Source organism: Hordeum vulgare, chromosome 1H (genome assembly GCF_904849725.1).
Source record: "Hordeum vulgare subsp. vulgare chromosome 1H, MorexV3_pseudomolecules_assembly, whole genome shotgun sequence".
NCBI lineage: Eukaryota > Viridiplantae > Streptophyta > Magnoliopsida > Poales > Poaceae > Hordeum > Hordeum vulgare.
The window spans coordinates 47,123,988-47,268,166 of record NC_058518.1 but is presented as its reverse complement, the minus strand read 5'-3'; the positions used below and the strand labels follow the sequence as shown (position 1 = coordinate 47,268,166).

Genomic DNA, 144,179 nt, shown 5'->3' with positions numbered 1-144,179 from the left:
AACCCCCGGGATTCGAACATCCCAAGCTCCCCAATCATGTGTACAAACTTAATAAGGCACTCTATGGCCTTAAACAAGCCCCACGTGCGTGGTATGAGTATCTTAATGAGTTGTTACAAGATCGTGGGTTTGAAATTGGGAAGATAGATCCCACTCTTTTTACTAAGAGGGTTAAAGGGGATTTGTTCATATGCCAACTATATGTTGATGATATCATTTTTGGTTCTCCTAACATTTCTTTCAGTGAAGAATTTGCTGCACTAATGACCGAGAAATTTGAGATGTCCATGATGGGAGAGTTGAAGTTCTTCCTCGGATTTGAGATTAAACAAGGTTTAGAAGGGAACTTCATCAAACAAGCCAAGTACACTCAAGACATGCTCAAAAGGTTCGAGCTCGAAGATGTCAAGCCGGTCAAGTTCCCCATGCCAACAAGATGCAAGCTTGACAGTGATCCCAATGGTAAAGCAGTGGATCAAAACGTATATCGCTCCATGATTGGATCCCTCCTTTACCTTTGTGCATCTAGACCAGATATTATGCTGAGTGTAGGGATATGTACACGGTTTCAATCCGCACCAAAATAAATTCATTATATGGTTGTTAAGCGAATCTTTCGATATTTGGCTCATACCCCAAACTTTGGTCTATGGTATCCCAAAGGAGAAAATTTCAACCTAGTGGGCTATTCTGACTCAGATTGGGCAGGAGATTGTGTGGAGAGGAAGTCAACTTCTGGAGGATGCCAATTCCTTGGTCGCTCACTCGTAAGTTGGTCTTCAAAGAAGCAGAATTGTGTCTCACTATCATCCACCGAAGATGAGTATGTGGCAGCTGCAAGTTGTTGTGCATAGTTGCTATGGATGAGGCAAACTTTAAAGGATTACGGTGTCACTTGTGACAAAGTGCCTCTTCTATGTGACAATCAAAGTGCTAACAAGATTTCCCTCAACCCGGTGCAACATAGCAAGACCAAGCATATTGATATTCGTCATCACTTCATTCATGAACATATCAAGCTTGGTGATATTGAGGTTCACTGCATCCACACTGAAGAGCAACTTGCAGATATTTTCACTAAGCCCCTAGATGAAGGAAGGTTCCGGGAGTTAAGGCATGAGCTAATTATCATTGATTCAAGTAATGTGGATTGAAGCTAGGCACTTTGCACCTCACTATGCATTAGATCTTGTTCTAGATGTAGGCATGGACATAGGGGGAGTGTTGTTATCTCAATGAACTTTTCCTCCCCCCCCCCATTATGCATAAATTGATCAAGTTTTTCAATTTAACCATTACCAAATGGCACTTGTGCTTCAAAGACGAGCGTTGGTCATGAACCCAAGGATAATTCTTCGCGGTGTCATACCTTTGCCTCAAACATAGGTGGCCTCGGCCACCGCCCCCACCTTTCTCTCATATGGAAGAAAGGATACAAAATGACGAGTCAGTATATCTTGTTGGTGCTATCTTCTTATTACAATGACTAGTCGTTGCCCACGTCTTTTTCATGAAATCCTATGTCTCGTTGTGCCATTTTGAGCGGTACTACCGCCAGGGGTAGCGGTACTACCGCCAGGACCCCAGCGGTACTACCGCTAGGGATTGCGGTACTACCTCCAGGACCCCAGTCTACCACGACCTGACTAGGGCTTTTAGGGTTGTCTCAAGGGGGAGCGATACTACCGCCAGGGGGAGCGGTACTACCGCTAGGACCCCAGCGGTACTACCGCTACAGGCAGCGGTACTACCGCCAGGGGGAGCGGTACTACCGCTAGGACCCCAGCGGTACTACCGCTAGGACCTCGGCGGTACTACCGCTGGCCCGTACCCCTTGGGCTATATAAAGGAGGGGGAGCCTGTTTTTTCTTCCTTCTTTCTTCTTCCTCGTGGCTCTTCCTTCCTCTACCCCAAACTCCCCCCATTTGGATCTCTATCTGCGGAGCCCCTTCTCTCCCTTGAGTTGGATGCTTTGCTCCACTCCTCCTTCCTCCATCAAGTGCCATGGACACCGGTAAAGCTCCTCCCTTTATTCTCTTGATTCGTGTTTTCTTGTTCTAGGGTTAGGAGCATTGGTGATTTGGATCCATGGCTATGGTTTGTGCTTTGTTCTTGGATGGAACGAAGGAGATATTCTAGGGGAGTGTAGGTCCTATGATTCATTGTGTTTATCTTGACATGCCATAGGTTCTTCATGTTTTAGATCCAGTTTTCTTTCTCTTATTTTGGATTAGATCTAAAACTTGAATCCTCTTGACTAGGCATGTCTTTATCTAGATGTTCTTGAGATCCTCATGTGATTAGGGCTATGGTGGTTCTTGTAGTGATTTTATGCAGTAGCCATGGCCCTCGTAAATCAAATCTAGCCGTTCTTATGGGTCTTTCTCTATTCAGATCTGAAAGTCAACCCCCTGGCGGTACTACCACCAGCCTGGCGGTACTACCGCAAGGACCCCAGCGGTACTACCGCTAAGACCCCAGCGGTACTACCACCAGGGGTAGCGGTACTACCGCTAGGAGGATATTTTTTTCTTTTCGCTTTGTTTGGCAATATGAGTTTATTCTTATGTTTCTTTTTGCTCATTGCCTTGAGTCCTCCTGTCGCTATTTTTTGGTGTGTGTCTTGTGTGTCACAGGTGGTGCTCGCCGCTCGAATCACCCATGGGACACCCAACCGAAGCAGTATCGCACTCCAGATGCTCCAGAGGGCTCTGCCACTTCCGGTCTGAATCCCAAAAAGAAGTTCTTCAAGAAGACAGCTCACAAGACCAAGGGGATCAACGTTCGCAATATGCCCTCTAAGGACTTTTTGCGGTTCTGCACCCGCAATCACTATCTAGAAGAGAAGGCTCAGATCAAGAATGTCGAGCATGTTCGGTCATGGGATCATTGCATGATCTATCGCGACATCATCAAGCACTTCAAGAAGATGTTTGTTCCAGTATAGTGGATTGACTTTGCTCACCTTCAGCGGAACCTGGATTACTTTGGTGACGCTCTCTCTTTGATTGACAAGCTTGGCATTAAGGAGATCATCACCTTCAAGCGCGAATTTGATCCAGATGTTGTGGCCCAATTCTATGTCACTGTTCACTTTGCACCTGATGACGAACGCACCATGACTTGGATGACTGGTACTCAGAAGATGACAGGTTCTTGGTTAGAATTCATGAAGCTTCTCAAGGTCGACTTTCAGGGAGATGAAACTCCTCTTGGGTTACGTACTCATGCTCCATCTCTATCCACTGCCACCCCCAAGGACAGGCTGCAACAACTCTATGTGAAGAAAGGTGTGCTCCCCAAGCATCTGGATATCATGCATCGGATCTTCCGCAACACTCTTTTTCCTCGCATTGGCAACTTTGACGAGGTGCATGGTCATCTAGCTGAGATGCTTCTGCTCTGTGAGGAGGCTAAGGCTAAGGAATCTGCCCCTCTCGATATTGCCCACGTGATGTCCAATGAGCTCTAGAACTACATCATGAACCGCAAGGTTCCCATCTACGGGCCCTACTTGTTTGCCTATATTCGCCAGTGGTGGCACGACGTCTATCTGGTCGATGAGTTCCCTATTCAGGCTGATTACTTTGTGCATGATCCTATCAAGCTCCGTATCAAAGACAAATGGGCCAACCCATCCACTTCGTCTCAGCACATGGACACTGACACGGAGACTGCTGCTGACGGAGGCCCCGCTTCTCAATCCCGCTCTTCTGCTATGCCATCTTGGGCAGTGAAACTGAAGGATAAAATGAAGACTCTCTTCTGTATGCAGGCCAAGGGACAGTATCAGTCTCATGTGGCCTAGAAGGAGAACCGTCAGAGGCACAAGCGTGTCTTAAGGACACTTGATGTTGATATCTCCAGCGGCTCCGAGGATGACATCACTCCAGAGTCTGATTGGATGCGGGCTCAAGGTTAACAGTGTTCTGATGTAGAGGAGGAGGCGTCTGAGGAGGACAATGAGGAGGAGAAGGACGATCCGGATGCCACGGACGAGTCTGGGGCTGATGAGGATGCGGAGTGACCACCTGTGTCGTTAGGTGTGCCCCTTTTTGGTGTCTTGTGCCAAAGGGGGAGAGGGTCTAGGAGCTGGATTTGCGCTTTGCTTTACCTTTGCTTATCTTTATCGTGTTTGCTTTGAACTTGGTTTGCTCTTATTTGCTATATTTGCTTTGTGTGATGTGAGACTTGGACTATTGTGAGACTTATTTCTATCATATGATGTGAGTCATATGCTCCTTAATTGTCTCTACCACTATCTTTATGTTCACATGATATTCACTGTGCAAATCCGGTATTGTCATCAATCCACCAAAAAGGGGGAGATTGTTAGGGCATATTTTATGCCTAAGTAATTTTGGTGATTGATGACAGTAGCGCAAAGGACTAATCATGTGTGTTGAGATTTCAGAGAACACATGTCAACGGCACAAGACGACTCCCCCCTTCGATGGAACAGAAGCATGCTGTACTCTACGATTCTCTTTCTTTGAGTCATAGGAACACCGTACTATTAAGAGGGGACCCGTAGTGGAAAGGTTTGGGTGGAATCAATTTTGCACGCACACACTTTATCTCCTTTCCCTTTCCCTGCAACTTTGGAGTGGCTCCCGCCTATGGTTTATCTCCTCTAAGCAAAAAGGTCTCCTAGTGGTAGTACTGATGTCCCTAGCGGTAGTACCGCTAGTGCTGGCGGTAGTAACGTTGTGCTGGCGGTAATACCGCCCCTGGTCAGCGGTAGTACCGCTCTAGGAACTTAGTACCGCCTTCCTAGCGGTTGTACTTCGTCGGACTTTTTGCGAAGACTTTCTTGGCGGTGGTTGGCCCGGTAGTGCATCTGCACTATCAGGGGCCCAGCGGTAGTACCACCGTAGCCAGCGGTAGTACCGCTAGGCTCGGGCTGTGAGTGGGAAAACGGTTGGATTCGCCCCCCCCCCACTATATAAGGGGTTCTTCTTGCTCTAGAACCCTACCTTTGACCCTCCCAAGCTCCATTGTTGCTCCCTAAGCTCAAAAGTGCCCGATCTCTCTCCCTAGCCAATCAAACTTGTTGATTCTTTATGGATTGGTTGAGAAGGCCTAGATCTACACTTCCACCAAGAGAAAAGTTGATTCCCCCACCAATCCCTTGCGGATCTTGTTACTCTTGGGTGTTTGAGCACCCTAGACCGTTGAGGTCACCTCGGAGCCACATTCCATTGTGGTGAAGCTTTGTGGTCTTGCTGGGAGCCTCCAAGATTTGTGTGGAGTTTGCCCCAAACTTGTTTGTAAAGGTTCTATCACCGCCTTCAAGGGCACCTATAGTGGAATCACGGAACCTTGCATCGTGTGAGGGCGTGAGGAGAATACGGTCGCCCTAGTGGCTTATTGGGGGAGCATTGTGCCTCCACACCGCTCCAACGGAGACGTACTTCCTGTCAAAGGGAAGGAACTTCGGTAACACATCCTCATCTTCATTGGTTCCACTTGTGGTTATCTCTAACCTTTACATCGTGTATGCTTATGTTGTTGTGTATCTCTTACTTGTCTTAGTTATCTTCGTTGTTAGCATCATATTGGTTCACCTCTTCATTGTCATTTTAGTGAACCCTTATGTTGCTTACCCTAACTTGCTAAGATTAATTAAAAAGTGGTTGTTGCCTATTCACCCCCCCCCCTCTAGTCAACCATATCGATCCTTTCAACTCGCTAATGCAACATCACAATAAGCCTTGGAAGTAATGTGACTAAGGAGTTAGTCACGGGATCTTGTATAACGGAATGAGTAAAGAGACTTGCTGGTAACGAGATTGAACTAGGTACGGAGATACCGACGATCGAATCTCGGGCAAGTAACATACCGAAGGACAAAGGGAACAACATACGGGATGAATTGAATCCTTGACATAGAGGTTCAACCGATAAAGATCTTCGTAGAATATGTAGGACCCAATATGTGCATCTAGGTCCCGCTATTGGTTATTGACCGTAGAGGTGTCTTGGTCATGTCTACATAGTTCTCGAACTCGCACGGTCTGCACACTTAAGGTTTAGTGATGTTTTCGGTATAGTTGAGTTATAGGTGTTGGTAACTGATACGTCTCAAACGTATCTATAATTTTTGATGGTTTCACGCTGTTATCTTGTCAACTTTGGATGTTTTATATACCTTTTATATCTTTTTTCGGACTAACTTATTAATTCAGTGCCAAGTGACAGTTCCTGTTTTTTCTGTGTTTTTGACTCTTTTCAGATCTGATTTTGGAACGGAGTCCAAACGGAATAAAATCCCCAAAATAAATTTTTCCAGAACAGAAGAAGATCGGGAGTCTTGAGGGCCAAGGCAAGGGGCCCACACGGAGCCCACAAGCCCTGTTGCCGCGGCCAAGGGGCCGCGGCAACCAGGCTTGTGGCCTCCCTGGCGCTCCCCTACCCTAGCTCTTTGGCCTATAAATTCCCTAAAATCGCAGAAAAAATCAGGGCATCCACGAAAACACTTTTCCGCCGCTGCAAGCTTCTGTTTCCGCGAGATCTCATCTCGAGACCCTTCTCGGTGCCCTGCCGGACGGGACTTTGGAGTTGGAGGGCTTCTACATCAACATCACCGCCTCTCCAATGACTCGTGATTAGTCCACTTCAGACCTACGGGTCCGTAGTTAGTAGCTAGATGGCTTCTTCTCTCTCTTGGATGTTCAATACAAAGTTCTCCATGATCTTCATGGAGATCTATCCGATGTAATCCTCTTTGGCGGTGTGTTTGTCGAGATCCGATGAATTGTGGATTTGTGATCTAATTATCTATGAATTATATTTGAATATTTGCTAATTTCTTATATGCATAATTTGATATCCTTGTAAGTGTCTCCGAGTCTTGGGTTTTGTTTGGCCAACTAGATCTATGATTCTTGCAATGGGAGAAGTGCTTGGTTTTGGGTTCATACCGTGTGGTGACATTTCCCAGTGACAGAAGGGGCAGCAAGGCACGCATCATGTTGTTGCCATCAAGGGTAACAAGATGGGCTTTCATCATAGATTTGAGATTGTCCATCTACATCATGTCATCTTGCTTAAGGCGTTACTCTGTTCTTTTGGACTTAATACACTAGATGCATGCTGGATAGCGGTCGACGTGTGGAGTAATAGTAGTAGATGCAGAAAGTATCGGTCTGCTTGTTTTGGACGTGATGCCTATAGATACAATCATTGCCTTAGATAACGTCACGACTTTGCGCGGTTCTATCAATTGCTCGACAGTAATTCGTTCACTCACCGTCTACTTGCTTTCATGAGAGAAGCCACTAGTGAACACTACGGCCCCCGGGTCTATTCACAACTATCATCTCCACTTTTGCTTTTACTTTGTTTTGTTTAGTTTTTGCTTTCGGTTCTCAGTTTGCAAACAATCTATAAGGGATTGACAACCCCTTCATAGTGTTGGGTGCAAGCTCTTTGTGTTTGTGCAGGTACTTGTGACTTGAACACTCCTCCTACTGGATTGATACCTTGGTTCTCAAACTAAGGGAAATACTTACCGCCGCTGTGCTACATCACCCTTTCCTCTTCAAGGGATCACCAATGCAAGGCTCCAAGGCCGCGGGGAAATCCTTTGCATATTTGCCAAGGAAGTCCCTATAGGCGTAGCCATAGCAGCAGGATTCCTGGCGCCGTTGGCATGGAAGCTCTGTTGTCGCAGTAACAGAAGGATTTATGGCGCCGTTGCCGGGGAGGAGAGATCAAGTCAAGATCTATCCAAGTAGGTGTCACAAACTCATATCTTGCATTTACCTTTTTTGCCAGTTGCCTCTCGTTTTCCTCTCCCCCACTTCACATTTGCCGTTTTCACTTGCCTTTCTCCTTTGCCGTTTCCTTTTGCCTTTTTGCCGTTTTCCTTTGCCGTTTTCTTTTGGCCTTTGCCGATTTTCTTGCTTGCTTGTGCTCTTGTTGGTTTGTTGAAGTCATCATGGCTGAAAACACCAAACTTTGCGACTTATCTAGTACTAATAATAATGATTTTATTAGTACTCCGATTGCTCCCGCCACTAGTGCGGAATCATATGAACTCAACGCTGCCTTGCTGAATCTTGTTATGAAAGAGCAATTCTCTGGCCGTCCTAGTGAAGATGTCACATCCCATCTCAATACCTTCATTGAGATTTGCGATATGCAAAAGAAAAGAGATGTGGATAATGATGTTGTTAAGTTGAAGCTTTTTCCTTTCTCGTTGCGAGATCATGCAAAAACTTGGTTTTCTTCTTTGCCTAAAAATAGTATCGATTCTTGGGATAAGTGCAAAGATGCTTACATATCCAAGTATTTTCCGTCGGCTAAGATTATCTCTCTACGTAACGATATCATGAATTTCAAGCAACTTGATCATGAACACGTTGCACAATCTTGGGAGTGGATGAAGTTAATGATTAGAAATTGTCCTGCTCATGGCTTGAGTTTGTGGATGATTATACAAATCTTTTACGCTGGTTTGAATTTTTCTTCTCGCAATATCTTGGACTCCGCCTCAGGTGGAACATTCATGGAAATCACGTTAGGAGACGCTACAAAACTCCTAGACAATATCATGACCAACTACTCTCAGTGGCACACTGAAAGGTCACCTGCTAGCAAAAAGGTACACGCTATAGAAGAAATTAACTCGCTTAGTGCTAAGATGGACGAGTTGATGAATTTGGTTGCTAGTAGAAATGCTCCTTTAGATCCTAATGACATGCCACTATCTTCCTTGATTGAGAGTAGCAACGCTAGTTTGGACGTTAACTTTGTTGGTAGGAACAATTTTGGCAACAACAATGCTTTTAGAGGAAACTATGTTCCTAGGCCTTTTCCTAGTAACTCCTCTAAAAATTATGGCAATTCCTACAACAACATTTATGAAAATCACAACAAATTACCCTGTGATTTAGAAAGTAATATCAAAGAGTTCATCAACTCTCAAAAGATTTTCAATGCGTCCATAGAGGAAAAACTACTCAAAATAGACGATTTGGCTAAGAGCGTTGATAGGATGCCTTGTGATATTGATGCTTCGAAAGTTGGATGTGCTCCTCCCAAGGTCAACTTGGATGAAACTTTAAAAGCTATGCGTTTCTCCATGAATGAGAGCAAAGAAAGAACCGCCCAAATTCGCGCTAGGCATGAATGGTTTAAAAGGGTGCGTTCTAGTGATGCAAATCACGAAGATCTTAAAGTGCTTGGTATGACTCCTCTTGAATCTTTGTTTTTGCGTGTCAAACCTATTGATGAAGGGGCTGGATATGAATCCACTTTGGTTGAAAAACGCCCCAATGATTCGGAGTCCACCTATCTTGATGATAAAGGTGTGGAGAGTGGAGTAGAAGAAATCAAAATTGTGGGTAGTAATGAAACTCCCACTTTGGATTTCAAGGAATTCAATTATGATAGTTGCTCCTTGTTTGAATGCATTTCCTTGATGCAATCCATTGCAAACTCTCCACATGCTTATAGCCAAAGCAAAGCCTTTACCGCACATATCGTAGATGCTATGATGAAATCTCTTGAAGAGAAGCTCGAATTAGAAGTCTCTATACCTAGAAAACTTCATGATGAGTGGGAACCTACTATCAAAATCAATATAAAAAACTATGAATGCAATGGTTTATGTGATTTGGGTGCTAGTGTTTCCGCGATTCCAAAGTCTTTATGTGATATTCTTGGTTTTCATGAGATTGAAGAGTGTTCTCTTAATTTGTATCTTGCGGATTCTACTGTCAAGAAACCCATGGGAAGGATCGATGATGTTCTTATTGTTGCAAATAAGAACTATGTACCCGTGGATTTCATTGTAGTTGACATAGATTGCAATCCTTCATGTCCCATTATTCTTGGTAGACCTTTCCTAAGGACTATTGGTGCTATCATCGATATGAAGGAAGGGCATATTAGATTTCAACTTCCCCTAAAGAAGGGCATGGAGAATTTTCCCAGAAAGAAAATAAGATTTCCTTATGAATCTATGATGAGGGCTACTTATGGTTTGAGCACCAAAGATGACTATACGTGATTCCATCACCTTTTGCCCAGCTAAGGGCGTTAAACAATAGCGCTTGTTGGGAGGCAACCCAACGAATCTATCCTTTTTCTTTCTGTTTTGTGTTTTCCACACTTCCATAATTCTTTTATGATTGTGTTTTTTGTGTTTCTTTTTGCGTTTCTGCCAAGCAAAACCGTTATGATTAGTCTTGGGGATGATCGTTTGGTCATGCTGGAAAAGACAGAAACTTTCTGCTCACGAAAAGAATTTTCATTTTTTTCTGTAAGAGCTTTTAAATTGATTCTTTTTTCTGCTGATTTCTATGCAAATTCTTCAGACTGTCGTAAGTTTTCAGAATTGTTGAAGTAACAGAAGTATACGAAGTATACAGATTGCTACAGACTGGTCTGCTGTTAACAGATTCTGTTTTTGTTGAGTCGGTTGCTTATTTTGATGAAACTATGGATAGTATCGGGGGGTATTAGCCATGGAAGATTGAAAATACAGTAACCCAACATCAACATAAGTAGAATTTAAGTTTGCTACAATACCTAAGGAAGTGGTGGTTTGCTTTCTTATACTAATGTTATCACGAGTTTCTGTTTAAGTTTCGTGTTGTGAAGTTTTCAAGTTTTGGGTGAAGTTCTTATGGACAAAAAGATAAAGAGTGGCAATAACTCAAGCTTGGGGATTCCCAAGGCACCCCAAGTTGATTCAAGGATGCCGTAAAAGCGTAAGCTTGGGGATGCCCCGGGAAGGCATCCCCTCTTTCGTCTTCAATCCATCGGTAACGTTACTTGGGGCTATATTTTTATTCACCACATGTTATGTGTTTTTCTTGGAGCGTCTTGTATCGTAGGAGTCTTTTATTTTTGTTGTGTCACAATCATCCTTGCTGCACACCTAGAAAGAGAGACATGCACTCACCGTGATTTTGTCGAGCTTCACTTATATCCTTTGGTTAGACAATTCAGCTCACATGTGTTTCACTTATATCTTTTGACCTAGTTGATTTTGCTCTATGTGCTTCACTTATATCTTTTAGAGCAAGGAAGCGCGTGGCGTGGTAGTTGATCTATGCTATGATAGTAGTCTCTAAAGGGGTAGTTATCCAAAGGTATATGAAAACTTCCACCTTCATGTGCATTGAATAGTTAGAGAAGTTTGATTCATCTCAATTAGTTTTGAGTTGTGGTTGTGGTAATATTGAAGTTATATTAGTATGGTGTTGTGGATCTAGAAATACTTGTGTTGAAGTTAGTGATTCCCGTAGCATGCACGTATGGTGAACCGCTATGTGATGAAGTCTGAGCATGATTAGTCTATTGATTGTCATCCTTTGTGTGGCGGTCGGGATCGCGCGATGGTTTCTACCTACCAACCCTTCTCCTAGGAGTATGCGTTGAATGCTTTGTTTCGATTACTACTAAAACTTTTGCAACAAGTATATGAGTTCTTCATGACTAATGTTGAGTCCATGGTTTAGATGCACTTTCATCTTCCACCATCACTATCTTCTTTAGTGCCGTGCAACTTTCACCGGTGCACAAAACCACCCATATAGCCTCCCTCAAAACAGCCACCATACCTACCTACTATGGCTTTTTCAAAGCCATTCCGAGATATATTGCCATACGACTACCACCATGACATGTGCCACCACTTCTACATTGCCATTGCTTGATCATAAGATAGCTAGCATGATGTTTCCATTGATGTCTATGCCATGCTAGATCATTGTCATGGTACACTACCGAAGGCATTCCATATAGAGTCAACATTGCTCTAAGTTTTGAGTTGTAAGTGTGATGATCATCATTGATGGAGCATTGTCCCATGTGAGGAAATAAAATAGGCCAAAGATGGCCACCAAAATATATATATATATATATATATATATATATATATATATATATATATATATATATATATATATATATAAAAGAGGCCAAACAACCCACCAAAAAAATGAGAGAAAAAGAGAGAAGGGACAATGCTACTATCTCCTTTCCACACTTGTGCTTCATATTAAGCACCATGATCTTTATGATTGAGAGTCTCTCGTTTTGTCACCACCATATAGCTAGTGGGAAATTTTCATTATATAACTTGGCTTGTATATTCCAATGATAGGCTTCCCCAAAATTGCCTTAGGTCTTCGTGAGCAAGCAAGTTGGATGCACACCCATTAGTTTTCTTTAAGAGCTTTCACATACTCTTAGCTCTAGTGCATCAATTGTATGGCAATCCATACTCATTCACGTTGATATCTATTGATGAGCATCTCCATAGCTCATTGATATGCCTAGTCAATGTAACCATCTTCTCCTTGTTTGTCTTGCAACCTCCACCACACTCCACACCACTTATATTGCTAAAACCATGGCTCACGCTCATGTATTGCGTGAGAGTTGAAATTTTTTGAGAAAGTGAAGGTGTGAAAGCAATTACTTGGCCAATACCGAGGTTGTGCATGATTTAAATTCGTTGTGCAAGGATGATAGAGCATAGCCAGACTATATGATTTTGCAGGGATAACTTTCTTTTGGCCTTGTTATTTTGAAAGTTCATGATTACCTTGCTAGTTTGCTTGAAGTATTATTGTCTCCACGTCAATAGCAAACTATTGTTTTGAATCTAATGGATCTGAACATTCACGTCACATAAGAGGAGATTCATTCTTTATCACTTCCCTACTCGAGGACGAGCAGGAGTAAAGCTTGGGGATGCTTGATACGTCTCAAACGTATCTATAATTTTTGATGGTTTCACGTTGTTATCTTGTCAGCTTTGGATGGTTTATATACCTTTCATATCTTTTTTGGGACTAACTTATTAATTCAGTGCCAAGTGCCAGTTCCTGTTTTTTCTGTGTTTTTGACTCTTTTCAGATCTGATTTTGGAACGGAGTCCAAACGGAATAAAATCCCCGAAATAAATTTTTCCAGAACAGAAGAAGATCGGGAGGCTTGAGGGCCAAGGCAGGGGGCCCACAGGGAGTCCACAAGCCATGTTGCCGCGGCCAGGGGGGCCCGCAGCAACCAGGCTTGTGGCCTCCCTGGCGCTCCCCTGCCCTAGCTCTTTGGCCTATAAATTCCATAAAATCGCAGAAAAAATCAGGGCATCCACGAAAACACTTTTCCGCCGCCGCAAGCTTCCGTTTCCGCGAGATCTCATCTGGAGACCCTTCCCGGTGCCCTGTCGGAGGGGGCTTTGGAGTTGGAGGGCTTCTACATCAACATCATCGCCTCTCCAATGACTCGTGAGTAGTCCACTTCAGACCTACGGGTCCGTAGTTAGTAGCTAGATGGCTTCTTCTCTCTCTTGGATCTTCAATACAAAGTTCTCCATGATCTTCATGGAGATCTATTAGATGTAATCCTCTTTGGCGGTGTGTTTGTCGAGATCCTATGAATTGTGGATTTGTGATCAGATTATCTATGAATTATATTTGACTCTTTGCTGATTTCTTATATGCATGATTTGATATCCTTGTAAGTCTCTCTGAGTCTTGGGTTTGTTTGGCCAACTAGATCTATGATTCTCACAATGGGAGAAGTGCTTGGTTTTGGGTTCATACCGTGTGGTAACCTTTCCAAGTGACAGAAGGGGCAGCAAGGCACGCATCGTGTTGTTGCCATCAAGGGTAACAAGATGGGCTTCCATCATAGATTTGAGATTGTCCATCTACGTCATGTCATCTTGCTTAAGGCGTTACTCTGTTCTTTTGGACTTAATACACTAGATGCATGCTGGATAGCGGTCGACGTGTGGAGTAATAGTAGTAGATGCAGAAAGTATCGGTCTGCTTGTTTTGGACGTGATGCCTATAGATACAATCATTGCCTTAGATAACGTCACGACTTTGCGCGGTTCTATCAATTGCTCGACAGTAATTCGTTCACTCACCGTCTACTTGCTTTCATGAGAGAAGCCACTAGTGAACACTACGGCCCCCGGGTCTATTCACAACTATCGTCTCCACTCTCACTTTTACTTTGCTTTGTTTACTTTTTGCTTTCAGTTCTCACTTTGCAAACAATCTATAAGGGATTGACAACCCCTTCATAGCATTGGGTGCAAGCTCTTTGTGTTTGTGCATGTACTTGTGACTTGAACGCTCCTCCTACTGGATTGATACCTTGGTTCTCAAACTGAGGGAAATACTTACCGCCGCTGTGCTACATCACCCTTTCCTCTACAAGGGAACACCAATGCAAGGCTCCAAGGCCGCGGGGAAATCCTTTGCATATTTGCCAAGGAAGTCCCTATAGGCGTAGCCGTAGCAGCAGGATTCCTGGCGCCGTTGCCAGGGAAGGTCTGTTGTCGCAGTAGCAGTAACCGAAGATTGTTCGGATTCCCGGATGAGATCCTGGATGTCACGAGGAGCTCCGGAATGGTCCGGAGATAAAGATTGATATATAGGAAGTCCTATTTTGGTCACCGAAAAAGTTTCAGGCTAATCTGTAGTGTACCGGGAGTGCCGGGAGGGTGTCGGGGGACCACCGGGAGTTGTGTGACGACCGAAGAGCCTCATGTGTTGTGAGAGGAGGTGGACCAACCCCTGGTGGGCTGGCCGGAGCCTCTCTCAAAGTCCATGCGTCTAGGAGTGGAGATAAAAGGCAAAAGTCCTTTAAAAGGAAAGGAAGGAAGAGTCCTCCCAAAGTAGTCTACGTCCCTTGTGGGAGGTGGACTCTTTCCACCTCCAATTTCGGCCAAACCTTTAGGGTTTGAGACTGAATCCTCCTTTCCCTCCCTCTTATATATACTACAGGCATACAGGATTTTTGGAGACGTGGAAATCGGCCACGTGCTGCCCTCTCTCTCTAGATCTGTTTCTCCTCTAGTCTAGTTTTAGCGGCGCTTAGGCGAAGACCTGCTGGAATAGCTCCACCACCACCACGCCGCCGTATTGGGGAACTCATCTACCTCTCCACCCCTCTTGCTAGATCAAGAAGGCGGTGATCGTCATCGAGCTGTACGTGTGCTGAACGCGGAGGTGCCGTCCGTTTGGCACTAGATCGGGATGGATCGTGATGAGATCGCGGGACGGATTGTGGTGAAATCGCGGGACGGGCTGCGATTTGGATCGCGAAGATGTTCCACTACATCAACCACGTTATATACGCTTCCGCTTAGCGATCTATAAGGGTATGTAGATTCAATCTCTCCTCTCGTAGATGATCATCACCATGATCGGTATTGCGTGTGCCTAGGATTTTTGTTGTTTCCCATGCAACGTTCCCCAACAATGTGTTGTTGCCACCAGGGAGAAAACAACGGTGCTTGTAACCACGGTTGCAAGGATTATTTACCTTACGCAAAGTTCGTTAATGTAGTTGTCCATTGCTTTGAGTTTACAATTTGGGTGGGGCTCGCAACTTAATACCAGCGAGATGTTCTGGATAGATATCTCAAGGTGGATGATTAGTAAGTAGATGTTGATGAATAAACGGTCTACTTGTCTTGGCGTACTATCCATTACATTTGAGCCTCTAACTTTCTAGTAGCATGATTAGCATTGCGGTGCGTTTATAATTCTGTCAATTGCCTAGCTGTAATTTGTTTACCCAACATAGTTGTTTATCGTCTTTTGGGAGAGAGACATCACTAGTGAACATCATGTGACTCAGGTCCATATTACCACCATTGCTTACACCTCCACCATTTACTGTTTTTATTTACTTTTCCGTTGCAATCACTATCACTATTCCCGCTTGTGTTTTGATCCTTTGCAAACTACAAGGCCAGAGAGATTGACAACCTTTCTGAACTCGTTAAGAGCAAAGTTATTTGTTTTGTGTGCAGGTCCACGTCTTCAGCTAGCGCCAGAGCAGCGAACACCTACTTGTTGATGCTCGGAGTCCTCCTGGTTCGATAAACCTTACAGTCCCCGTGTAAGGGAAATCTGCTGCTGACTACATCTCCACCTTCCACTTGGGGTTACCAACGAGGGGCGAGAAGTATATCCATCAACTCGTCATCAATTGTGTCCTTTCATATGGCCGGTGGTCGTCCAATGACTGTCCGGGAGTTGTCCATCGGCTTTTACGGTAATGCGACATAAACAACGGTGGGCAAACCAACGATGTGGCGGAACGGGATAGTGTGGCTATGGGTTGCCACTTTTGGGCGTCGTTAGCCCCTATCGAGTGTGGTTACGAGGTGTAATCAATGGTTATGGAGCATGCGTGGACGAGGTGTTGAGACTCCCCTTAAGACATTTGACTCTTCAAATTGTGCGGTGGTTCGTGTTCACATGCATGGCCTTTATTGCGTGGTGATGCCCACGACAAAGTTATGCATCGATGTAGCTGTCTTAGGGCATGTATTGCCATGGTACAATTCATATTTCCTGTAATCCCGATGTGCCTGTCTATGCCACAACACCTTCGCCGACAAGTGGTGACGACAACACATGATAATTTTGGTTTGACGGTGCACTTTGAATACTCGGTCTTGAGCTCGGAGGTGAAAACCCTATAATCCGACTTTGATTGGTTGCACGTGTCAATGACCATGTTTACGTTTCTCCTATTGAACGTACATCGCTCAAAGTTTTAAAATAAATTTAGAAAAATATGAACAATAATTTGAAGTATATGGCATCAGGCCCGACCCTAAGGGGGGCAGGAGGGCGGCCGCCCCGGGCCCCGAAACTGACCGAAATAGTAGTAGTTGTCATTGATTCAAGATCTCCGACGAGGCCCAACGGAACATCGTAAGCCGCAGCGAGAACTCCGCCGTAACGGCAGCGCTTGATTACATGCTTTTCATTACGCGTCATCGTCTTCCGGAACTTCCTCAATCGGTAGATGTTGTACACATCTGAGGCTCCCGAGATCATCGGCCCATCGGGCATCACACGTCGAGATATGCGGGTACAACAATCCAAGGCTCCCTCCGACGGGCCGAAAGAGTAGACTGCATTGTAGCCTTGCGGGTGTTCAACGACCTCACCGTGCGCATCCACTACCTTGGCTAGATTCAAGTTATCAGGGGAGGCATACGACTGCAGCGAGATCATAGCTTGTAGACTGGGTGTTCAAGCCGAACATGTGAAAGCATTGATCGTCTTTAGTGTTGTCTTCAGTCCTTGAACACAGGGAGAAATTCGTGGACGTCTTGAGGGCTCTATTTGGGGACGAGCCCTGCATCTGTCCTATCCAGGTAAAAAGGCACTACCATGTAAAAATCTTGATACAAGAAAACTTTCATAGATTTTACTTTTATGTACCTTGACCGAATTAAACTGGTCGATAGTAGATAGTGTTTGTTCTTACAAAGTGAAATTACTTTCAGTTCAAAGAAAACAATAAACGAAATACAAAAACATAGCCCAAAATACGCTATATAATTAAATCTTAGGACATTGGCGTGGTTAATTTTGTTGTATTATTAATTAGGACCGCAACAAATTAAAAATAAAATCAATGCTAATGTTGTGAGCTTATGGATCAAAGCGACAGTAGTGTCCATACCTTTTTTTTAATAGTATGATGTACAAGCGAAAATCTTAAAACTTGCACCAAAGTCTATACTAAAAAGTTAAAATTGTATTAGTTTGATGTTTATATTCAGGGCCCCTCGTATTATAGTTTCGTCCCGGGGCCCCGAAAACTCAGGACCAGCCCTGTATGACATAAACTTTGTTGGGCTGAAGATATCATTTTTCTCGTAACCAATCAATCACACATTGGTTCGCCCATTTTATTACAACTTGCAGTATTTTATTTTGTGGGAATTTCCTGTCGGCTGGAAAACAATAAAAATAAGATAGAAGCCGTCAAAACCACACGGTAAAATGCGCCTGCTTTTGTCGACAAGGTAAAATGCTGTCAGAAGATCGCAAGAGGATACAAACTCAATACTCATATAATTAACCTTTAAAACCCATAGAAAGAGAACGGCACCAGCCGTCGAGAAAAACAAAAATAGAGAGAGCCGGCAAGCCCTTTTACGCGCTCTTCGGTCGATTTAATATCGCACGCGTGAATTGGGGTGCACGAATGTCCAATGAAGGTGTAAAGAAAGAAAAGGCACCCGTCTCCGGCCGGTTCCTTGCGGACGCACCTCCTTCACAGGACGCGACGTCGTGGCCACGAAGGGGTGCTACGCATGCTGCTTCGCCTTAAAACGCAATTAACCAACTGCTTTTTCTTCTTCTTCTCTATAGTAAAACGAATTAACCAATTTTTAACTCCTCCGATGGGAGTGCTTTACCACCAGGGAAGCTTCCAAACCAGCCCTGGCAGCGAGGGCACGCACGAGGACCGGCGGCGCAAGAAAAAAGGCAGATGGTTTCGAGGACTTTCTTCTTTTTTTCTTCCCATTTTCTCTTAGACGAGTTAAGAGATAAACTCCAAGAGACAAGACAAGAAACGAGGTGGGCATCTAGAGCTAGAATATGCTCCACGAAAAAGAAGGTCCCAATCAACCTCGGGCGACCCGGATACACATTGGCGCCGGCTTCTATTCACAAAATAACTTTTTCTTTTGCGGATATTACTTTTTTCTACTAGAGAAATTTTCCAATTTATTCATCAATCATGTCAGTACAGTGAACGCTAGAGGTAACAAAAAAGTACAATTAGGCCCATGAATCATCCAACGATGACTACAAACACTATAGCTTTACGAATAATATTCACTCAATAATTTTTTAATATATGAAAATTGTTTACACAGTTTCAAGGTTTTTTAATCCTTTCCTCGCGATTTACTACTGACATATTTTTGTTAAGCTCGTTCCAAACAAATTTTAAGGGCAGGCTCGTAAGCGATTATTATCCTAATGACTCCACGATCTAACCTCTGTTTTCACAGCCAAAACAGCTGCTTCGCGTTTGCTCTTCTGCTGGTTTCGAGGCGATTTAATTTATATATATGCGTGACATCAACCAACCGGTTGGCCGACGCCGGACGTTTCTCGGCCTCGTTGGACGTCTTCCTACCGTCTTCCCCTTCCATGGAGGATATCGATTGCATTTCAAACATGTAACCCATGGGCAAATTTGGCACTACCTACTCTTTTTTTTTGTTACATAGTGGGCATAAGTTGTTGATTAGATATTTGCAAAGTTTGGGAGGACTTTAATGGCCATCAACAGCTGGGGGCATGTGCGTGAAGGCTTGAAGCGGTCACCGTCACAGCTTTTTTTTTTTGGCCGCCTACATCGTTTCCGCTTGGTCAAGCAATGGGCTGCTTCGTGTGAACATTTCGCGTTTGCACCCTCGTTATATGCATGATTTTTTAGAACTGTTTTCGATTGCTAAAATGTACTCCAGCTTCTTTTCATGCTAATTTTTGCATGAAAATATTCAAATCCTTCAGTTTTTGTAATTTCACAGACTTGGGAAAATCTAAGTAGAGGCGTGCGCATTGCTTCCTCCCCGTACGGCGGTGCAATTATCGTAAATATTAATGGGTACATGCAGCTGTAGCGCAGTAGTGTGGCTTAGATAAAAAAAACCTTTCTTTTAGACTGGCTCCAGCGCGTATTACCTCATGGCTACAGTAATAGCTGCTACAGTGGCTTGCTTCTTTTTATAACTACAGTTGGCTTGTTATGCAGTGTACGTATGCAGTTAAAATAGTGTGTAAACAATGCATGTGTCAGTCAAATTAACTGCCAGAGTACATTTATAATATTGCAAATTACAACTCGTCCCTTCTCCGTTGTCTAATCAGTACTCGTTATTGGAACCTAGCCGAGAAAAGTTTAATAGCTGACAAAAAATTATGATAATTAATCTGAAAACATTTTATTACTGGGATAATAATTTGGTAACTACAACTTTCTTCACCAGCTAACTACACTGATTTGTTGCTTAAATCTGACAACTACATCTATTTAAACTGATAACCATGTGTAAATATGTGACAACCGTATCCACTTAATTCTAACAATTACACTTGCTTAATCATGGCAATCTTGTACTGAGAACATGTAATGCAACTTAACATGTTTAATTTTTTTTGGCAACTAAGTATTTTATAATCTGGTGACTAATACGTTTAGTATAGCAGCCAACTAGTATTTATGTATGTGGCAACTAATCACTTTATAATTTGGAAACTAAATATTTTTAATTTGACAAGTACAATAATACAACCAATCATGCAATAATTAACTTGACAAGAACTTGTGTGCCGACTCTACCTAGCTCTGACATGCAATGCATGCTCCTTGTTTTGGATTTTTGTGACCCTTTATATGCATGAGCTTGCATGTCATTTCGCCCTTTATTTTTTTCTGGAAGAGAAAAGCCGATGCATGTGGCACATACATGCCGCTGTTGTCCATGAGAAGGCCTAAAGAATTGTGTCGCGGGTGCACGAGAGCTAAAACGTGATTTGGCATGTGGATTACTAGCCGTCACACGGAAACGCGTACGTGCGGCGCCGCTACGTAGTCGGCTTCCACAAACTTTGCTACACCGCTTGTACAACTGCACAGAAATCGTCCTGGGCTCTAAATTGTTTGACTTTTGGTTTTCCTTCTCAATCTGCAAAATCTACATACAAGTTTATGAAATCACATAATCTCCTCAAATTCGAGCAGACTCACTTACATTTTCTTTACGAATTACGCTCCGACCTTTGGTGGATTAGTTGAGCATGTCCTATGTTGCATCTGAAATGACACATTATGTTGCCTAGACTCTGGGCCAGTAAAATGTTACAACAGAAATAAATTATCATTTACCGGTGTGTGCATTAACCAATGTTTGCTCCCGGTAGGATATATGCGTATCTAGATGGAGATAAAACGAATTTCCTCCTTTCCTGGGTGTGGAATTGCAAAACTGCAATAGATATCTTCAAAGTTAAAAATTAGCCCATGACAGGTTGTCCTCCAGAAAATGCCTCCCACCTTCCCCATTTCCGAAAATACCCAAAATACCCTCCGCTCCACCTATAAATAGGCCCTCCCCCAGCGCTTAGAAACCTTCCCCATCATCTCTACCTGCTTATGCATTAGAGCCCCCGGAGTTGCCTTCGATTTGCAGCTAAGTCCTGCTTTCTCCCTTCCCCTTCTTACGTTTCAGTCCTCGTAGCTTCTCTTTCCTTAGAGTCTGCTCCCTGTTCCGGTCCTATTGTTGCGAATAAGCCCCTGAGCTCTGTCAAATTCCAGCCTCAGCTCCTTGGTCCTGGGACGAGCTCGTCGCAGATCCGATCTAGAGAGCCTCCCCGCACCGCCCATGTTTACCTTCCCCTTCCTCTGACGGCCGTCGCCCCCCGATGAAGCTGCGCGTTCGCTGCCGCTCCCACTCCTTCTCCGTCGCCTTCCTCTACTGGTTCTACGACTTCTCATGAACTCCTCGCCCCTCGAGAACGCCGCATCCATCCAGACCCTCTAGTTGATTAGATCCAGCCTCGTTTATTCCACCTTCTTTTCTTCTTCCTTCCCCGCCACCGAAGAAAAGGGGATCTTTTTCTTCTGCTTCTTGGATAAAGAGCCCGCCCGACCATGTCGTCGCCGTCGCGCCGGAGCTCCAGCCCCGAGAGCAACATCGACGGCGGCAGCGGCAGCGGCAGCGGCTCCGCCGGCGACGAGCGCAAGCGCAAGAGGATGCTGTCCAACAGGGAATCGGCCAGGCGGTCCCGCGCGCGCAAGCAGCAGCGGATGGAGGAGCTCATCGCCGAGGCCAGCCGCCTCCAGGCGGAGAACGCGCGCGTGGAAGCCCAGATCGGCGCCTACACGACCGAGCTGACCAAGGTCGACGGCGAGAACGCCGTGCTCCGCGCGCGCCACGGCGAGCTCGCCGGGCGGCTGCAGGCGCTCGGCGGCGTCCTGGAGATCTTCCAGGTGGCCGGCGCGCCCGTCGACATCCCAGAGATCCCCGACCCGCTGCTCCGCCCGTGGCAGTCCCCGTTCGCGCCCCAGCTGGCCACCGCCGGCGGCGTGCCAGATGCGTTCCAGTTCTGAGCCAAGAGTCGCCAAGACTCGTCATGCCACTGCATTGGACCACCATGGATATGGTTGCTGCTCATCCACCGCTGCTGAAGAATGCTACCAGTACTACTAGCTTGTTTATTTCATGTTTAATTATGTTTGATTCGTGTTGCTTATTGTAATCCCAGACCATTATTAGTACTTATTTTGTGATTGTAATCTTGCCTATCGAGTCCTGTGCTCTTACCCAGTGGATATGGATAAGAACAATGTTATTGATGTGTGGTGGAGCACAGATGGATTGTGGCTATATTTGGGGTGATCTGTAATAACATCTTGACATGGAACCTATATATGTTTGCATCAAATTATTTAGCCATGTGTTGCTTTGGCAAGTGTTTGATTGTTTTTTGTGAAATGATCCAGGTTAATTGGTGATTGTTGATTATGTTACATCTGTTTGTATATCCGTCGATCAAATTGCTTACAGAAATGTTTTTATCCTTTTGTCAAAATTAAATTACTCATAGGGATTGTATCTGACATTATCAGTGGAGCTCCTTTTTACCTAATACTGTATGTCCTGTGCTCTATGGGAATTGCTAAACAGCCTTAGTGGAGAGGCCATTCTCTAGCATTTGCCGGTCGACTGATGTTTTATTGCAGATTTGCGTTTATTGTGATTGGCTTCTGTTTAGGACATTGGCATCATCAACCACCAAGGGTGTTAAAGTTCGAGTAGGTATAGAATATTTTGTTGTTGTGGTTGAGATGCGTAGGTAACTAGGTATAGGGTATATATGGTAATACCACTAAAAAGTGTTGCTCATTGTATCTACTTTGTTTCTGCCCCTACTTGGATGTTTGTACCCTCCGTTTTTTTTTTTTGTAGATTTGATCAAAGTCAAGTGATAGAAAGTTTAGCCAAATATATATCAAAATATATCAACATCTATAGTACTAAACCTATATGTTATGAAAATTAATATCATTATGCATCTATTAATATTGATTTTATATTATAAATGTTGATATTTTGTTCTATAAATTTAGTCAAACTTTAGGAAGTTTGACTTTGATCAAATCTTTTATGCGGATTAAAAAGAAACGTAAGGAGTATTATTTGCTAATTATCCTCCCAAGTAGTTTTCGTTAAGGTCGTTGCTCGCTTCTTAATGAACCAAGACAGTCGTTTGTTTTAGCTTGTCAAACTTAATGAGCTTAACGTGTTAGCATTGGAGTTTTACAATCAACTCGTTAAGCTCCTAATACATACATTTTTTATTTTAAGCAACACCATTTCATGGCATCTTGGCTAATCTATTCCATCTAATCGACCCAAACCCATCCCTGCAATGCACCTGATATTTGGTAGAACTTTAATTCCAGGCTGAAACTTAGTAGTAATATATTAACCGCATCTTAATTATGTGATTATCATTGATATTCATATTTAACATGATATTAGTTATACGCTAAACATGTTTGACACATTTGAAGCTTCTCTTTCTTTTCCCGGGTTGAAGCAAATGCTATGTATATTTTCTTTTTTAAGCCAAAAATGTTATGTATATGGTTTTGATGTCCCCAACCGACCTGGTATCGGATTTTTTTGGTAGCCCCGATGGTGGAGCTGAGGAGCACATCGAATTGCTTTCCTTGCCTCCCTAGTTGATGGGCTCTGAGCTTGGTATTTACTATAACGTTCAGGCCGAATTCCAGCTGGGCCTAGCCCAAATTCAGCAATAAACGACATCTTCAGTCTTAAAAATCAGGTCGTATATATCCTGAGCCGCCTGCCACAGGAACCCAATCTCCTCTTTTCAAGTCAACAGCTGTAGCAAAATTTGCCACAGCAAAGACAGCGACAGACTATGATTTACGTATATACTCCTACTACGTATCAAAGATGGAAAAGAAGAAATTGATACTAACTAATATTGCCTTTGATTCCACCTTATCCAGTTTGATTTCACTGGCAATCCCCGTGCCCATGGATACAGACAAATCTGTTCACAGTAGTAGCTCCAGATAAGATTTTACAGGTCACACTGTAGTAGCAGCTTCAGAAAAGTCTCCCCCCCTTACAGCACCCATTTATGTAGACAATATTTGAGAAGATGATCATGGGGCTATAAGCTATTCGTCGTTTCTTGTATCTGACATCGCCCCTTCCTTGCTAGTCACACGACCACCGTGTGTGTGTGCAGAAGAGCTTTATGCGTGGAGAAATGAGCAACTATCTCACGATGTCCGCGCCCAAGTAGAGTGTCGTGTCGTGTCGGAAGAGGACCCCTTCCTCCTCCGGTGACGCCCTCTCCATGAGCACGAACCGCATGTCCTACGACGGCTTCCAGTGCTGCTTCCCCTGGTTGATGAACCAGCTGTTGATCTGCGTCGGGTCGAGGTCCGTCATGGCGGCGTGCCTCACCTTATCCTCTTCCTGCAAACATCGCAGTATCAATGTATCATCGATCGTCGATCAAGGTTTGATGAAGCAGGGATGGGGCAATTCCATTGCTGAAAGGAAGGCCGTGCCGCGGCATGTACCGTCGGGTAAGGCCAGCGGTAGTAGTGCGCGTTCCACCAGTCCATGAGATCGAGCCGAGCGCCTTTGGGGAGCTTCCCTTTCTTCCTCGTCCTCAGGAACTCTGTCCGGAGGCTACTGAGCATGGCTCGTCCTCTGATGACTCCGCCATTTCATCTTCCATCATGACGACACCCCAAATCAGACATGCATTTAGACAAAATGGTGTGTGGCGTCAGGATCAGGTTGAATGGCAGTAATACAGTGTAGGAGATCCACGTTTGGACTGAAAAAATCGAGCTTCTTCAGAGACAGAACAAGACCAACATCGATGAGCAGCCAAGTGCAGATAATCAGTAATTTGCTCAGAATCTGCAAAGAAGCAAACACTCTCCGTCGATTTCTGCTTGTTCCTGAAGATACACCTGTTCCTCTCGTTCCAAATGTTTCATGCCACATAAGTCGCTGCCACGCATTTGTCAACCACTTCTTCTTTTCGCTTGAGAAAAATGGTTTTGTCCCACCAGTCATTGATCGAGGTGGCAAGAAGTGCAACTACGGCGGCCTTGGGGTACTTTGGACGTCATTCCGTGCCAAGCTGTCTTGGCAAAGGGGCATCTCAAGATAACATGATCAGCCGATTCAGGAATCTGATCCCAAGAACAGCAAACTGCTTGATGATCCCAACCTCTTATAAGTAGCCCGTTGGCCGTCCGAAGTCTGTTTTGGAGCAAGGTCTGATAGAACGTGGATCTACTAGGCATAGATAGATCCGGTACAAACCCGTGTGATTACCTTGTCCTGAGCCGGATGAGCTCCCACCGTCCTCCATCGGTGTGGTGGCGACGGCTGTGATGAAGAAGAAGGGTTAGGCGTGGGTGGAGCTTCCCGTGAGCACCGCGCTTACCCTAGATCGGATAGGTATGTCGGTAGGGGTGTGACGGCGGCGAATCTCGTAGTCCGTGCCCCGGCACCCCACCGTCCTTTATATATAGCACGGGTCACAGGGGCCCACCAACCATAATGGGTTGGGCGCCCCCATCAGTGCGCATAGATCAAGGCCCGTTGGGCCGTTGGGCCCACGCGACGAGAGAGATCAATCTAACATTCTCCCCCTTGATCTCGACTTTTACTTTTGACTTTACACTTTTCGTTTGTTCCATCAGATATAAGCATGTAGAGCATGTCTCATCGTCACAGCTTAATTGCCGATAGAATCATACAGCTACAACACACTTTTGTTTTGAAACAAATTCATTTACATTTGGGCCTCTTATAATCCAGGAATCATAGGCTTTCCAACAAACCCATGCCGGCTAAGTGTTCCTTGAACACACTGGGTGGTAAGTCTTTCGTTAGCGGATCCGCAAGCATATACTTTGTACTTATATGCTCGAGACTTATAGTTTGATCCTGCATTTTATCTTTCACAACGTAATACTTTATATCTATCGTCTTGGAAGCATTACTAGACTTGTTGTTGTGAGCATAGAATACTGCGGGCTGGTTGTCACAGTATATCTTTAGTGGCTTGTGAATACAATCTACCACTTTCAAATCGGGTATAAACTTATTTAACCATATCACCTGCCCGGTGGCTTCAAAACATGCTATGAACTCTGCTTGCATCGTGGACAATGCAACTATGGTCTGTTTGGAGCTTTTCCATGAAATAGCTCCCCTTGCGAGACTGAACACGTACCTAGACGTGGATTTTCTATCATCTCTATCTCTCGTAAAATCTGCGTCTGAGTACCCTTTTATCTCTAGGGACTCAGATCTTCTGTATGTTAGCATGATTTCTTTTGTGCCTTGCACATAATGCAGAGCTTTCTTTGCCATCTTCGAGTGCTCTTGGCCTGGGTTTGCTTGATATCTATCGAGTACCCCGGTGATAAATGCCAAGTCAGGGCGTGTGCACACTTGTGCATACTGTAAACTTTCAACAACCGAACTATACGGTATTGTTTTCATTTCATCGAGCTCGTACTTATTCTTGGGACATTGGTGATTCCCAAAACTATAGCCCTTGACTATTGGAGCAGGCGTGGCTTTACACTTGTGCATATTATACTTTTGGAGAACTTTCTCTAAATATGCTTTCTGTGAAAGTCCTAAGACTCCATTTTTCCTGTCTCGGTGAATTTCAATTCCCAAAACATATGATGCATCACCAAGGTCTTTCATGTCAAAGTTTGAGGATAGAAACTTCTTTGTCTCTTGTAGTAGACTAATACCATTGCTTGCAAGCAAGATATCATCCACATACAAGATTAGGAAAATATATTTCCCATGTTTAAACTTTGCATAAATGCAATTATCCTCAACATTTTCTTGAAATCCAAACCTTTTAATAGTATCATTAAACTTTATGTACCACTATCTAGAGGCTTGCCTTAGCTCATAAATGGATTTCTTTAGGCGGCATCTCATATTTTCCTTGCCTTCCATGATAAAACGCTTGGGTTGTTTCATGTAGACATCTTCTTCTAAATCTCCGTTTAGAAATGTTGTCTTTACATCCATTTGATGCAGCTCTAAATCAAAATGAGCAACTAGTGCCATTATGATTCTGAAGGAATCCTTGCAAGAGACTGGAGAAAAAGTCTCATTGTAGTCTATTCCTTCTCTTTGCGTGAATCCTTTTGCCACAAGTCGGGCTTTATACTTATCAACATTCCCATTAGAGTCATACTTTGTTTGGTAGACCCATTTACAGCCTACTATCTTTGCTCCTTTAGGAATAATCTCTAAGTCCCAAACATTATTGAAACTCATCGATTTCATCTCATCTTCCATTGCCTCTAGCCATTTTTATGAGTGAGGGCTTTTAATGGCTTCTTCGTATGTGGTGGGATCACCATCCGTATGAACCATTTCCGTGTTATAGACTTTATAATCAGTAGAAATAGCAGGTCTTCTTGTTCTATTAGACCTTCTAAGTGCCTCATTGTCTGGCATACTTTCTACTTTTTCTTGTTGCAATTCCCTTTCATATCAACAACGGGTTCAGTTGGCTCCTGAAGAACAAGTGCCGGGTCTTCTCCCATAGTTGTCATCGTTGGAGTTACAACGGGTAGCGAAAAAAATGGCTCTTGAATCATCGGAATGGGCTGATGTCAGATGTGCTTCCCCGGCAACGGCGACAGGAATAGTCGTGTCGACGACACCAGAAATCCTTCTGCTACGGCTATGGAGCCCTGCGTTGGTGTTCCCTCGAAGCGGAAAGGGTGATGTAGCACAGCGGTGGTAAGTCTTTCCCTCAGTTTGAGAACCAAGGTATCAATCCAGTGGAGGAGTATCTCAAGATCCTGTACAAATACAAAAGCTTGCTCCCAACACTATGAAGGGGTTGTCAATCCCTTATAGATTATTTGCCAAGTGAGAACTGAAAGCAACAAAGTAAAAGCGGAGGTGTAAACGATAGATGTGAATAGACCCGGGGGCCGTAGTGTTTACTAGTGGCTTCTCTCATGAAAGCAAGTAGACGGTGGGTGAACAAATTACTGTCGAGCAATTGATAAAATCGCGCAAAGTCGTGACGATATCTATGCAATGATTATATCTATAGGCATCACATCCAAAACAAGTAGACCGATACTTTCTGCATCTACTACTATTACTCCACACGTCGACCGCTATCCAACATGCATCTAGTGTATTAAGTCCATAAGAACAGAGTAACGCCTTAAGCAAGATGACATGATGTAGAGGGATAATCTCAAACCAATGATAAAAACCCCATCTTTTTACCCTTGATGGCAACTACTTGATGTGTGCCTTGCTGCCCCTACTGTCATTGGGAAAGGTCACCACATGGTAGAACCCAAAACCAAGCACTTCTCCCATTGTAAGAATCATAGATCTAGTTGGCCAAACAAAACCCAAGACTCGGAGAGACTTACAAGGATATCAAATCATGCATATAAGAAATCAACAAAGACTCAAATATATTTCATAGAAAATCTGATCAGAAATCCACAATTCATCGGATCTCGACAAACACACCGCCAAAGAAGATTACATCAGATAGATCTCCATGAAGATCATGGAGAACTTTGTATTGAAGATCCAAGAGAGAGAAGAAGCCATCTAGCTACTAACTACGGACCCGTAGGTCTGAAGTGAACTACTCACGAGTCATTGGAGGGGCGATGATGATGAAGAAGAAGCCCTCCAACTCCAAAGTCCCCTCCGGTAGGGCGCCGGGAAGGGTCTCCAGATGAGATCTCGCGGAAACGGAAGCTTGCGGCGGCGGAAAAGTATTTTCGAGGCTCCCCTGATTTTTTGCTGAATATTTGGGAATATATAGGCCAAGGATCTAGGTCACGGGGCGGCCAGGGAGGCCACAAGCCCTGACACCGCCGCCTCCCCCCTGTGGCTGAGTGGGGGCTTGTGGGCTCCCTGGAGCCCACCTGGCTTGGCTAGAGGCCCCCTGATCTTCTTCCGTTCGGGAAAAAATCATTTCGGGGTTTTTATTCCGTTTGGACTCCCTTCCAAAATTAGATCTGAAAAGAGTCAAAAACATAGAAAAAACAGGAACTGACACTTGGCACTGAATTAAAAAGTTAGTCCCAAAAAATATATAAAAGGTACATAAAACATCCAAAGAAGACAAGATAACAGCGTGAAACCATCAAAAATTATAGATACGTTTGAGACCTATCATGGGTGCATCCACCCTTTTCTCCTCAAGATCAATTTTCCGAGCTACCATGCTCCCCCTCATCATTTCGTCCTCTAAGAAGACAACATGTCTCGTTTCCACAAACTTTATGTATCTATCAGGACAGTAGAAATGAAAACCTTTTGATCTATCAGGGTAGCCAATGAAATGGCAACTCACTGTCTTTGGATCTAACTTTCCAATGTTTGGATTAAACATTTTGGCCTCAGCTGGACATCCCCACACTCTGAAGTGTTGCAAGGATGACACTCTTCTCGTCCATAGCTCGTGCGGTGTTTTGGGCACCGACTTGCTTGGTACTCTGTTGAGAATGTGAATGGCGGTTTAAGCGCCTCCATCCACAATCCCAATGGCATGTCGGAGTAGCTCATCATGCTGCGCACCATATCCATGAGGGTACGGTTGCGCCTTTCAGCTACTCCATTTTGTTGAGGCTCGCCCGGCATTGAATACTGGGCGACAATGCGAGTCTCCTGCAAGAACTTTGCAAAAGGTCCAGGGACTTGGCCATATGGTGTGTGTCGACCGTAGTACTCCCCCCACGGTCGGACCTCACAATCTTAATCTTTTTGTCAAGCTGATTTTCAACTTCAGCTTTGAATATCTTGAATTTATCCAATGCCTCATTTCTTTCTTTGATTGGATAAATGTAACCGAAGCAGGAGTAATCGTCTGTGAATGTTATGAATGAATCATAACCATCCACACTTTTCACCGGAAATGGTCCACAAATATTAGTGTGGATTATTTCCAGTGTTCCTGTGCTTCGGTTTGCACCTTTCTTTATCTGTTTTACATATTTTACTTTAATGCAACCTACGCATTGTTCTAAGTCAGAGAACTCCAACTTTGGAATAATTTCTCTTTTGATTAATCTTTCTATTCCCCCCTGCAAATATGGCCCAATCGACAGTGCCATAGTTTCGAGGAGTCGTGTGTTCTCTTTCTTTTCCTTTGCTCGTTGTTCGACGAAGAACTTGGCACATTCACATTATTTGCATAATTCACTTTGTCATGAATTGATAACAAATAAAGCTTATCATGAAGAAAGGCATTGCCTACATAATCATTATTGTACCACACGGTACATTTACCATGTCCAAAAACACATTGATAATTGTCTTTGTCTAAGCATGACACACTTATTAAGTTCCTATTACATGAAGGCACAAAAAGAACATCACTAAGCAAAAGCGTGAATCCTTCGGTTAGCTCCAAGGAGACGTCACCTACAACTTCAACTTCTGCTTGGACACCATTTGCGACTTAAATACTTCTTTTGTTTTGGCACATGGTCCTTGTCGAACTGAACCCGTGTAAAGAGTTTGCAACATGAACAGTTGCACCTGAGTCAATCCACCAAGTAGATTTTGAAAACTTTACATACAGAGATTCATTTACTAAGGAAACAATATAGTTACCTCTCTTTGCCATGAAGACTTTAGCAGGGCAGCACAGTCCTTCTTATAGTGCCCTGTTTTCTTCCAGTACATACAAGTGTCCTTGTCTACTGTTATTGGCTTTGGCTGATAATAAGCGGGAGCCTTGCCTTGGAGCTTGTTCTGTGGCTTTGAGGGAGAATTCTGCTTAGGTGGAAAACCCTTTTTATTTTCCTTCACATAGTTAAGGGAGCCACCATGTGAAGCCTTAATCCTCTCCTCTTCTTGTGAGCACATTGCGATGACCTTTTCAATATCCCATGTCTCTGGCTGCATGTTGTAGTTAACTACAAGTTCTCGAACTCCTTAGGCAGCGAAGCCATGACCAGGTGGACAAGGAGAGCTAGCTTAATCTCCAGATCCGCATCCATTGGCTTAAGCTTGGCTGCCGTGTTGCTCATCCTGAGGATGTGCTCCCTGATGCCATGCCCACCTCCATTGTAGCTCTCTGTCACCAGCTATTTGATCAACTGGGTGACATAGGTCTTAGAAGAGCCAGTAAACTGACTTTTTATCTTGTTGAGCATCTCCTTTGCAGTAGGGCACTCTGCAATCGAGCCCACGATAGTGGTCTCAATGGTGTTCTTAATAAACGCCAAACATTTCTTGTTGGCATTTATCTATAACCTGTTACGTATGGAGTAGGACATCTCCTCTTTGCCACAATCCCATTGCTTTTTCTCCCAGCTCTCCTCATCCTCGTCAGCCTCTCTGACTGGTTCTGAGGGTGCAACTGGCTGTTGTTCCTCCATAACCCAGTCCACCTCAGCAATGCACAAAGCCATGTCAACCTTTTTCCTCCACTCAGAGTAATTATCCCCTCTGAGTGTGGGAACGTCCTTTAGACAGTTCATTAGGTGAAAACCTCCTGAAATCACCACATAAGCGAAGTCAGTACGACAATTATATGCATTAAATAACGTTGGTTAAAATAATCATACAATTGCCTATGCAAATTAATCTACATTACCGTTGGGCAAATGTTAGAAATAAATTCATCTTTTGCAATATGCAACATGATCATGTTACTAAACAACGTTGGTCAGAATAATAGCATGACCATATTTCATATTTCGTTTAGCAGCGGAAAACGTGAAATAAAATTTCATAAACCTTTTAACTTTACAGAAAATAATTCTGTCATTTAATAAAAATTCATGAACTTTATTTATGCTTTTATAAAGATCATGAACTTTTCCTTTTCTGAGAAAACTATTTTATTCTCAGAAATCTTTTTACTTTTCTTTGCAGAAAAATAATATAACAATTCTGTAAAAAATTAACAGAAACTTTGAACATTTTTATTTCCTCTTTTGTAAACATATTTTCATAGAAAAAATGCATAGAAAATTCTTTTGAATCCGCCTTAATAGACAGAAACAGAAAAAATCCTTTAAAAATCAATGAGTGGCCGACTTGGGCCGACATGTGGCCTCGGCCCGCCACCAGGTGAGCCTGGCGCCGCGCGCCTCCCTTCGGCCCATGGCCTCGCGTCTCCTCCCGCCGGTCTGGGCCGGCCTTTCACTTGCGGCTTGGTGGCCCGCCCTGCCTAGGGTTTCCTCTAGGGTGATCCGAGCTGCCCGCGGCGATCCGACGGCGCACCGCGCCCCTCGAAGGGACAAAAAGGGGAGCCGGCTGGGAGGGGCGCAACCTTAATCTCATTTCCCCCTCTCCCAGCCCGCCACTTTCTGCTTTCGTGCCCGACAGCTCCTCTCGCGCGGAGGCATGGCAGCCGCGCCGGAGGGTGCTTGGGTGGCCGCCGGCCGTGGCCGCCGAAGGCCCCGCGCCGCGCGCTTCCTGCCCCGCCGAGGAGGAGCCCTACGACCTCTCCTCCTCTCCCTTCGTGTTGCTTATTCCCAAGCGGCCCATGGTGGCCGGGATTCCTCCCTCGCGCGATGGCCATTTCTGCCCCACCGAGGAGGTTTCCTGCGATCCCGCGACGCACCGCGCCCTCTCCCCTGCAGCCTTCGGTTGCTCCTTGCGCGAAGGAAACAGATCACCTCCTCCCCCTTCCGTTTCAGAGAGAGAGAAAAAAACAGGGCGCCGTGGCCTCCCCTTTCACCGGTGGCGAGTTCCCTTGCGGGGAGCGCGTCGCCGTCGAGTGGGTTGGCCATGGTGCCTCGTTTTCTTTCGGTTCCGCAGCGGCATGTCTTGTTGGCTCCTCCTCTGTGCCTTTGCCGGCGCGTGCGAGCACCTTCATGGTGAACGCACCATCGTCAAGGGCGCGGTGGTGGTGCCCTTTGCCCCGAAGGGCTGATACTTTACTTTGCATGTTTCCCCCTTTCTTTTGCTTTTCTTTTTCGGATTCGATCCGATTTCCTTCTTTATTTTTCTTCTGTTTTGGATCCGATCCGAATCCTTTTCTTCGTTTTCATGTTGGATCTAGATCCATACTTTGCCTCCGAGGAGGTAGGTTCTTCTTCCCCACACCTCGGCTTGCCGATGCATGTGGGGATCGAGAGGAACAGGCGCGGCCTTACGACGGCGCTTCTTTTTCGACGAGGCCCTAGGCTATCTTCGGTACTTGCCCATCTAGGGTTCATGTGGGGAGGGGAAGAGGGAACTTTCTTTTCGATTTCGTTTAACTGAATAAATCTTTGCTTGGTGGCTCATGATACCATTGATAGAACGTGGATCTACTAGGCATAGATAGATCCTGTACAAACCCGTGTGATTACCTTGTCTTGAGTCGGATGAGCTCCCACCGTCCTCCATCGGTGTGGTGGCGACGGCTGTGATGAAGAAGAAGGGTTAGGCGTGGGTGGAGCTTCCCCTGAGCACCGCGCTTAACCTAGATCGGATAGGTATGTCGGTAGGGGTGTGACGGCGGTGAATCTCGTAGTCCGTGTCCCGACACCCCACCATCCTTTATATATAGCATGGGTCACAGGGGCCCACCAACCATAATGGGTTGGGCGCCCCTGATCAGGGCACATAGATGAAGGCCCGGTGGGCCATTGGGACCACGCGGCGAGAGAGATCAATCTAACAAGGTCCATATAAAGAATTTGATTGTTGACTCACTTCGGGTCGTCCATATGCTTAGCGGGCGAGGCCTTGGAAGGCGTGCTATGAAGTGTTGCTCATATGCCGACTTGGCAGAATACAACTCATTGGCAGAAAGGGTCCAGTAAATCACATCAGTGGTGTCGCACTGTCGCTGAGTTGGACTTGCTGAACTTGGTGCCAAAGGAGGTCCAAGGAGTGATGCTAGTCGGCTGAGTTCAGTTGATGCGAGCCCATCATCCATTTCCCCTCTTGGAGCATGCACATGGTCCTCTTGTGACGAGCAAGGGAATACAACAATGAGGGCACGTACGATGGAGGCATCACCTTCCTACTGCCTCACCTCTTCCATCTAGATAAATTTAAATGAAGCCATAGTGTGTGACACAATCACTCAACGGAGGCTAGTTTCTTGATATCATCATCATATTTTTTCTCTCTCACTCACTTCACAACGCATGCAACCTCTAGTGCATGCAAACAGTGCATCACCATGGTGTGGTCCTAGACAGAGCATAGATCTTGTTAGAATAATCCGAGGCACATAGTTGATCTATGGAAAACGCTTAGTATCAGTAGTCTGATACAAACTCATCGTCAGACCACTCATGCTTTGTTGATTTGGATATCCCCTCCCATATATTACGCAGCCAATTTCGCATAATCCCATTAATCGCTGCCCCGTTTCCTCTCATGAAAAACCTTCTCCCGTTCCTGTCTGCCTGCAATCAACCTCACTCCGATCTCATAATCCACCTGCATTGTCGTTGTTTTCTCCACCAACGACAACAAGATTCGATCTCCTACGCCCCGTGCTTCCAATCCTCCTCACCATTGACCTCTCCAGGTACCGCCATCAGATCCCCTACATCGCACCATTCCTCATTGATGCGGGGTGTTGGTGGTGGACATCGGAATATATGTCATGGACATGTGTAGACTAACTCGCCGTCGCCCTTGGAACAAGAAGGCCTAAATTTTGAGGGACTGAAGTAGATCTTGACTATCCGTCTCGTATTCTAGCAGGTTTCTAAGGTTGCCGTTGCATTCAGGTGCTTCGTCAACAGCCACCGCAGGTCACCGTGGGCTTTCCATGTGCTTCAATTGAAAGTCTACCGATGCAGGACGTGCAGAGCTTGGTGTGAACGTCCGTGCTCATGCTCGCTGCCCCCACGACGAGGAACTACACCGAGGCCCAATATAAAACAATTATCCAAAACCATATGTGATTACGTCTGTGCTGCTTGTCGGTGCAACCGTGGAAGCATGCTATCCTTTCGAAAGAAGCAATTTTTATTCTTTTGAAAACTCATCCTAATTTATGAGAAACATGGAACATATTTGAAACTAAACGAAAAAGAATCTTGGCAACGGAAACAAGTTACTATTTTATTTGAAGCAATTCCCTACTCGATCGAATCAATCCGGTGATGGTTTTCAAACAATATATTACCTTGTTAGATGATACAAAAAATCCTCTTACAGTAACAAATTTCATTAGCCATCGAAACTCACTCTTCAGTCAAAGGATACATAAATCTCTTGTATTGGAAGCATACCATAAAATTCTAGTATAAAACTGAAGCAAATTTCCATAACCAGGGAACCTCATTCTTCCATCGATGGAAGCATAAATTTGATGCATCGGAAATAAATATTGAAGAAAATTTTATTAGCGGGAGCTCAATTCCAATGGGGGAAGCACAAATTTTTTGGGTTTGAAACAAACCATGTAAAAACAAATTTCCTTTAGATGGAAGCAAATTTCTGTTTAACAGGAAGCAAACATGAATATTATTGGAAGCAAGATATATTTCGTAATAAGGAAGCTGACATGAATGTCTCAAAAAAACATCCCTCAAAAAACGAACAAACATGAATATCATTCATCTAAAAAACACGAACAATATTGCAAACAAAAAATATTTCATAAGAAAACATTACAGCTTCCAAACAATCAGTACCGACCATAGACCAAAGAGAAAAAAAGCTGGGGTCACAACACAATCAGGCCCAAAAGACAGGAAAGAAACATAAAATGCCGCCACAGGGGCAGGCTAAGAGGCAGACGTACATACGGAGAGCCTACGGGCGGCCGTCAGCAGGGCGTACAAGGAAAGTTGAAGCCGGTCGCGATCACGGGGCCTAACAAGCGGATGCTAGTGCTGCAAGAAGGCAAGAAATTTAAAGAACGAGTCAGAGGCACGTCGTTGAAACACCCGCTTAATAACCATTTTATTGCGAATAGTTCAAAGAGTCCACATCATGACTGCGAAGATAAGCCAGAACAGTCGACACTTACGGCCAGCCTGAGTAGCCTTAACCTGGAGAAACTCTGCAGGGTCATGGGCCTCCCACTCCGGTCCCAGTACTCTCCCCCTTCCTTTCAATTTCATTGGGTGGGCCTCTTGCCCCTTTCCTCTCCAATCCTAACTTTCCACGTTTCTTATTATCTCTAACCTGTCAGATTATTTACATAGGTCCAGCATTACTCTTCTTTTTTCTAGCATGAATTGGAAGGGGTCCTATTCCTCGACCTACGTGCCCAAATAGCCAAGAAACACGCACCTGCATATCCCTCCCATGCACGGGAGGGGCTCCCCTATTTTTTATTCGTTTCTTTATGTTTAGGGTTTCAAACAAAGTTCTGAAAGAACAAAAAATGTTCGGCATTTAAAAAACGTCCAGAAATTAAAAAAGGTAAAGAATTAGAAAAAAGTTCAAAATTTCAAAATGTGCTCGTGATGTCCAAAAATGATCGCTATTTGGAAAGATGTTTGTGAATTCAAAACATGTTCATGTATTCAAAAAAATGCTCCTGAATTCAGTAAGTGTTAGTGTATTTAGAAAAGGATCTTGACTTTGAAATTCCAAACATGTGCACATTTTAGAAAAAAAAGTTCGGCAAATCGTAAATTGTCCATGTTTCATAATATGTTAATTATTATTTTTAAATGTATGGAAAATCATAAAATCACAATATGTCTCCCAAAAGTTCTCATCGATATAATTATTCGTTATGTGAATGAGTGTGCACGTTGCATGGTGATGTCACGGTAACTCCAACGGGGCGACCCGTTTCGTACGCCGCCGTCCGTTTAGTGCCGTGCGGACAAAAGTGATGACCCAACGTGCTGATTTATTTTCAAAACGCGTCCGCTTCGCGTTCTCGCCGATCCATTTTCGACCTAAATTTGGAACTGAAATGTGTCAGCGCGGACGCGCGCGCCCTCTTGGTGTCCGCCCCAACCACCGCGGTCAATATTATTTATGATGGCCGCCCTCCTCGGGCCCACGCGTCAGCGTCCGCGGTCGGCCTTTTTTAGTCCGAGCGTGCGGTGGGTTCCACCTCATCTGCTTCCAGAACCCACCTGTTCCTATCTTGCCACCTCATCGGCGACCAAACCCTAGCCGCGTGCCTTGGCCGGCTCCTTCCAAAACAAGGCAAGACCCCCCTCTACCCCTGCGCCATCTCCCCGCCGGTGTCTTCCCACCGGCCTCGCCAGCGTGTCAACGTCCCGGTCCACCAAGCGCGACGGCACTGGGAGCACCGCGTGTCGCTGCCTTACCCCGATGTCACCCTCCTGCACCACTGGTATCTGGATCCAGAGAGGACCCCGGTATGAGGAAGCGTATCTCCACCGTAGGTGACCGCGAGGTTTTATAGAAGGGACGACAGCCTGCCTTGGCGTACAAGTTGTGGAAGATCGCTAGGATACATCCGGTACAGGAGATAAAGAGAGACAAGATATGGAGGAGATACTAACCGAATAACAAAAAGAGATCTCTAGGATTCTATCGTATCTTATGTTTAACACGCCCCCTCAATGTGAACTCTATGGTGCTCTACCAAGATTCAGATTGTATGTGAAATCATTCAATCTCCTTCTAGTGAGTGGTTTAGAGAACCCATCGGCTAGCTGATCACCCGTTGGAACAAACTGAATATCAAGCAACTTCTGTGCTACTCTTTCTCGGACAACATGGTAATCAACCTCAATATGTTTAGTCCGTGCATGAAAAACAGGATGGGCTGAGAGATAGGTTGCACCAATATTATCACACCAGAGTCTTGCAGCTCGTGGAGACCCAAGTTCATAAAGCAGAGTTTGGATCCACATTATTTTAGCTGTAGCATTTGCTAGAGCCTTATACTCAACCTCGGTACTGGACCTTGAGACTGTAGCCCGTTTCCTTGCACTCCATGACAAAAGATTTGTCCACAGAAACACAACAAAACCACCTATGGACCTTCTATCATCAGCACACCTTGCCCAGTCTGCATCAGAATATCCAGTAACAAGCATGGAAGGTGATTTGACAATCTGTAGTCCAAGTCCTTGTGTAAACTTTAGATACCTTAATATTCTTTTGACGACAGTCCAATGAGTTGTACTGGGTGCATGCAAGTATTGACAGACTTTGTTCACCGAATAAGAAATGTCAGGACGAGTAAGAGTCAAATATTGCAAAGCACCTACAACACTTCTATAGTTTGTTGCATCATCAAGACCAAGAGCTTCTCCACTGTCAACAATAAGTTTCTCTGAGACTGAGAGAGGACTACTCATAGCTTTGCACTGTTCCAAACCTACTCTTCTGAGTATATCAGTGGTATATTTTTCTCGAGTAAGAAGTATACCATTGGTTACCTGGTTGACTTCAATACCAAAGAAATAGTGAAGATTTCCTAAATCCTTTAGAGAAAATTCTAACTTTAAATTTGTAAGCAAGCTCGTAGTGGCATCTGAACTGGAATTGGCAATAATTATATCATCAACATATACTAACATGAACATGGTGATATTCCTTTTATGACAGATGAACAAAGAAATACCTTCCTTGGATGGTATGAACCCAAGTTGTTGCAGCTTTATGCTCAGTCTTGAGTACCATGCTCTTGGTGCCTGTTTCAAACCATATAAAGCTTTATCTAACTTACAGACATACCCTTGTGTGTTTGGATTCTCATATCCTGGTGGTTGCCGCATGAACACTTCTTCCTCCAGACCACCATGAAGAAACACGTTCTGAACATCTAGCTGCCGAAGACTCCATCCTCTGGAAACAACAATTGACAGCACAAGCCTGATAGTAGCTGATTTTACAACAGGGCTAAAAGTATCCTCATAATCAATACCAAATCTTTGTTTAAACCCTTTTGCAACAAATCTAGCTTTGTATCTGTCTATACTGCCATCTGATTTTCTTTTGATCTTATAAATCCATTTACAATCAATCACATTTTTACCTTTTTCTGGTAGTACAAGATGCCAAGTTTTGTTCTTCACGAGGGCATGATATTCATCACCCATTGCCCTTTTCCACTCGTCATGAGCAAGGGCATCACTCAAATTAATGGGTTCACCGGTACTGGTAAGAAATGTGCGTTTGATCGTATCATACCTGATTGTACCATCAGTGTAGACTGGTTTAGAAACCCCTGTTTTTGACCGTGTGATGCGTGCCGGAACTGCTGCTTCTGCTGGTTCCAATGATAGAACTGTTGGTGTTGCTGTAGAAGTTTCAGATATATCTGAGCCTACCTGAAGTTCGGCTACAACTGGGATGCTTGCAGATGGTTGCGTCTGAGGCAACAGAGGGAGCGTGCCTCCACTGTCACCCCCCGTGTAGTACTGTCAGGCATCCCTTGCAGGGAGACGTCGACAGGACCAAAAGGATCAGGCTCGGATCCGCTGTCGGGTGCTTTAGAAGCAGCTGCTGAAGCTATCACATGATGACCCATGTCTGTAAAGAAATCAGTAGGAGCAGCAGGAGCAGTAGTATGCGGATGTTCTTGCTGCTGCAAATTAGTCACATGATCAGTTTCAAGTAATTCACCCCCGTGATTAGAAGTGGACATATATTCTAGAAGGAGTGCTATTTCAGCACGAACAAGGGAGCCTGCATTGGGATGAACCTTAGCAAAGGGAAAGTTTGTTTCATCAAAAACAACATCATGGGAGATATAAATACGCCCACTTGCAACTTCAAGGCATTTGTAGCCTTTGTGAAGATTGCTGTAATCAATGAAGACACACTGAGTCGAACGAAATTCAAGTTCGTGGCAATTATAGGGCCGTAGGTTTGGATAACATGCACACCCAAAGATTTTCAGGGAGTTATAGTCAGGTTTTTTATGAAACAGTTTTTCTAAAGGTGTAGTATTGCCAATGACTCTACTAGGCAATAAATTGATGAGATAGGTGGCACTGATGAATGCCTCATCCCAATATTTCAATGGCATGGAAGCGTGAGCAAGTAAGGAGAGACCAACTTCGATAATGTGACGATGCTTTCTTTCAGCTGAACCATTTTGTTGGTGAGCATGTGGACAAGCGACATGATGTGTTATGCCTATGTCTCGGAAGAAGGAGTTGAGTTTCTCATACTCCCCTCCCCAGTCGGTTTGGACCATGAGATTTTTTTGATCAAACTATCCTTCAATAAGTTTCTGAAATTCTTGGAAGACAGGATAAACTTCAGACTTAAACCTAAGCAAGTATATCCTAGTGAATTTACTGTAATCATTAATGAAATTGACATAATATTTCTTTCGACCAAAAGAATCTCTTGCATGACCCCATACATCACTGAAAATAAGTTCTAAAGGAGCTTGAGACACACTAGTAGACTTAGGATAAGGGAGTTGATAACTCTTGGTACATTGACAAGCATACTCTTCATGTTGACTATGAGACAATAACAGATTGCCATTATTCACTACTTGCTTAACTATGATCGATGACGGATGTCCTAATCTTTGATGCCATCTTGCCAAGGAGGGCTTGTGAAAGGACGTGGATGTCGCCTAGAGGGGGGGGGGGGTGTGAATAGGCACTTTAAAATAATTACGGTTTAGGAACAAATGCGGAATAAAACTGACATTTAATTTGTCAAGCACAAAATCTAAAACAACTAGGCTCAACTATGTGCACCAACAACTTATGCTAAGCAAGATAAACAACTAAGTGATAGCAAGATATATGACAAGAAACAATATGGCTATCACAAAGTAAAGTGCATAAGTAAAGGGTTCGGGTAAGAGATAACCGAGGCACGCGGAGACGATGATGTATCCCAAAGTTCACACCCTTACGATGCTAATCTCCGTTGGAGCGGTGTGGAGGCACAATGCTCCCCAAGATGCCACTAAGGCCACCGTAATCTCCTCACGCCCTCACACAATGCAAGATGTCGTGATTCCACTAAGGGACCCTTGAGGGCGGTCACCGAACCCGTAGAAACAAGGTTTGGGCAATCTCCACAAATTAATTGGAGGCTCCCAACAACACCACGAAGCTTCACCACAATGGCATATGGCTTCGAGGTGACCACAAATGCTCGGGGTAATCTCCACCACTTAATTGGAGACCCCGACGCTTGCCCGGAGCTTTACACCACAATGATTGAGCTCCGAGGCACCATCAAGCTTCTAGGGGTACCAAGTACCCAAGGGTAATAACCTTCTCAACTTCTTAGCTCCACGTATCACCATGGAGAACTCAAACCGATGCACCAAATGCAATGGCAAGGGCACACGGAGTGTCCAAGTCCTTCTCTCCCAAATCCCACCAAAGCAACTAATGCTAGGGAGGAAAATGAGAGGAAGAACAAAGAAGAACACGAAGAACTCCAAGATCTAGACCCAAGGGGTTCCTCTCACTTAGAGGAGAAAGTGATTGGTGGAAATGTGGATCTAGATCTCCTCTCTCTTTTCCCTCAAGAACTAGCAAGAATCATTGGAGGGATTGAGATTTATAAAGCTCGAAGAAGGTCAACAATGGGGGAAGAACACGAGCTAAAGAGATAAAGTTCAATGGGGAAGAAGACCCCCTTTTATAGGTAGGAAAATATCCAACCGTTATGCTTCACAGCCTGCACAGAGCGGTACTACCACTCGATAGGTTCACCAACCATGCTGAGGCCAAAAAGGATGTACAAATACAGTCCGACGGAGCGGTACTACCGCTAGGGAGCGGTAGTAAAAAAATTACTACTGTTCCTAGAGCGGTACTACTGCTCCGAGAGCGGAACTACCGCTCCAGAAGCGGTACTACCACTCAGGAGCGGTAGTAAAAAATTACTACCGCTCCGGGGGCGGTACTACCATTCCTGGAGAGGTACTACCGCTGGCACCAGGAGTGGTCCTACCGCTGGGTACTGAAACTGCTCTAACTTTCGCATACGAACTCCGAATCGAGCAAACTCAAGCCTGTTGAATTCACAATGACAATAGCTATCCAACAGTGACATAAATGCATCTAAGTTTATAAGTTACTTTACAATTTTGCACACACACTCAAAATTCAAATCAATCCATACTCTAAACAAGGTCATGCCAAGTTGCAAACAAATGAGTTGTGGCATACCAACTCGTACTACATAAGGCAAATGATATAAAAGTGTAACCTAAGAAACTACCACGAAAGATTTGGTGTAAGAGAGTTTTCACTGAATTGGGTTTTACATGCTCCCAATTCAAAGGTACTAACATTCTCTACTTGTCACCAATATGTGAACTTTATTGGAGCATGTCTCACGTGCCACATCTATGCCAATTTATCTAAGTTGGTAGTCCATTATGCTTAGGTACAACAATACCTTTATGTTTGATGACGTCTGGTAAGAAAAGCCTAAACAATTGGATTGGCCCGAAATACCACCGGTGTTGCTGCTTCCTGTAGGACTCATATGAGTATTGCAGTTCAGGTTGTTACTTAAATAAACAATTCGGCTCAATTGAAATGGGCAAAATAATTATCAAAGAGACTATTCAAAATAAATAGGAAAAATGGTGATAATAGTACCTCAACAATGTTCAGGGAATAAACTTCTAGTTATGGATATGTGTTCAATCTACATTGTCCATACCGTCCACCGTCGTCCGCCCCATTGGTCACAACTTGGTTTCAACACAGAAGATATGAAGTTAATGCATCAAGCAATTTGGATGCACCAGAGTTCCTTTGACAAAAAAAATCAACTAACATCACGATAATTAGAGTAATACCTATCTATCCCAATTCTCACTTGGAAAAAAGAAACTGTTCCATTAACATGACTGAATCTCTACATGGAAGTAATAAAATAAATACCATACCCATGTGTACTTTGAGATGTAGATAAATGGCATATCATTGTTTTTATCGCCTTTGGCAAATTCATCCTCAATAACAAAATACACCGAACAATGAAGACAAGGAAATATAGAAAAAATAGAGTAGCACATAACTCGAATTGAATCAATGGAACTTGTAAGAAGGACTCGCTTGCATCAACCATCATTGAATACGCACCAGAAAAATCAAGCCTATTGCAATCCAAGGCATGTGTCAAACCTGAATATAGTGGCATTGACAGAGATCAAGAGGGGAAGGAAGATGCATTACTACATCCTATATGATGCGGCGCAGCACAGGAGGAGCTTACAGGGAAATCTTGCCATGGATCTGAGAGAGATGAAAAAAACAATCAAGAGAAGCTCATCTTAGCGTCATCAACATTGGCTGCGCTCGCACAATTGCTTCGCATTAGTGGCATAACATGACAGTTTTCAACCCTATTGACATAAACTCAAATTTAAAGTTTATTGTAATTTTGACAACATAATTGTAGAAAATAAAACAAATACACCTTAAGACAAGTTACTTGGAACACAACAATACCAATGAGACAATATAAAGTGCAAAAATATAACTATATAATTTGCTGAACACTGAAATTCTTCAGACATGTTACTTGTTACTATAATGTCGCCAACTATTTTTCTTTCTTATTGTCTTATCAATAACTGAAGTTTCTCAGGAAAAGTTATCATAGTTATCAACCCCATCAACTGTGACATACTACAATGATCAAATAGTACATACATAATTTTTTCAAGAGAGCTAGGGTAGTTTAAGCGCTTACTACATAGTACTTGGTATTGATGTAACAAGATCAAAGAAGCATCCTGTTATACATAGACCATGTGTCATCTTGTGATCAGAGATTCAAAAATAGCTTTCCATCACCGATATTTCTTTGTGCCCATGATGAGCCTAGTGCAACTACTTTCCATTGATACATTTAATCAATCTATCGAACATCAAAATAACCTCAAATTGATAAGTTTAAATAATGCACAAATGCGTTAGGACGCAGAGTGGAAGCACATACCAGCTGTACATGTGTTGCTGATGTTGCTCAAAGGGATACTTGGCTCAGACCGTATAGAAGAAGCATGCGCCTCTGATTCGCGGGCATGGTTTACACTACGTACGGCTGCAGCCTTCTTCTATTGTCGGGCGACACGATGCTTCTCGAGGATATCTGCTCTCTTCTCATCGGAGATTTTGGCATACCATGATAGGCTACTTTTCTTTTGAGTAGCATAACTACTCTCTGCATTTCCACTTGGTGGTGAGTTTGTTGCGTCCTGTAATGGAGAACGATCCCCAAGGCAAACGGATGTGCATCCGGACCATTCTTGCCCATCTGCGTTTTGAAAGCAGAAATGATTGAGAAGTCAAAAAGAGTCATCTGGAGCCTCAAGCGAGATGAGACAATGGAACAAAAAAATGTACATGACCGTAGTTTTTTAATGTGCATTAAGAAATGCAATTTCCATCTATCTCCGTTACAGCATGGCATTTAGATTCACAGATAAAGACTCCAAAAAAATGCATAAAGCTAAGAATTTTGAAAGTAGGTAGACCAAGGAACAAATATTCAATAGTTCGCACTTCTCCCGATGTTGACAATACCCAAGTATAGGTCATTGTTTTACATGGTCCTCCTACCCATAAATGCTTACATGGTCCTCCTACCTGCAGATGCTATCAAACCTGCTGATTTCATTTGGTCATGGAAACATACCCCCTGAGGGTAGAAAAAACACCATGTAACTGTCTCAATGATGAGAAACTGGCTTGCTCATCGACCCTTTCAGTATCCAAAACTTTTATTCATTTGAACTCAGAGAAAACATAAAAAGTTATGAGCCAATATATCTAGATCCGAAACTGCAATCATGAATCTGGTTGAGCGCAAGATGCGTCTTCTCGGCTGAGCTAATTTAGTTTCACTTTTTTAAGAATTGCAACTAAAATGCATGAAGGTGTCTAAAATTGGGCAGCAAATTTTTTGACAGCTCTCGATAAATCAATTTCACTCTAACAGATGTTAGATATAGACTGGGCATTCGGTCATTCACCAGAATCATCACAATGTTTATGAAACTCTTACGAAAGAAAACCTTTACAACCATCGAACCTGGTAAGCTGACATGTTGTAAAATGTGCAGGGTAAAAGATTACTAAATCATTTGTAGTACGTGATGAATACCCAATGCATAAAAATAATGTGCATTAAGAATTGCAAAAGGAGGTGATCTGAAAGTTTGTTTGACATTACACATTCACCTTTGCAATGTTAGGTGCGGGTCGGTGATGTGGCGGTGACACCCGGCTCTGGAAATATATATACATCAAGGTGATTCTCCTCTCATTACATCTATCAAAAGGGTCAAGTCTTTAGATACGTGCCTACAAACTTGCAAGAGTACAAGCAGTATATTCTCCATAATGAAATACTTACATACATGATTCTGCTCCCAGATTTATTCTCTAATGAATGACTTGAACATAGGGTGGGAGAGGTTGTCACCTCCCTTGGTAGAAATTAGGGGGAACCAAATTGAACCCATTCACACAAGCAACCACAAGAGCTTGGCAACTGCACAGACCGCACAAATCAGATGGCGAGAGCAACAATGGAGAAGAGAAAGGGAGGAGGGATTCATATCCTGGTCGAGAGGAGGCTCATGTTCCTGTTCCTGTTCTTGTTGTTGGGAGGAGGCTTGAGATCTCCAGCAGCAGGGTTGCCATGGGTGGAGGTGAAAGAGAGCGTTTGCATGGGTGGAGGTGGCCTAGGGTTTCAGGCGCTCGAGGAGAAGTCGGCTGAGGCTACTGTCGGGTCGGCTCCAGATACGATGATGGAGACGGAGCTCCTCTACCACTGCGTGGTTGGGGCCAATAGCTCCTGTGCGACGTCTTTCCTGGGAATTGGATGGAATGAGACGTTGTTCGACAGAATGGCTCGGCAGCGACACTTTTGAGCGAGTAAATAGCTCCTGTGCGACATGGCCCTTAAGCTGAACTGATATCCTCATAAGCTGTTATGGGTTGGACCCACAACGTATCCACGTAAGCGCGGGACCCACCACTTGTCCAGTAAGCGCGGGACCTACCTCTTCGCGGCTAGAAGCGATTCCGCCCGTGCCCGTACGTTCGCCGCCGCCCATTGCTTTCCCCTTTCCCCATTCTTCTTCTTCCTCGGGTCTCCGGCGACCTAGTGCAGATGTCCACCTCCTCCGCCACGCAATCAAACTGGCGTCAGTATGGTCCAGTGATGCTGACAAGGTGCCCTAACTGCCCACGCCCAGAGCCTCTCAAACGGTTGGTGACTAAGATGGATGAGAATGGCAATCTTGGGCGGGAGTTTGTGAAATGCTTGAGCAAACCAATGGCAGGAAGGGATGGCAAGGTTAGATCTCGGTTCTAAGCCCGTTCTTTCGCTGTTGTTTGCTTTGATTTCTCCATATTTTGTTTTTTCTCCTCGAATTTGAGATTTAGGGTTCATTTTGTGGTTTGCAGATCCTGAGGAAATGCACACATTTCGAGTGGATTGATGAATATGTTCAGAGGAGTAAATCTGAGGGCTACATTGATTCTAGCATGGCCGCAACCTCGGAGCTCAATTTGGGTGGGGTGCCGCAGATGGAGAATTGGGGGAGCTCGGACAGAGGGGTGGGCAGAGCTGTACCGATGGCGAGGTACTTGGAGTCTGAACTGACCGATGAACTGAAGAGGATAAAGAAAAATCAAAGGGAGATGATCGATTTGCAGAAGCAAGCAAATATCATGGCAGTGTTTTTTTATTGCTGTGTCATTGCTCTGTTTATGTTTTACCTGCTATTCATCGTCATTAGAGGGGGCATTTAGGTTTGTCCAGTGTAGATGATGTGATCTGTGCGCCATGACAAGTTCATGTATCTTAAATGAATCAGCAGTTTGGAACACAAATTATTCAGTTTTCATGTTCTGTTTCCTCTATTTTTTGTTCTTCAGTTAACAGAGTACACACCCAAATTCAGTTTGCAGTAAAAAAACAAAATTGGGCTTCCGAGTGCTAGACCAAACAAAGTTCAGTTTCAGTACAAAAAAATTATTCGTGGGCTGGCGAATAGATGTTGGGCCCAAAATAAAAACGACGGATTATAACCAGGCCCAAAGGTGTAATTTACAAAAGGTACTACTGATTTCAATAGGAATAACCAGGCCCAAAATTATTTGACTGGTCATGTATGATTTTCAATAGGAAATAAAAACGACGGATTATATACAACAATCCAAGTTCATTTATCTTAACAGGGTTGAACATCTAATCTGATTTGTATTATTTACAAACATGGCCTAAGCGGCCTGCAAGATACAAGTGTAAAATCTACAGAGCTAGTACTACACGGGGCAACTACACGTGAGGAACGTCGGGCACGTCTTCTGGCTGCTCCTTTTCTGGGGCTTACTTGCTGCAGAATCGCTTGTGATGCGTGGAACAGTGGCTGGAACAGGTTCTGGCTGCTTCTTTTCTGGCCCTTACTCGCTGCAGAAAACGCCGGTTCTGGCTGGAACGGGCCCGGCTGGAACAGGTTCTGGCTGCTTCTTTTCTGGCCCGCCCCTTGGTCGCTGCGGCTGCGCTCCATTGGCCCCCCTCCATTGCTGCCTTGCTGCTCCTGGGTCAACCAAACGAGAGATTAGTTTCTGGTGAATGGTGACAAGATAAACACAGAACCATGAATGGTGAGAAGAAAGGATCAGCCCAATACCTGGTGCACTGCGTCACTGATAAATATATAAACTGTCAGATAAACACATAGATGTGCACAACATAGATAAGATATAAATGGGCCCGATATAAACACGGGCATCACATAAACTCGCACAACAGTACGTAGGGCACAACAGTACGGGCGATTACAATAAACTTACAGATAAGATAGTGTTTAACATTACAGATATGATAGATAAGAAAGATTAAACTACGATAAACCCGACATGGAGGGGCGACGGGCGCGCGTCTTCACTCCTCGTCGTCGGCCGGCGGGAGGTTGTAGGGGAGGGTGTGCATGGCGTGCTCGTTGGGCCAGATGCTGTCGAGGTCGGTGAATATGTTGTAGGTGGTGAAGCAGATGAACTCGCACCCGCCAAACCAGACACGACCGAGAAGGTGATACGCGTCGTAGGGGTTGCGGAAGCGCACGATCATGCCCATTCCTCCCATGCGAGACTCGTCGATGGTGAACATCTGCGGAGTTCCCACAGGGAGGTGGCGATAGAGGGCGCGAAGGAAGAGCCCCGCGAACTCCCGTCCACCACGCCAGCGCGACATGGCCCAGACCCGGAGCTGGTTCTCCACGACGACCCCAGCGGGTACATCCTTTCCGACCTGGTGCCGGGCGCTTGGAACGTCAGGCCGTGGAACTCCATGCTGGGGCTTGCGGTTGCTTGGATGTGATGCGAGAGGGGGGGGCTGGGGAGAAGGAGGGCAAGGAGGAAGATGAAGATGTGCAAGGGGCATAGGAGGGTTAAATAGCAGGTTTTGGGCTGCGTCGGTTGCGGTTCGTCGATTCAGTTGCAGCAATTAATGGATGCTGCCCATTTGCGTTTGCCTATTGGATCAAAGGGTGCGTCGCCGATTCACACACTGCGTCGAGGACTGCGTCGAGCACGCCCGCCGTTCAGACTTTCGTTGGTGCACCGCGTCGAGCACACCCCTCATATTCAGAGCCCATTCAGACTGCGGTCCTTGATGCGCTGCTAATGGCTCTAATGCGACGCGTGCATGCATGCAGAAAAACCGACGCGTGTCATGCAACAAAGAAGCACGCGAAGTCAGAGGCGCGTACCCCACATCCATGCACCGATTGATTTCCAATTGTCGGATCTTCACCGAACTGACTAGATCCAACGGACAGGCCCTCACTCGGGCCCTCGATCCAAACCCCCGCTCGCCAGCCAATCAGCACACGCGGATCACGGGCGGATCACAAACATGGCGGGGTCAGATCCAACCGCTCACTCAGCAATGATCGACGGCTATAAACATGGCGGGGTTTCGGATGGGGTTTCCGGGGTTATGGGGTTTAGGGTTGCAGTGAGCTAGGGTTGAGCACAAAAAATTCAAAAAAAAAATCAAAAAAATATGAAACTTTCTCCCACTGTCTACCTGATGCAACTACGTTGCTATAAAAAAATTGATTCATGTTATATCCATGTTTAAATGAAAAAGATTCACACAATTCATGTTATTGATGGAATGATCTAGGGTAGAGCATAAGTAATTAAAAAAAATCAAAAAATACAAAACCAGCGCACATTGTGTACTTATTCAACTGAGTTGCTATAAAAAAATGGAAACTTGTTATATGCAAAGTTTAAAACCAAAATTCACACGTTCACGAATATTGACGAAATGAGCTAGGGTTGAACATAATTAATTCAAAAAAATCAAAAAAATATAAAACCAGCACACATTGTCATTTTACATCACATACTTAGCAAACAAAAATATAAAGTTTGATTTTGAGTCGGTCAACGTTTTTGTGAAAAAGTTGACTATTTTTCAAATGAGCACAAATAATTCAAAAAAAATAAAAAAAATCAGAACTTGTGCCCATAGTCCTATTATGTTGCATAACAATCAAAAATAATAATATAAACATGGTTTATATACAATTGCAGGAAAATGCCTTCAAGAAGATGGAATTTTGTTACAATGTACAATGTACTATGGAGGGGTTTAGGATGGGGTTTTGGGGTTTAGGGTTGCACTGGGCTAGGGTTGAGCACAAAAAATTCAAAAAAAATCAAAAAAATATGAAACTTTCTCCCACTGTCTACTGATGCAACTACGTTGCTATAAAAAATGATTCATGCTATATCCATGTTTAAATGAAAAAGATTCACACAATTCATGTTATTGATGGAATGATCTAGGGTAGAGCATAAGTAATTCAAAAAAATTCAAAAAATACAAAATCAGCGCACATTGTGTACTTATTCAACCGAGTTGCTATAAAAAAATGGAAACTTGTCATATGCAAAGTTTAAAACCAAAATTCACACGTTCACGATATCGACGAAATGAGCTAGGGTTGAACATAATTAATTCAAAAAAATCAAAAAACTATAAAACCAGCACACATTGTCATTTTACCTCACATACTTAGCAAACAAAAATATAAAGTTTGATTTTGAGTCGGTCAACGTTTTTGTGAAAAAATTGACTATTTTTCAAATGAGCACAAATAATTCAAAAAAATAATCAAAACTTGTGCCCATAGTCCTATTATGTTGCATAGCAACCAAAAATATATATAAACATGGTTTATATGCATTTGCAGGAAAATGCCTTTAAGAAGATGGCGTTTACCCTACTTTATGAGGTCGTTTGTCACACATTTTTCATGACTATGGCTCTAACTTAACAAAAGAGCTCAGAATGATGACATAACAACCATATTTGAGTTGTTGTGGTAGCATTGAAACATCATACCCGAGTCAAAAGTTCAACTTACTCTAAATTTGAATTTAAACCGAAATTTTTATTTTTCATCAAATTTGAAATTCAGTTTGAAAACAATAATAATCAAACAAGTTTTGATGGAAACATGTGGGTACATAGTGCCCAACAAATTTTATTACATGCCATAAATTTCAAATGATCAACAGTTCTATCTCTTCCGACCACGCCGTGTACCCTTCTTCGCCTTGGCATTTCTTGTTTTTGGTTGTACTGCACACACAAGTGCACTGATCATCTTGGTTTTCTTCACTGGACTCGATGCTATCGCCTCATGAAACTCGATATCAGCTTCGGTTTCGACAGTTTCGATAGTGTGCACAACTTCAGTTTCAGTTTCGACAGTGTGCACAACTTCAGTTTCGACAGTGTGCACAGCTTCAGTTCCAATTTCGAGAGTGTGCACAACTTCAGTTTCGACAGTGTGCACAGCTTCAGTTTCGACAGTTTCGACAGTGTGCACAACTTCAATTTCGTCACTTGCACCACCAAACTGTTCCATCCACTGACTTGTTTGCCTTCTGCTGCCACTCACTCTTACTCTTTTTGTTGGCCAACACTGTTCAACAACAATAGGCTGACTTGGAAGCTTCCTCCTGAAAACAACAAAGCATGCCACATATTTATAATTTAAACAAAATCAGAATATGAACAAACACAAATAAACAAGCACATACTTTCTCGGATTAGGAGGAGAGAAAATGCATAGTCTGGATCCCTCTCTGTGCCCAAGTATTTGGCACCTTTTGCATCTGTTTTTGTTACCCTTTTGAGCCCTTTTTGGCTTTGCATCTTTCTTGTCCTTCTTGCCCTTCTTACTACTCCCACCTTTTTCAAACCATGCTTTGAATCTACTCTGTTTAGGTCTGCCTGCCTTTCTTTTTGTTAGAGGAGGACACATGGAATATTCAAGAGGCACTTCTGGCCACTGTTCCTGATCTGTAAGAGGTGGAATTGGAGTTGTATATGCAGCTCTGAATTTTGCTACCGAATAATACTCATGCAGATATGGATGCATATTTATCTTTGGTTGGCTGGCTAAGAATAGAATGGCATGATCACTTGGTTTACCAGTGGCCTGCCATTCGAGGCAACTGCAATCATGCAATTCAGTGTTAACAACATGCCTCCTTCCAGTCTTGTTATCTCTAACTTCAGCACCCCACAATGATGATTTTTCAACAAACAAATGTGTAAGATCTCTGCTTCTGTTGACCACCTGTTGCACCACTGCTCGAAGTTTATCACCTTGCAGACAATCAGCAATCTTTTTTCTCAATTCCCATAGCCGCATGAGCATGATCCTGATTTGATCAACCATGTCATGCACAGGCAAATCTTTTAGCTGCTTCACCTTGTTGTTGAAACTTTCTGCCAAATTGTTGTTCATATGGTCACACTTGATGGCAGTGTTGAATCCTGACCTGTACCATAATAAAGAATGGTACGTGTTCAACCATGTACCAAACTCCTCACATGTTGCCATTACCTTACTAAGATGATATGAATGTGTCTGTTTAGTGTAAGATCTTGCTGCTGGCCACATTCTCCCAAATTCATCTCCTCTGAATTTTTTGATCAAATTCATCCACAAATGGCCGAAGCACTCCCTTTGCTCAGCATGTGGGAACACATTTTTAACTGCATTTTCTAGACCTTTGCATGCATCTGTGTGTATTGCCAAAGGTGACACTGGCCCTAAGCATCTTTTCAACTTCATCATGAACCATGTCCATGAAGCCTCTGTCTCTGACTGAAACAAGCCAATAGCAACTGGAAACATCCAGTTATGTCCATCTAGAGCATTACATGCTGCCAACTGACCATTCCACTTGCCTGTCAAAAATGATGAGTCTATGCTCAAATATGGACGACATCCTGCTTTGAAGCCATCGATGCAAGGCTTTAAAGCCATAAAAAATTTGGAGAAATAAACCTTGCCATCCTCTGATACCTCAGTATCTATCTCGACAACACTGCCAGGTGACCTTTTCTCCACCTCTGCTTTGAAATTGAAAAGCAGCCTAAATGTGTTTGCCCAATCACCATACAAATTCTTCATTGCCCTTTGTTTAGCCTTCCACACTGTGGTATAATGCAGTTTAATGGGGTACAACTTTTCCAAGTCTACTTGGAGTCTTTTTGTAGTAGTATTGGGTGTTTTGGCCAAAATTGGAGTTATCTTTTCTGCAACCCAAATCTGTGATGTCATGCTTGATTTTTTCTGTGAACTTGTGAGACAAGTATGTTTATTAGGGATTTGGTTAACCCTGACAGTACTTCCATCAGGCTGCAGTCTAGCAGATATGTACCACTTGCAAGCCCTCCTACCACTACCATCAAAACCTCTGCACTTAGCATAAAACTTCTTTCTATCAGTCCAAACTGTCTTGGCATCAAACTGATGTCTGACTGCATAAGTCTTGAAAGACAACCTGAACTCATCCATGTATGACCACAACTTCCCCACTCGAATGACAGGGTTTTCTTTGTCATACACATGCACTAGCTCTTCATCATGTGCATCATCTACATCATCTGCGGCATCTTTCATCAACTGTTCATCTACATCACTCAATTCTCTGTCATCATTATCACTTGTATTAGCTTCATCCCTCTCCTCCTCATGTCTGTCATCGACTGGAATGCCAAATAGTTTGGCCATCTCAGTGTCAGCAATTGGTGCAATGACCAAATCAGTAGGCTCCTCCAACTCAACTGCATTCCAATCAACAACATTAACATTTCCCTCTTCTGCATGTGCATTAGCTCCATCGGCTATTACTGTTAGATCCGTAATAATGGGAACGATATGCCTCTGCGAAGCCCAATCATCATCTGCCTTCTGCATAGCCAAGTGTGATGGCACATAACCTACCTTCGAGTCAATATTCAGATCAACGAGCTCAGCAAAAAATTCAGCCCTGAGGCTTGCCCAGCCCTCTTGCCTATCGATTTCAACAACAATATCTTCACCATCTTCAATTCTTACATACTCTCCTTTGAAATCATCATACCGCAATAGTGAAACCTCTTGCTCTGGACCCCAAAGCACAGTTTCCCCAATTTTCTCCACCAATTTCCTCACTGCCTTCTCTTCCATCGACTGTATCTCATTGGGATCAATTTCTGCACAATCAACCTCCCATTTCACAATTGTGTCTCTCTGGATGTTCTCAATGCTACCATCAACTAATTTTGCCGTCGATGGAAAGAAATTGATTGCAAATTCAAATGTTTCAGCAGCATTCCCTCTGTTATAGGCGGGCGGGCAGCGTCAGACAGAGCAAAGATTGCCTTCAATCGCACTCACAAAATGGGCGGAAGGGAGGCGCATTACCTGTTCGAAGCTGAATCTGCCGGCTCCTTCTCAACCTGACCACGGGCTCCTCTCACCGCGCCGCCCCCTCTCACCTTCTATCGATTTCACCAAGCAAAACAAAGAGCTCGGATCTACAAGGCGGAGGGGATTGGGACTAGAGTATCGAATTCACTCACCACCATGGCTGCCGCCGTCGCCGAAAGGGGGCTACGCCGAGAAAGAGGGCTCCTCCGCCATAGCCGCCGCCGGAGCTGAAGATTTCGGGCAGTTTCGGACAGTTCTAGTCGGGCAGTTTCACGAGATGCGGTGCTAATTAATTTGGGCCCAAATTAGGTAAGACATGACTTAACGCAAATTGGACTAGTTGACTAAGGTTTTATCGCATGTGTGGCCGTGAGCTATTTTCTCCGTGCAAACCGTCGCAAGAGAGCTATTTCATCGAAAGATGTCGCACTGCTTCCAATTCCCAGGAAAGACGTCGCACAGGAGCTATTGGCCCGCGTGGTTGTGGGGAAGGAGCTCCATGGCACAGTCGTCGTCCTCTCCCGGCGGAGGCGGCGCTTCACGCGGGCATGACTGGGCAAGGTCGGCGAGGACCAGGCGGCCGGGCGAGTGGTGGCGGGACGCGGGGCGACCGGAGAGCTGCGGTGCCTGTTCTCCTCCTACTCGGGCACCTGTTCACCATGATAGTTTTTTAAGCTTGAGGGGAAGCGATGCGGGCGTCGGGGTAGGCCGCGGCAGTTGGACAAGGTCGTGGGCACAAGCTCATGCGTGATATGGAAGATTCGTTTTCGTTTTCGTTAACAAAGTACTTTAGACCACTGATTAGGTGATTAGACGGCTAAGATTATTAGTTGGATCTGCCTCTTCGTTCTTTTATAGTATAGATGAGACCACTCACTAATGCGTGGGACCCAAACCTAGCTCGGTCACATTGGCCATTGCCATGTGGGACCCACCACATCTATGCTTTTCAAATGGCACAACACATAATTGAGCTTAACACTGTATTAAACAACAACTCATAGTTCAAATGACATACCACAAAATTGAACTCAACACTTAACTTAATTATATACCAATTCATAGTTAATACGAGTCAATCGCTCTGAACCTTCAAATCCAATATACATCCTTAAATAGTTTGAAATACACATAATTAAACTTCACTAATTAAACATCGCCGAAACAGGAGGGAGACTGCCAAGCTACCTTGTGGTCATCTTGGGAGCCAGATGAGGCCGCCGACCGCCTAGTCCACCTTGTAAAAGGAGATGGCGTTGTCGTCCTCCCAATAGTTGCCACCATCCAAAACTCTGTCCTTTGAGTATAGAGATGGTGTTTTTGTTCTTATAAGTCCTAACAGTCTCGGGTATGCCACTTGCACGTGGGGGCTCAAGGTAGTATGAGAATATTGATGATCCCGATATTAGAGCATGTCCAATAGAAGGTGTATAATAGGGCACGAAAGAAAGATTTAGGGCACCTGATTTTTCCGTGTGTAGCAAATGATTTAAAATAGGGCACCAAACATTTTCTGCCATAGCAGATGATGTAAAATAGGGCACATGGTCATTGCGTTTTACGACATTTTGAAATACCAAATGTGTAAACTTAAACACATGTTCAAACTTAAACATAATAACACAATGAAAGTACTACAACAGACTCAGTACTATGCACACACTAATCACCATCATCATCCCCGTTGTCGATATGGTTCCAAAGCTCCATGAACAACTCAATCTCTTTATCCACCTCAAACTCCTCTTCTTATTCGTTGAGCTGAAGCATGATTACCGAGGGGTCTGCATTGTCCTCCTCCTTGATCATCGATAGGCAAAGGTGTCAAAATCGCGATTCTGAATCGGATCGAAGCTCCTTTGGTAGGATCATGAGTCGTAGAATCATAACAACCAGGATCGTAAAAACTTAGATTCTATGAGAAAAATCATAGAATTGGAGGGGGTAGTTTGGATCGTAAGGTCTTAAGATTCCAAGGCTTGAGTTGCAATTCTAACAACTTTGTCGATAGGAGATCCTCGTGCCCTTTCTTGATTGCCTTCCCGCCTTGCGTGTACTGCCTCGGCCCAGTGGTGCGGCACGACATCCTTGGCTCAACGATAGCGGTGGAGTGGGTAGCTGGAAGGATGAAGGGGCGATGGATTCAACGACAGGGCGATGCGGCGGTGGCAGTAGTTGTCGTAATCGGTCAATGATGCAGCAGTGGTGGTAGCGACCGAATAGGGTGGAGTGGTGGCCTATTCGATGGAGGCGGTGATGTAGTGACCGGATGGACAAATGGCGATGGTGTATACGACGGGGGATGGGTGTGAAGGTGGCGGTGATGGCCAGATTTCGACAGCGGTGGCGACACAGGGAAAGTGGCTATGAGGATGAAGTTTCAAACAACAGTTGGGTTGCATGCTATTGCAGGTTTTATTTTATGACAGCCACACGGCTGCTGCATATCTATTGCACGAGAGGCACAAATATGTGTTTGCTCTACAATTATGCAGTATGATTTAGGGATAGTGCATGTGCTAGAGCACCATTTCCAAGTCCAAATGCACCAAAAAGGTTTTTTGGGTAGCTGACCTATTATAGATCGTATGTTGAAGATGCTCCGGCGTTAGTTAGGAAGAGGACGGAGTACATAGTAGATCTTTTCTGTCGTGGTGAATGTAGTGGAGAAATAGGCGAGGTCGGAGGTGCCTCCATTAGGATAAGCTTCTGTTTAGAACAAGAACCTCCTCACTCACTCACATGCTCGCCTCTCACCGTCGCCCAAGTCCCAAGTCATAATGCGCACGTGCATCCCGCATACGGATGGATGACAATTCCTTATATATATAGAGATGGAGACAATGATGGAAATAACAAGGAGGGGCAATTAGCTGCATGGTCCATGGCCACAGAGAAGGCCAAGCCATGCCACTACTAATCGGTGAGATGGCGCAAGCATGGCCCTTCTTGGGTGGTTGGTTGATGGGCATCCCTAAACATGCATTCACTTCGTTTACACAAAAGGCAATTAAGTGGCTGCTCATGTTGAGGCTGCTCTGGGCCTCTCCATCTTGATTGATCAATTACTATTTACTTAAGATTCAACACCATAAATACAACATTAATAAACCAAAAAACGCTTAGTTACTTGTAATATTAGTGGATGGATTGGGACCAGAGCAGTGTGAAGCGAAACTAAGTACTCGTGCTATTCACATACCTCACATAGATAGATGATGCTGGTCATAATATAAAGTATAATATTACTAATATCATGCATAAAATATTAATATATGATACTACCCCTACCGTGCATAGTATCATAGCTTGATATCAAAGTGACCTATTTATCATCATGCATGACACATATTAGTAGATCATTTAATATGATACAATATAATATCATGATAGTCGGTCCTCTCTTCCATCATTTAATTGTGTGCCACCTTAGAAAAAAATGTCTAGTTCGCATGTATGATATTTTCATTGTGCCCGGCCTATGCGCTCACAGTGTGAATCCGTAATGATACGATATGCCATTTGGCAAGCCTATGAGTTCTTCTGGCTCACCGATGACAACTCGGACATGTACCCATTACCAAAGTTGTAGTTCCCGTTCCCCCTCAATGATATGTCTGCTACTTCGTCCTCCCCACTAACGCTGACAAGGAACCTGGAAATTATAATAGAGAAACATATCATGACACGTAAAATTGAGCTATTATTGTGAGGACCATAGAGTAACAAAATGAGATATGAACTCTCTGGTCAACTGAGATATGATGCCCTCTCTTGTTTGATGTTGATAGGCAGTCTCTTTTCTCTTATTTTCACAAGAATCGCAAGCAAGTGATATCTCTCATTTAATCACAAGAATCACAAGAAATGTATATGCTAGCTAGAGTTTACAAGCAAATGGACCATAGGCATATGAAGGCGACAACAAATGAATCCTCAAACTCATTATGTGATCAACAACAAGACAATGCCTTTAGATTATCATAAACAATGTATTTCTTATTTTCAATTAAAAAAGCTTCGGAGTTTTTTTAAAGGCCTTTAGATCATCAAAGAGGAAACATTCTTTTTTTATTGCATTCATTCAAAGACATAGCAACATGACATGGCAGGCAATATATATGTTCAACCTATACATATATTCATTGGCTATTGACAATAATTCAATTCACATGAACGAACTAACAAAAAACAAAGAAAATACGAGCAGTATTCCTGCAGCGTGCTCAAGGAGGCTTGCACGCACTTCCTCTCCGACCCCGGTAATCTCAAAGCAGCTATGGCGACACGTTGGTTTTGAACAGCTGAAGACATGAAGCAGTATATTGTCATGACAAAAGCAAATATAGGGGCCTTGTAGCTTGGAGGATTAATGTGTTCACTGGGTTTTTAGTTCTTGTTTGTTATGTGTGTCCCCTCCGAAAGTTCTCGTCGCTAGCAAGATGCATGACTTCAATGCAGAAAGTTCTCAAAGATCGCACTGTAACCAACCCCCCAAGAAATACAAGGATAAACCTCCGAATAAAGCTTATTGGACTATTTTAACTTTATTGAATTTTTCTCAGACCTAGCCGATCTCCTAAATTTAATGAAGTAAAATAAAATACCAAAATAAATTTGACTACCTTTTTATTTTATTAAACTACATCTTCATACACCGAAATACACTATTCATGGATTCTTCACTGAGAGAACCGATCCAAAGAAAACTAAAATCAAAATTAGGCATTTTAATAGAAATCCAAGTGCCATAACCACTCGTCTGTTCCTACTACCTATTTTAATATATTTTTTCATGTCTTCATTTTGAACATCGTTGATTTTTTCAACTGACATCTCGAGCTTGCACACATATGTCTTCTTGGCTTCCACACCTAGTCTCTACTATAGCAAGTAGTGCATGGATATCCAGCAATTTTTTCGCTATTAATTGATCGATGTACTCTTCTTTTTAATATCAAAACTTGCAACCATCCTAGAAACAATTTTAAGGAAACAATAAGCTACACATTACGACGAATCCGAAAACAACTGTAACAACAAGGACTCACCCTTTCCTTTTCACATTTCAGAAATCCCCATCTCGGATGCTTCGGCGGTGTAGTCGAAACTTGACGCAACACTAGCTATGGGCAGTGGTCACACTTGATGACTGACGGGAGGAACGACCAACTATTGGGCTAGTGTCGAGCCCAGCAAACGGCTGATGGGCATGGCTATGGCGGTGGTCAGTTGACGAGTGAGATCCGAGCGGCCACATGACAAGGACATATCGAGATGCGGCACAAAGTAGTTTTTAGAGTTGTGCGGTTCAATACACGTCCAATCCATAAAAAAAGCACCGATGCTGGCTGCATCAAATCCAACGCGACAACGAGCATCGTAGATCTGTCGATTTTGCATTGGCATCGGCAAGAGAAGACCAAATCCAGGTGGATGAGAAACACGGCGAGTCCTATGGAGGGACGTAGGTGGCGGGTGGTAGCCATTAGAGACAGGAAGAGTGGTGCCGAAGTAGATATGCCGCTGATGGGGTGGGTGCGACCGAAGAGGGAGAAGCTTTAATTTCAATGGCCATCCAAGTTTCAAAAGACCATTTCTTGTAGACAAGTTTTAATTCTTGGGTTTGGATGTGAATGAGTCTGCACGCTGCACTGTGATGTCCGTGACTCCGTATGTCCAGAGAAGATTAGCGTTTGCATAATAATGATCAGTTTTGCCATTTGTTTTTGGCATTTAAGTTATTTTCAGTGGATAAGAAATGAGGCCAATATGGGATGACGCGGGTCGTTCATGGCGTCACGAGTGAACGACCCGAGTTGCCTAGTTTGGGCCTTCGTTCACAGATTTGGCGTGGTAAGTTTTAGGGAAATACTTTGCATCATACGTCTGATGCTAGGAATTCATCAGACCAGTCGGCACACGTTGATACGTTTTCAATCTCACGGATGAGAAAAAGCCATCATGCCGTTTACAATCAAGCCCGATTTTCTCGCCATTAACCCCTTGGTCGTTGACCAATCCCGCACTGATCTCATTATATCACCTTCCTCCACCCACCCGACCCCTCGTCCCCATCTCGCCTGCCCCTGACGCAACTCTCTGTGCCGAGATTGCCATGTCCCTCGCCGTCCCGGCTCTATCTGCGGGAACAGTTATCCCCACTGCAGCTGTGATATTTAATTCGCGGTTGCCCCGTCCGATTTAGCGGCTGCGCCAGCCACATTCCACGAAGGCGCAACATATTTCTCACGCCCTTCCTACTCGTGTTGGTCCACTCCACCAGTTCCTGGCACCGCTGCCTCTGCTCTATCGAACTACAGCGGCGTCTCGGTTGGCCAAGGATACCCCCAGGCAGCATAAGCAACAATATCACATTATTTTCGTTTTCAGATATGAGTTGTGTTTAGTTAGTATGGTAATCATGCTTCTCACCGATGGAGCCTCCAGATTGTAGTATTAATCTTGCATTTATGATGATGTGTTTTGAGATACCATTGTATTCATGTTTCCCATCAGTGGAGTATTGTTTTCTTGCTTCCCACCGATATATCTTCCATAACAGTAGTAACACACATGCTACTTTTGTCAACATAGTTTGCTTTCATCTTGTGAAAATATGCTTAACTGTTGCACTTTTGTTTCTCAGATACGCTTACATAGTAGTGAAATTTTACTTCGATCACTACAAATGTATGCTTCTTTTATTGTACAATATTTTGGTTTTAACACATTCAAAATGTGTACAACTAGTGGGTGCTTCTATAACCATAAGTGTTGCTTCTTTTTAGTGAATTATTGCGTTTAATCGATTTCGGACTATGCTTCGCTATTTCTCATCGACCTTTCCATTGAATATATATATTGCTGCAGAAAGTTTTAACCATTTATCTTCGTTTTAACACATTCAAAATTGTTTGTATGGTGTCTAGAGCACTATGACTGGGATGAGGCGCTGCTCTTCATTGGGTAGATTCCTTGTCGGTGACGAGCTTGCGGTGCATGTGGAACTCTTCCATAATTAGTCCATTAAGTGCATGATGTGATGCTGTCATGCGGGACTCAAAATGATGTTTTTCTATGTTTTGCTCTTATTATCAAAATAGTTGTTACCAGAAAAAATTTATTTCTTGACGACAAGCTAGTAATTCTGCATATACAAATTTCCGTATTACCATTTACCAGTGTATGTATCAATTCTGTCCAACATCCGTTGTGATAACCAGGCTTCCTAACTAGTTATGCTCCCTTTATTTATCATACATGCTTCCATTTTATATACATTTTGTTTCACACAATGATAATAATTCTTTGTTTGTTTGCCACTTGTGCTTTTTCTATTCAGATGTTTAGCTGCACACAGTCACACTCATGCTTCCTTCGTTTATGTGGACTGCTTCCATGCTTACTTAGCATTTTTTTCCTTGTCATGCCATACTTATATAATATAATAAATATATTTCCATTTAGTTTTTTTCTACCATAGTTCTAGCATCCAATTTTTTTGGATTTATTTTTCTTATTTGTTCACCAATGTATTGTAAACATTCTATGCTTCATGAGTATTGTAATGCACATGTAATACCAATTGTTGGGTCCTACCTTTGATATGTATGCATCATGTTTAATAAATGCATGCTTCAATCTATTGTGTGCTACTCCTTCATAGCCAAGATGCACCGACAATACAAGTCTATATGGAGGTCGCCTCGTCTATGCACTAAGGAGCATGGCAACAATTGGATCTACATCACAATGAAGTCGACCGTTTGCTATATGAGGGGAAGTGGAAATATACGATATGAACTTAGGAAGCATTGTATTATTGGCCACTTGAAATAAACAAGAAGCTGTGGCGCGTCTGAAACATATTGTATAAACGGCAAAAACTAACTTATGTTTGGTTATAAGCAAATCACTTTTGTGATGGAAAGCTTTTGTAATGGATGTAAGCAAAGTTTTCTCGTGTTGGAAACATAATAAAAATTTATGAGAGTCAATTTCATTCCATGTGAAAAAAAGTCTGAGAAGCAAAAAAATTATATATGGAAGCAAGGTTCTTGGACATTTTTTTGTAAGATTGCAGTAGAAACAAATTGGGACGTTAGTGGAAGCAAATTTTGGTGTGTTGGGAACAAAATAAAGGCACACTCGATACAAGTTTTTGTGTTTTCATCAGAGTAATTTAAAAATTATTAGTATAAAAAATGAAATTAAATAAGAAAGTATGAAATATTACTATCACATCCTCGCTTGATTGAACGATGGAAGGAGATGCAGATGCAGCTTGGTTCTAAGAAGCAAGGCTGGTACGAATTAACTCGCTAGGACAACGGAACACTTAGAGGAATCATCGTATTTAAAGGAGTTACCAAATCTAGTAAACTACCTAATGTACCTTTCTACACATGATCTAACGGCTCGTGTGCTACTAATCCAACAGCCACAGACTAGTCTAATGAAACGCTAGGGATCAGTAGTTTTAAGGCATTGTTAAAATTGGTAACGGCAGTCGGAAGCAATGGCTTGTGGACAAGTCGAGGAGGCGAGTCATGCATGGTAGTATCCTCTACCGTTAGATATATAGGCCAATTAGGTTTTTTTGGAAATCCTACTTCTATGAATAGCTGACAAAAACCTTAGAGTATCTTTATCGGACTTAGCAAATATGACCCTCTAAACACCCAAGTGAACGCCTGATCAGTAATCGGGCGTGTCCATCTTCAACCCCTATTTGTATATTTGCGCAATCATATCCCTTATTTTATTTCTCATATGTCCGATCACTTGCACGTGATTGCTGAAGGTGAAGAGGAAGAAAAAAAATGAATGAATAAAGAAAAAAAAGATGATCCGGATGGGATCGTGTCATACGTGACGGACTGATCGGAAGCGTCCGGGCGCGTCCGCGAGCCCTCATATCCTCCTTACATTTGTTTTTAATATGAGGATTTGTTGACAGTATGAACGTATAGGGATGATATGAGAGATCCGATTGGATCAGATTTTTCTTTCTTTCTCCTGTTCAGTAACTAACCGGACGCGTCCGTGTATATATTAGATGTCGTTTGAGGCAACCGGATGTAGATGCTCTTACATAACCTACCTAATTAATAGGAAAACGTTAGTATCAGTAGTCTGATACAAACTCATCGTCACACCATTCATTCTTCGTTGATTTGGATGTCATCACACAGCCGAGATAACCTGCCAAATCCCCTGCCATATATTACGCAGCCAATTTCGCATAATCCCATTAATCGCTGCCCCGTTACCTCTCATGAAAAACCCTCTCCCGTTCCTGTCTGCCTGCGATCCACCTCACTCCGATCTCATAATCCACGTGCATCGCCGCTGTTTTCTCCACCAACGACAACCAAATTCGATCTCCTACGGCCCGTGCTTCCAATCCTCCTCACCATTGACCTCTCCAGGTACCGCCGTCAGATCCCCTACATCGCACCATTCCTCATTGATGCGGGGTGTTAGTGGTGGACATCGGAATATATGTCATGGACATGTGTAGACTAACTCGCCGTCGCCCTTGGAACAAGAAGGCCTAAATTGTGAGGGACTGAAGTAGATCCTGACTATCCGTCTCGTATTCTAGCAGGTTTCTGAGGTTGCCATTGCATTCAGGTGCTCCGTCAACAGCCACCGCAGGTCACCATGGGCTTTCCATGTGCTTCAATTGAAAGTCTAATGATGCAGGACATGCAAAGCTTGGTGTGAACATCCGTGCTCATGCTAGCTGCCCCCACGATGAGGAACTACACTGAGGCCCAATATAAAAACAATTAGCCAAAACCATATGTGATTACGTGTGTGCTGCTTGTCGGTGCAACTGTGAAAGCATGCTATCCTTTCGAAAGAAGCAATTTTTATTCTTTTGAAAACTCATCCTAATTTATGAGAAACATGGAACATATTTGAAACTAAACGAAAAAGAATCTTGGCAACAGAAACAAATTACTATTATATTTCAAGCAATTCCCTACTTGATCGAATCAATCTGGTGATGGTTTTCAAACAATATATCACCTTGTTAGATGATACAAAAAATCCTCTTACAGTAACAAGTTTCATTAGCCATCAAAACTCACTCTTCACAGAAAGGATACATAAATATCTTGTATTGGAAGCATACCATAAAATTCTAGTATAAAACTGAAGCAAATTTCCATAACCAGGGAACTTCATTCTTCGATTGATGGAAGCATAAATTTGATGCATCGGAAATAAATATTGAAGTAAATTTTATTAGCAGGAGCTCAATTTCCATTGGGGGAAGCACAAATTTGTTGGGTTTGAAACAAACCATGTTAAAACAAATTTCCTTTAGATAGAAGAAAATTTCTGTTTAACGGGAAGCAAACATGAATGTTATTGGAAGCAAGATATATTTCGTAATAAGGAAGCTGACATGAATGTCTCAAAAAAATCACTCAAAAAAGAAACAAACATGAATATCATTCGTCTAAAAAACACGAACAATATTGCAAACAAAATAGGGAAAATCTAACTAACAGCGCCGCATCTCGGCATTACCGTGCTGCCGCTGCGCAAGCATGCAATATGTTCTCTTCATAATGCATGCATGCATGCATGCAATGATTCATCTTTAAATGACCGAAATTCAAAAACTTTTATCTCTTAAACCGTTAATTCGATCAATGATCCATTTTTGCTGTTGACTTTGTTTCAACGAAATCTTCAAAACTAGATCCCATGTCGATATGTTTCGATAACTTTTTTTTACTCGTACTCACCATACTTGTTTCACTTATTTGTCATATTAGTAAGTACTTACTTGTGTGACAAAAAAAACTTAATCGCCATATTTTTTGAAAATTGCATATAAATATGACATCTCGACATAAATATACTAACAAACACAAACAACTTTTTATAGGCGATTACGCGCGAAAATATGACCACTCAACATATTTAAAACCGATGACCATAAGAAATCTTTTTTAGTCATCGTTTGTAATATGTCAACTCGGCATTGTTAAACTAACAAGCACATAAAATAGTTTTCTCGCAAAGTTGCATGTAAATATGATAAGTTAGCATATTTAAATTGACAAACACAACCTATTACATGCTTTTTTATATCATGCATAATAGAAACTGCTACAAGGCTTTATACGAAACAATATTAAAAAGTGGCAATCAAGTTATTTTTCTCACACAAGTAAGTGGTTAATAATATGTCAAGTGAGGTCAAAAAATGTGGCAAGTATGAACCGAAAAAAATAATTGTCAGAACATGTCGACATGGGATCTTGTTTCAAAGAACTCGTCGCGAGAAAGTCAATTGTGAAAACAGATCATCGATTGACTTAACAGTTTTGTAGATAAAACTTTTTGTATTTCAAACATCAAAGAGAATTGTTGCGTTGTATGCTTTTTTCTTGCGCTGCCATCGTGCCATTGCATGTTGCTCTTTTTGTACTTCTTGCAATGAATGCGTGCACAGAATTTATGTTCATGCATGTGGCTACTTTTCGCGGCAATTAGGCATGCATGTGGCTACTTTTCGTGGAAATTAGGCAATTAGCAGACGTGGTACAGCCGCCGCACCAGAAGACATAGGTGCGGCGCCGCTGTGTAGTCCTGTCCAGCAAAATATATTTCATAAGAAACCCTTTTAGATTTATTAGTTTCCATAACAATTGAAATTAGTAGTTTCCTAAAAATCTGGAAGAGTTAAATTAGGATGCAGTTAATAGAAGATCCCACATAATTGATTTCAATTTTTGCAACTCTTGATGCATGGTGCACGCGAGCCACTTCCCTCATCCAGCCATCAGGTGGGCTTTCATCCAAGGGACAAAGACTGTTCTGACAGGAGGCTAGGCATCAGTCGTCTGATGCCTAGTGACTAACTTATACCTTCCCCTCTCTCGAGACAGGCTTTCTTCCCGTTTTATAGATAAAGAAAACATTATAGCATCTAAACAATCAGTACCGATCATAGACCAAAGAGAAAAAAGGCTGGGGCCACAGCACAATCAGGCCCAAAGGGCAGGAAAGAAACATAAATGGCCGCCACAGGGGCAGGCTAAGACGCAGGCGTACGGACGGAGAGCCTACGGGCGGCCGTCAGCAGGGCGTCCAAGGAAAGATGAAGCCGGTCGCGATCACGGGGCCTAACGAGCAGATGCCAGTGCCGCAAGAAGGCAAGAAATTTGAAGAACGAGTCAGAGGCACGTCGCTGAAACACCCGCTTAATAACCATTTTATCACAAGTAGTCCAAAGAGTCCACATCATGACTGCGAAGATAAGTGATACGTCTCCAACGTATCTATAATTTTTGATGGTTCCATGCTATTATCTTGTCAAACTTTGGGTGTTTTGTATGCCTTTTATATCTTTTTTGGGACTAACTTATTGACTCAGTGCCAAGTGTCAGTTCCTGTTTTTTTCCGTGTTTTTGACCCTTTTCAGAGGAGGATTTTAAAGGGTGTCCAAACGGAATAAAACTTCCGAAAAGATTTTTTTCGGAACAGAAGATACGCACGGGACGTGAGAACCAAGGCAGAGGCCACCAGGGGACGCCACAAGCCCCCTAGGCGCGGCCAGGGGGCCCGCGCCTAGCAGGCTTGTGGGCCCCCTGTGGCTCGTGTGCCCTACCTCTTCCGCCTATAAATTTCCGAAAATCCAAAACTGCGCAAGAGATCCATGAATATACTTTTCCGCTACCGCAAGCTTCTGTCTCTGCAAGATCCCATCTGGGGCACGTTCTGGTGCCCTGCCGGAGGGGGGATTTGAATACGGAGGGCTTCTTCATCAACACCATGACCTCCCCGATGATGTGTGAGTAGTTCACCATAGACCTTAGGGTCCATAGGTAGTAGCTAGATGGCTTCTTCTCTCTCTTGGATCTTCAATACAAAGTTCTCCATGATCTTCATGGAGATCTATCCGATGTAATCTTCTTTTGCGGTGTGTTTGTCGAGATCCGATGAATTGTGGATTTATGATCAGATTATCTATGAATCTTATTTGAGTTTCTTCTAATCTCTTATATGCATGATTTCATATCCTTATAATTCTCTTCGAGTTGTGGGTTTTGTTTGGCCAACTTGATCTATGATTCTTGCAACGGGAGAAGTGCTTGGTTTTGGGTTCATACCATGCGGTGACCTCACCCAGTGACAGAAGGGGTAGCAAGGCACGCATCATGTTGTTTCCATCAAGGGTAAAAAGATGGGGTTTACATCATTGGTTTGAGTTCATCCCTCTACATCATGTCATCTTGCTTAAGGCGTTACTCTGTTCGTCATGAACTCAATACACTGGATGCATGCTGGATAGCGGTCGATGTGTGGAGTAATAGTAGTAGATGCAGAAAGTATCGGTCTACTTGTCCCGTGATGCCTATATGTATGATCATTGCCTTAGATATCGTCATGACTTTGCGCGGTTCTATCAATTGCTCGACAGTAATTTGTTCACCCACCATAATATTTGCTATTTTGAGAGAAGCCTCTAGTGAACACTATGGCCCCCGGGTCTACTTCACATCATATTTTCAGCCTTACACTTTTACTTCGTTGCACTTTTCGCCTTCAGATCTCACTTTGCAATCAAGCTTGAAGGGATTGACAACCCCTTTATAGCGTTGGGTGCAAGCTCGTTGTGTTTGCGCAGGTACTCATGACACTTGGATTGACAACCCCTTTATAGCTTGGTTCTCAAACTGAGGGAAGTACTTACTACTCCTCTGCTGCATCACCCTTTCCTCTTCAAGGGAAAACCAACGCAAGCTCAAGAGGCAGCAGAAGGATTTCTGGCGCCTTTGCCGGGGATTTCTGGCGCCGTAGCAATAAGACAAAACAGTCGGCACTTACGGCCAGCCTGAGTAGCCCTAACCTGCAGAAACTCTGCAAAGGTCATGGGCCTCCCACTCCGGTGCCGCTGCCTTACCCCGATGTCACCCTCCTGCATCACTGGTATCTGGATCCGGAGAGGACCCCGGTATGAGGTAGCGTATCTCCACCCATAGGTGGCCGCGAGGTTTTATAGAAGGGACGACAGCCTGCCTTGCCGTACAAGTTGTGGAAGATTGCTAGGATACATCCGGTACAAGAGATAAAGGTAGACACAAGATATGGAGGAGATACTAACCGAATAACAAAAAGAGATCTCGAGGATTCTATCGTATCTTATGTTTAACACTCCCCCTCAATGTGAACTCTATGGTGCTCTACCAAGATACAGATTGTATGTGAAATCATTCAATCTCCTTGTAGTGAGTGGTTTAGAGAACCCATCGGCTAGCTGATCACCTGTTGGAACAAACTGAATATCAAGCAACTTCTGTGCTACTCTTTCTCGGACAACATGGTAATCAACCTCAATATGTTTAGTCCGTGCATGAAAAACAGGATTGGCTGAGAGATAGGTTGCACCAATATTATCACACATGAGTCTTGCAGCTCGTGGAGACCCAAGTTCATAAAGCAGAGTTTGGATCCACATTATTTCAGCTGTAACATTTGCTAGAGCCTTATACTCAACCTCGGTACTGGACCTTGAGACGGTAACCCATTTCCTTGCACTCCATGACACAAGATTTGTCCCCAAAAACACAGCAAAACCACCTGTGGACCTTCTATCATCAGGACACCCTGCCTAGTCTGCATCAGAATATCCAGTAACAAGCATGGAAGGGGATTTGACAATATGTAGTCCAAGTCCTTGTGTAAAGTTTAGATGCCTTAATATTCTTTTGACGACACTTCAATGAGTTGTACTGGGTGCATGCAAGTATTGTCAAACTTTGTTCACCGAATAAGAAATGTCAGGACGAGTAAGAGTCAAATATTGCAAAGCACCTACAACACTTCTATAGTTTGTTGCATCATCAAGACCAAGAGCTTCTCCACTGTCAACAATAAGTATCTCTGAGACTGAGGGAGGAGTACTCAGAGCTTTGCACTGTTCCAAACCTACTGTTCTGAGTATATCAGTGGTATATTTTTCTTGAGTAAGAAGTATACCATTGGTTACCTGCTTGACTTCAATACCAAAGAAATAGTGAAGATCTCCTTAATCCTTTAGAGAAAATTCTAACTTTAATTTTATAAGCAAGCTGGTAGTGGCATCTGAACTGGAAATGGCAATAATTATATCATCAACATATACTAACATGAACATAGTGATATTCCTTTTATGATAGATGAACAAAGAAATACCTCCCTTGGATGGTATGAACCCAAGTTGTTGCAGCTTCATGCTTAGTCTTGAGTACCATGCTCTTGGTGCCTGTTTCAAACCATATAAAGCTTTATCTAACTTACAGACATACCCTTGTGTGTTTGGATTCTCATATCCGGTGGTTGCCGCATGAACACTTCTTCCTCCAGAACACCATGAAGAAACACGTTCTGAACATCAAGCTGTCGAAGACTCCATCCTCTGGAAACAACAATTGACAACACAAGCCTGATAGTAGCTGATTTTACAACAGGGCTAAAAGTATCCTCATAATCAATACCAAATCTTTGTTTAAACCCTTTTGCAACTAATCTAGCTTTGTATCTGTCTATACTGCCATCTGATTTTCTTTTGATCTTGTAAATCCATTTACAATCAATCACATTTTTACCTTTTTCTGGTGGTACAAGATGCCAAGTTTTGTTCTTCATGAGGGCATGATATTCATCACCCATTGCCCTTTTCCACTCATCATGAGCAAGTGCATCACCGATACTGGTAAGAAATGTGCGTTTGATCGTATCATACCTGATTGTACCATTAGTGTAGACTTTTGGTTTAGAAACCCCTCTTTTGACCGTGTGATGCGTGTTGGAACTGCTGCTTTTGTTGGTTCCAATGATAGAACTGCTGGTGCTGCTGTAGCAGTTTCAGATATATCTGAGCCTACCTGAAGTTCGGCTACAACTAGGATGCCTGCAGATGGCTTCGTCTGAGACAACAGAGGCAGCGTACCTCAACTGTCACCCCACCATCTAGTACTGTCAGGCATCCGTTGCGGGGAGACGTCGACAGGACCAGAAGGATCAGGCTCGGATCCGCTGTGGGGTGCTTCAGGAGAAGCTGCTGAGGCTGTCACATGATGACCCATGTGTGTAAAAAAATCAGTAGGACCAGCAGGAGCAGTAGTATGCGGATGTTCTTGCTGCTGCAAATTAGTCACATGATCAGTTTCAAGTAATTCACCCCCGTGATCAAAAGTGGACATATATTCTGGAAGGAGTGCTATTTCAGCACGAACAAGGGAGCCTGCATTGGGATGAAGCTTAGCAAAGGGAAAGTTTGTTTCATCAAAAACAACATCATGGGAGATATAGATACGCCGAGTTGCAACTTCAAGGCATTTGTAGGCTTTGTGAAGATTGCTGTAATCAATGAAGACACACTCAGTCAAACAAAATTCAAGTTTGTGGCAATTATAGGGTCGCAGGTTTGGATAACATGCACACCCAAAGATTTTCAGGGAGTTATAGTCAGGTTTTTTATGAAACAGTTTTTCTAAAGGTGTAGCATTGCCAATGACTCTACTAGGCAATAAATTGATGAGATATGTGGCACTGATGAACGCCTTGATACGTCTCCATCGTATCTACTTTTCCAAACTCTTTTGCCCTTGTTTTGGACTCTAATTTGCATGATTTGAATGGAACTAACCCAGACTGACGCTCTTTTCAGCAGAATTGCCATGGTGTTGTTTTTGTGCAGAAATGAAAGTTCTCGGAACGTCCTGAAAATTTACGGAGAATTTTTCTGGAAAATATGAAAAATACCTGCTCAAAGATCCACCAGAGGGGGTGGGCTAGTGGGCCACCAGCTCTGTTACCACGGCCAACCCCCTGGCCGCGGCAACCAAGCTTGTGGGGCCCACGTGGCTCTGCCGCCCCCAATCTCAGCTCTATAAATTCACTTTCGCCCAGAAAAAAAATCAGAAGAGAAGATTTCGTCGCGTTTGCGATACGAGGCGCCGCCACATCCTGTTCTTCATCTGGAGGACAGATCTGGAGTCCGTTTTGGGCTCCGGAGAGGGGAAATCGTCACCATCGTCATCAACAACCTTCTTCCCTCTCCAATTCCATGAAGCTCTTCATCGTTCGTGAGTAATCTATTCGTAGGCTCGCTGGGCGGTGATGAGTAGGATGAGATCTATCATGTAATCGAGTTAGTTTTGACGGGGATTGATCCCTAGTATCCACTATGTTCTGAGATTGATGTTGCTACTACTTTGCCATGCTTAATGCTTGTCACTAGGGCCCGAGTGCCATGATTTCAGATCTGAAATTATTATGTTGTCACCAATATATGTGTGTTTTAGATCCGATCTTGCAAGTTGTAGTTACCTACTATGTGTTATGACCCGGCAACCCCGGAGTGACAATAACCAGAACCACTCCCGGTGATGATCATAGTTTGAGGAGTTCATGTGTTAACCAAGTGCTAATGCGTTGTTCCGGTTCTTTACTAAAAGGAGAACCTTAATATCCCGTAGTATCCTTTTGGACCCCGCTACCACGGGAGGGATGGAAAATGGATGTCATGCAAGTTCTTTTCCCTAAGCACGTATGACTACACACAGAATGCATGCCTACATCACATTGATGAACGGGAGCTAGCCACATATCTCTCCGTGTTATAACTGTTGCATGATGAATATCATCCAAACAAATCACCGACCCATTGCCTACGAGTTTGTCCCACTGCTGCTGTTACTTGTTTTGCTCTGCTGCTGTTACTTGTTTTGCTCTGCTGCTGTTACTACTGTTGCTGCTGCTGTCACTTGCTACTGCTGTCACTACTGCTATTCCTTGCCACTACTATTACTCATTACACTGCTGCTACTTGCTACAATTTGGTTCGCTGGTCGTTGACGAGAACAGACAATTTCCATCAACGGGCAACTTCTGGCGCCATTGATACAATCGTTAGGAATAGTCTGTCGTCAACAGATCGTTTTTGACACCGTTGTTATCATACTACTTTGCTACTGATACTTTGTGTCGTGGTTTTGTCACGGCATATGTCCTCGTGAAACGACTTAGTGTTGGAGCCATCGCACCTTGGTGGCGACTCAAAGGGGTTGAACGGGAGCGAGACAGAGATTTACCCAGGTTCGGCCCCTTGTGAGGAGGTAAAAGCCTACGTCCTGCTTTGTGTTATATTGATGGTGTTTCGATTACAAGGAGGGCGTAACTTGCCTGACCTAGCACTCGATGATTTCTAACCTAACCTCTCCTTCCTCGGGACTCGCCTTTATATACAGGTCAAGCCCCTAGGGTTTACAAGAGTCCTTACCATTGTGCAAGTCATGATTCTTTCTATCTCTAAGTCGTCGTGCTTCCCAAGACTTAGAGGTCTTCCCAATAATAGATTCTCCACGTGGATCCTGAACCGCCGTTTAGCTCCTGGGCTCACAGGCCAAAGCTTGAATCGTCAAAGGACGAGTCGTCTGCTTGATGACCCGGCCCAAGTGGGGCGGGTCACACAACAGATAATATCCCCAACATTAGGCCCCAGATCGACTTGAACCTGTTCATGTCAACTCTCACTTAGCCAGGGGCGACTCACTCTGCCCTTTTTACACATCATACGCTTTATCCGCCACCCTATCGTGGAGATACCCAGGTCGCTGAACCACTTCTTGTTGACATGATCTTCTCCCTTTAATCTCGGAAGAGATGATGACGCAATCCCCAACGCATCCTTCGGCACAGATATCCCGAAAATTTTGGGCGCCATTATAGCGAATCTTTATCCCGTCGTCAGTTCCCACGCGAGGCGCCTTGATTCCAGCGCCCGACCCAATAAATAGGCTGGGGGAAGGGGCTGGGAACATTCCCACCTACCCATTTTGTCGACCCCTTCTTCCTTGCGACTGTACGGAGAGCTCCGTCGCCGCCCGAAGACCTCCGTCTCCGGCCTCCGCGTCCGACGCATCCCCACTCCAGCTAAGTGCGCATCACTCGCCGCGGATCTTCCTCGGATGCCTCCGGTCGCCATCACCAGGTCAGTCTTCCACCATTAGAGGTATATCTTAGCCCCTCAAGGTTCATCGCTTGCCGGTTTCTTAGAACACCTCGAATGCCCCCATAAACATTGATTAGACCACAACGATAATAATAGGTACGATAGCATCGACCATATCCTCAGTTGATTAGCTCCTGTTTGAAGATCCAAAAAGGCTCCTGTCAAATCAGCTGTACTATTCTTACCCTAGCCATAGGTTGTTCTTCTTTATCCAGGCTTTTTTCATTCATTTTTGCCTGCTCTGTAGATCTATATGTTACTGCCTGTTGTATAAAACCTGTTTGTAGATCCACACTTCACCATTTTAGCGAACATCTCTGAAGCTCTGAGCCATCTCTCTTAAGCAGTAGGAAATTCCTAAATCGCCCTTGTATTCTGACCCGGCCCCTTGTTGGCGAGTCAACAGACTCCCTTAGTCACCTGACAAATATTCAGCGAGTTAATTGATCTTTTAACCACTCAGTAAGCGCTCAACGAGTTAATTTACCCGTAATCTCTCCCTTTGTAGCATGGGTACCGTTTTCAAAGCCGATTGGCTCCCGACCAAAGTTGATGAAGCTTTTCTCAACGACTGCGTGAAGACGGGAAATCTCGACCCGCAAGAAGTTATCGGATGGCGATCCGGGTTTGGAGAAGAAATTCCCAACCCAAAGGAAGGGGAAATAGTTGTCTTTGCTGAGCACCTCGAACGGGGGTTTAAGCCGCCAGGGTCAAAATTCCTCAGAGATGCCATGACTTTCATGAACGTCCGCCTCCAAGACTTAGGACCTAACTCGATTAACAACTTATGTCAGTTCCAAGTGTTCTGCGAAGCCTACTTGCGGATGGAACCTTCAGTTCCTTTGTTCTGGTATTTCTTTCATTTGAATCGCCAGACCGAATTTTCCAATGGACCTAGCTTGGAACTTGGAGGCGTTAACGTTCAACGCTGCAGGGACAGCTCATTCCCATCACTCGCCATGCCAAGCCATCCCAAATGCTGGGGCGAGTCTTGGTTTTATTGCCAAGAAACTTCTCCTGAGGGTGAAAACAAGCTCCTTGGCTATAGGGAGGAACGCCTTACTACAAACTTTAAACTTCCAGACAAGCTTACTGAAGAAGAGGAGTCAGATTTTATCCCGGTGCTATCCGAGTTATGATCTCTGACAAACAACGGTCTTACTGGGATTGATTTGATCCGCTGCTGGGTTGAATGGCGCATCCTCTCCTTAAGTCGCCGAGACGACTTAATGTGTGAGTTTGATGGCACCTTGGACCATCCCCAGTGCTACTTCCATACATCACTGACAGAAAACGACATTGTGTCCATCATCAAGAAGCTGACCGGTGAGCCCTTGGCCAAGTGTGGCCAAATAGGTCTTAAGCCATTCTGCAAGATCAACCCGACACCTAAGATAAATAACTTAACCCGCCTTTACTTTATTCCTTCCGACTTACGTGAATTATGATTCCCATAATAAAAATGCCACTTCAGAAAGGTGACAAATTCTAGTCCAAGAGGCCGAAAACGATGGACCTGAAGCAAGCCAGGCCGCCCCCAAAGAAGAAATCCAAGGGCAAAGGCAAAGCCGCCGTTACTGAACCATCTGATGCGGACGAATCCCAAGTCGGCGATGTACTTTCAGAGGTAAAATTCTATCTTCTTTGTCTCGCCATTCATTCCTATAGTTTTGTGTTTACACCTCTGTATCTCTTGTGTAGAATGAGGGCAACGAAAGCCAAGAAGACTTTGTAGAGGTAATTTCTGTTTCCTCCGACTCATCTTCTCCTCCGCCTAAGCCGGCTAGGCGGATTTGTGGGAAGGTTCCCATGTCTCACCCAATTGCTTGTTTGGATCCTAATTTCCTTTAAAAAAACGCAATATTCCTCCAATCGGAAAACTCGGAGTCATTCTGGAGACTTGGTGTCCGGGTTACCAACGAAAACTCCTACCAAGAAGAGGTAGAATGAGGTATCCTTCTAACAGCGTCCCCTTTCATTTCCTTTTGGATCATACTTATAACTCACTCATATCTTGAGGTATTACTTTTAAAGAATTCTCCTCCTTCGTCAGGCGACTCAGTGATGTCAGCCCTTCCGCCGATGATCCGCGTTCCAGGGTAAATTCTTATAGTACTTACATTGCCCTGATGACGATGATGTCTGTTTTTAAGCGCACCCCCTTCTCTTTTTAGGGCACAAGCAAAGAAAAGGAAAACTGGCGGGTTTCCACCACAGCTCCAGAGCCTATTGAGAAACCGGCGCCGACTCAGGATAACCCGGCGTAGGATAAATCTGATGACCAAGCGGATCTCCCGAATTCTTCCAAGGAAGGTATGGAAACGCCCAATCCACCGAGTCCGTTGAAAACGGTAGAAGATCCAGATGCTGTAATCATCACTGGAACTAGCTTTTCTAAGGCGGCTCCGACAGTCTTGTCGAAGCACGTATCAACATCAACCCGACCTTCTATTGAACATGAGATTTCCAAGGCCAAGCTATCTCAATACGAAAATCTTGAATTTAAAGAACTCTATTCCGATTTTGCAAGTCGCCTCGAGGCGAGTTATGAAATGGAGAAGAGTCTTCTCCTTATGATGGAAAATAGACATGAGGTACGCCTTAATACATATCATTCTCATTAACCCCCAAGGGCCGGGTCATCTGTTAAAAGATGAGCCGGGTGTTGTCATTAGAAAAAAACTTTCAACCTGTAACCCCCAAGGGCCGGGTCATCTGTTGAAAGATGAATCGGGTCTTGTCATTAGAAAAAAAAATCCTTCGACCTGTAACCCCCATGGGCCGGGTCATCTGTTGAAAGATGAGCCGGGTCTTGGTATTAGAAAAAAAATCCTTCGACTTGTAAACCCCAAGGTCCGGGTCATCTGTTGAAAGATGAGTCGGGTCTTTTTATTAGAAAAAAAATCTTTCGACCTGTAACCCCCAAGGGCTGGGTCATCTGTTGAAAGATGAGCCGGGTCTTGGTATTAGAAAAAATCCTTCGACCTGTAACCCCCAAGGGCCGGGTCATCTGTTGAAAGATGAGCCGGGTCTTGATATTGTATAATTTTGTCTAAAAAATTATACATTAGCCCCCAAGTGTCAGAGATGTTGCTTGCAATAATTCTGAGACTTGCCCCTTGATAATATATTTTGACAGGAATCTCTTGCCCAAGCTGAGTCGGCATTTGGCGACTTAAAGAAAAGTTTAGCCGACCAGCAAGATGCATGGGCAAAATCAGAAGTAAAATATCAAATAATCTTATCTGAGATGGAGAAGCTGAAGGCCGCCCACAAGAAGGCTCAAGATGATCAAGACGTCGCGGTAAAGCGAGCGGAAAAAGCTAAAGCAAAATTGGAAGCCGTGCAACAAGAGCTGGCCGGCTTAAAGCAACATATCTCCAACATGGCACAGGCTATCTTTGGTAAGAAGCAAAACCCTGATCTTGCACTTTGTAAAAAATAATTAGTAGGAAGAAGTTACTGACCATCATTATCTCTTATATAGGTCCGAGAGCCGCCAACCTTCAGAATGATTGCGTCCTGATGCTGAAGGCAATTTACACATTAACAGAGCAACTGTATACCGGAAGCGTGCTGACCGTGAAGGCAGTGATGGGTGCCAAGGAACCAATAACATCAATCAAAAAGACGCTTGGTTGCTTATCTACCCTTCCGCCTCAGATCGGTGAGCTAACCCGGTCAGCTGCCCGAAAAGGGGTACTGACTACGTTGAGTCGGTGCTTAGCGTACGCTCCAGAGTTAAAACCCGAAGAAGTAGCAGCAGGCTTTCCCTAGCTAAAGGACGACGGGTCAGAATTTGCTCAAGAGGATTACCAGCGCGTTGTCAAAGAATCCCGCTTGGCGGCGACTCAGCTTGCAGCAAGCTTGGATTTATCAAAGTATCAAGCTGCTTATGATGACAAGAATAAGAAAGTAAATCCGCCAACCTTTGTGACAACCAGCTTGACTCCGCGTCGACCCAAGAACCCTTTTGATTTGGAGGCGGATCTCTCATCATTTCTGAACGATGAAGATGAATTTGCCGCCTTATCCAAGTGTAATTGGTTATTGGGCGACTTGCAAATTGAAGTCGGTCAGAGCTCAAAGCAGGCTGACCCAGGGACATCAGCGGAGTAGTTCTTCATGGATTTGGCCATCAGAGCCATGTAATAAGTCATTCGTAGAAAACAACCTTGTTCTGTGATTTCTTTAAAACCCTTGTCACCCTCAGGGCGTCTTATGATGCTTGACCCGCCATGGCAATAGTGATTTTGATCATCAACCTGTTCGGCTTAAAAAGATACATCGAACCACCTTAGTGAGTAATGGATGATAATAAATAATAACCGACTCAAGATGTTAGTGTGAGTCGAAAGTTTTTGAAAAACCTTGTGGCAGTGCCAGGAAGGTGAAAAATAAGAATTTCGTCGGCTCATTCAAGTCGCGACAGGATAGGACGAGTTATATAAACTCAAGTGCTACCCGAGGGAGACTTTTTGTATAAAAAAGCTCAAGTATTTAGTCCGGCTGATCACGCACGAGTCAAGTTTTGATGAAGCTGGTTCAGTGAACCAATGGTTTCTCTATTTTCCATGTGGGGCGCTAGCCGGTACCAGACATGTTTTAACCAAGGCGAGTTCAGGGTCCATAAAGCGAAGTAACTCGCCAAGAGTTCATGGGTCCATATGGCGATTCGGCCAACACACAGTCCAGTATAACCATTTGTAATGCGGTAATTTTTTGCAGGCCAAATGGGTAGTAAGGCTGATCTCAGTGAGAGGAAGCCCCCAAGTGACCTATGATTAGGGGAAAGACCGGTCACAGGATTGTAGAAGCGTATACGCTATTACCACAAAATGACTTGGGAACAAATAGCCCGCAAGTAAGCCGGCCTAATCCACAGAATCATATAAGGCGCCTATGTTTGAATCACGCGCTTGTAGCGACTTGATCCTCTTTGGCTTATCGATACCCAGTGTTGTAATAAGTGCATCATGGCGACTTACGCTCTCTGGTATGGATAGCGTCCATGCTTGGGCGACTGGTTAAGGAGCAAAATAAAAGATCCATACTTTCAATAAGATGAAATAGCAGGAAAGCCCCCGAGCTCGTGGCCATCAATTTTATTGCTTCATAAAAATGAAAAACTTACAATTTTTCAAGAGAAGAAAAAACAGAGATAATAGCTCAAGTGTAATAAGGCCGCAAGTGGGCTATGTTCCAGGGGCGAGTTGACTCAGCCTTCGTGGTTGGCCGATCAGGCCGAAGATCCACCAGATAGTATGACCCGTTGCGAAGGCTTTTGCTGACGACGAATGGTCCTTCCCATGGTGGTGATAACTTATGAATGCCAGTGCGATCTTGGATCAATCAAAGCACTAAGTCACCCTCTTGAAAGGTTCGGCTCTTGACTCGGCGGATGTGGTAACGTTGCAAGTCCTGCTGATAAATAGCCGATCGGGCGGCAGCCAAGTCGCGTGCTTCCTCCAAAGCGTCCACAGAATCTTGACGCACCAATTCGTTGTCCTGTTCCACATGAGCAGCAACTCTGGGCGAGTCATGCCTAATGTCAGTGGGAAGAACAACTTCTGCTCCGTATACCAGGAAAAAGGGAGTAAAACCCGTAGAACGGTTTGGGGTGGTCCGGATGCTCCACAGTATTGAAGGCAACTCCTCAACCCAACACCCTGGGGTGCGTTCGAGGGGAACCATAAGTCGGGGTTTGATTCCTCGCAATACTTCCTGATTCGCTCGTTCCGCCTACCCATTAGATTGTGGATGAGCCACTGCAGAGACATCAAGCGGGATGTGCTCACAGTGGCAAAACTCCTGCATCGCTCCTTGTGATAGATCAGTACCATTATCAGTAATAATGCTGTGTGGATATCCAAACCGGAAGATCAGTTTTTTCAAGAACTTGACCGCTGTCTCCGCATCACAAGCACCAACAGGTTCTGCTTTGACCCACTTGGTAAATTTATCAACCGCCACGAGCAGATGAGTTTTGTTGTTGGACGACATCTTAAAGGGGCTAACCATGTCTAGCCCCGAGACCGCGAAAGGCCAAGTAATAGGTATCATCCTTAGTTCTTGAGCCAGCACATGAGCCCGTCGTCCGTAACGTTGGCAACCATCACATCGACGAACTATCTCTTCTGCATCTACATGAGCCGTCAACCAAAAGAATCTGTGACGGAACGCCTTTTAGACCAGGGAGCGTGACCCGGCATGATGCCCACAATCTCCGGTATGGATGTCGTTCAGAATCACACATCCTTCTTCGGAAGAAATGCATTGCTGGAATACCCTAGAAGTGCTTCGCTTATACAATTCGCCATTGATGATGACCATGGATTTGCTCCGACGGACAATTTGGCGAGCCAACACCTCATCCGAAGGTAACTCGCCTCGTGCAAGATATGCCAAATACGGAAGAACCCAATCCGGCATAACACGGAGAGCCGCCACAAACTGGGACTCAGGGTCTGGTATTGCCAACTCCTCTTCTGAGGGCAGCCTTACGGAGGGATTATGCAAAATATCCAGAAAGACATTGTGAGGAACCGGCTTACGTTGTGAGCCGAGACGCGAAAGGGCGTCAGCTGCTTCGTTAAGGCGTCGGTAGATATGATCAACTTGATAGCCATGGAAATGACCCCGACATCCGACACAACCCTTCTGTAAGCTGCCATCAGGGGGTCCCGAGAATCCCAAGTACCTGAAACTTGCTGAGCCACCAGATCAGAATCGCCGAGACATCTGACCCGCGTGAGGTTCATCTCCTTGGCGAGTCGCAAACCATGAAGCAAGGCTTCGTACTCTACAGCGTTGTTGGTGCATGGAAACATGAGTCGGAGAACATAACAGAATTTGTCTCCCTGGGGCGAAATCAACACCACGCTAGCCCCTGAGCCTTCCAATTGCCTAGACCCGTCAAAGTAAATAGTCCAGTACGTGAGGTTGGGCATGTCTTCCCAAATCTGTAATTCGGTCCAATCGTTGACGAAGTCAACCAATGCTTGAGACTTGATAGCCGTGCGAGGGGTGTATCGCACGTGGTGCGGCCCAAGTTCGATCGCCCATTTGGCGATTCGCCCTGTCGCTTCTCGATTTTGGATGATGTCCCCGAGAGGAGCGGAGCAAACCACCGTGATGGGATGCTCTTGGACATAGTGTTTGAGCTTTCGACTCGCCATAAAGACCCCATAGACCAGCTTCTGCGAGTGCGGGCATAGTTGCTTGGAGAGAGTTAGCACCTCACTAATGAAATACACCGGGCGTTGCACCGGATATTCCTTCCCTTCTTCCTTCCTTTCGATGGCCACTGCCATGCTCGCTGCCTTGGAGTTTGCCGCAATGTACAGAAGCATAGGCACTTTTTCAGTCGGGGTGGCCAAAACCGGCGGGTTGACCAGCTGCTGCTTCAAGGTTTCAAAAGCTTCATTGGCCTTGTCTGTCCAAATAAAACGGTCAGATTTCTTAAGAAACTGATAAAGGGGAATAGCTTTTTCTCCCAGGCGGCTTATGAAGCGACTTAAAGCCGCGATACGACCCGCCATCCGTTGAACTTGATTGATATTCGCTCGTTTCCCAAGCAAAGTAATCGCCTCGATTTTGTCCGGGTTGGCCTCAATGCTGCGCTCAGACACCAGGAAACCCAACAACTTTCCTGCGGGAATGCCAAAGACACACTTGGTGGGATTAAGCTTCATCTGGTATACCCGCAGATTGTCAAAAGTTTCCCTTAAATCTTCCAAGAGTGTCTCCTTCCTATGAGTTTTAACCACAATGTCATCAACGTAAGCATGGACGTTGCGTCCGATTTGGCCACGGAGACAATTTTGGATGCAGCGCTGGTAAGTCGCCCCAGTGCTCTTGAGCCCAAACGGCATGGACACATTAAAAAAAAGCCCCGAGGGGGGTTATAAAAGTTGTCTTCTCCTGATCTTCCACAACCATCTTGATTTGGTGATATCCGGAATAAGCGTCCAGGAAACACAAACGCTCGCAGCCCGTCACTGAATCAATGATTTGATCGATGCGGGGAAGGGCGAAAGGGTCCTTTGGACAGACTCTGTTAAGATCTGTGTAATCAATGCACATGCGGAAGGTGCCGTTCTTCTTGAGCACCAGGACCGGGTTAACCAACCATTTGGGGTGGAAGACCTCTACGATGAATCCGGTGGCCAAAAGACAGGCAACTTCTTCCCCGATTGCCTTGCGTCATTCCTCATTGAACCTGCGAAGATATTGCTGAATCGGCTTTGCTTTTGGGTCAACATTAAGATGGTGCTCAGCGAATTCTCTCGGTACACCAGGCATGTCAGAAGGTTTCCATGCGAGGATGTCCCGATTCTCACGGATGAATTCGATGAGCGCGCTTTCCTATTTGGGGTCCAGACCCGCCCCGATAGTGAACTACTTGGTTGAGTCGCCAGGGAAGAAACCCACTATCTTAGTGTCATCCCTTGGTTTGAACTTGAGGGGCGGGTCAACGTCTGTTGTTGGCTTCTTTAGAGGTGACATATCTGCTGGATCAACATTGGCCTGGTGATATTTGAGCTCTTCTGCAGCGCAGGCGACTTCTGCGTAAGCCGCATCCCCTTCCTCACACTCTCTTGCTATCCTCCTGTCACCATCAACCGTGATGGGCTCCTTAGGACCGGGCATCTAGAGTTTAAGGTAAACATAGCAGGGGCGAGTCATGAAACGGGCGTAAGCCGGTCGCCCGAACAACGCATGATAAGGGCTCTTTAACTTGACCACCTCAAACATAAGCGACTCACTCCTGTAATTGGATGCTGTTCCAAACGCCACTGTGAGTTTAACCCGGCCTATGGGGTATGCCGATTTACCTGGGACAATTCCGTGGAATACCGTGGTTGACGGCATTAAATCTTTCTCCAGCAGGTTCATCCTTCGAAAAGTGTCGAAGTATAGTATTTTGATGCTGCTACCACCATCCATCAATACCTTCGATAAGGTATATCCCCCGACTTGAGGAGCCACGACCAACGCTAAGTCGCCGGGGTTGTCAACTCTGGGCGGGTGATCCTCCCTACTCCACGATATAATCTGCTCGGACCAGTGGAGGTACCTAGGGAGTGCCGGCTCAGATACACTGTACGCTCGGTGATTCACCTTTTTATCACGCTTGCAGGCATTGGTGGTGAATACGTGGTATTGCCCGTTGCTTAATTGTTTGGGATTGTTGCGGAACCCGTCATGATCATCTTGCCGATGTGGAGCCCCCTGCGGGGGTGGCTGTTGAAAAACCCCGGGCGGGTTATATCGCCGTTAGTTATGCACTAGATACTGGCCGCTGCTTAGCTGCGAGCCGCCCCGAGCCCCGGTTTGGGGAAGCCGGCGAACGGGTTCTGGCGTTGATTAGGTGCACCGAACTTTTCCTGCCGTTGGTCTGGGTCACCGTTTTGCCCTTTTTTCATCGCCTCCGCCCGAAATTCCCGCATCACGTAACAGTCCTCCCAGGAGTGAGTCGCCAGTCCGTCCGCCATGGCGTGGTGCGGGCAGGGGCCCTTGAGTATCTCGTTATAATTACGCGGCTTCTTGCCACTGTAACCCCTCTTCTTCTGGCGCTGTTTGCCGTTGTTGGCATTGGTGTTGGCGACGAAGTCCGTGGATTCTTCCTGTTGCCTTCTCTTGCCGTTCCCTCCGTGATTATGGCGGGCGCGTCCCTGAAGCCGGGTATGATTTTTGGATGACTCGCCTTTCCTCGGTGAGTTGGCCTTGCCGCCATCCTCTCCTGGATCTTTGGTATCGTCCGCCTCGGCGTACCTAGTGAGGGTGTCCATTAGTTCCCCCATATCCTGAACCTTTCGCTTGAGTCGTCCCAACTTCTGTACCAAGGGCTCATAGTGGCAGTTTTGCTCCAAGATCAGCATAGCCTGAGCCGCCGTGATGCCGTCCGATGAGTGAATGATTTCTGCGACCCGCCACGTCCAGTGGTGAGCCGACTCATCAGGGCGCTGAACGCAGTGCTGTAAATCGACTATTGTCATTGGGCGCTTGCAAGTTCCCCGGAAGTTTTTGATGAAATGCTCTTTCAATTCAGCCCAAGTTTGGATGGAGTTGGGGGGCAGGTTTTTGAACCAAGTATGCGACGTTCCCTCGAGCATCATTGTGAAGTACCTGGCGCAGATCGCTTCATTTACATCAAGCATCACCATGGCGATTTCGTAACTCTCAACCCATGACGCTGGCTCAAGGTCCGGGGTGCATCCTTCGGCATTCGCTCGTTGCGAAGGGCGGGGGCCAAGCATGGCACCCCTACCTGCCTGCCGCCTCTAACAAGCGGTGCTGGGCTGGTTTGAATGTCCGGGTGATCCTGACCTGGCGGGTCCCGATGGTCAGGCGGGTTAACCTGGGGAAGGGGTCGCGGTCCGCTGGTTATGGCGGGCTGGTCCTTTGGCCGGCTCCTGGTGCGACTTGCTTGGGGGGTGGAGTGCATCCGATCGAGGCTGTGCGAGAACTAGGCGTTTTGAACCACCGCCGTCTTCAACATCTCAATGGCGTTCCTTGCTTCTATTTCGGCCGGGGTGTTGCCATGAATCGGAAGGGATTCTAAATGGCGAGTCGCAGCGAGCACGTTGTCCACCGGGTTGGAAAAGTGACCCTGAGGTGTCTGGAATCGAGGGACACAATCAACCGTTGGCTGAAGCGGCGGGTTTGCCGGCTGGCCCGGCCCTCCTCCCGGAGCGTCTCCTACCCCGGGAGTGCGTGGAGTGTCGAATAGTCGGGTAGGGTTGAGATCAGGAGGCAAACGCCCCTGGTGCCTCCGCTGATGGACAACATCAGATGCGCGCTGATGTCTCTCGAGCCGCCAGTTTTCGGTGTTCAAGCGGGCTGTCTCAACGGTGATTTGAGCTTGTCGGGTCTCGATCCTGGCGGCTTCTGTTTCAGCGTCTCGCTGAGCCTTTGCCACCCCATCTCTTAGCTTTGTTAACTCGACATTTATCGTGTCCTGGTTTTCTGCTGTTACACGGGTCGCCATGAGCCTTGTTATCTCCGTCGCCAAATACACCAAGATCGCAGCTGGGCTTCTGGATGTTTCGCCAGTCCCGTCGTTGCCTGCAGAGTTTTGCGGGGGCTGAGTCGCCCCAGCCATGTAAACGGCGATCTGACGGCGGGTCCGGTTGAGAACCTTGGGGTCCATTGCCAATGACAGGCCTCCGAGGCAGCCCCCATATAGAGACTGAATTGAATCTGAGTCACCCATGGATGATTCGTCATCAGTGTTGACCGGCGTGGTCTCCTGAGTCGCCGATCGTTCTGGTTCCTCAGATCCCTATGTGAAACCAACAAAGACCGGGCGGGTTAGATTTGGCGTCGCGACAGGGTGGACATACCTGGCCGGCTCGACAATGTCGGTGAAGATGTCCGGCTCAGGCATAGGCGATCCAACCATGCAGACGAAGACGTTGATCTTGCCGAAGGGGATTCTGTAGCCGGATTCGATTCAGTCGGCCTCGGGCCCCCACAGCAAGTTATTGATGTAGTACTTCCCGCGGCGGCTCCGAGTCATGAGCCCCGCCGCATAGCTCCCTGACCCTGGTAGGGCTCCCTTTGAGAACTCAACTCCACCGTGCGTAGGCCCCACGGTGGGCGCCAACTTTCGTGGTTTTGTCACGGCATATGTCCTCGTGAAAGGACTTAGTGTTGGAGCCATCACACCTTGGTGGCGACTCAAAGGGGTTGAACGGGATTGAGACAGAGATTTACCCAGGTTCGGCCCCTCGTGAGGAGGTAAAAGCCCACGTCCTGCTTTGTGTTGTATTGATGGTGTTTCGATTACAAGGAGGGTGTAACTCGCCTGACCTAGCACTCGATGATTTCTAACCTAACCTCTCCTTCCCCAGGACTCGCCTTTATATACAGGTCAAGCCCCTAGGGTTTACAAGAGTCCTTACCATTGTGCAAGTCATGATTCTTTCTATCTCTAAGTCGCCGTGCTTCCCAAGACTTAGAGGTCTTCCTAATAATAGATTCTCCACGTGGATCCTGAACCGCCGTCTAGCTCCTGGGCTCACAGGCCAAAGCTTGAATCGTCAAAGGACGAGTCACCCGCTTGATGATCCGGCCCAACTGGGGCGGGTCACACAACAGATAATATCCCGAACACTTTGCTTGCAGATACTAATCTTTCAGGAGTGGTTGAATCTGACACATTCAGCTGCTAATACTTGAGAGTATCCTCTCACCTCCTATTGGCGTATCAACAAATTTGGGTCGAATACTCTACCCTTGAAAACTGCCTCGATCCCACGCACTGGTGGGCCGTCAACAACATTCTTCTAGTTTCGTTGCCGGGGAGTGCTAACAGCATTCTTCTGGTGCCGTTGCATGGGAAGGTCTATTGTCATAGAGTAAACATTTTTCTGGCGCCGTTGCCGGGGAAGGTCTATTGTCACAGAGTCAGCATTTTTCTGGCGCCGTTGCCGGAGAGGTAATTGTTATATTCTCTGAGTCACTTGGGATTTATATCCGCTGATCACTGTGAAGAATCTGAAGGATCCAAAAACCAAAATCTTGCCCTCAACTACGAGGGGAGGTAAGGAACTGCCATCTAGCTCTGCACTTTATTCACCTTCAGTTATGAGTAAGTTTGCGACATCACCTCCTCCTAGAAATCTTGATATGTCGTCTGTGCATGATGATGCTTATGATGCTACTGCTAGAGATACTATGCTTGATACTATGCTTGATGCTATGCCTGTTACTGCTAGAAATACTATGCCTGATAGTGCTAGAGATGCTATGCTTGATACTGCTTTGCGTGATGATGCTAGAGATGCTATTTTGCCTGATGATGCTATGCTTGATGATGCTAGAAATGCTATGCCTGATGATTCTATGCCTGATACTGCTAGAGATACTACTTTGCGTGATATGCCACTAGGGGTATTCCTTGATGCTCATATTGCTAGAGTTACTGCCAATGCTCGTGATGCTTCTGAAACTACCGATGCTATTGAGATAGAACCTGCTTTTGCTCCTGCTAGATCTAGCTCTCCTAGATATGAATTGCCTGATATACCTGAGGGTTACGTTATGGAGGGAGAGATAGCTGAGGATTTTCTTGCGTGTAATGATGCCTATGACGCTGAGAAATTACTTCTCAAGTAGAAGGAAAAATATTTGAAAGCTAGGATGAAATACGACCCGAAGTTTGCCACTTCACCTATCTTTATCACCGATAAGGACTATGAATTCTCTGTCGACCCTGAGATAATCTCTCTAGTCGAATCTGATCCTTTCCACGGTTATGAGTCTGAGACGGCCGTAACCCATCTTACGAAACTACACGATATAGCCACACTTTTCACTAGTGAGGAGAAGAACTGCCACTACTATATCCTCAAGGTGTTTCCTTTCTCTCTAAAGGATGACGCTAAAGCCTGGTTCACTTCTCTTGCTCCCGGATGTGTGAGTAGTCCCCAGGATATGGTCTATTACTTCTGTGAGAAATATTTCCCTGCCCATAAGAAGCAAGCTTCCTTGCAGGAGATATACAACTTTTCTCAACTCAAAGAAGAGAGTCTCCCACAAGCTTAGGGGAGGCTCGTCCAGCTACAGAATGCTTTGCGTGATCACCCTCTTAAGAAGAATGAGATACTTGATATCTTCTATAACGGACTTACCGATGCTTCTAGAGACCACCTTGACAGTTGTGTCGGTTGTGTTTTTAGGGAATGAACTGTAGAACAAGCTGAGACTCTACCGAATGACATCTTGATCAACGATAATTCTTGGACTATTCCCGAACCACCTACTAAGCCAACTCCGAAGAAAAGAGGTATTCTATTCCTCAGCCCCGAAGATATGCAAGAAGCCAAGAAATCTATGCAAGAGAAAGGCATTAGATCTGAAGATGTCAAAAATCTACCACCTATCGAAGAGATCCATGGTCTCGATAACCCGATACAGGTAGTGGAAGTAAATTCTCTGCGTAGGTTTTATGAGAGTGACATTCCTTTTGATAAACCTGCTAGCCTATGGTTTGATGAATTTGACAACTTTCTTGCCAAACAACAGAGTTTCAATGATTATGTTAGCACACATTTGGAACAAAGTACTGGTATGCTTAGCCATTTAAGTGCTTGTGTAGACAGAAATGTCAATGATCTGAAGCTTCTGAGTAAACATGCCTCTATGATTACTACTCAGGTAGAACAAGTACTTAAAGCTCAGAATGACCTTCTTAATAAATTAAATGACAACTCTGTCAGAGTCATTACTAGAGGAGGCAAAATGACTCAGGAACCTTTGTATCCTGAAGGTCATCCTAAGAGAATCGATCAAGATTCTCAAGGAATTAATGCAGATGCACGCAATCATCCTAAGGAGAAGAAGAAGGATGATAGAAACCTGCATGTTAGTTCACCAAATACTGTCACACCTCAAGAACCAAATGATATTTCTGGGTCTAATGCAGAAACACAATCTAGTGATGAACATGAACCTGGTGACAATGTGGACAACGATGTTCATAATAATGCTCAACCTAACAATGATAACGATGTGGAGATTGAACCTACGGTTAATCCTGATAACCCACAACCTAAGAGATACAATAAGAATGACTTCATTGCTAGGAAGCATGGTAAATAAAGAGAGCCATGGGTTCAGAGACCTATGCCCTTTGCTCCTAAGCCATCCAAGAAAAAGGATGATGAGGATTTTGAGCGCTTTATTGAAATGATAAGACCCGTCTTTCTGCAGATGCGGTTAGTTGATATGCTCAAAATGTCTCCATATGCCAAGTACATGAAGGATATCGTGACTAATAGACGGAAGATACCAGATCTTGAGATCCCCATCATGCTTGCCAATTACACTTTCAAAGGTGGAACTCCTAAGAAACTTGGTAATCCCGGAGTGCCCACTATACCTTGCTCCATTAAAGGAAACTATGTAAGAACTGCCTTATATGACCTTGGACGCGGAGTTAGTGTTATGCCTCTCTCTCTCTATCGTAGACTTGAACTGGATAAGTTTACACCCACTGAAATCTCTCTGCAAATGGCTGACAAATCAACTGCTTTCCCTGTAGGCATTTGCGAGGATGTTCCTTTTGTGGTTGCTAACACCACTATCTTAACATACTTTGTTATCTTGGATATTCCCGAGGACGATGCCATGGCTGTCATCCTCGGAAGACCCTTTTAAACACTTCAGGGGCTGTTATAGATTGCAACAAAGGCAATGTCACTTTCCACGTCAACGGTAATGAGCATACCATGCACTTTTCGAAGAAACCATATCAAGTGCATTGCATCAATGCTATCGAAAAAACTTCATCGATTCTTATTGGGAGCTTTGAATGCCCTATTCCTCGTGTCAAGATGAAGTATGAATTGCTTGTTAGGGAGATTCATATCCCCATTGAGGTGACTTAGCGGCTATTCGAAAATTCTCCGTTCTCTCTTGCGATTCGAGAAAGTTTTGTCATAAGGATTTGATCAACCCCATTGACGGATTTCTTTCGATGACCATGAAATGGATGAATCAAAGAGTCACATACCTCTGTTTTAAGCTTTCATTTTCTGTTGCTTAGAAGAAAAATGATAGGTTTAGTTTAGTTTTCCCTGTTTTCTGTTTTAGCGTCCCGGAGAAAAATACCTCGAAAATAGAAGTTCTCCGATGGTCCTGAAAATCTAGTATGATTTTTTCTGGAATATTTGAAAAATACTGGGACAGAGAGCTGGCCTGGGGGCCACCCAGTGGGCCACAAGCCCTGTCACCGCGGGGTACCCCCCTGGCCGCGGGGAGCAGGCTTGTGGGGCCCACAGGGCCCCCTCCACTCATTCCAGCTCCTATCCTCTTCTTCTTCCTCCGGAAAAAATTGTTTCGCAGCTCAAACCCGTGTTCTTGCTCATTTGGCTGTGATTTTCGATCTCCTTGCTCAAAGCATCATTCTCCGAACCGTTTTGGGGAAATTGCTCCTTGGTAAGTGACTCCTGCATTGGTCCAATTAGTTTCTGCTCTAGTGCTTTATCCTTCGCGTATTCTTGCTACCTTGGTGACCCTGTTCTTGAGCTGGAAATGTTGATTTTAGCTGGTCCCAAGTAGTTTTAGCGCGTGATACGGTCTCTAGGCACTAGTAGGAGTAGTTGCTACGAGTTGGGTTAATATTTATTCACTTTTCTTTCGAAGTCTCTAAAAATTTCAGAATTTTTCAGAGCTAGAAAAGGAAAAAGATGAGGAGGTTCTTGAGAGGCTCTTCAAGCCGTAACCCCAAGGAGGATGAGAAGAACCACCCCAAGTACACGGTTCCTCGAGTCATAGAAGTTTGAGCGTGCGAGTGTCCAAGTGATGAATTTTTGCGCGCCGTCGGGCTTTATGAGGGCTTTTATTACTTGGTGGAGAACGCAGGTCTTACCGTGTTCGTTGAAGATAAGTGCTCACAATACCTCCTCCTCACCAATATTTTCGTTCAAAGCTTCAACTTTTATCTGAGGAAGAATCCTCCTATGGTTGAGTTCATGTTGTATGATATCCCCCAGTGCATGACACTACAAGATTTTTGCAATGCATGCAAATTACCTTATGTTGGGGATATTCATGATCCTCACCCACGGGACTTGGAGGATTTCATAAGTACTATTGATGTTGGAGAGGAGAGAGGAGTGTCTCGTGCTAGAATTGATAGCATACATTTTCCTGTGCTTCGGTACTTCTCATTATTTGTGGGAAAATGTTTGATTGGCCGTGGGGAGGCTGGATCACTTAACTCTCCAGACCTTGCGGTTTTGCGCGAAGGCCTTTATAGCACTAAGACTTATAGCCTAGGTGCTATGGTAGCTCAGCTGTTGAACACAAACAGTTCCAAAGGTGTCGTCTATGGAGGTATCTATGCTACTCGTGTTGCTAGACACTTTGAGATACCCATAGACTTCGCGAGGAAGAAGAGATGCTTCTTCCTGAGAAATATCTGGATTATGACAACATGGTTCACCATGATTTTCTGGATAGAAATGCTAGTAGACGGATGGTTTATAACCTGGTATTTAGTCAGGGTACTCGAGAGACTATTACTTTGCCTCCTCCTTCTTTGTTCGATCTTCATGCAAGCAGGTACATTATTATGCCCTCGGACATCTATGCATATTGGGGCTTGGCCCAACCACAGGTGCCCGTGCCCGAGCCGCCGATCGAGTACCAGACGCCAGTTTATCAGTGGGAGCGAGAGGAGCTCACACAACAATGGCATCCACAGTCTACTCCAGAGTATCCCGGAGCTGGTTATTTCCCGCCTTGGGAGTAGACCAAGCTATACCAAAAGCCTAAGCTTGGGGGAGTACGTGTTCTCACCGATCTTACATTCATGCTTATGCTTTCACTTTGTTCGTCGGTGTTTACACTTTGCCACTGTATGATCCATGCTAGTTTATTTTCGTTTTCTTGTTTTCTTGTTTTGTGTCCTTTTTGAGAAAACCCAAAAAGATTTTCCTTTCTTCTTTTGCTTGTTAAGGGTTTTCCCGTGTAAATAGTTTTCTTTTCCTTTGGGTCAAGGTAGAAGATATTGGTTACAATGTTTAGTGGCTCTTGCATGCATACTTGTTTAGCTTTCAAAGAGCCATATTACATTGTCTTCTCCTTTGTGTTTGCCTGCAGATTCAGCTTAGTCCATTGCACGAGCACGCTTTTTATTGTTCACATCGTTTGATCGTGCAAATGAAAGGCAATAATGATGATATATGATGAAGTGACTGAGACTGGAAAAGCTGGTATGAACTCTATCTATTTTGTTTTTGTAAATATGACCAGCTTGTCGTTCTAGATTCAGCTTTGTTGTGAGAGAACCATGTTTGCAATGACAACTTAGAGATCATAGTTTCTGATGCCATGCTTATTTAGCCTAGGAGCTTATAATGGTTTGTCTTGAATGCCAACATAGATTTTGAGATGACTATGATGTAGTATGATAGGATGGTATTCTCCTTTGAACGATTTAAGTGGCTTGACTTGGCGCATGTTCATGCATGTAGTTGAAACAAAATCAACATAGCCTCTATGATGTTCGTGTTCATGGTGATTTATATCCTGTTCATGCTTGCACTCCATGTTAGTCAAACTCATTGCATCTTGATGACTGTTGTCGCTCTCTAGTTGGTCGCTTCCCAGTCTTTTGCTAGCCTTCACTTGTACTAAGCAGAATACTGCTTGTGCATCCACTTCCATAAACCCAATTTTTTTTTCATGAGATCCCACCATACCTACCTATTTTCGGTATTTACCTGCCGTTCCAAGTAAATTTGCATGTGCCATTCTTTAAACCTTCAAGAAATATTCTGTTTTGCATGCCCGAACCGCTCATGTGGTGACAAGGGGCTATTGGTATCTTCCATGCTAGGCGTGTTATCCTTGACATGTGTTTATTCACTGTCATTCACGAGAAAGGGGCCGGTAATTGGAATGCCCAGTTCCACGCTTAAATCGAAAACATAACTGTAAAATAAGACTCCCCCTGGATTGATGTTAGTATGGAAGGTACCCGAGGATTTGGCTAGCTGTGGAGTGTGATTGATTGGTGGTGGGGGGAGTTAAAACTTTACTTTTCTGTTTGGGAACCGCCTATAGCATGAGTAGCATGGAAGATATTGAGAACTCTTGGTCATTGCGTTGACAATGAAAGCATACCACCCAAAATTATTATCTCTGTTTTCAAAGCTTGAGCTCTGGCACCTCTGCAAATCAATGCTTCCCTCTGCGAAGGGCCTGTCTATTTATTTTCCTGTTGAGTCATCCTCTTATTATAAGCACCAATTAGAGAGCACCTCTGTCATTTTTATGCTTTGCTTTTGATTGATGTTGAGTATGACTATGACTGGATCTTCGTTGTTATGAAATATAATGTTTAATCAGCCCTTGATCTTTGAAAGTGCTCTGCATTTATGTTTTGCAGTCTCAGAAAGAGCTAACGAGATACCACCTATTCATATTGCTTCATGCTTGTTTTGATTGAATTCTTGGTATCTAAAAATCATTATTATTTGCTCGCTAGCTGATTATGCCATTGATATTAGTTTACCGTGAGACCTTTGTGTCACTTGCTTATGTGGTTAACTTGTGATCTTGCTGAAATTCTGGTTACGAGTTAGACATAGTTGCAACAACAAGATCAAACAGAGTTTGTCAAAGTTTTTCTTTCTCTCTCAGTTTGTCAACTGAGTTGCTTGAGGACAAGCAAGGTTTTAAGATTGGGGGAGTTTGATACGTCTCCATCGTATCTACTTTTCCAAACTCTTTTGCCCTTGTTTTGGACTCTAATTTGCATAATTTGAATGGAACTAACCCGGACTGACGCTGTTTTCAGCAGAATTGCCATGGTGTTGTTTTTGTGCAGAAATGAAAGTTCTCGGAACATCCTGAAAATTTACGGAGAATTTTCTGGAAAATATGAAAAATAACTGCGCAAAGATCCACCAGGGGGGTGGGCCAGTGGCCTACAAGCCCTGTTGCCGCAGCCACACCCCTGGCCGCGACAACCAAGCTTGTGGGGCCCACGTGGCTCTGCCGCCCCCAATCTCAGCTCTATAAATTCACTTTTTCCCAGGAAAAATCAGAAGAGAAGATTTCGTCGCGTTTGCGATACGGAGGCGCTGCCACATCCCGTTCTTCATCTGGAGGAGAGATCTGGAGTCCGTTTTGGGCTCTGGAGAGGGGAAATCATCGCCATTGTCATCAACAACCTTCTTCCCTCTCCAATTCCATGAAGCTCTTCATCGTTCGTGAGTAATTTATTCGTAGGCTCGCTGGGCGGTGATGAGTAGGATGAGATCTATCATGTAATCGAGTTAGTTTTGACGGGGATTGATCCCTAGTATCCACTATGTTCTGAGATTGATGTTGCTACTACTTTGCCATGCTTAATACTTGTCACTAGGGCCCGAGTGCCATGATTTCAGATCTGAAATTATTATGTTGTCACCAATATATGTGTGTTTTAGATCCGATCTTGGAAGTTGTAGTTACCTACTATGTGTTATGACCCGGCAACCCCGGAGTGACAATAACCGGAACCACTCCCGGTGATGATCATAGTTTGAGGAGTTCATGTGTTCACCAACTGCTAATGCGTTGTTCCGGTTCTTTATTAAAAGGAGAACCTTAATATCCCGTAGTATCCTTTTGGACCCCGCTGCCACGGGAGGGATGGACAATATATGCCATGCAAGTTCTTTTCCCTAAGCACGTATGACTACACACGGAATGCATGCCTACATCACATTGACGAACGGGAGCTAGCCACGTATCTCTCCGTGTTATAACTGTTGCATGATGAATATCATCCAAAAGAATCACCGACCCATTGCCTACGAGTTTGTCCCACTGTTGCTCTTACTTGTTTTGCTCTCCTGCTGTTACTTGTTTTGCTCTGCTGCTGTTACTACTATTGCTGCTGCTGTCACTACTGTTGTTCCTTGCCAGTGCTATTACTCATTACACTGCTGCTACTTGCTACAATTTGGTTCGCTGGTCGTTGATGGGAACACACAATATCCGTCAACGGGCAACTTCTGGCGCCATTGATACAATCGTTAGGAATAGTCTGCCGTCAACAATCGTTTGTGACACCATTGTTATCATACTACTTTGCTGCTGACACTTTGCTTGCAGATACTAATCTTTCAGGTGTGGTTGAATCTGACACATTCAGCTGCTAATACTTGAGAGTATCCTCTCACCTCCTATTGGCGTATCAACAAATTTGGGTCGAATACTCTACCCTTGAAAACTGCCTCGATCCCACGCGCCGGTGGGCCGTTAACAACATTCTTCTAGTTTCTTTGCCGGGGAGTGCTAGCAGCATTCTTCTGGTGCCGTTGCAGGGGAAGGTATATTTTCACAAAGTCAGCATTTTTCTGGCGCCGTTGCCGGGGAAGGTCTGTTGTCACAGAGTCAACATTTTTCTGGCGCCGTTGCTGGGGAGGTAATTGTTATATTCTCTGAGTCACTTGGGATTTATATCTGCTGATCACTATGAAGAATCTGAAGGATCCAAAAACCAAAGTCTTGCCCTCAACTACGAGGGGAGGTAAGGAACTTTCATCTAGCTCTGCACTTGATTCACCTTCAATTATGTATAAGTTTGCGACATCACCTCCTGCTAGAAATCTTGATATATCGCATGTTCCTGATGATGCTTATGATGCTACTGCTAGAGATACTATGCTTGATACTATGCTTGATGCTATGCCTGATACTACTAGAAGTACTATGCCTGATACTGCTAGAGATGCTATGCTTGATACTGCTTTGCCTGATGATGCTAGAGATGCTATTTTGCCTGATGATGCTATGCTTGATGATGGTAGAAATGCGATGCCTGATGATGCTATGCCTGATACTACTAGAGATACTACTTTGCCTGATATGCCACTAGGGGTATTCCTTGATGCTCATATTGCTAGAGTTACTTCCAATGCTAGAGAAACTACCGATGCTATTGAGATAGAACCTGCTTTTGCTCCTGCTAGATCTAGCTCTCCTAGATATGAATTGCCTGATATACCCGAGGGTTATGTTATGGAGGGAGAGATAGCTGAGGACTTTCTTGCGTGTAAGGATGCCTATGACGTTGAGAAATTACTACTCAAGTGGAAGGAAAAATCTCTGAAAGCTAGGATGAAATACGACCCGAAGTTTGCCACTTCACCTATCTTTATCACCGATAAGGACTATGAATTCTCTGTCGACCCTGAGATAATCTCTCTAGTCGAATCTGATCCTTTCCACGGTTATGAGTCTGAGACGGTCATAGCCCATCTTACCAAACTACACGATATAGCCACCCTTTTCACTAGTGAGGAGAAGATCCGCCACTACTATATCCTTAAGCTGTTTCCTTTCTCTCTAAAGGATGATGATGATGTATCCCAAAGTTCACACCCTTGCGGATGCTAATCTCCGTTGGAGCGGTGTGGAGGCACAATGCTCCCCAAGATGCCACTAAGGCCACCGTAATCTCCTCACACCCTCACACAATGCAAGATGCCGTGATTCCACTAAGGGACCCTTGAGGGCGGTCACCGAACCCGTACAAACAAGGTTGGGGGCAATCTCCACAACTTAATTGGAGGCTCCCAACAACACCACGAAGCTTCACCACAATGGCATATGGCTTTGAGGTGACCACAAATGCTCGGGGCATTCTCCACCACTTAATTGGAGACCTCGTGATGACCCACAAGTGTAGGGGATCTATCGTAGTCCTTTCGACAAGTAAGAGTGTCGAACCCAACGAGGATTAGAAGGAAATGACAAGTGGTTTTCAGCAAGGTATTCTCTGCAGGCACTGAAATTATCGGTAACAGATAGTTGTGTGATAAGATAATTCATAGCGAGTAGCAAGTACAATAGTAACAAAGGTGCAGCAAGATGGCCCAATCCCTTTTGTAGCAAGGGACAAGCCTGGACGAACTCTTATATAAGGTAAAGCGCTCCCGAGGACACATGGGAATTTCTGTCAAGCTAGTTTTCATCATGTTCATATGATTCGCGTTCGCTACTTTGATATTTTGATATGTGGGTGGACCGGTGCTTGGGTGCTGTCCTTACTTGGACAAACATCCCACTTATGATTAACCCCTCTCTCAAGCATCCACAACTACGAAAGAAGAATTAAGACAAAGTCTAACCATAGCATTAAACTAGTGGATCCAAATCATCCCCTTACGAAGCAACGCATAAACTAGGGTTTAAGCTTCTGTCACTCTAGCAACCCATCATCTACTTATTACTTCCCAATGCCTTCCTCTAGGCCCAATAAAGGGTGAAGTGTTATGTAGTCGATGTTCACATAACACCACTAGAGGAAACACAACATACAATGCATCAAAATATCGAATGAATACCAAATTCACATGACTACTTATAGCAAGACTTATCCCATGCCCTCAAGAACAAACGTAACTACTCACAAAGCATAATTATGTTCATGATCAGAGAGGTATTGAATATCATTAAGGATCTGAACATAAGATCTTCCACCGAGTAAACCAACTAGCATCAACTACAAGGAGTAATTAACACTACTAGCAACCTTACAAGTACCAATCGGAGTCGCGAGACAGAGATTGGTTACAAGAGATGAACTAGGGTTTGGAGATGAGATGGTGCTGATGAAGATGTTGATGGATATGAGTCCCCTCCGATGAGAGGAGTGTTGGTGATGACGATGGCAATGATTTCCACCTCTGGGAGGGAAGTTTCCCCGGCAGGATGGCCCTGTCAGAGCTCTAGATTGGTTCTGCTCAAGTTACACCTCGTGGCGGCGGCGTTTCTTCCCGAAAGCTCTCCCTTGATTTTTTTGGGACGAAACCCTCTATATAGAAGAAGATGGGAGCCGGAGGGGTAACAGGGGACCCACGAGTCCACCATGCACACCTGACACGCTTGTGGCCTCCTGGTGGCTCCCCTCTAGTACTTCTTCCGCTCAGTATTTTTTATATATTCCAAAATAAATCCTCGCTGATTTTCATGGCTTTTTGAGTTGTGCAGAATAGGTATCTCAAACTTGCTCCCTTTTCAGCCCAGAATTCCAGTTGCCGGCATTCTCTCTCTTCATGTAAACCTTATAAAATATGAGAGAAAAGGCATAAGTATTATACCATAATGTGTAATAACAGCCCATAATGCAATAAATATCAATATGAAAGCATGATGCAAAATGGACGTATCACCCCAACGCTTGCCCGGAGGTTTACACCACAATGATTGAGCTCCGAGGCACCACCAAGCTTCTAGGTATACCAAGTACCGAAGGGTAATAAGCTTCTCAACTTCTCAGTTCCACGTATCACCGTGGAGAACTCAAACCGATGCACCAAATGCAATGGTAAGGGCACAGGGAGTGTCCAAGTCCTTCTCTCCCAAATCCCACCAAAGCAACTAATGCTAGGGAGGAAAATGAGAGGAAGAACAAAGAAGAACACGACGAACTCCTAGATCTAGACCCAAGGGGTTCCCCTCACTTAGAGGAGAAAGTGATTGGTGGAAATGTGGATCTAGATCTCCTCTCTCTTTTGCCTCAAGAACTAGCAAGAATCATTGGAGGGATTGAGATTTAGCAAGCTCGAAGAAGGTCAACAATGGGGGAAGAACACAAGCTAAAGAGATAAGGTTCAATGGGGAAGAAGACCCCCTTTTATAGGTGGGAAATATCCAACAATTATGCTTCACAGCCCGCACAGAGTGGTACTACCACTTATGGGACTACCGCTCGGTAGGTTCACCAACCATGCTGAGGCCAAAAAGGGTGTGCAAATACAGTCCGACGGAGCGGTACTACCCCTAGGGAGCGGTAGTAAAAAATACTACCATTTCTAGAGCGGTACTACTGCTCCGATAGCGGTACTACCGCTCCGGAAGCGGTACTACCACTCGGGAGCGGTAGTAAAAAATTACTACCGCTCCGGGGGCAGTACTACCACTCCTGGAGCGGTACTACCGCTGGCACGAGGAGCGGTACTACCGTTGGGTGCTGAAACTGCTCTAACTTTCGCATACGAACTCCGAATCGAGCAAACTCAAGCTTGTTGAATTCACAACGACAGGAGAAAATATTAAGAACATGCAGTTAGAAAATGCCAATGATATAGAGAAGTGAGACCTCTATGAATGAAGAACTGGCAAAAACTTCCAACATCGAAAACATCATAGAAGATGCATATGGACTCCGTTTTCGATGAACTCGAGATTGTAATGAAGATGACCATAAGCTATAAAACTCAAAAAGAGAAACACCAAACAAGAACCAAGAAATATGATGCAAGGATGCAAATGGTTTGAGCTATAAATGAACGATACGATCAAGCTACTCACTTCAGAACCCCCCTTGACAGTACGACAATCTATCCTAAAATAGAAACCTATCAAGGGCAAACATATACCTTGCACCTAGTCCTCTTGAGCTAGATGATGATGATCTTGGCTTCTTCAAGATGGACCACCTTTCTTGATTGCCTTGGTTTGACGAAGACTAGTTGATTGCTCCCCCATACTCAATATGGGTGAGCCACTCTTCAACACATCTTCACAAGTCCATTGCCACCACAATGGACGGCAAGCTTCAAGCATGATATATTAGTGATGCTCCATTTGAACTTGCACACCGCAATCTCGATGACGATCACCACTTGATGTCATCCTTCATAGGTTGAATGAGATCTTCCTCTTGACGCAAACCCATGGAGACACACCTAACACCACATAGAACTCTCACAAGGGCCATGGGTTAGTACACAAAAGCGTTATGGACAATGCTTACCATACCATGGGATCACTCGATCCCTCTTGGTACATCTTGTACACTTTGTGTGTTGGTCATCTTGATTTACTCTTTGCTTAGTCTTGATCAACCTTGTGTCTTTTTGACCAATCTTTGGATAATACCTTGAATACCACCTTGGTCATTACATAAACTACTTGACACCAACAGATGGACTTCAAGAAGTGCCTATGGACAAATCCTTCGAATATAACTTAAGGCAACCATTAGCCCATAGGGATTGTCATCAATTACCAAAACCACATATGGAGAAATATGCTCTAACAGCTTGACAGCGGACTAGACTTGACGACGACGATGACTAAGAGCTCTGGATGTGATGGGGTAGAGGCCTCCAATGCATCTACCATGGTAGATGAGTTCCCTCGTTGCTCGATCCTTAATAAACAATATTTTGGATGAGTTTCAAAGAAAACATTATTATCATTGGTAAGGCAAGACATAGAGGCAAGATTTTTATCTGCTTGTGGGACATGTAAGACATCTTTCAGAAGAAGATCACGTTTGCAAGTAGGGGAACTAATCGAAGTCTGATCAATTTGGTGGATTTGCATACCTCCGTCGCTTGCAGTGCAGACCTGATCACCTCCCAGGTATTTTTCCCGGAGAGCTAGCTTTTCAAGCTCGCTGGTGACATGGTCTCTGGCTCCAGAGACGGCATACTAGATGGTGCCGTCATCCCCTCCTTGCTCCCGAACAACAGCAGCAACAAGGCGTGCATTAGGTATGTAGCTCTCATCATACCTGTGCTAGCACTCGAACACCTCATGTCCTGATTTCTTGCATAGTTGGCAGCGAGGCCGCCTGTTGGAGGAGGATGGCTCCATTTGGTTGTAGCCACCACTGCCACCACCAGAACGGGTGTTTTGGTTTCCATCGGTGCCATGCCCTCGTCCGGTGTTGCCGTTGGCACGACCGCGGCCCGGCTGAATGCGCCCACGACTGCCGCGCCCACGAGAGATCGCATTGACAGAGGATTGGCGAGTGTGGAGACCGTAAAGGAGGTTGATGCAGGCATCAAAGGAAAGGAGTTGGCTGTACAGCTCAGTTACCGTGACAGGTTCCACTCGAGCAGCAAGGGAGGAGACGACTGGGTTGTAGTCGAGGTCAAGTCCCGCGAGGATGTGAGAGGTGATTCCTGTAGCAGTAAGAGGAGGAGATGCACATGTGATCTCGTCGGTGAGTGCTTTGACCTTGGCGAGATAGTCTGCCATGCTAGAGTTGCCCTTCTGGAGGTTGTGGAGCTCAATCCTGGTGTTGATGGACTGAGCCTGCGTTTGCATCAAATCGATCAGAAGTGCTATGCTTTATGTAATCACGCTGAAGGCTAACATCTCACGAGTAGGCCGAGCTAGGATAAGAATTCCAATCAAAAAATAAGTATGAATTGGGCCCAAAATCACTACTTTACTACCTATGTCGCGTGTCGCGCCACCTAGTACGATAGACTTTTTTCGGGCCGCGAAGGTGGCATGGATCGCCGGCAAGGATCTCGCGGGAGAGAGATCCCATCAAGTATCCTTGAAGTTGCTGCTGTTGAGCATACCAGAGAGTGCACGCCATGTTGACGAACTGCTCCTCCTTGCCGTCAGTGGTGACAGTGATGGTGGCCGGCGTCACAGGGCTCATCGGGTCAAGGTAATGTTTCATCTGTGCGCCTTTGATCAGAGGCAACACAATGGCTTTCCTGGTAAGATTCTCTTGGGGAGGAGGGCCGAGGGTAACGACCTGAGTGGTGCCGGTGGATGGTGCGGAGGTGGACGATGATGCGGGTTGGGTGGCGAGGGTATTCATGGTACCGACAGAGGGAGTAGATGGGTTCGACATTGGGGCTAGATGCGATCTATGTGTGATCTAGGATGAAGAGGCTCCGATGACCATATGAGGAAGAGTATCTCCACCCGTAGGTGGCCGTGAGGTTTTATAGAAGGGGCGATAGTCTGCCTTGGCGTACAAGTTGTGGAAGATCGCTAGGATACATCCCGTACATGAGATAAAGAGAGACACAAGATATGGATGAGATACTAACCGAATAACAGAAAGAGATCTCTAGGATTCTATTCTATCTTATGTTTAACACCCGGTGTCGGCCGTGCTGCGGTTGACGCGTTTGCACATGGAGGAGGTGAGTCACCGTCAGCGTCTGCTGAAGCCGGAGCAGCGGCTCAACCCTGCCTACGCGACCGACTCCCCCAACTGGGATCTCTCGTTCGTGGTCGAGCACAAGGAGTAGCGCTGGCGTGGCATGCGCGACGTGCAGCCACGACGCCCTCCGCCGCCCCCACCCGTCATCAGCAAGGAGGACCAGAAGATTGAGGCCGCCTACCAGGTCGCGGTGGCAGCTGTTCTCCGTGAGAGCAAGGTGGAAGATCGGTGCAAGGACGACAAGGAGGAGGCAGCGTACCAGCAGCAGCTCGCGGAGGCCATCGCGTTTTGGCCGCCGGCAACTGCGTCGTGCCACCTCCGCCGAAGACCGAGCCCACGGAGCCGTGGGAGGTCTACAAGTGGACCGGCTTCATCAGCGAGTGGGTCAGTGCGCCGCCCATCTGGTTGGGCGCGACACCGGAGCAGGAGCAAGCCTACCTCCTGCACTAGAAGACGAAGCACCTACGGGCGGAGCGCGCCGAAGGCCGTCGACTGATGGAGCTGGAGAAGGAGGCGGAGAAGGAACAACGGGAGATGGAGGAGGATGTAACACCCAAGAGGCGACCCTATCCTTATTTTGGCACGAGGGCCTCGATGGGGATAGAAGCGCATCTCATCGTTTCGCAAGAATGGATATCGTTACAAGTACATGTACTGAAAAGAAGAGATATATGGAATTGGCTTACACTCGTCACAGGCTACATCAGAGTCACATCAGTACAATACATAAACATCATGTAAAACAGTAGGGTCCGTCTACGGACGAAAACAAACGAGAAAAGAACGACGTCCATCCTTGCTATCTCAGGCTGCCGGCCTGGAACCCATCCTAGATCGACGAAGAGGAAGAAGAAGAAACTCCAAACGAACAATCATCGCCCTCACGCGTTAATATCCTTTACGTGTACCTGCAACTGGTGTTGTAGTAATTTGTGAGCCATAGGGGACTCAGCAATCTCATTTCCAAAGGTATCAAGACTAGCAAAGCTTAATGGGTGAGGTATGATTAAGTGGTGAGGTGATACATCTCCAACGTATCTATAATTTTTTATGGTTCCATGCTATTATCTTGTCAACTTTGGATGTTTTATATGCATGAATCTGCTATTTTATATCTTTTTTGGGACTAACCTATTAACTTAGTGCCGAGTGCCAGTTTCTGTTTTTTCCGTGTTTTTGACCTTTTTCAGAGAAGAATATTAAACGGAGTCAAAACGGAATAAAACCCGCGGGGTGATTTTTTCCATAACAGAAGATACGCAGGGGACTTGAGAACCAAGGCAGGAGACCTCGGGGGAGGTCACAAGCCCCCTATCCGCGGCCTGGGGGCACCTAGCAGGCTTGTGGGCCCCACGTGGCTTCTTTTCCCTACCTCTTTCGCCTATAAATTCTCTAAAATCCCAAAACCTCCTAAGAGAGCCTCGAAAATACTTTTCCACCGCCGAAAGCTTCTATCTCAGCAAGATCCCATCTGGGGACCGTTCTGGTGCCCTGCCGGAGGGGGATTTGGACACGGAGGGCTTCTTCATCAACACCATTGCCTCTCCGATGATGCGTGAGTAGTTCACCACAGACCTTCGGGTCCATAGCTAGTAGCTAGATGGCTTCTTCTCTCTCTTGGATCTTCAATACAAAGTTCTCCATGATCTTCATGGAGATCTATCCGATGTAACCTTCTTTTGCGGTGTGTTTGTCGAGATCTGATGAATTGTGGATTTATGATCAGATTATCTATGAATATTATTTGAGTCTCCTCTGATCTCTTTTATGCATGATTTCGTATCCTTGTAATTCTCTTTGAGTTGTGGGTTTTGTTTGGCCAACTTGATCTATAATTCTTGCAATGGGAGAAGTGCTTGGTTTTGGGTTCATACCATGCAGTGTCCTCACCCAGTGACAGAAGGGGTAGCGAGGCGCGCATCATGTTGTTGCCATCAAGGGTAAAAAGATGGGGTTTATATCATATTGCATGAACCTATCCCTCTACATCATGTCATCTTGCTTAAGGCGTTACTCTGTTTGTTATGAACTCAATACACTAGATGCATGCTGGATAGTGGTCGATGTGTGGAGTAATAGTAGTAGTTGTAGAAAGTATTGGTCTACTTGTCTCGGACGTGATGCCTATATGTATGATCATTACCTTAGATATCATCATGACTTTTCGTGATTCTATCACTTGCTCGACAGTAATTCGTTGAACCCACCGTAATACTGGCTATCATGAGAGAAGCCTCTAGTGAACACTATGGCCCCCGGGTCTACTTCACATCCTATATTCAGATCTACAAAATTACTTTGTTGCATTTTTCGCCTTCAGATCTCACCTTGCAAATAATCGTGTAGGGATTGACAACCCCTTTATAGCGTTGGGTGGAAGTTTATTTGTTTTTGCGCAGGAACATTGGTGCCTCATCTTGATACTCCTACTGGATTGATATCATGGTTCTCAAACTGAGGGAAATACTTATCGCTACTGTGCTCCATCACCCTTTCCTCTTCAAGGAAAAACCAACGCAAGCTCGAGAAGTAGCAAGAAGAATTTCTGGCGCCGTTGCTGGGGAGTATTCAACTGAAGCATACCAAGTAACTATAACAAACTCATCTCTTGCATTTACATTATTTGCTTTTTGCCTCTCTTTTTCCTCTCCCCCACTTCTGAAAAAACAAAATTTACAAAAACATTTGCCTTTCCTTTGCTTGTGTGCTATTGTAGCGACCCGACTCATGACGAGTCAAGCCTCTGGTGTTTTCGTACCATCCCAAGATCATGCTGGTACACACTCAGTACATCAATGTATATATCAAGAGTTCAATCACACAGCTTTATTAATCGAAATCTCATATCGAGTACTTTATTACAATAATGGATTACAATAAAGTGGCTGAAGGCCATCTCATGAGATATCTAACGAAGACTAGCGGAAGCATCAGGTAGACGAGTCCATCCGACTCCAGGGCATGTCGCTGAGCATAGATCGTTGCCTCACTCCTGGTCGGAAAAGTACTCTGCAACATGATACGTTGCAGCCGTGTAGGTCAGCATATGGAATATATCGGCAAGTCATCAAAGAGAGGGGTAAAAATAATAATCAACTATATCTACATGCATATTTGGCAGGTGGGGCTAATAGTTTTGCATAAAGCCAATTTCTCCTACAACAAGAGGGGCTGGAAACAAAATATTACTACATTGTTTGTTGTTAACGAGATGGTTCCGCCAACCAATTCTCGTACCCGAGTTGTTGTTAACACCCACATCATTATTAAGTTGTGTCAAGAGTTCAGGGGAATTTCAATGCCTTCGGCTCAAGTTGTCCATGACCGTGGACACGACTAATCGATTAGGTTGGGCACTCTGCAGAGTTTTGCACACGTTCCCCACAAGATTTGATCGCCTCCGTGTATGTCCTCGCACTTCAGGGTGTTTGAAGACCGGATGACCAAAACATGGTCTTTCAACGGGTCCCTATGAATCCCTATCGGTGCCCATCCATTCCTACCGTTCGTCTACATCTGCTAGCACGCCTGTCCAGAGTCGCCGCGTTGTCCAACCAAGCCAGAGCCCATAATGACTTGTGGCTGTGCAGGTAAGCCTTGGGTCTTGAAGCCTCCGTCCGTCTCTTCGAGCCTGGGTGAAGCTTTCCGCAAGATGTCATGGCCGTCTCCAGCATCCCGGGTCATCCACTAGTTTATCCAGGGAGCCGGTCAACCGTCCTTCACCCAGAGTTGCATTGCATCACGAGGTCTTAAAAATCTTGTCTTAACTGGTCTTGATTATTTAATCAACCTCGCATCACTCGTGTTATGCACTCAACCGAAATCCCGTCTACTCAAGCATAGCAATATGAAATTTGTCGTCCCGGGGCCAAGTATCGGGGTTGTTGTGTGCCTACCACATGATACTACAACCTATACTAAAATTTGCATGTACCTAAGCAGCATGCAATTGGGCAAAGAAAGGTGAAACTACCATGCATCGAAAAAACATAGGAGATAGTATGATCAAAATGACTTGCGTTGATGATAGTTGTCTTGATCGAGCGCTTCTAAGTAACAAGCTTCGCACTCCGAGTGATCTACCGATACAAACAAATACACACCATAAGCACTACAATCCAACAACAATTAAAAATAACATCACAAGTAAAAAGTTGCTATGGCCTACGTGAAAGAATTCACTATACGTCACTAAGGCAGAAACTTGTTTCTGTTAAAAACCCAAGTAAAAATATTTACAAAAAATTGAAACTTATACCACAGTAATATATAATCACTAGGAAGCAGTAGAAAAAAGAATCAAATCAAAATCAGTTTTTAAGCTCCTGGAATAAGCAAAACAATGTTTAAACTAAATCTGATCTAATTCAAATTTGAAAACTTCAAACATAGACAAATTATATGTTTTTAAAAACTACAGAACAATTGTGATCTACTGGAAAAGGAATCAACCTTATTGGATCTGCAGACCAAAAGTTATGATCAAAACAGTATTGGAACTATCTCTGATTTCTAATCTAAAACAGAAAAAAGGAAAACTGATTTGTGGACACGGGGTCCACGTGGCATCTTCTGATTGGTCAGGCTGTGTGTCCTGCGGTGAAATCTTACAAACGGCCGAAGCTTAATGGATTCCTCTCGGCTAAAATATAAGGGGAGGAAAACCCAATCCGTTTTTGTCTGAACATCGAAGGGGTATTGCGCTTCTAATCTATAGCGTTGAAAGCAGATCGGATGGCTCAGGGAGGAGGAGGGTGCTCACACTGAGGTTGGTGCTCCGGCGAGGCTTCTCCGGCGAGGCCGAAGTGAAATGGCGATGGGGAAGCGGCTCCAACGGTCGGGGACAGCAGCGGAGAGGACTAGGCAATGGCAGCGGGGTTCCTCCGAAGAATGGAGGTGACGGCGAGGCAGCTCGGGGGGGGTGGGGCGTTGGGTGAGCAGGGGGAGCTCGGGGGTTTCGGTGGTGGGGAGTATTTATAGGGGGAGAGGAGAGGCTCCAGAGGAAAAGAATCGGGGCTGAGGGGGAAGGGGATCGGGCTGCCATGGAAGGCAAGGGCGCTGGGAAGAAAGGAAATTCACGTGAGAACAGGGAAGGAAGGAAGAAGAAGAGGGAAGGAAAGAGAGAGAGAAAGAAAAAAAAGAAAGAAAAGTGGGAAAGAAAAAGAAAAAAAATAAAGAAAGAGGAGGTAGCGTGGGGGTGCTGGTTAGTTGGGCAGCTGCAGTTGCCAGAAATTTGTGGCTCTCCAGCGATGGGATCTCGCCACAATATCTCCCGTGTGTGTTTTTTTTAACTAAACTAAAAAGAAAATAAAAGGAAACAAATAAAATAATTAATATAGGATATCATACACCAAAATGATCAGAAAAATATCCTCTACTCGATTTACATTTTTCCAAGGCAAAAATAAAAACTTTAAAAAAATAATTTTTTTTTTCAGGAAAATCCCTTATGCTATATTTTCTTTTTGCAATTATTTTCACGATAAAACTTTGGCTTTCTTGGCTCAAAAATGTTTCAAAAATGCCTCACACTTTGGAGGGTCATTTTCCTCCGCTCTCTCTTGCGTGCAAGAGATTATTTCCCGGCACTTCTCGTGTGAAGAAAAAAAAATAGAAATGCAAAAGCAAAAGTCGAAAGAATTCAAATGCAAACTTGATTTAAATCGATATGCATAGATGCTTAGCTACAATGTAAAACATTCCCAATTTGGAAAATTGGGATGTTACAAACCTACCCACCTTAAGATGAATCTCGCCCTCGAGATTCGGGTTGGCTAGAAAATAGGCGCGGGTGGTCTCGACGAAGATCCTCTTCTCGTTCCCAGGTGGCTTCTTCCTCGGTGTGGTGGCTCCAAACACCTTGCAGAACTTGATGATCTTGTTGCGGGTAACTCTGTTGGCAGTCTCGAGAATCCTGACGGGTTTTTCCTCATACGTCAGATCACTGTCAAGCTGTATGGCCTCTAGGGGCACTGTATCTCTCAACGGAACATCGGCCATCTCAGCATGGCATTTCTTCAACTGGGAAACATGGAAGACATCATGAACTCCGGACAATCCTTCCGGCAGGTCTAGTTTATATGCAACTTCGCCTCTACGTTCAAGAATTTTGTAGGGGCCAATGAATCGGGGTGCTAACTTTCCTTTCACACCAAATCTCTTGATCCCTCGGAGTGGAGACACCCGAAGATATGCTCGGTCTCCCACTTCGGAGGTTACTTCCTTGCGTTTGCTGTCGGCATAACTTTTCTGCCTGGACTGAGCTATCTTGAGTCGGTCACGAATTAGCTTGACCTTCTCTTCAGAATCTCGGATAAGGTCGGGACCAAAAAGTTGTCGGTCTCCAACTCCATCCCACATCAACGGTGTTCTGCACATCCCTCCGTATAGAGCTTCGAAAGGGGCCATCTTCAGGCTGGTCTGATAGCTGTTGTTGTATGAGAACTCGGCATAAGGCAGATTTTCATCCCAACTAGACCCATAGTCTAGTGCGCAAGCTCTCAGCATGTCCTCCAGAATCTGATTGACTCTCTCTGTCTGTCCATCTGTCTATGGGTGAAAAGTTGTACTGAACTCCAATCTCGTTCCCAAGGTTTCATGCAGTTGGTGCCAAAATTTTGATGTGAACTAAGTCCCTCTATCTGACACAATGCTCTTCGGTACTCCGTGCAGACATACGATCCTGGTCATATATATCTTGGCCAGCTTGGCCCTCGTGTAAGTAGTCTTCACAGGAATGAAGTGAGCTACCTGTTGGGGAATGTCGCATGGGAAACAAAAAATTTCCTACGCGCACGAAGACCTATTATGGTGATGTCCATCTACGAGAGGGGATGTTTGATCCACGTACCCTTGTAGACCGTACAGCAGAAGCGTTTAGTGAACGCGGTTGATGTAGTGGAACGTCCTCACATCCCTCGATCCGCCCCGCGAACTAGTGCCGAACGGACGGCACCTCCGCGTTCAGCACACGTACAGTTCGACGATGATCTCGGCCTTCTTGATCCAGCAAGAGAGACGGAGAGGTAGAAGAGTTCTCCAGCAGCATAACGACGCTCCGGAGGTTTGTGGTGATCTTATCTCAGCAGGGCTCCGCCCGAGCTCCGCAGAAACGCGATCTAGAGGTGAAACCGTGGAGATATGTGGTCGGGCTGCCGTGGCAAAGTTGTCTCAAATCAGCCCTAAAGCATCCGTATATATAGGGGAAAGAGGGGGAGCCTTGCCTTGGGGTCCAAGGACCCCCAAGGGGTTCAGCCGAGCCAAGGGGGGCAACCCTCCCCTTCCAAACCGAGTCCAATTAGGTTTGAAAGGAGGAGTCCTTCCCCCTTTTCCCACTTCCTCTTTTTTTTTCCTTTTCTCTTTGATTTTCTTCCTATGGCGCATAGGGCCTTCTTGGGCTGTCCCACCAGCCCACTAAGGGCTGGTGCACCACCCCAAGGCCTATGGGCATCCCTGGGGTGGGTTCCCCCCCCCCCCCCGGTGAACACCCGGAACCCATTCGTCATTCCCGGTACATTCCCGGTAACTCCGAAAACCTTCCGGTAATCAAATGAGGTCATCTATATATCAATCTTTGTTTCCGGACCATTCCGGAAACCCTCGTGATGTCCGTGATCTCATCCGGTACTCCGAACAACATTCGGTAACCAACCATATAACTCAAATACGCATAAAACAACGTCGAACCTTAAGTGTGCAGACCCTGCGGGTTCGAGAACTATGTAGACATGACACGAGAGACTCCTCAGTCAATATCCAATAGCGGGACCTGGATGCCCATATTGGATCCTACATATTCTACGAAGATCTTATCGTTTGAACCTCACTGCCAAGGATTCATATAATCCCGTATGTCATTCCCTTTGTCCTTCGGTATGTTACTTGCCCGAGATTTGATGGTCAGTATCCGCATACCTATTTCAATCTCGTTTGCCGGCAAGTCTGTTTACTCGTTCCGTAATACAAGATCCCGCAACTTACACTAAGTCACATTGCTTGCAAGGCTTGTGTGTGATGTTGTATTACCGAGTGGGCCCCGAGATACCTCTCCATCACATGGAGTGACAAATCCCAGTCTCGATCCATACTAACTCAACGAACACCTTCGAAGATACCTGCAGAGCATCTTTATAGTCACCCAGTTACGTTGCGACGTTTGATACACACAAAGCATTCCTCCGGTGTCAGTGAGTTATATGATCTCATGGTCATAGGAACAAATACTTGACATGCGGAAAACAGTAGCAACAAAATGACACGATCAATATGCTACGTCTATTAGTTTGGGTCTAGTCCATCATGTGATTCTCCTAATGATGTGATCCAGTTATCAAGCAACAACACCTTGTTCATAATCAGAAGACCCTGACTATCTTTGATCAACTGGCTAGCCAACTAGAGGCTTGCTAGGGACAGTGTTTTGTCTATGTATCCACGCATGTATATAAGTCTTCATTCAATACAATTATAGCATGGACAATAAACGATTATCTTGATACAGGAATTATAATAATAACTATATTTATTATTGCCTCTAGGGCATAATTCCAATAGTCTCCCACTTGCACTAGATTCAATAATCTAGCCCTCACATCATCATGTGAATTACATTGTAATAAATCTAACACCCATACAGTTCTGGTGTTGATCATGCTTTGCCCGTGGAAGAGGTTTAGTCAGCGGGTCTGCTACATTCAGATCCGTGTGCACTTTGCATATATTTACGTCCTCCCCTTCGACGTAGTGGCGGATGAGGTTGAAGCGTCGTTTGATGTGTCTGGACTTCTTGTCAAACCATGGTTCCTTTGCTAGGGCAATGGCACCCGTGTTGTCACAGAACAAGGTTATTGGATTCAGTGCGCTTGGCACTACTCCAAGATCCGTCATGAACTGCTTCATCCAGACACCCTCCTTAGCCGCCTCCGAGGCAGCCATGTACTCCGCTTCACATGTAGAATCTGCTACGACGCTTTGCTTGGAACTGCACCAGCTTACCGCACCCCCATTAAGAATAAATACGTATCCGGTCTGCGACTTAGAGTCGTCCGGATCTGTGTCAAAGCTTGCATCGACGTAACCCTTTACGGCGAGATCTTCGTCACCTCCATACACGAGAAACATCTCCTTAGTCCTTTTCAGGTACTTCAGGATATTCTTGACCGCCGTCCAGTGATCCACTCCTGGATTACTCTGGAACCTACCTGCCATACTTATGGCCAAGCTAGCGTCCGGTCTAGTGGACAACATTGCATACATGATAGAACCTATGGCTGAAGCATAGGGGACGGTGCTCATATGCTCTCTATCCTCATCAGTTGCTCGGCACTGAGTCTTACTCAATATTGTAGCTTGTAAAACTGGCAAGAACCCTTTCTTGGACTGTTCCATTTTGAACCTCTTCAAAACTTTATCAAGGTATGTGCTTTGTGAAAGTCCTATCAGGCGTTTCGATCTATCCCTGTAGATCTTAATGCCTAGAATGTAAGCAGCTTCTCCTAGGTCCTTCATAGAGAAACTTTTATTCAAGTAATCCTTTATGCTCTCCAAAAACTCTACGTTGTTTCCAATCAGCAATATGTCGTCCACATATAATATTAGAAACGCCACAGAGCTCCCACTCACTTTCTTGTAAATACAAGATTCTCCAACCACTTGTATAAACCCAAATGCTTTGATCACCTCATCAAAGCGTTTGTTCCAACTCCGAGATGCTTGCACCAGCCCATAAATGGATCGCTGGAGCTTGCACACCTTGTTAGCATTCTTAGGATGGACAAAACCTTCGGGTTGCATCATATACAACTCTTCCTTAAGGAAACCGTTAAGGAACGCCGTTTTGACATCCATCTGCCAGATTTCATAATCGAAAAATACAGCTATTGCTAACATGATTCTGACAGACTTAAGCATCGCTACGGGTGAGAATGTTTCATCGTAGTCAACTCCTTGAACTTGTGAAAAACCCTTTGCCACAAGTTGAGCTTTATAAACGGTCACATTGCCGTCAGCGTCCGTCTTCTTCTTAAAGATCCATTTGTTCTGAATAGCCTTGCGGCCCTCAGGTAGTACTTCCAAAGTCCATACTTTGTTCTCATACATGGATCCTATCTCAGACTTCATGGCCTCTAGCCATTTGTTGGAATCTGGGCCCACCATTGCTTCTTCATAATTTGCAGGTTCATTGTTGTCTAACAACATGATTGACATGACGGGATTACCGTACCACTCTAGAGCAGCACGTGGTCTCGTCGACCTGCGTGGTTCGACAGGAACTTGAACCGGAGTTTCATGATCATCATCATTAACTTCCTCCTCAACCAGCGTCGCAATGACAAAGGTTTCCCCTTGCCCTGCGCCACCATCTAGAGGGATGAGAGGTTCGACAACCTCATCAAGTTCTATCTTCCTCCCACTCAGTTCTCTTGAGAGAAACTCCTTCTTGAGAAAAGCTCCGTTTTTAGCAACAAACACTTTGCCCTCGGATTTGAGATAGAAGGTGTACCCAACTGTCTCTTTTGGGTAACCTATGAAGATGCACTTTTCCGCTTTGGGTTCCAGCTTTTCAGGCTGAAGCTTTTTGACATAAGCATCACATCCCCAAACTTTAAGAAACGACAACTTTGGCCTTTTGCCATACCACAGTTCGTATGGTGTCGTCTCAACGGATTTTGATGGTGCCCTATTTAAAGTGAATGCAGCTGTTTCTAATGCATAACCCCAAAACGATAACGGCAAATCGATAAGAAACATCATAGATCGCGCCATCTCTAATAAAGTAGGATTACGACGTTCGGACACACCATTACGCTGTGGTGTTCCAAGCGGTGTCAACTGTGAAACAATTCCACATTGTCTTAAGTGAGCACCAAACTTGAAACTCAGATATTCACCCCCACGATCAGACCGTAGGAACTTGATCTTCTTGTTACGATGATTTTCAACTTCACTCTAAAATTGCTTGTATTTTTCAAATGTTTCAGACTTGTGCTTCATGAAGTAGACATAACCATATCTACTCAATTCGTCAGTGAAGGTGAGAAAATAACGATATCCGCCGCGTGCCTCTACGCTCATCGGACCGCACACATGGGTATGTATGATTTCCAACAAGTCACTTGCACGCTCCATTGTTCCGGAGAACGGAGTTTTAGTCATCTTGCCCATGAGGCATGGTTTGCACGTGTCAAGTGAATCAAAGTCAAGTGACTCCAAAAGTCCATCGGCATGGAGTTTCTTCATGCGCTTTACACCAATATGACCTAAGCGGCAGTGCCACAAAAATATGGCACTATCATTGTTAACTCTAATTCTTTTGGTCTCAATGTTATGTATGTGTGTATCACTATCAAGATTCAATATGAACAATCCTCTCACATTGGGTGCATGACCATAAAAGATGTTACTCATAGAAATAGAACAACCATTATTCTCTGACTTAAAAGAGTAACCATCTCGCAATAAACAAGATCCAGATATAATGTTCATGCTCAACGCAGGCACTAAATAACAATGATTCAAGTTCATAACTTATCCTGATGGTAACTGAAGTGAAACTGTGCCGACGGCGATTGCATCAACCTTGGAACCATTTTCTACGCGCATCGTCACTTCATCTTTCGCCAGCCTTCGTCTATTCTACAGTTCCTGTTTCGAGTTGCAAATATGAGCAACAGAACCGGTATCGAATACCCAGGCACTACCACGAGAGCCGGTTAAGTACACATCAATAACATGTATATCAAATATACCTGATTTTTCTTTGGCCGCCTTCTTATCAGCCAGATACTTGGGGCAGTTGCGCTTCCAGTGACCCATACCCTTGCAATAGTAACACTCTGTTTCAGGCTTAGGTCCAGCTTTGGGTTTCTTCGTCGGATTGGCAACAGGCTTGCCGCTCTTCTTTGAATTACCCTTCTTGCCTTTGCCTTTTCTCTTGAAACTAGTGGTCTTATTCACCATCAACACTTGATGCTCTTTACGAAGTTCAGACTCTGCGACTTTCATCATCGCAAACAACTCGCCGGGTGACTTGTTCATCCCTTGCATGTTGTAGTTCAACACAAAGCCTTTATAGCTTGGCGGCAGTGATTGAAGGATTCTGTCAGTGATAGCCTCTTGCGGGAGTTCAATCCCCACCTCAGCTAGACGGTTTGAGTACCCAGACATTTTGAGCACATGTTCACTGACAGACGAGTTCTCCTCCATCTTGCAAGCATAGAATTTATTGGAGGTCTCATACCTCTCGATCCGGGCGTTCTTTTGAAAGATGAACTTCAACTCCTGGAACATCTCAAATGCTCCATGACGCTCAAAGCGACGTTGAAGTCCCGGTTCTAAGCCATACAAGACTGCACATTGAACTACTGAGTAGTCCTCCTTACGTGTTAACCAAGCGTTCTCAACATCCTGATCAGCCGTAGCGGGTGGTTCATCTCCTAGCGCAACATTAAGGACATAATCCTTCTTCCCAGCTTGTAAGATTAGCTTAAGATTACGAGCCCAGTCTACAAAGTTGCTTCCATCATCTTTCAACTTAGCTTTCTCTAGGAACGTATTAAAATTCAGGGTGACTGTCGCGTGAGCCATGATCTACAACACAAATATATTCAAAGTGGACTTAGACTATGTTCAAGATAATTAGAGTTTAACTTAATCAAATTACTCTCTAAACTCCCACTCAAAAAGTACATCTCTCTAGTCATTTGATTGGTTCATGATCCACTTACACTAGCTCAAGTCCGATCATCACGTGAGTTGAGTATAGTTTCAGTGGTAAGCATCCCTATGCTAATCATATCATCTATATGATTCATGATCGACCTTTCGGTCTCATGTGTTTCGAGGCCATGTCTGCACATGCTAGGCTCGTCAAGCTTAACCCGAGTGTTCCGCGTGTGCAACTGTTTTGCACCCGTTGTATGTGAACGTTGAGTCTATCACACCCAATCATCACGTGGTGTCTCGAAACGACGAACTGTAGCAACGGTGCACAGTCGGGGAGAACACAATTTCGTCTTGAAATTTTAGTGAGAGATCACCTTATAATGCTACCGTCGTTCTAAGCAAAATAAGGTGCATAAAAGGATTAACATCACATGCAATTCATAAGTGACATGATATGGCCATCATCACGTGCTCCTTGATCTCCATCACCAAAGCACCGACACGATCTTCTTGTCACCGGCGCCACACCATGATCTCCATCAACATGTCGCCATCGGGGTTGTCGTGCTACTCATGCTATTACTACTAAAGCTACATCCTAGCAAAATAGTAAACGCATCTGCAAGCACAAATGTTAGTTTAAAGACAACCCTATGGCTCCTGCCGGTTGCCGTACCATCGACGTGCAAGTCGATATTATCTATTACAACATGATCATCTCATACATCCAATATATCGCATCACATCATTGGCCATATCACATCACAAGCATACCCTACAAAAACAAGTTAGACGTCCTCTAATTTTGTTGTTGCATGTTTTATGTGGTGACCATGGGTATCTAGTAGGATGGCATCTTACTTATGCAAACACCACAACAGAGATATATGAATTTCTATTTAACCTCATCCAAGGACCTCCTCGGTCAAATCCGATTCAACTAAAGTTGGAGAAACTGACACTTGCCAGTCATCTTTGAGCAACGGGGTTACTCGTAGCGATGAAACCAGTCTCTCGTAAGCGTACGAGTAATGTCGGTCCAAGCCGCTTCAATCCAACAATACCGCGGAATCAAGAAAAGACAAAGGAGGGCAGCAAAACGCACATCACTGCCCACAAAAACTTTTGTGTTCTACTCGAGAAGACATCTACGCATGAACCTAGCTCATGATGCCACTGTTGGGGAACGTCGCATGGGAAACAAAAATTTTCCTACGCGCACGAAGACCTATCATGGTGATGTCCATCTACGAGAGGGGATGTTTGATCTACGTACCCTTGTATACCGTATAACAGAAGCGTTTAGTGAACGCGGTTGATGTAGTGGAATGTCCTCACGTCCCTCGATCCGCCCCGCGAACTGTCTCGCGATCAGTCCCACGATCTAGTGCCGAACGGACGACACCTCCGCGTTCAGCACACGTACAACTCGACGATGATCTCGGCCTTCTTGATCCAGCAAGAGAGACGGAGAGGTAGAAGAGTTCTCCGACAGCGTGAAGGCGCTCCGGAGGTTGGTGGTGATCTTATCTCAGCAGGGCTCCGCCCGAGCTCCGCAGAAACGCGATCTAGAGGTGAAACCATGGAGATATGTGGTCGGGCTGTCGTGGCAAAGTTGTCTCAAATCAGCCCTAAAACCTCCGTATATATAGGGGGAAGAGGGGAGCCTTGCCTTGGGGTCCAAGGACCCCCAAGGGGTTCGGCCGAGCCAAGGGGGGCAACCCTCCCCTTCCAAACCGAGTCCAACTAGGTTTGGAAGGAGGAGTCCTTCCCCCTTCTCCCACCTCCTCTTTTTTTCCTTTTCTCTTTGATGTTCTTCCGGTGGCGCATAGGGCCTTCTTGGGCTGTCCCACCAGCCCACTAAGGGCTGGTGCTCCACCCCCAAGGCCTATAGGCTTCCCCGAGGTGGGTTGCCCCCCCGGTGAACACCTGGAACCCATTCGTCATTCCCGGTACATTCCCGGTAACTCCGAAAACCTTACGATAATCAAATGAGGTCATCCTATATATCAATCTTCGTTTCCGGACAATTCCGAAAACCCTCGTGACGTCCGTGATCTCATCCGGGACTCCGAACAACATTCGGTAACCAACCATATAACTCAAATACGCATAAAACAACGTCGAACCTTAAGTGTGCAGACCCTGCGGGTTCGAGAACTATGTAGACATGACCCGAGAGACTCCTCGGTCAATATCCAATAGCGGGACCTGGATGCCCATATTGGATCCTACGTATTCTACGAAGATCTTATCGTTTGAACCTCAGTGCCAAGGATTCATATAATCCCGTATGTCATTCCCTTTGTCCATCGGTATGTTACTTGCCCGAGATTCGATCATCAGTATCCGCATACCTATTTTAATCTCGTTTACCGGCAAATCTCTTTACTCATTCCGTAATACAAGATCCCGCAACTTACACTAAGTCACATTGCTTGCAAGGCTTGTGTGTGATGTTGTATTACCGAGTGGGCCCCGAGATACCTCTCCTTCACACGGAGTGACAAATCCCAGTCTCGATCCATACTAACTCAACGAACACCTTCAAAGATACATGTAGAGCATCTTTATAGTCACCCAGTTACGTTGCGACGTTTGATACACACAAAGCATTCCTCCGGTGTCAGTGAGTTATATGATCTCATGGTCATAGGAACAAATACTTGACATGCAGAAAACAGTAGCAACAAAATGACACGATCAATATGCTATGTCTATTAGTTTGGGTCTAGTCCATCACGTGATTCTCCTAATGACGTGATCCAGTTATAAAGCAACAACACCTTGTTCATAATCAGAAGACCCTGACTATCTTTGATCAACTAGCTAGCCAACTAGAGGCTTGCTAAGGACAGTGTTTTGTCTATGTATCCACACATGTATATAAGTCTTCATTCAATACAATTATAGCATGGATAATAAACGATTATCTTGATACAGGAATTATAATAATAACTACATTTATTATTGCCTCTAGGGCATAATTCCAACACTACCTTGGTCAAACGATCGACCACAACCCAAATAGAATCATAGCCAGAACGGTCCTGGGTAATCCTGTGATGAAGTCCATACCAAGCTTTTCCCATTTCCACTCGGGTATCGGCAGAGGTTGGAGCAAACCTGCTGGCTTCTGATGCTCGGCTTTTACTCGCTGACAAACATCGCATATTGCTACGAACTCAGCAATGTCTTTCTTCATTCCTGTCCACCAGAAACTTTCTTTAAGATCCAGATACATCTTGGTGTTGCCGGGGTGTATCGAGTACGGGGAATCATGGGCCTCCTGAAGTATCAACTTCCTCAGTTCGGGATCATTGGGCACATAAATGCGATCCTCAAACCATATAGTTCCGTGTTCATCCTCACGAAAACCTTTAGCCTTCCCGTCTTTCATTTTCTGCTTAATCTCAGCTATCTCCTTGTCTGATTTCTGTGCCTCGCGGATCTTTTCTGTCAAAGTGGACTGAATTTCTAGTGTGGCAACAAATCCTCTTGGAACTATTTCCAATTTGAGCTCTCGGAGGTCATCGGCTAACTCCTGGGGTAACCCTCCTGCTATGAGTGTGTTCACATAACTCTTGCGGCTCAACGCATCGGCTACAACATTTGCCTTGCCTGGGTGATAATGCAATCTCATGTCATAGTCCTTGATCAACTCTAGCCATCGCCTCTGTCTGAGGTTCAACTCCTTCTGCGTGAAGATATATTTCAGGCTCTTGTGATCAGTGTAAACATCACAACTATTTCCGATCAGGAAATGTCTCCAGGTCTTGAGAGCGTGCACTACGGCTGCTAGTTCCAAGTCATGCGTGGCATAATTCAACTCATGGGGTCTGAGCTGTCTGGATGCATAGGCTACAACTTTACCTTCTTGCATGAGCACTCCTCCGAGTCCTTGACGAGAAGCGTCACAGTAAACCTGGAAATCCTTCCGAATGTTCGGCAATATCAGCATTGGTGCTATAACCAGACGTTTCTTCAACTCTTGAAAACTGGTTTCACATTCCTCAGTCCAAACATACTTGGATTCCTTCTTCAACAACTCTGTCAGGGGCTTGGCGATCTTTGAGAAATTCTCAATGAACCTCCGGTAATATCCGGCAAGTCCGAGGAAACTGCGGATCTCCTTGACTGACGTGGGTGCTACCCATTCGGTGACTGCTGCGACCTTGGCAGGGTCCACTGCTATTCCTTCTCCTGAGATGACGTGTCCGAGGAATCCGACTTCCTTCAACCAAAACTCACATTTTCTAAACTTTGCATACAGCTTATGCTCTCGAAGTTTCTCCAGAACTAGACGTAGATGTTCCTTGTGTTCCTCTTCGTTCTTGGAGAATATCAGTATGTCATCGATGAACACCACGACAAACTTGTCCAAGTATTCCATAAATACCTTGTTCATCAGATTCATAAAATATGTCGGAGCATTAGTCAATCCAAATGACATGACCGTGTACTCATACAAGACGTACCGACTGGTGAAGGCTGTCTTGGGTATATCCTGTTCATGAATCTTCAACTGATGATACCCGGATCGAAGATCGATCTTGGAGAATATTCGGGCTCGAACTAACTGATCAAACAGATCATTGATCATCGGCAAGGGGTACTTGTTCTTGATGGTCACCTCGTTCAATGCACGATAATCGACAACCATTCTTAAGGACTTATCCTTCTTTTCAACCAAGAGCACTGGGCTCCCCAAGGTGAAGAACTTGGGCGAATATACCCTTTGTCCAACAACTCCTTAATTTGCTTCTTGATTTCTACCAAGTCATTTGCGGGCATCTGATAGGGTCTCTTGGATATCGGGGCTGTTCCGGGTAATAGCTCAATCAGGAACTCAATCTCTCTATCAGGTGGCATGCCCGGTAATTCCTCCGGAAATACATCTGGGTACTCCTGTACAATCGGTACTTCCTCCTGGACTACTCCCGTGAGAGAGTTTACTCGTTTACTCCGTGTCGGGCGCTGAGACACGTACTTAATCCGCTTCTGCTCGGGGGTGGTGAGAAAAATAGACTTAAGGGCACAATCAATATTCCCTTCGTACTTGGCCAACCAATCCATGCCTAGGATTACATCCAATCACTGGGACTCTAATACGATGTGGTCGGTGGGAAAATTATGGTTCCCGATGTTGGGACTGAAAGCATGGCATCCTATCCCGGCTGTCATCATGCCTCCTGGGGAACTGACCTTAATAGGTTGGCTGAGGGTTCTAGTTGGCAAACTATACTTTTCCACAACTACCCTTGATATGAATGAATGCGTTGCACTAGAATCAAAAAGTACCAATACTGGACGTGAATTTAGCAAAAACTTACCAACCACAGTATCAGGGTGATCATAGACCTCTTCAACATCAATGTGATTCACCTGAGCTCGAGGAAAAGGAATGGGCTTCTTTGCTGCAGAGTTGCCGTTGCCGTTTCCATTTCCCTGCTTGTTCTGGGGACATTTAGTGGCATAGTGTCCCGTCTTCTGACACTTGAAGCAGGTGATGTGATTCAGATCCTTCTGAACTGGAGCTGAATGCTGCTGAGTGCCAGTACCGCCATTCTTGAAGTTGCTGTTGTTGCGGTGGTTCCCATTTCCTCCATGGTTGTGGCCTCCATGGTTGTGCACTGGGTGGTTATGCTGGACGTGTCCTCCAAACTTACCAGATCCAGTCCCGGTATTCCCTGAATAGGGGGTGTAGCGAGGCTTTTGCTGAGTGCCGGAGTTGAACTTTCCATTCCCATACTTCCGCTTAGGGTTCTCCATCTGCTGGTGTTTCCCCTCCAAGATGAGGGCCCTATCTACCAACTCCTGGTAGTTGTTGAAGGTGGCTACAGTCAGCTGAATGCTCAGCTCATCATTGAGTCCCTCCAAGAACTTTTCCTGCTTGGCCGCATCATCGGCCACATCTCCAGGTGCATAACGGGCGAGCATGCTGAATTCATCGACATACTGAGCCACAGAGCGATTTCCTTGGCGTAAGTTGCGAAACTCACGCTTCTTCAGACTCATTGCACCAGCTGAGACATGTGCGGTACGGAAGGCTTGCTTGAACTGCTCCCAAGTGACTCCAACAATGGGGTATGTGGTGGTGTAGTTCTCCCACCATGCAGCTGCAGGGCCTTCAAGTTGATGCGCGGCAAAGCGCACCTTCTCAGCTTCAGTACAACCAGTAGTGATAAGTTCCCGCTCCATCTTGCGGAGCCAATCATCCGCCACAATGGGCCCAATGCTGCTGGAGAAAGTCGGAGGGTTCAACCTCAGGAAACGAGTGAGATTGTCGGCCTGGGGTGGATGATGGTTGTTGTTATTGTTCTGGTTCTGGATGATCAGCTGCATCAGGGTATTCTGTTGCTGAATCAACTGGGTGAGTTCCGACGGAAAGTTGGAAGTAGGGGCACGTCTCGGAGGCATCTGATGTTTGTAGAGGGGTGAGATTAGCATAGAACAAAGGTCTAAGAGTAATTACACTACCCATATGAAATGCAAAAAACAAGTATCACACCACACATTATTATTCAATACCATCACAAAGGTTCACACGGGGATACAAATTCGATAACCTAACATCGGCCTAAGCGTTTAACGATAAAATAAATTTGGTGGTCTAGTCTAAGTGTCCTCCCCAGAAAAGCATGGTGGTGGGTCCTTCGATGGAGCTTTCTTCATAGTCCTCGTCATTGCTGATCAAGGGGGCTACGTCACCTTCGGGATGAAGGTTCTCGCCCATGTCCAGTTCCTCCTCCAGGTATGCAACTCGAGTCTTCAGCTTCTCGATCCTCTCTAGAAAGTCCTTCACCTCCAGTTCGTGCTCATAGTGGGCTTCCCGGGCTGCTTCTTCGAGTTTGAGTTCGCGGAGCGACAGTTGCTTGATCTTCCTAGCGTCCTTGATCACACGATGCTCCAGAGTCCCGCTGTGCTTCTCCAAGGTCTGGGCATAGGACAGGAGAGCGTCCTTGGTCTTGCTTGAGATGATATCTCCATCTTCTCTTCTCCGGGATACCGTGAATAGGTCCGGTGAAATAGGCAGCCTCTGTACACTTCCTTGATACGTTCGAGTGCACAATGGACCGCCATGTCCCTTCCGGGAATCCAATTGGGTGCGATGAACTTGAAGTCCACAGGCTCAGTGCGCGGCTCAAATGTCCTTCCGGGAACGTGCACCTCGATCCTGTAGCATGAATCCTCCGGGTAAGACGAAGTCGGCTTCCCTGGGATAGTCCGCAGAGCAATCCTCAAGTCCTTGGTGATCTGTATCAGCTCCTTTTCGAAAGGCATAGTGGCGTCGGGCTGGCAAAACTCCGTGAACTTAACGGGGATGAAGGTGGCCATCTAAAACATTGACGAATCGGAGAGAAGTCAGAGATGATCAGAAGAGGAATAGAGGATTTATAGACATAAGAAAGTAGTTTTCTTTCTAAGGCTTTTCCATTCCTAGAGGTTACGTCCTACGGTCAGCGTGTGCTCTGAATACCATTTCTGTAGCGACCCGACTCAAGACAAGTCAAGCCTCTGGTGTTTCCGTACCATTCCAAGATCATGCTGGTACACACTCAGTACATCAATGTATATATCAAGAGTTCAATCACACAACTTTATTAATCGAAATCTCATATCGAGTACTTTATTACAATAATGGATTACAATAAAGTGGCTGAAGGCCATCTCATGAGATATCTAACGAAGACTAGAGGAAGCATCAGGTAGACGAGTCCATCCGACTCCAGGGCATGTCGCGGAGCGTAGATCGTAGCCTCACTCCTGGTCGGAAAAGTACTCTGCAACATGATACGTTGCAGCCATGTAGGTCAGCATATGGAATATGCCGGCAAGTCATCAAAGAGAGGGGTAAAAATAATAATCAACTATCTCTACATGCATATTTGGCAGGTGGGGCTAATAGTTTTGCATTAAGCCAATTTTCTCCTATGACAAGAGGGGCTGGAAACAAAATATTAGTACATTGTTTGTTGTTAACGAGATGGTTCCGCCAACCAATTCTCGTACCCGAGTTGTTGTTAACACCCACATCATTATTAAGTTGTGTCGAGAGTTCAGGGGAATTTTAATGCCTTCGGCTCAAGTTGTCCATGACCATGGAAACGGCTAATCGATTAGGTTCGGCACTCTGCAGAGTTTTGCACACATTCCCCACAAGATTTGATCGCCTCCGTGTATGTCCTCGCACTTCAGGGTGTTTGAAGACCGGATGACCAAAACATGGTCTTTCAACGGGTCCCTCTGAATCCCTGTCGGTGCCCATCCATTCCTACCGTTCTTCTACATCTGCTAGCACCGCCTGTCCAGAGTCGCCGTGTTGTCCAACCAAGCCAGAGCCCATAATGACTTGTGGCTGTGCAGGTAAGCCTTGGGTCTTGAAGCCTCCGTCCGTCTCTTCAAGCCTGGGTGAAGCTTTCCGCAAGATGTCATGGCCGTCTCCAGCATCCCGGGTCATCCACTAGTTTATCCAGGGAGCCGATCAACCGTCCTTCACCCAGAGTTGCATTGCATCACGAGGTCTTAAAAATCTTGTCTTAACCGGTCTTGATTATTTAATCAACCTCGCATCACTCGTGTTATGCACTCAACCGAAATCCCGTCTACTCAAGCATAGCAATATGAAATTTGTCGTCCCGGGGCCAAGTATCGGGGTTGTTGTGTTCCTACCACATGATACTACAACCTATACTAAAATTTCCATGTACCTAAGCAGCGTGCAATTGGGCAAAGAAAGGTGAAACTACCATGCATCGAAAAAACATAGGAGATAGTATGATCAAAATGACTTGCCTTGATGATAGTTGTCTTGATCGAGCGCTTCTAAGTAACAAGCTTCGCACTCCGGGTGATCTACCGATACAAACAAATACACACCATAAGCAGTACAATCCAACAACAAGTAAAAATAACATCACAAGTAAAAAGTTGCTATGGCCTACGTGAAAGAATTCACTATACGTCACTAAGGCAGAAAATTGTTTCTGTTAAAACCCCAAGTAAAAATATTTACAAAAAATTGAAACTTATACCAAAGTAAGATATAATCACTAGGAAGCAGTAGCAAAAAGAATCAAATCAAAATCAGTTTTTAAGCTCCTGGAATAAGCAAAACAAGGTTTAAACTAAATCTGATCTAATTCAAATTTGAAAACTTCAAACATAGACAAATTATATGTTTTTAAAAACTACAGAACAATTGTGATCTACTGGAAAAGGAATCAACCTTATTGGATCTCTAGACCAAAAGTTATGATCAAAACAGTATTGGAACTATCTCTGATTTCTAATCTAAAACAGAAAAAAGGAAAACTGATTTGTGGACACGGGGTCCACGTGGCATCTTCTGATTGGTCAGTGTTGGGGATATTGCTTATTAAGTGACCCGCCGAATATGGGTCGGGTTACTTGTAAGGAAATTCATCGTTTAGGGCTAGTTGGGCCTCAGCCTGGGCGGTTCAAAGTCGCAGGATGGTTATGATTTATGGAAGGTCTCTGGGCTTTGCAAGTCGGCGACTTAGAGACCGTGGTGGTCACGATTTGTAAAGAGGAAGGGACTCTTGTATACCCTAGAGCCTCGACCTCTATATAAAGGCAAGTTGAAGGGGGATAGGTAGGTTAGAAATCATCGAGTGCTAGGTTTAGGCGAGTTACGCCTCCCTTGTAATCAAATCCATATCAATACACACAAAAGCAGGACGTAGGCTATTACCTCCTCTCGAGGGGCCGAACCTGGGTAAATCGCCGTGTCTCTCCCGCTTAACCCCTTTGAGTCGCCACCAAGGTGCGATGGCTCCAGTATCAAGTCCTTTCACGAGGACATCTGCCGTGACAAAACCACGACAGTTGGCGCCCACCTTGGGGCCTACGCACGGTGGAGTTGAGTTCTCAAAGGGAGCCCTACCAGGGTTTGGGAGTTATGCGGCAGCGCTCATGACTTGGAACCGACGCGGCATAGCCTACGTCGACAACCGGCAATGGGGACCTGAAGCAAATTCTCTCGAAACAGGCTACAGGGTCCCCTTCGGCAAGATCAACGTCTTCATCGGCATGATTGGGTGATCTGTTCCTGAGCCGGACATCTCCTCCGACATCGTCGAGCCGGCCAGGTACGTTCATCCAGTTATAACACGGAATATGACCCACCCGGTCTTTGTGGGGTTCACGCAGGGGTCGGAGGAGCCAGAGCACGCGGCGGCTCAGGAGGTTACCCCCATCAACTCTGACGACGAATCATCCATGGGCGATTCGGATTCCATCCAGTCCCTCCATGGAGACGGTCTCGGAGGCTTGTCATTGGCCATGGATCCGGAAATCCTCGATCGAACCCGCCGCCAGATCGCCATCTACATGGCCGGGGCGACTCAACCCGCACAGAACCCCGCCGGAGGCGATGGGACTGGCGGGACATCCAGAAGTGCGTCAGCAGTCCTGGTGGATTTAGCGGCGGAAATCGCAAGACTAATGTCAACCCCCCTCACGCCAGAGAACCAAGCAGAGATAAACGCAGAGTTAGCAAAGCTGAGGGAGGCGGTGGCAAAGGCCCATCAGGATGCTGAGACGGAGTCCGTCAGGATGGAAACTCGACAAGCCCAGATTACGGCTGAAAGGACGCGATTGAACACCGACAACTGGCGGCTCGAAAGACAGCAGCGCGCGTCCGACGCCGTCCATCAGTGGAGACACCAGGGATGCCTGCCCCATGATCTCAATCCGACTCGCCTGTTCGACACTCCCCAAACACCCGGGATGGGAGCTGCCCTAGCAGGAGGGCTGGGCCGCCCTCCTAACCCGTCGATTCAGCCGACCGAGGGTCAAATTCCTCGTTTCCGAACCCCTCGAGGCCACTTCTCTAACCCGGTGGATAACGTGCTTTCCGCAACTCGCCATCTGGAGTCTCTTCCGATCCACGGCAACACCCCAGCTGAGATCGAAGCAAGGAACGCCATCGAGATGTTGAAAACGGCGGTGGTCCAAAACGCGCAGTTCTCACACAGCCCCGAGCGACTACACTCCACCCCCCAGGCGAGCTACACCAGGGGTTGGCCGGAGGATCAGCCAGCCGTAAACAGTGCCCCGCGACACTTCCCGCAGGACAACCCGCCCGAGCGGAACCCGCCGGGCAGTGGTCCACCCAACATTCGAGAGGCTCAGACCCCTCCCGCGGGGACCGGAGGACGAGTTGGGGTGCCCTGCTTGTCCCTGGCCCTTCGAAACGAAAGAATGCCCAAGGATTTCAAAGGGCCAAGAAAGGTGCCTAATTACACACCAGATCTCGAACCAACATCTTGGATCGAGGGCTATGAGATCGCCATGGACATGCTCGACGTAAACGAGGCGGTTTGCGCCAGATATTTCACCATGATGCTCGATGGATCGGCGCGCACTTGGTTGAAAAACTTACCCCCCAATTCTATCCAGTCCTGGGCCGAGTTGAAGGAGCGTTTCATCAAAAACTTCCGGGGAACCTGTAAACGGCCGATGACAATCGTCGACTTGCAACACTGCGTGCAACGCCCGGATGAGTCGGCGCACCATTGGTCGCGGCGAGTCGCGGAAATTATCCATTCGTCGGATGGCATCACGACAGCGCAAGCTGTGCTTATCCTCGAGCATAACTGCCACTATGAGCCGCTGGTCCAGAAACTGGGGCGACTCAAACGGAAAGTTTAGGATATGGGCGAGCTGATGGATACCCTCACTAGGTACGCCGAGGCCGATGATACCAAGGATCCCGGAGAGAATGGTAAGGGTAACTCGCCCAAGAAGGGCGATTCAACCAAAAACCACACCCGCCTCCAAGGCCGCAACCGTCATAACCAGGGGACCAACGGCAAGCGTAGGCCACATGAGGAGCCCTCGGATCTGGTTGCCAACACCAACGCCAATGACGCAAAAAAGAATAATCGAGGCTTCAGTGGGAAAAGACCGCGTAACTACGAAGAGCTACTCAAAGGCCCTTGCCCGCACCACGCCACGGCCGACGGCCCGGCGGGCCACTCTTGGGAGAACTGCTTCGTGATGCGAGAATTTCGGGCCGAGGCAATCAAGAAGAGCCAAAGCGAAGATCCGAACCGTCGCCAGGACCAACTCGTCGCGCCCAACCAAAGGCACAGCCCCTTCGGCGGTTTTCCCGAACAAGAGGCACAGGGGGGCCCGCAGCCAGGCGGCGGCCAGTACCCGGTGCACCACCAACGGCGGTATAACCCGCCGGGAGTTTTCCAGCACCCGCCCCCACACGGGGCTCCGCAGGACTAGGATGACCATGGGGGCTTCCGCAACAATCCTAAATAGCTAAGTAATGGGCAGTATCATGTTTTCACCACTAATGCTTGCAGGCGTGATAAAAAGGTACATCACCGGGCGTACAACGTAATTGAGCCGGCAGTCCCCATATATCTCCACTGGTCCGAACAGACCATAACATGGAGCAGAGAGGATAACCCGCCGAGAATAGATAACCCGGGCGACCTGGCATTGGTTGTGGCTCCCCAAGTGGGGGGCTACACTCTATCGAAAGTACTAATGGATGGCGGCAGCAGCATTAATATCCTATACTTCGACACCTTCCGGAGGATGAATCTATTAGAGAAAGACTTGACGCCTTCAACCACGGTCTTCCACGGCATCGTCCCGGGCAAATCGGCTTATCCCATAGGCCGGGTCAGGCTCTCAGTAGCGTTTGGAACTACGCAGAATGACAGGTCGGAGTCTCTGGTCTTCGAGGTGGTCAAACTAAAAAGCCCTTACCATGCGCTGTTCGGGCGACCGGCTTACGCTCGCTTCATGGCCCGCCCGTGCTACGTCTACCTCAAGCTCAAAATGCCCGGTCCTAAAGGACCCATCACGATCGACGGAGATAGAAGAATTGCAAAGGAGTGTGAGGAAGGAGACGCGGCCTATGCGGAAGTCGCCTGCGCGGCGGAAGAGCTCAAAAACCATCGGGCCAATGTTGACCCGGCAGACATGTCACCGCTCAAGAAGCCGACTACAGATTCTGAGTCGTCCCTCAAGTTCAAACCAACGGATGACACAAAGACAGTCGACTTCGTCCCTGGCGATTCATCCAAGCAGTTTACCATTGGAACGGGTCTGGACCCCAAATAGGAAAGCGCGCTCATCGAATTCATCCGTGAGAATCGGGACATCTTCGCATGGAAGCCCTCTGACATGCCGGGTGTACCGAGACAATTCGCTGAGCACCATCTTAATATTGACCCAAAATGCAAACCCGTCCAACAATACCTTCGCAGGTTTAACGAGGAGCGACGGAAGGCGACTGGAGAGGAAGTCGCCCGTCTTTTAGCCGCCGGGTTCATCGTGGAAGTTTTTTACCCCAAATGGCTAGCTAACCCGGTGTTAGTACTCAAGAAGAATGGCACGTTCCGTATGTGTATTGACTATACGGACCTCAACAGAGCTTGTCCCAAGGATCCTTTCGCTCTTCCCCGCATCGACCAAATCATTGACTCGGTGGCGGGATGCGAACGATTGTGCTTTTTGGACGCCTATTCAGGTTATCATCAGATCAAAATGGCTGTGGAAGATCAGGAGAAGACCGCCTTCATAACCCCCTTCGGGGCCTTTTGCTATGTGTCCATGCCGTTCGGGCTCAAGAGCGCAGGGGCGACTTACCAACGCTGCATCCAGAATTGTCTTCATAGCCAAATTGGCCGCAACGTCCATGCCTATGTTGACGACATTGTGATTAAGACCCGCTGGGAGGAGACACTTCTGGAAGACCTTAAGGAAACCTTTGATAATTTACGGGTATATCAGATGAAGCTAAATCCTACCAAGTGCGTTTTCGGCGTACCTGCGGGAAAACTACTGGGTTTCTTGGTATCGGAACGCGGCATCGAGTCTAACCCGGACAAAATTGAAGCGGTTACTTCCCTCGGCAAGCCGACGAATTTTAATCAAGTTCAGCGATTGGCGGGTCGTATTGCGGCTCTCAGTCGTTTCGTGAGCCGCCTCGGAGAAAAGGCGATTCCTCTTTATCAATTGTTGAGAAAGTCCGACCGATTCGCGTGGACAGAGGAGGCTGGCGAGGCATTTCATGCCTTGAAACATCAATTGGTTAACCCACCGGTCCTGGCGGCCCCGACTGAAAAGGAGCCCATGCTCCTGTATATCGCCGCGAATTCTAACGCGGTCAGCGTAGCTGTGGTCGTCGAAAGAAAGGAGGAAGGAAAGGAATACCCGGTGCAACGCCCGGTGTACTTTATCAGTGAGGTGTTAACTCTTTCCAAGCAGCGATACCCACATTGGCAGAAACTGGTCTATGGGGTGTTCATGGCGAGTCGAAAGCTTAAACATTATTTCCAGGAGCACCCGATCACCGTGGTCAGTTCCGCGCCCCTCGGTGACGTGATCCAAAACCGCGAGGTAACAGGGCGAATCGCCAAATGGGCAATAGAACTCGGGTCGCATCACATACAATATACCCCCCGCACGGCCATCAAGTCCCAGGCACTAGTTGATTTCGTCAACGATTGGACGGAGCTTCAGGCTCCGGAAGATCGGCCTGACCTTACCTATTGGACTATTTATTTTGATGGATCCAGGCAGTTGGAGGGCTTGGGGGCGGGTGTAGTGTTGATATCCCCTCAAGGAGATAAGTTCTGCTACGTTCTCCGGCTCATGTTCCCTTGCAGAAATAATGCGGCAGAATATGAAGCCCTGCTTCACGGTTTGCGACTGGCAAAAGAGATGAACTTAACCCGAGTCAGATGCTTTGGGGATTCAGATTTGGTGGCGCAATAGGTTTCGGGCACCCGGGACTCTCGAGATCCTATGATGGCGGCTTACAGGCGAGCTGTATCTGACGTGGCGGGCTATTTTCATGGGTATGAGGTTGATCATGTTGATCGGCGACTCAACGAAGCAGCTGATGCCCTCTCGCGACTCGGCTCACAGAGAAAACCGGTCCCCCCTAATGATTTCTTGGATGTCCTGCATAAACCGTCTGTGACTGTACCCACGGAGGAGGAATTGGCGATACCAGATCCCGAGTCTCAGCTTGTGGCGGCTCTCCATGTCGCTCCAGACTGGGCTCTTCCTTATCTAGCTTATCTTGCTCGTGGCGAGTTACCCACTGACGAAGTTTTGGCTCGCCAGATTGTTCGGCGTAGCAAGTCCATGGTGATCATTAATGGCGAGCTATATAAGCGAAGTACTTCAGGGGTCTTGCAGCGGTGCGTTTCTTCCGAGGAAGGATGCATAATCCTAAATGACATCCATTCTGGAGACTGCGGACATCACGCCGGGTCACGTTCTTTGGTATCAAAAGCCTTTCGACACGGTTTCTACTGGTTGACGGCCCATGCAGATGCAGAAGATATAGTACGGCGGTGTGAGGGATGCCAACGATATGGGAGACAGGCTCATGTGCCGGCTCAAGAATTGAGGATGATCCCCATTACTTGGCCTTTCGCGGTCTGGGGGCTGGACATGGTTGGTCCCTTTAAGATGTCCTCCAACAAGAAAACTCACTTATTGGTGGCGGTTGATAAATTCACTAAATGGATTGAGGCGGAACCTGTTGGGGCTTGCGATGCAGAGACTGCGGTCAAATTTCTGAAGAAGCTGATTTTCCGTTTTGGATATCCACACAGTATCATCACGGACAATGGTACTAACTTGTCCCAAGGAGCGATGCTGGATTTCTGTCGCCGTGAACATATCCGGCTTGATATATCTGCAGTTGCTCACCCGCAGTCAAACGGGCAGGCCGAGCGGGCGAATCAGGAAGTCTTGCGAGGGATCAAACCTCGGCTCATAATTCCCCTGGAAAGAACTCCAGGATGTTGGGTGGAGGAGTTACCTTCGGTATTGTGGAGCATCCGGACCACCCCGAATCGGTCCACGGGGTTCACCCCCTTCTTTTTGGTCTATGGAGCAGAAGCCGTCCTCCCTACCGACATAAGGCATGATTCTCTTAGAGTCGCCGCATATGTGGAGCGAGACAATGAGCTGGCGCGTCAGGATTCCTTGGATGCCTTGGAAGAGGCGCGTGACTTAGCGGCGGCTCGTTCAGCTATCTATCAGCAAGATCTGCGGCGTTATCATAGTCGCCGGGTTAAGAGTCGGGCTTTTCAGGAGGGCGACTTGGTACTTCGTCTGATACAAGATCGGGCAGGCATGCACAAGCTCTCGCCCCCTTGGGAAGGGCCTTTCGTCGTCAGCAAGAACCTCCGCAATGGCTCTTACTACCTGATGGATCTTCGGCCTGATCGACCGACTACGGAGGCTGAGTCAACTCGCCCTTGGAATATTGCCCATCTGCGGCCTTACTACACTTGAGTTCTTAAAACTCCATGCTTTGTAAGTTTTCCAGTTTCATTATGAAATAATATAATGTTTCCCTGACTTGGGGGCTTCTTCTTCAAAAAAGTGCAATTTCATGTCATCCTGTTGCGATCTCATGAGCCGACAGAACATGCATTAAGGGTGGGTGCACGAGCTTTTGACTCGCCTCCCCCTGTCGCGACCGTATGAGCCGACGAAACCTGCATTAAGGGTGGGTGCACGAGTTTTCTGACTCGCCTCCCCCTGACGCGGCCGTATGAGCCGACGAAACCTGGATTAAGCGTGGGTGCACGAGTTTTCTGACTCGCCTCCCGCTGTCGCGACCGTATGAGCCGACGAAACCTGCATTAAGGGTGGGTGCACGAGCTGTCTGACTCGCCTCCCCCTGTCGCGACCGTATGAGCCGACGAAACCTGCATTAAGTGTGGGTGCACGAGTTTTCTGACTCGCCTCCCCCTGTCGCGACCGTATGAGCCGACGAAACCTGCATTAAGGGTGGGTGCACGAGTTTTCTGACTCGCCTCCCCTTGTCGCGACCGTATGAGCCGACGAAACCTGCATTAAGGGTGGGTGCACGAGCTTTCTGACTCGCCTCCCCCTGTCGTGACCGTATGAGCCGACGAAACCTACATTAAGGGTGGGTGCACGAGCTTTCTGACTCGCCTTCCCCTGTCGCGACCGTATGAGCCGACGAAACCTGCATTAAGGGTGGGTGCACGAGCTTTCTGACTCGCCTCCCCCTGTCGCGACCGTATGAGCCGACGAAACCTGCATTAAGGGTGGGTGCACGAGCTTTCTGACTCGCCCCCCCCTGTCGCGACCGTATTAGCCGACGAAACCTGCATTAAGGGTGGGTGCACGAGTTTTCTGACTCGCCTCCCCCTGTCGCGATCGTATGAGCCGACGAAACCTACATTAAGGGTGGGTGCACGAGCTTTCTGACTCGCCTCCCCCTGTCGCGATCGTATGAGCCGACGAAACCTGCATTAACGGTGGGTGCACAAGCTTTCTGAATCGCCTCCCCGTGTCGCGACCTTGTGAGCCGGCATATTACTCGTGTTATAATTTGATCTTGGAGATTTTGATCCTTACTGCATATTCGTTGAAACTATTTGTAGTTCTTTTGTTTTCACGGATAATGTGTTCAAGGTTTCATCCATGGCGGATTAAGCATTGCAGGAGATTCCTATAAGGATTAATAAAATATTTCAAAACGCCTTAAAAGCGGTATAAGGGTTTTTCTTGCAGAAAATGTCATCGAAAGACAGTACTGACTATTACATGGCTCGTGGGCCAAATTCAAGAAAAGTCTACTTCCCTAAATCCTGGCGCGAGCTTTGACCGGCTTCAATTTGTAAATCGCCCAAAATCCAATTGCACTTGGACAAAGAAGCAAAATCATCTTCATCGGTCAAGATGGATGCTAGGTCTGCTTCCCAGTCAAAGGGGTTCTTGGGTCGCCGAGGGATTAGGTTGGTCACCACAAAGGTTGGCGGGCTGATTTTCTTATTCTTACCATCGTAAGCCGCCTGATATTTTGTTAAGTCAAGGCTGGCGGCGAGTTGAGTTGCGGCCAGCCGAGAGTCTTTGACAACCTTCTGGTAGTCTTCTTCCACGAACTCCGAGCCGTCATCTTTAAGCTGAGGGAAGCCGTCAGCTACTTCTTCCAAGCAGTGTGGATAGATATCCAAGCACCTTCTTGATGGAAGTGATGGGCTCTTTTGCACCTATTACGGCCTTGACGGTCAGCACACTGCCTGTGTACAACTGTTCAGTCAGCGTATAGATCGCTTTCAGCATCAACACGCAGTTGTCCTGCAGATTGGCGACTCTCAAGCCTGGGATTTGATAACCGGTAAGTTAACGTTAAGGAATTTGCCCAAGGAAGAGGATAAGGTTGGAAAGTTAGGTGAAGCTTACCAAAGATGGCTTGTGTCATGTTGGAGATATGGCGCTTTAATCCGGATAGCTCCTGTTGGACAGTCGCCAGCTTTGCTTCTGCTTTTTCGGCTCTCTTCAAAGCCGCGTTTTGGTCAGCCTGAGTTCTTTCTAACTCGGCTTTGAGCTTTTCCAGTTCAACCAGAGCCAACTTATATTTGTCTTCCGACTGAGTTCGGGCATCTTGTTGATCAGCCAAGTTTCTCCTTAAGTCGCCCAGGGTCAGTTCGGTCTTGGCAAGGCTTTCCTGTTCAAAATTTAAAACAAGGGCAAGTCTCATCAATATTGCAAGGCAATAACCCTGACACTTGGGGGCTAATGTATAATTCTCAAGAAAAATTATACAGAAAACAAGACCCGACTCATCCTTTACCTGATGAGCCGGCCCATTGGGGGTTAATGGAGATAGTATAGAGTATAAAAGTTTACCTCATGCTTGTTATTTAACATTTTTAGCAGATTCTTTTCCATCTCGTAACTCGCTTCCAGGCGACTTGCAAAGCCAGAACAGAGTTCTTTAAACTCCAGACCTGCATAGTCAGAAAGTTTTGCCTTGGAAGGCCCAGACTCGGGAATTGACGGAGAAGGGGATGCTATATGTTTGGATAGGATTGTTGTTGCCGGCTTGGAGAAACCAGAACCAGTAATGACTACAGCATCTGGGTCATCAGCTGTGGCCATTACGATCGGTGATCTAGGGACATCCATTGATCCTTTGGGCGACTCAGGAAGGTCCGCTTGGATTGTCGGCTCATCTTGACTCGGATCTTCTTGAGTCGGAGTAGCTTTCCTTGGAAGCTCACAACTGGCATCAGGGATTGATCCACTGGTCTTTCTCTTTTTGGCTTGTGCCCTAACGAAAGAGATAGGTGTGTTAAAAAATTAAAAAGAGCGCTATTCTCAAGGATCAGGGCGAGAAACTTACCCCGGGACTCGGATCATTGGTGGAAGGGTCGACATCACTGAGTCGCCAGAAGTAGGGGGAGAATCCTGCAGAATTTATACATCGATAATACAGGCGGGTTATGATTGTGACCCAAAAGCAGCACGAACAATGGTTGCTCAAATAAAAAAAGGGGGAGGTACCTCGCTTGGTTTTCTTTTGTTCTTTGTTGGCAAGCCAGGTATTAGATCGCCGGAGTGACTTCACGTTTTCCGGTTCGAGGCGTGCTGTGTTCTCTTCAATAAGAAATTTGGGTCCAAATGGGCATCCGGATGTGAGAAGGGGACTTTCCCACATATTCGCCGGGCCGGCTTAGGCGAGGAAGGAGATGAATCGGAAGAGACGGAAATTACCTCGACGGAGTCCTCTTGGCTTCCGTTATCTTCATTCTGTTACAAGAGGAGTGAGAGATATAAATAAAAGTTAAAAGGTGATAGGTGGCGAGTGAAAAAGAGGACGCATTGGTACCTCTGAGAGTGCGTCACCAGCTTGAGATTCGTCGACTTCAGATGGCTCGGCCGCAGTAGATTTACCTTTGCCCTTGTGTTTTTTGGAAGGCGGCTTAGCACTCTTCATGGCTTGTTTCTTAGGTCTCCTAGACCAGAACTTGTCACCTTTCTGGAAAGGAATATGGCATGAAGTCATGATGACAGTAAAACAGATGGAATAAAAAGTTGAGAGCGAGTTAGCTTTGGTTACCTTGGGTGCCGGGTTAATCTTGCAGAAGGGCTTAAGGCCGATTTGGCCGCATTTTGCTGCAGGTTCGCCCGTCAGTTTCCTGATGATGGCGACGATGTCTTTTTCCGTTAATGCTGTGTGGAAGTAGCATTGGGGATGATCCAGAGTGCCGTCAAATTCGCACATCAGACCATCTCGGCGGCTCAGAGGAAGGATCCGCCATTCGACCCAGCAGCGGATCAGGTCAACCCCGGTGAGACCGTTGTTCGTCAAGGATCTCAGTTCGGACAGAATTGGGATGAAGTCCGACTCTTCTTCCTCGGTGAGCTTGTCAGGGAGCTTAAAATTGACTGGAAGGCGGGTTGGCCTGTAGCCCAAAAGTTTGTTCTCGCCGGCAGGGGATGTTTCTTTGCAGTAAAACCAAGATTCACCCCAGCCTTTGGGGTGGCTAGGCATTGTGAGTGAAGGAAATGGACTGTCCCTGCGATGCTGGACGTTGACCCCGCCAAGTTCCAAACTGGAGCCATTGTGGAATTCCGTCTGGCGATTCAAATGGAAAAAGTACCAAAACAGAGGGACGGAAGGCTCGATCCGTAGATAAGCTTCGCAAAGGACTTGGAATTGACTTAGGTTGCTTATAGAATTGGGGCCCAAATCCTGGAGTCGGACATTCATGAAGGTCAGAGCGTCCCTAAGGAATTTAGATCCGGGCGGCTTAAAACCCCGTTCCAAGTGTTCCACAAAAACTACTATCTCCCCTTCCTTGGGGTTGGGGAGGTCGTGACAAAACCACGACAGTCAGGGTGTGTGTGCTGCGGTGAAATCAAACAAACGGCCGAAGCTTACTGGATTCCTCTCGGCTAAAATATAAGGGGAGGAAAAACCAATCCGTTTTTGTCTAAAAACCGAAGGGGTATTGCGCTTCTAATCTATAGCGTTGAAAGCAGATCGGATGGCCAGGGAGGAGGAGGGTGCTCATAGTGAGGTTGGTGCTCCGGCGAGGCTTCTCCGGCAAGGTCGAAGTGAAACGGCGATGGGGAGGTGGCTCCGGCGGTCGGGGACAGCAGCGGAGAGGACCAGGCGATGGCGGCGGGGTTCCTCCGACGAATGGAGGTGACGGCGAGGCAGCTCGGGGGGCGTCGGGCGAGCAGGGGGAGCTCGGGGGTTTCGGTGGTGGGAAGTATTTATAGGGGAGAGGAGAGGCTCCATAGGAAAAGAATCGGGGCTGAGGGGAAAGGGGATCGGGATGCCATGGAAGGCAAGGGCGCTGGGAAGAAAGGAAATTCACGTGAGAACAAGGAAGGAAGGAAGAAGAAGAGGGGAGGAAAGAGAGAGAGAAAGAAAAAAAAGTGGGAAAGAAAAAGAAAAAAATGATAATAATAAGGAAAGAGGAGGTAGGTGGGGGTGTTGGTTAGTTGGGCAGCTGCGGTTGCGAGAAATTTGTGGCTCTCCAGCGATGGGATCTCGCCACAATATCTCCCGTGTGTGTTTTTTTTAACTCAACTAAAACGAAAATAAAAGGAAACAAATAAAATAATTAATATAGGATATTATACACCAAAATGATCAGAAAGATATCCTCTACTCGATTTACATTTTTCCAAGGCAAAAATAAAAACTTTAAAAAAAATCTTTTTTTTCAGAAAAATCCCTTATGCTATATTTTCTTTTTGCAATTATTTTCACGATAAAACTTTGGCTTTCTTGGCTCAAAAATGTTTCAAAAATGCCTCACACTTTGGAGGGTCATTTTCCTCCGCTCTCTCTTGCGTGCAAGAGATTATTTCCCGGCACTTCTCGTGTGAAAAAAATAGAAATGCAAAAGAAAAAGTCGAAAGAATTCAAATGCAAACTTTATTTAAATCGATATGCATTGATGCTTAGCTACAATGTAAAACATTCCCAATTTGGAAAATTGGGATGCTACAGCTATGTGCCTTCAATATGCTTGCATCTTTGCTTGCTAAAAATCTATTGATATGGATCCTCATCCACTTGCTAATCTCTTTAAGGGATCCAATTATGTTGAACCAATTGCTAGTGAGTTTTGTGCACTAGATTATCTTTATGAAGTTTTGCTTGAGATGCGCCAATCTGAATATTGTGATGAAGAAATTTATGAAGTGATTCACGAGGGCTCCTTGAATGAAAAGCATGATTGCAATGGTTTCACTATAAATTCTATTAATGAAAAAACCCTAAGTTTGGGGATGCTAATTTTGCTATGTCCACTACTTGTTGCAATGATCATGATTGGGGTGATGATTTTTCTTACGATCTTGAAAATTTGTTTAAGCCTCCTGATGAATATGATATTGATAATAATGTTTGCAATAAGATTGAAAGTGGGTTTGGAGAAGTCATGACTTTAGTTGATGATAATCCCACTATTTTTGGAGAGCATCAACTTTGCATGCATGTGGATCATGAAAAGAATATCCTATGTGAAAGTTATATTGTTGAATATGAATATGATCCCACATGTAATTATTATGAGAGAGGAAAATGGTTGTAGAAATTTTCATAGCACTAAATCACCTCTCGTTATGTTGAGATTGCTATTGTCCCTTTCTTCTTCCTTGCATATGGTAACTATTGGTTGTCTTGACAATTTGTTTTCCTATAAAATGTTGGGGAACATCGCATGGGAAACAAAAAATTTCCTACGCGCACGAAGACCTATCATGGTGATGTCCATCTACGAGAGGGGAAGAGTGATCTACGTACCCTTGTAGACCATACAGCAGAAGCGTTAGTGAACGCGGTTGATGTAGTGGAACGTCCTCACGTCCCTCGATCCGCCCCGCGAACAATCCCGCGATCAGTCCGACGATCTAGTACCGAACGAACGGCACCTCCGCGTTCGGCACACGTAGAGCTCGACGATGATCTCGGCCTTCTTGTTCCAGCAAGAGAGACGGAGAGGTAGAAGAGTTCTCCGGCAGCATGACGGAGCTCCGGAGGTTGGTGATGACCTTGTCTCAGCAGGGCTCCGCCCGAGCTCCGCGGAAACGCAATCTAGAGGAAAAACCGTGGAGGTATGTGGTCGGGCTGCCGTGGAAAAGTCGTCCCAAATCAGCCCTAAAACGTCCGTATATATAGGTGGGAGGGAGGGGACCTTGCCTTGGGGCTCAAGGAGCCCCAAGGGGGTCGGCCGAGTCCAAGGGGGAAGGTCCCCCCCCCAAACCGAGTTGGACTTGGTTTGGTGGGTGGGAGTCCTTCCTTCCCTTCCCACCTCCTCCTTTTTTTGTTTTCTCTTTGATTTTCTTTCCTAGGCGCATAGGGCCCTTTTGGGTTGTCCCACCAGCCCACTAAGGGCTGGTGTGCCACCCTCAAGGCCTCTGGGCTTCCCCGGGGTGGGTTTCCCCCCCCCCCCCCCGGTGAACTCCCGGAACCCATTCGTCATTCCCGCTAACTCCGAAAACCTTCCGGTAATCAAATGAGGTCATCCTATATATCAATCTTTGTTTTCGGACCATTCCGGAAACCCTCATGACGTCTGTGATCTCATCCGGGACTCCGAACAACATTCGGTAACCAACCATATAACTCAAATACGCATAAAACAACGTCGAACCTTAAGTGTGCACACCCTGCGGATTCGAGAACTATGTAGACATGACCCGAGAGACTCCTCGGTCAATATCCAATAGCGGGACCTGGATGCCCATATTGGATCCTACATATTCTACGAAGATCTTATCGTTTGAACCTCAGTGCCAAGGATTCATATAATCCCGTATGTCATTCCCTTTGTCCTTCGGTATGTTACTTGCCCGAGATTCGATCGTTAGTATCTGCATACCTATTTCAATCTCGTTTACCGGCAAGTCTCTTTACTCGTTCCGTAATACAAGATCCCGTAACTTACACTAAGCTACATTGCTTGCAAGGCTTGTGTGTGATGTTGTATTACCGAGTAGGCCCCGAGATACCTCTCCGTCACACGGAGTGACAAATCCCAGTCTTGATCCATACTAACTCAACTAATACCTTCGGAGATACCTGTAGAGCATCTTTATAGTCACCCAGTTACGTTGCGACGTTTGATACACACAAAGCATTCCTCCGGTGTCAGTGAGTTATATGATCTCATGGTCATAGGAATAAATACTTGACACGCAGAAAACAGTAGCAACAAAATGACACGATCAACATGCTACGTCTATTAGTTTGGGTCTAGTCCATCACGTGATTCTCCTAATGACGTGATCCAGTTATCAAGCAACAACACCTTGTTCATAATCAGAAGACACTGACTATCTTTGATCAACTGGCTAGCCAACTAGAGGCTTGCTAGGGTTGGTGTTTTGTCTATGTATCCACACATGTAAATGAGTCTTCATTCAATACAATTATAGCATGGATAATAAACGATTATCTTGATACATGAATTATAATAATAACTATATTTATTATTGCCTCTAGGGCATAATTCCAACAGTCTCCCACTTGCACTAGAGTCTATAATCTAGCCCTCACATCTTCATGCAAATTACATTGTAATAAATCTAACACCCATACAGTTGTGTTGTTGATCATGCTTTGCCCGTGGAAGAGGTTTAGTCAGCGGGTCTGCTACATTCAGATCCGTGTGCACTTTGCATATATTTACGTCCTCTCCTTCGACGTAGTCGCGGATGAGGTTGAAGCGTCGTTTGATGTGTGTGGACTTCTTGTGAAACCGTGGTTCCTTTGCTAAGGCAATGGCACCCGTGTTGTCACAGGACAAGGTTATTGGATTCAGTGCGCTTGGCACCACTCCAAGATCCGTCATGAATTGCTTCATCCAGACACCCTCCTTAGCCGCCTCCGAGGCAGCCATGTACTCCGCTTCACATGTAGAATCTGCTACGACGCTTTGCTTGGAACTGCACCAGCTTACCGCACCCCCATTAAGAATAAATATGTATCCGGTTTGCGACTTAGAGTCGTCCGGATCTGTGTCAAAGCTTGCATCAACGTAACCTTTTACGGCGAGCTCTTCGTCACCTCCATATACGAGAAACATCTCCTTAGTCCTTTTCAGGTACTTCAGGATATTCTTGACCGCCGTCCAGTGATCCACTCCTGGATTACTCTGGAACCTACCTGCCATACTTATGGCCAGGCTAACATCCGGTCTGTTGCACAGCATTGCATACATGATAGAACCTATGGCTGAAGCATAGGGGACGGAGCGCATATGCTCTCTATCTTCATCAGTTGCTGGGCACTGAGTCTTACTCAATCTCGTATCTTGTAAAACTGGCAAGAACCCTTTCTTGGACTGTTCCATTTTGAACCTCTTCAAAACTTTATCAAGGTATGTGCTTTGTGAAAGTCCTATCAGGCGTTTTGATCTATCCCTATGGATCTTAATGCCTAGAATATAAGCAGCTTCTCCTAGGTCCTTCATAGAGAAACTTTTATTCAAGTAATCCTTTATGCTCTCTAAAAACTCCACGTTGTTTCCAATCAGAAATATGTCATCCACATATAATATTAGAAACGCCACACAGCTCCCACTCACTTTCTTGTAAATACAAGATTCTCCAACCACTTGTATAAACCCAAATGCTTTGATCACTTCATCAAAGCGTTTGTTCCAACTCCGAGATGCTTGCACCAGTCCATAAATGGATCGCTGGAGCTTGCACACCTTGTTAGCATTCTTAGGATCGACAAAACCTTCGGGTTGCATCATATACAATTCTTCCTTAAGGAAACCGTTAAGGAGCGCTGTTTGACATCCATCTGCCAGATTTCATAATCGAAAAATGCAGCTATTGCTAACATGATTCTGACGGACTTAAGCATCGCTACGGGTGAGAATGTCTCATCGTAGTCAACTCCTTGAACTTGTGAAAAACCCTTTGCCACAAGTCGAGCTTTATAAACAGTCACATTGCCGTCAGCGTCCGTCTTCCTCTTAAAGATCCATTTGTTCTGAATAGCCTTGCAGCCTTCAGGCAGTACCTCCAAAGTCCACACTTTGTTCTCATACATGGATCCTATCTCGGACTTCATGGCTTCTAGCCATTTGTTGGAATCTGGGCCCACCATTGCTTCTTCATAATTTGCAGGTTCATTGTTGTCTAACAACATGATTGACAAGACGGGATTACCGTACCACTCTGGAGCAGCACGTGGTCTCGTCGACCTGCATGGTTTGACAGAAACTTGAACCGGAGTTTCATGATCATCATCATTAACTTCCTCCTCAACCGGCGTCGCAACGACACAGGTTTCCCCTTGCCCTGCGCCACCATCCATAGGGATGAGAGGTTTGACAACCTCATCAAGTTCTATCTTCCTCCCACTCAATTCTCTCGAGAGAAACTCCTTCTCGAGAAAAGCTCTGTTTTTAGCAACAAACACTTTTCCCTCGGATTTGAGATAGAAGGTGTACCCAACTGTCTCTTTTGGGTAACCTATGAAGACGCACTTTTCCGCTTTGGGTTCCAGCTTTTCAGGCTGAAGCTTTTTGACATAAGCATCACATCCCCAAACTTTAAGAAACGACAACTTTGGCATTTTGCCATACCACAGTTCGTATGGTGTCGTCTCAACGGATTTTGGTGGTGCCCTATTTAAAGTGAATGCAGCTGTTTCTAATGCATAACTCCAAAACGATAACGGCAAATCGATAAGAGACATCATAGATCGCACCATCTCTAATAAAGTACGATTACGACGTTCGGACACACCATTACACTGTGGTGTTCCAGGCGGTGTTAACTGTGAAACAATTCCACATTGTCTTAAGTGAGCACCAAACTCGAAACTCAGATATTCACCCCCACGATCGGACCGTAGGAATTTGATCTTCTTGTTACGATGATTTTCAACTTCACTCTGAAATTGCTTGAACTTTTCAAATGTTTCAGACTTGTGCTTCATCAAGTAGACATAACCATATCTACTCAAATTGTCAGTGAAGGTGAGAAAATAACGATATCCGCCGCGTGCCTCCACGGTCATCGGACCACACACATCGGTATGTATGATTTCCAACAAGTCACTTGCACGCTCCATTGTTCCGGAGAACGGAGTCTTAGTCATCTTGCCCATGAGGCATGGTTCGCACGTGTCAAGTGAACCAAAGTCAAGTGACTCCAAAAGTCCATCAGCATGGAGTTTCTTCATGCGCTTTACACCAATATGACCTAAGCGGCAGTGCCACAAAAATATGGCGCTATCATTGTTAACTCTAACTCTTTTGGTCTCAATGTTATGTATATGCGTATCGCTAACAAGATTCAATATGAACAATCCTCTCACATTAGGTGCATGACCATAAAAAATGTTACTCATAGAAATAGAACAACCATTATTCTCTGACTTAAAAGAGTAACCGTCTCGCAATAAACAAGATCCAGATGTAATGTTCATGCTCAACGCAGGCACTAAATAACAATGATTTAAGTTCATCACTAATCCTGATGGTAACTGAAGTGAAACTGTGCCAACGGCGATTGCATCAACCTTGGAACCATTTCCTACGCGCATCGTCACTTCATCTTTCGCCAGCCTTCGTCTATTCCGCAGTTCCTGTTTCGAGTTGCAAATATGAGCAACAAAACCGGTATCGAATACCCAGGCACTACTACGAGAGCCGGTTAAGTACACATCAATAACATGTATAGCAAACATACCTGATTTTTCTTTGGCCGCCTTCTTATCTGCCAGATACTTGGGGCAATTGCGCTTCCAGTGACCCATACCCTTGCAATAGTAACACTCCGTTTCAGGCTTAGGTCCAGCTTTGGGTTTCTTCGTCGGATTGGCAACAGGCTTGCCGCTCTTCTTCGAATTACCCTTCTTGCCTTTGTCGTTTCTCTTGAAACTAGTGGTCTTATTCACCATCAACACTTGATGTTCTTTACGGAGTTCAGACTCTGCGACTTTCAGCATCGCAAACAACTCGCCGGGTGACTTGTTCATCCCTTGCATGTTGTAGTTCAACATAAAGCCTTTATAGCTTGGCGGCAGTGATTGAAGGATTCTGTCAGTGATAGCCTCTTGCGGGAGTTCAATCCCCAGCTCAGCTAGACGGTTTGAGTACCCAGACATTTTGAGCACATGTTCACTGACAGACGAGTTCTCCTCCATCTTGCAAGCATAGAATTTATCAGAGGTCTCATACCTCTCGATCCGGGCGTTCTTCTGAAAGATAAACTTCAACTCGTGGAACATCTCAAATGCTCCATGACGCTCAAAGCGACGTTGAAGTCCCGGTTCTAAGCCATACAAGACTGCACATTGAACTACTGAGTAGTCCTCCTTACGTGCTAACCAAGCGTTCTTAACATCCTGATCAGCTGTAGCGGGTGGTTCATCTCCTAGCGCAGCATTAAGGACATAATCCTTCTTCCCAGCTTGTAAGATTAGCTTAAGATTACGAGCCCAGTCTACAAAGTTGCTTGCATCATCTTTCAACTTAGCTTTCTCTAGGAACGTATTAAAATTCAGGGTGACTGTCGCGTGAGCCATGATCTACAACACAAATATATTCAAAGTGGACTTAGACTATGTTCAAGATAATTAGAGTTCAACTTAATCAAATTATTCGCTAAACTCCCACTCAAAAAGTACATCTCTCTAGTCATTTGAGTGGTTCATGATCCACTTACACTAGCTCAAGTCCGATCATCACGTGAGTTGAGTATAGTTTCAGTGGTAAGCATCCCTATGCTAATCATATCATCTATATGATTCATGATCGACCTTTGGGTCTCATGTGTTCCGAGGCCATGTCTGCACATGCTAGGCTCATCAAGCTTAACCCGAGTGTTCCGCGTGCGCAACTGTTTTGCACCCGTTGTATGTGAACGTTGAGTCTATCACACCCGATCATCACGTGGTGTCTCGAAACGACGAACTGTAGCAACGGTGCACAGTCGGGGAGAACACAATTTCTTCTTGAAATTTTAGTGAGAGATCACCTCATAATGCTACCGCCGTTCTAAGCAAAATAAGGTGCATAAAAGGATTAACATCACATGCAATTCATAAGTGACATGATATGGCCATCATCACGTGCTTCTTGATCTCCATCACCAAAGCACCGGCACGATCTTCTTGTCACCGGCGCCACACCATGATCTCCATCAACGTGTTGCCATCGGGGTTGTCGTGCTACTCATGCTATTACTACTAAAGCTACATCCTAGAAAAATAGTAAACGCATCTGCAAGCACAAACGTTAGTATAAAGACAACCCTATGGCTCCTGCCGGTTGCCGTACCATCGACGTGCAAGTCGATATTTTCTATTACAACATGATCATCTCATACATACAATATATCACATCACATCGTTGGCCATATCACATCACAAGCATACCCTGCAAAAACAAGTTAGACGTCCTCTAATTTTGTTGTTGCATGTTTTACGTGGTGACCATGGGTATCTAGTAGGATCGCATCTTACTTACGCAAACACCACAACGGAGATATATGAGTTGCTATTTAACCTCATCCAAGGACCTCCTCGGTCAAATCCGATTCAACTAAAGTTGGAGAAACCGACACTTGCCAGTCATCTTTGAGCAACGGGGTTACTCGTAGCGATGAAACCAGTCTCTCGTAAGCGTACGAGTAATGTCGGTCCAAGCCGCTTCAATCCAACAATACCGCGGAATCAAGAAAAGACTAAGGAGGGCAGCAAAACGCACATCACCGCCCACAAAAACTTTTGTGTTCTACTCGAGAAGACATCTACGCATGAACCTAGCTCATGATGCCACTGTCGGGGAACGTCGCATGGGAAACAAAAATTTTCCTACGCGCACGAAGACCTATCATGGTGATGTCCATCTACGAGAGGGGATGAGTGATCTACGTACCCTTGTAGCCCGTACAGCAGAAGCATTAGTGAACGCGGTTGATGTAGTGGAACGTCCTCACGTCCCTCGATCCGCCCCGCGAACAATCCCGCGATCAGTCCCACGATCTAGTACCGAACGGACGGCACCTCCGCGTTCAGCACACGTACAGCTCGACGATGATCTCGGCCTTCTTGATCTAGCAAGAGAGACGGAGAGGTAGAAGAGTTCTCCGGCAGCGTGACGGTGCTCCAGAGGTTGGTGATGACCTTGTCTCAGCAGGGCTCCGCCCGAGCTCCGCAGAAACGCAATCTAGAGGAAAAACCATGGAGGTATGTGGTCGGGCTGCCGTGGAAAAGTCGTCTCAAATCAGCCCTAAAACCTCCTTATATATAGGTGGGAGGGAGGGGACCTTGCCTTGGGGCTCAAGGAGCCCTAAGGGGGTCGGCCGAGTCCAAGGGGGAAGGCTCCCCCCCCCAAACCGAGTTGGACTTGTTTGGTGGGTGGGAGTCCTTCCTTCCCTTCCCACCTCCTCCTTTTTTTTCTTTTCTCTTTGATTTTCTTTTCTAGGCGCATAGGGCCCTTTTGGGCTGTCCCACGAGCCCACTAAGGGCTGGTGTGCCATCCTCAAGGCCTATGGGCTTCCCCGGGGTGGGTTGCCCCCCCCCCCCGGTGAACTCCTGGAACCCATTCGTCATTCCCGGTACATTCCCGGTAACTCCGAAAACCTTCCGGTAATCAAATGAGGTCATCCTATATATCAATCTTCGTTTACGGACCATTCCGGAAACCCTCGTGACGTCCGTGATCTCATCCGGGACTCCGAACAACATTCGGTAACCAACCATATAACTCAAATACGCATAAAACAACGTCGAACCTTAAGTGTGCAGACCCTGCGGGTTCGAGAACTATGTAGACATGACCCGAGAGACTCCTCGGTCAATATCCAATAGCGGGACCTGGATGCCCATATTGGATCCTACATATTCTACGAAGATCTTATCGTTTGAACCTCAGTGCCAAGGATTCATATAATCCCGTATGTCAATCCCTTTGTCCTTCGGTATGTTACTTGCCCGAGATTCGATCGTTTAGTATCCGCATACCTATTTCAATCTCGTTTACCGGCAAGTCTCTTTACTCGTTCCGTAATACAAGATCCCGTAACTTACACTAAGCTACATTGCTTGCAAGGCTTGTGTGTGATGTTGTATTACCGAGTGGTCCGCGAGATACCTCTCCGTCACACGGAGTGACAAATCCCAGTCTTGATCCATACTAATTCAACTAATACCTTCGGAGATACCTGTAGAGCATCTTTATAGTCACCCAGTTACGTTGCGACGTTTGATACACACAAAGCATTCCTCCGGTGTCTGTGAGTTATATGATCTCGTGGTCATGGGAATAAATACTTGACACGCAGAAAACAGTAGCAACAAAATGACACGATCAACATGCTACGTCTATTAGTTTGGGTCTAGTCCATCACGTGATTCTCCTAATGACGTGATCCAGTTATCAAGCAACAACACTTTGTTCATAATCAGAAGACAATAACTATCTTTGATCAACTGGCTAGCCAACTAGAGGCTTGCTAGGGACGGTGTTTTGTCTATGTATCCACACATGTAAATGAGTCTTCATTCAATACAGTTATAGCATGGATAATAAACGATTATCTTGATACAGGAATTATAATAATAACTATATTTATTATTGCCTCTAGGGCATAATTCCAACATAAAATGCCTATGCATAGGAAGTATGTTAGACTTAGATATGTTTGTCCCATGTTTCATGATGCTCTCTTCGGGTCCGATTGCTATCTTTTATGTGAGCAG

The 144,179-nt window shown here is 45.4% G+C and overlaps 2 protein-coding genes across 2 annotated transcripts; one reads left to right on the top strand and one right to left on the bottom strand.

Annotated features, from left to right (window-relative positions):
* Positions 1 to 20,922: 20,922 nt before the first annotated feature.
* Positions 20,923 to 22,107, top strand: LOC123415665 (ocs element-binding factor 1-like). The gene has a single exon (XM_045106752.1). The coding sequence runs from the start codon at positions 21,463 to 21,465 to the stop codon at positions 21,919 to 21,921; it is 459 nt and encodes a 152-aa protein (XP_044962687.1). The 5' UTR covers positions 20,923 to 21,462; the 3' UTR covers positions 21,922 to 22,107.
* Positions 22,108 to 23,711: 1,604 nt separating this feature from the next.
* On the bottom strand, positions 23,712 to 24,665 carry LOC123396417 (homeobox protein knotted-1-like 5). The gene is given in 5 exon segments (XM_045091360.1): positions 23,712 to 23,723; positions 23,833 to 23,897; positions 24,182 to 24,206; positions 24,209 to 24,331; positions 24,439 to 24,665. Coding segments are annotated over 5 exon segments (348 nt in total). The 5' UTR covers positions 24,562 to 24,665.
* Between the last annotated feature and the right edge of the window lie 119,514 nt (positions 24,666 to 144,179).

Excerpts from the sequence above, each read along its gene's own strand:
- LOC123415665 (XM_045106752.1), top strand. The coding sequence starts at position 21,463 with ATGTCGTCGCCGTCGCGCCGGAGCTCCAGCCCCGAGAGCAACATCGAC.